The 144,179-nt window shown below is 41.8% G+C and overlaps 4 protein-coding genes, 1 long non-coding RNA gene and 9 other non-coding genes across 16 annotated transcripts; 2 read left to right on the top strand and 12 right to left on the bottom strand.

The window, feature by feature from the left end:
- The first annotated feature begins 59,921 nt into the window (after positions 1–59,921).
- Positions 59,922–63,771, top strand: MRPS14 (mitochondrial ribosomal protein S14). 3 transcript variants are annotated; one of them, XM_075182174.1, is made up of 3 exons: positions 59,922–60,028; positions 62,546–62,713; positions 63,428–63,771. In XM_075182174.1, exons 1-3 carry the CDS (start codon positions 59,984–59,986, stop codon positions 63,608–63,610), a joined length of 396 nt encoding a protein of 131 aa, XP_075038275.1. In that variant the 5' UTR covers positions 59,922–59,983; the 3' UTR covers positions 63,611–63,771. The 3 variants fall into 3 exon arrangements, with proteins under 3 accessions (XP_075038275.1, XP_075038277.1, XP_075038276.1); XM_075182176.1 differs by lacking the exon at positions 59,922–60,028 and adding an exon at positions 60,036–60,106; XM_075182175.1 differs by lacking the exon at positions 59,922–60,028 and adding an exon at positions 60,164–61,553.
- Positions 63,772–67,642: 3,871 nt separating this feature from the next.
- Positions 67,643–74,430, bottom strand: CACYBP (calcyclin binding protein). The gene is made up of 6 exons (XM_075182173.1): positions 74,293–74,430; positions 71,856–72,066; positions 69,929–70,025; positions 69,137–69,236; positions 68,353–68,447; positions 67,643–68,157 (listed from the first exon to the last, which is right to left on the bottom strand). Exons 1-6 carry the CDS (start codon positions 74,311–74,313, stop codon positions 67,998–68,000), a joined length of 684 nt encoding a protein of 227 aa, XP_075038274.1. The 5' UTR covers positions 74,314–74,430; the 3' UTR covers positions 67,643–67,997.
- A 2,744-nt stretch (positions 74,431–77,174) lies between these two features.
- Positions 77,175–84,991, bottom strand: LOC142099074 (uncharacterized). The gene is made up of 15 exons (XR_012678470.1): positions 84,933–84,991; positions 84,133–84,168; positions 83,307–83,337; positions 83,069–83,114; positions 82,397–82,440; positions 81,897–81,936; positions 81,538–81,569; positions 80,733–80,824; positions 79,677–79,701; positions 79,454–79,491; positions 78,941–78,993; positions 78,713–78,761; positions 77,766–77,791; positions 77,432–77,464; positions 77,175–77,266 (listed from the first exon to the last, which is right to left on the bottom strand). It is a non-coding gene; the product is annotated as an uncharacterized LOC142099074 (long non-coding RNA).
- On the bottom strand, positions 77,609–77,684 carry LOC142100548 (small nucleolar RNA SNORD47). The gene has a single exon (XR_012678847.1). It is a non-coding gene; the product is annotated as a small nucleolar RNA SNORD47 (small nucleolar RNA).
- LOC142100551 (small nucleolar RNA snR60/Z15/Z230/Z193/J17) lies at positions 78,827–78,902 on the bottom strand. The gene has a single exon (XR_012678850.1). It is a non-coding gene; the product is annotated as a small nucleolar RNA snR60/Z15/Z230/Z193/J17 (small nucleolar RNA).
- LOC142100536 (small nucleolar RNA SNORD79) lies at positions 79,558–79,636 on the bottom strand. Its single transcript, XR_012678836.1, has one exon. It is a non-coding gene; the product is annotated as a small nucleolar RNA SNORD79 (small nucleolar RNA).
- Positions 79,965–80,027, bottom strand: LOC142100565 (small nucleolar RNA SNORD75). Its single transcript, XR_012678862.1, has one exon. It is a non-coding gene; the product is annotated as a small nucleolar RNA SNORD75 (small nucleolar RNA).
- Positions 81,388–81,463, bottom strand: LOC142100547 (small nucleolar RNA SNORD47). Its single transcript, XR_012678846.1, has one exon. It is a non-coding gene; the product is annotated as a small nucleolar RNA SNORD47 (small nucleolar RNA).
- Positions 81,639–81,706, bottom strand: LOC142100562 (small nucleolar RNA SNORD78). Its single transcript, XR_012678860.1, has one exon. It is a non-coding gene; the product is annotated as a small nucleolar RNA SNORD78 (small nucleolar RNA).
- On the bottom strand, positions 82,505–82,588 carry LOC142100550 (small nucleolar RNA snR60/Z15/Z230/Z193/J17). The gene has a single exon (XR_012678849.1). It is a non-coding gene; the product is annotated as a small nucleolar RNA snR60/Z15/Z230/Z193/J17 (small nucleolar RNA).
- On the bottom strand, positions 83,187–83,266 carry LOC142100535 (small nucleolar RNA SNORD79). The gene has a single exon (XR_012678835.1). It is a non-coding gene; the product is annotated as a small nucleolar RNA SNORD79 (small nucleolar RNA).
- On the bottom strand, positions 84,464–84,544 carry LOC142100549 (small nucleolar RNA SNORD74). The gene has a single exon (XR_012678848.1). It is a non-coding gene; the product is annotated as a small nucleolar RNA SNORD74 (small nucleolar RNA).
- Positions 84,992–88,296: 3,305 nt separating the features above from the next.
- ZBTB37 (zinc finger and BTB domain containing 37) lies at positions 88,297–105,330 on the top strand. The gene is made up of 4 exons (XM_075182172.1): positions 88,297–88,384; positions 95,334–96,289; positions 97,153–97,252; positions 98,543–105,330. Exons 2-4 carry the CDS (start codon positions 95,361–95,363, stop codon positions 99,068–99,070), a joined length of 1,557 nt encoding a protein of 518 aa, XP_075038273.1. The 5' UTR covers positions 88,297–88,384; positions 95,334–95,360; the 3' UTR covers positions 99,071–105,330.
- A 16,958-nt stretch (positions 105,331–122,288) lies between these two features.
- SERPINC1 (serpin family C member 1) lies at positions 122,289–138,047 on the bottom strand. Its single transcript, XM_075182171.1, has 7 exons — positions 137,944–138,047; positions 132,532–132,905; positions 129,331–129,546; positions 127,600–127,737; positions 125,755–126,151; positions 125,248–125,312; positions 122,289–123,059 (listed from the first exon to the last, which is right to left on the bottom strand). The coding sequence occupies exons 2-7, from the start codon at positions 132,901–132,903 to the stop codon at positions 122,883–122,885; spliced, it is 1,365 nt and encodes a 454-aa protein (XP_075038272.1). The 5' UTR covers positions 132,904–132,905; positions 137,944–138,047; the 3' UTR covers positions 122,289–122,882.
- Between the last annotated feature and the right edge of the window lie 6,132 nt (positions 138,048–144,179).

Genomic DNA, 144,179 nt, shown 5'->3' with positions numbered 1-144,179 from the left:
ACACAAGTAAAAGTGTTTACACTGGCCTGTAGTTCTATATGGTGATATCACTGCTGTGGTCAGTATTACCATTCTACAGTATTTTATGCACTCTGGGGTTTTTGTATGTCATATTCCATAAGTAGAAACAGAGTGGAAAATACAGATTAATCCAATATGCAAAAGGGTAAATACTCTGCATATTTCTGTTGTGTGCTTCCTTTTTCTTTTACATTGTGTTATATGTGCATTGTTTGCATATGATAATTAGATTCAGAGAAATGTTTCCCTCCTGAGCACAATTGCGTGTACAAAACATCACGATTGTTATCCTATGCAATAGCTGCTGTCCAGGAGGCAAACCCTGTTGATTCTGGCAATCACTGCACTCAAACTGGAGGAATTCATTAACATTTGATTTTTATTTTTTTTTTTTTATTTTTTTTTTTTTGGGGGGGGGGGGGGGGTGGATAAATTACCCATTTGAGTCTCTTCTTAAAGTAAACCCAACACTAATGCTGGCCTCACATATGGCTCTATTGGGCAATTGCACCGATATCGCAGAGCGCGTTTCCGAAGCAACCATCGGTCGGATCATTCGCTGCTATCAGTTTTTTTGCGCAGACATCTTTGGGTGCTTTAACAATGCCTCAGTTCCTACTGCATTAGTAGGCTGCATTCCCAGATCACACAGGGCTATCTCGTGTGTGTCTATTATGGCTACACTTTATTTGTACTTCTTTTCTTATGATACTATTGTTTCTAAGCTTTTATTTGTTATGTCTTATATTTATTTTACATTGTCGCATAATTTTCTAGTTTTAAACTAAGTAACATGCAGTCACCTTATAAACAAAAAAGGTGTAGGGCAAATTTATTGACATTTTATAAAGTAGTAGAACTGCAAAAACTAAAGATCTATAAGAATGAGCAATGTACTTAACCCTTGTTATGCTTGCAGCTTTCATATCTCTATAGCGTCAGTGCCATGGGTGAGATAGGTATGGAATTCCCACCAGGAAATCTAGCCAAAGGGGTCCAAAAGAGCCAAAATTATGTGTGTAGCACATTCATTTGTACTCTAAAGGCACAATATAGATGCATCCTTTAGATCTTAGTGGATGGCCTGTTACATGTTGTCCTTGTAGCAGACATGACAGTGCCTGCTTGGATGTGAAGCCAGACATTGGAACACCAAGTAATTTCAATGGACAGACTGGGCATGTTTGGCTATACAATTCACATGGGTTTAATCACAGGCCAGTGTACAATATGATTCTTATTATGAATGGTGTTTAAGACCAATAATCAATAACTAGCCTGTACAAAAATAAATTCCAGGTTGTACGTGGCTACAATGACATACCATAATATTACAGACGTCATCTTAGTCTGAAAGCCAAAGCAGTTTGTGAGTCCTACACCGTCTTGCTTCCTATAAACTGGTACCACTGGCGGTCACACTTAAATTGATCGCAGCAGTGTTGCATTCAGAAATGGTCATTTAATTTCCTTCAGGGGTGTCTTGATTTACATTTTTATACATGACATTAAAAAGACATGCCATAAATGCATGCTTTGACTAACAAATATCATGTCCATAAGTGGATATGGACATATAGCAATGCAGAGAGCTCTTCAAACATCAGTTCTCCTCAGACAACCCCCACCTCCCCCCGCGATCTCTTGAGACCCCAGCAAATCTATTCATAACTTTAAGGCTGCTGTGTGTTCCCTTTCTATATTTTTTGTGGTCCACTTGGCTCCTACTAGCTCCTCTACACAGACTGCGTTGACAGTCATTAGTTGATCAAAAATAATTTGTTCCCAGGACATAAAGTGTGAAAGAATCTAGTAGGATATGTTTGGGTAAACCGTACAAAAAGAGAAATAATCGGGTAAATTTATGTTTATATGTTGTGTGAAAAACAGTCTATTATTAGTATAAACACACAATATGGTACTAACACATATAAAAGGCTTAATGGCTGATATCCTGACTTCCTTTACCTTCTTACCCTTATTTAACTATAACCTTAAATAACTGACACAAGACCACGGTGTGGAAAATTTAAATAGTTTATTTAAATATGGTGGTGGAGAAAAGAGCAGTCAGTCCGACAACCGCCAGGCAAACCCAACTGTCCCAGCATTACATGGGACCTCATCAACTGGGGGACAATCAATCAAACCACGGGTTCAAGTGGGGGACAACCAATCACACCCCGGGCACACATATCTACCTTAGCGGGACACCGCATCCCGGGCTTACAGAACCCGCCCATCCTCTGGGCTAGACGGAAAGCAGCCACAGGGCAACCCACAGGGGTGGTACCTATACAGAGACTATAGCTGATTCACTCGAAGATAGGCGGGTTCAGCGTGCCCAATAACGTAATGTGTGCCCCACTGACCGTCGACTGTACTGAGTTTTCCGGCAACTCTCCAACTAGGATCACCACCAGCCGTGCCAGCACGACAATAACTGAGCACCAACATAAGAAGCATCCAGTCCTGTATCTGTGCTAGCAAGTACCGCAAACCAGAAAGGGTGGGTGGGCAACGTCCAGACTGCAGAGACTGCTTAATTCTCCGCCCATCCAGCTTATAGACCTTGTTTACCCCTATACTATGACAACAGATGGGCGTACTCCATGGTTAAATATTAAACCCCAGAGAATAATCCAGTTTGAAGATACAGTCTCAACTTTTAAATTGCCTTTAGGCTTATTTCAGCCCTCAGTTCTTATTAAAGTAACAATAATTGCATGAATCAAGATGCCAATTTATAATTAGGTGTCGTTATACTATTTGTGCCTTATATACAGTGAGAGGAAAACGAAGGAGTGCACTTAATTGTCTGCATTATTAAAGTACATTCAGTGCAGCTGAAATGAGCAGTGAACAATCAGTAATGGAGAAGCAACCAAAATATGATATTCAAAGCCACAATATGTCCAGATTTATTCCTTAATGAAGGCTGAATTGACTTGTGATTGTTTCTGATAGTTATAATGTCTTTTGGAAGATAGCAGTTTTAACCTTACAATGTATAATTAAATGACTTTTTTGCTTTTGCAACTTTTTACTACTGTTAGTTATGTTCAGAAACTGAACCGTGGTAGGTTTGCTACTCTCTAAAAAAACTGATTATGGTTTGGGCCCTTAAGGCACATGGGTACCTATGGCATATAGGGTAGTTACACCCTTGAGGCCTGATTCATGTTCAGATGTATGTCCCTTTGCATAGCGTACCTTGCTTGAAATTGCTCTATGCTCTATGCTCTATCAGTAACAGATCTTACACCAATGAACCAAAGTGCATGTAATTCATGTCCAAATACAAATGACCTACAACTTGAGCGGTGGAGGCAATGTACAGTACAGGCTTTCCGACGTGGATGCGACCAATTGTTTGCCCTCCCCTTAGGATGTAAGCTATTACGAGCAGGGCCCTCTTCTCTCCAGTCTCTATACCATTTCTTCTACTCAGCCTTCTGCTAGAACTGGAGCTCCAGGAGTCTTGGAAATACTAGTTTATTGTTCTGTACTGTTTTACCCTGTATGGTCTACTGTCTTGTGTTAGACACTGCGGAAATCTTGTGGCGTCTTATAAATAAATGATAATAATAACAATAATAATCATCACTGTCACATGGTGCAGTCTTCCCCTGCACCCCCCCTAAATCTACCCTAGCTAGGCCCAATCTTGATACTCTTGACCCCACTTTATTCTCCTTCTCTCCTGAAACTCTCCTCTCCCCTCTTCCCACCCGAGTCTGCCCTGACCATGTGACCTCTCTCTACAACCACTCCCTCGCCACTGCCCTGGACGCTCTCGCCCCAACCTCTTCTGTGCCGTAGCCCCTTGCTCCCCCAACCTTGGCACTCCTAATTCACCCACTTCCTTCAGAAGTGCACTCGCCGACTTCCTTCATTTTAAATGTATCCTCTCCTCCTACAGCTCTGCCCTCTCCCATACTAAACAATCCTTCTTTAAGTCACTTATTTCTTCTCAGTCCTCCAATCCCTGCCGCCTCTTTGCCATATTCAACTCTCTCCACTCCCACCACCCCCCTATCCCACGCTCCCTCTCTGCCACTGACTTTGCCTCCCGTTTCTCCTCCAAAATCAGGTTATCAGACTTGACATCTCCTCCTTGCATCATCTTTCTGCCTCCCTCATTGATCCACCTTCCTCCATCAATCAACTCTCTACTTCTTCCGCCCTACTACAGGTGAAGAAGTCCACTCCTTCATTCTTTACTCTCCCCTGTCCACCTGCCACCTGCATCCCATCCCCAATCACCTGCTTTGCTCCCTTTCCCCCACCGCCTGCTCCCACCTTGCACACCTTTTCAACCTGTCACTCTCCATGGGCATTGTCCCCTCTTCCTTTAAACATGTCCTTATCTCCCTCATTCTCAAGAAACCCAATCTTGACCCCTCCTCATTCGCTAACTACCGCCCCATTTCAATTCTTCCCTATGTCTATAAATTACTCAAGCAGGTTGTCTGCAACCGCCTCACCAGGCACCTCTCAGACAACTCCCTCCTTTAACCCTCTCCAATCTGGCTGCCAACCCTTCTACTTCACTGAAACTGCCCTGGCCAAAGTTACCAACGACTTTCTCTCGGCTAAATCCAGGGGTTACTTCTCCCTGCTCATCCTCCTGGACCTCTCCGCGGCCTTTGACACCATGGATTACCCCTTCCTGTTGCAGACCCTTCTTTCGCTTTCTCTCTCTGGCTCATCCTTGCATGTTTCACCTCCTACCTCGCCAACCACTCCTTCTCTGTCTTCACTTCCGAGTCATCATCCCCCATCCACCCTCCCTGTGGGAGTCTCTCAGGGCTCTGTACTAGGCCCTTTACTCTTTTCGCTATACACTACCTACCTGGATGAGCTTGTCACTTCCTTCGGTCTCCAGTATCACCTTTACGCTGATGACATTCAACTCTACATCTCCTCCTACTGATCCCCCCCCCCCTCTTCTCTCATGTATCTGACTGCCTTCTGCCATCTCCTCTTGGATGTCCTCTCAATTTTTTTAAATCAAAATTGCCAAAACCGAACTCATCTCTTCCCTTCTTCTAAATCTTCATCCCACCTTGATCTCTCTATCATTGTTAACAACATCACCATCTCATCTGCCATTCCCCAACTCTGCTGTCTGGGCATCACCCTCGACTCCTTACTCTGCTTTTGCCCCCCCTCCCCCCCACACACATTTAATCTCTTGCTAAATCCTGTCGCTTCCAATTATGCAATATCGCCGGCATCCGACCCTTCCTATCATCATCATCATCATCATCATTTATTTATATAGCGCCACTAATTCCGCAGCGCTGTACAGAGAACTCACTCACATCAGTCCCTGCCCCATTGGAGCTTACAGTCTAAATACCCTAATATAGACACACACAGACAGAGAGAGACTAGGGTCAATTTTGATAGCAGCCAATTAACCTACCAGTATGTTTTTGGAGTGTGGGAGGAAACCGGAGCACCCGGAGGAAACCCACGCAAACACAGGGAGAACATACAAACTCCACACAGATAAGGCCATGGTCGGGAATTGAACTCATGACCTCAGTGCTGTGAGGCAGAAGTGCTAACCACTAGGCCACTGTGCTGCCCCTATCTCAGGATGCCACCAAAACCATTATCCATGCACTCATCATTTCCCATCTTAATTACTGCAATCTTGTCCTCACCGGCCTCCCCCACTCCCACCTTACCCGCTTCGCTCTTTACTCAACGTGACTCCTAGATTTATCATCCATTTAAGCCGCACTTCTTCTGCCTCCCCTCTCTGCCTTGCTTTACACTGGTTCTCCTTCCCCTACAGAATCCTTTTCAAACTCCTCACCCTCACCTACAAGGCCCTCATCCACTGCCCCTTACATCTCTAACCTCCTCTCCATTCAATCTCGCTCCCGTTCCCTGCGATCGACCAATGACCGTCACCTCTCTTCCACTCTGATTTCCTCTTCCCACGCCAGAATTACGATTTCTACCGGGCTGCCCCACCTCCACTGGAACAACCTCCCACGCTCCATCCAGCTGTCCCCTAATCTGTCCTCCTTCAAACAGACACTTAAACAACTCATCTGTTCTTCAAAGCCTACCAGCCTTCCACCTAACCAACCAGCCTTCCACCTAACCATCTGTGTGCTATCTCCTCTCTCTTCCCCTGTCCCTGTACTTGTTCCTCTTGCTCTTCTCGTGATCACCTCCACTGACTTCCCTTGTGTCTGCAGTCTGTTTGCCCTCCCTTTAGTTTGTAAGCTTCTACAAGAAGGGCCCTCTTCCATCCTGTCTCTATAACATTTCTGCTCCTCCAACTTCACTGTATTAGCTATAATTGGAGTCTTGGTTTTACTCGTTTATTGTTCTGTACCCTGTATGGTCAACTGTTTGTACTCTGTACAGCGCTGCAGAAATATTGTGGTGCCTTATAAGTAAAGGATAGTAATAATAATAATAAAATAATAATAATAATAATAATAATAAAGTATACGTATACGTGCCACTAGCTAGCACAGCACATCTTAATGCAAGTAAGATAGACTATAAAAATTATTAGAACATTAGTTTTACTGACACATATACCCTCCTTTGTTCACAATACCAGATCTGTTTTCTTTTTGTTCCCAGATTTTATAGACTTGTTTTGTTTTAAAATACCACAGTAGGCACAATGGGACATGTAATTCACTACAGTTGAAATATAGCCTTAAAATATTACAAAAAAAGTAATACGAGATTGATTAAGTAACATAACTGATACAATACATGGAAAGAAAGATATGCAAATACATTAATAACTAATTTTTGCTTTTCCTGTACAAAATTCATTCTTTTTCCTATATACCAAATAAAGAACACCTTATGAATCTAAATTTACTACATTATCCACATGCATAATATAAATTAATTTTGAAGCGCTAGTCACAACAAATGTATCTAACGCAATATAGTTAGTCGTATATCTACTACATAGACACCTAGATATATGGCAGTTTTATACCTCTCTGATATAAATGTCTTACAAGTTAATCTAAAGTTGGATACATAAGACCCAGTTCCTAATCCTTCCTCACTTACTCCGTAATAAATAACATAGGTTACAACTCTACACTCCTCCATACTTATATATGCAAGTTATGCATTTGCCATAAACCTGTCAGAAGCTCATGTATCATTATGGCGCACTCACCATGCAATGTAACTTTATTTTGATTTAGTTATATAATTTAGCCCTACCACATCAATATTCATTTTATGAGAAAATAGCTGTCTTCATTATATAACCTTTAGCTGAACCTAGAGCACAGGGCAGATCTCACAATCCTGACTGGCATTTTTAAACCATTCTAAATTACCAAACCTCTCAGGGAATTTTATCAGGTTTGTGAATATGTTAAATTTAACCTTTGCCTAGTAATGATATAAAGCTGTAGTTGGTGTACCTTTGTATTTATTGCCAGATTTATGGACCTTCTTTAAGGCTTGACACATCATTGCATCTAGGAGAATTTCAAAACAAATGTAAATACTTATTTAACCCTGGTAGCTCCATGACCTGTAAGGTCCTTTACCAACTGGCATTACAAGCGTGCTTTTTGCACTGCTAGTAAAAGCTTGTAAACAGGTATGGGACTGAGACCTATTAGTTCCAATTAACCTGTAACCACTGACGCTTGCAGATGTGTTTGAGAGTGGTGGAGGTTCTGGGCATTGCATGTTCCATTTACTTGCATTCACTACAAACGAACACAAGGGGGTAAATGTATCAAGCTAAGAGTTTTCCGGCGGGTTTGAAAACTGGAGATGTTGCCTATAGCAACCAATTGGATTCTAGCTTTCATTTTGTAGAATGTACTAAATAAATGATAACTAGAATCTGATTGGTTTTTCAAACCTGCCGGAAAACTCTCAGCTTGATACATTTACCCCAAGGGGTCAATGGAATGTCGTCCACTAAGCCCCACCCGACCACAAATGGTTACATACTGCATGTCAAACGAAATTGGGGTGCCAAGTTTTCCTAACACCAATGAGCAACCAGTCTTAAGCTCACCTACTGTAACACTTAAGTTGATACACGGTCATTTGCTTTGGTAGGGGTATATGTCAACTTGGGGAGATGAATAAGATAATGTTCACAACAAACATAAATACTTATTCAACTATGGTACCCCAATGGACTACAAAGCTCACATCCAGGGCTAGGAAAAAACTACAACACTTCTAAACTTTATTGAACTGACGTAGGTGGGCCCATCAGTAAATTTAGTTAAGAAGGACCAATGTAGGGTCAATAATATTTTTTAACATGCTATGTAGATATACTATACCATAAATCATTTATAATGTAGACTTGTTTGTTTCAAGATTTTGTGATATCACAAGGTGATACAGTCAATTATCAAACATGCAAGAGAAGTCCACCTGAGATTCATCTGGTAACTTTAATGGACAGTCTGACCCGGCTCCTAGGCTTCTGATGCTGGGGAAGAGCCCAGCTCTGTAAAGAACTGACTATACACAAAAGATATCTCTTTCAGCACTGCATTATTGAAAATAAAATACAATTGCTTAACCAGTGGGTAACCCATCAGTTATTCTTATTGTCCTATTGATACACAGGTGGGATAGCCAATGCAAGGTGTTGGCATTGGGGCACCAGGGCTACCTACCCAAAACATTTTATTGCCAACTTTATAAGAGTAGAGGACAGTTTTTGTATGCCAGGGTTATATTGTAATGACTACTGGCTACTGCAATGGATGAGAAACCTACTGAGGGACTGTGTTATTTTATGATTATGTGACAACTAGGGGCTGGTGGACCACCAATATTTTCAAACACACGCAATGACATAGGGTGGTCTACTCCCCAAAGATTGGGAGTATCCCAGACTTCCGGGAGAGTATGTGGGGATGTCTCTGGTGGAGACCCCCGCCAGCGATGTGTCCCTGGAGGGACAGAAGATGTCAGAGCCGGTGCCCGTGAAGAGGGCGAAGATATCCGGCAGCGCTGTGCCCCTGGAGGGGCTGAAGAGGTCCCCGATGGTGCCCAGCTACAAGAAAGAAGAGAAGAAGAACTTACCCGTCCATCGATCCAGCGGCGGTGAGTATAACTTCTTTCTTGCAGGTCCTGTGCGCGGGGGAAGGATGAGCCAATCAGGGCTCATCTTTCCCCGCTGGCCAATCAGCGGCCGGATGCGCGAGCCAATCGCGGCTCGCGCCCGGCCATTCAAAAGATTGGCGCCGACGCGAGCCAATCAGTGCTCGCGCCGGCTGATGACGTCACGCCGGCGACTATATAAGTCGCCGGGTGGCGCCATTTTGCCAGAAGTCCGTCGGCGGAGAAGAGAGAGGACGTCTCTGCAAGACGTCCAGCAACAAGACCAGCGGCAGCGGCGGCAGGGGGCCCTTGTAAGGGCCGTGAGCTACCCTGCCGCCAGAAGACTCCAAGCAAGCCGCCGGAGCGGAGATCGTCGGCGGGGAGCCCTTGTCAGGGCTGAGAGCGCCCCCGCCAAGCACCCCTCAACAGCGCCGAACCGGAGAAGAGGCGCCGCCGGTTGGAGGGTCTGGAAGACCCGGAGAAGGCGGAAGAAGACGGCGTGGCAAGCTGAGACTCCTGCGCAGAGCAGGTAAGTATACTCAGCGTTAATTCGGGCACTAGGCTCGTGGCACAGTCGGGCACAAGGCCCGTTGGCACTGTAAAGTAGGGGCACAAGGCCCAGGGACCTGGGCACTAGGCCCCAACGAAGTTTAGTGGGCCAGTAGGCCATTAGTATATTGATATAAAGGGGACAAGCCCCTGTTAGATAGCAGGGGCGTGAGAGCCCAGGTACAAGGGCACAAGGCCCTTAGGTAGTTAGGGGCCTAGAGGCCATAGGAAGGCCAGAGGGCCTGGTTAGAGGCTGGTAGCCTGTAGGTTATTAAGGGCACAAGGCCCTCAGTTAGTTAGGGAGGCCACAGGCCTCAGGCAGGGGCTAGGACCCCTAGGTAGTAGGGCACAAGGCCCTAGTGAGTGGGCTCAGAGCCCTGAGTTAGAGAGGGGGCTGAGGCCCATTAGTCAGAGCAGAAGGCTCTGTGTGTAGCTGGGCAGAGACCCATGGTGTGTAGGGCATAAGGCCCTGGTGGTGTGAGGTAGAGGCGTGAGAGCCTTGTGAGTGTAGGCGCGGTCCTGTGTGAGGTGAGCACACGTGGTTAGGAGGTACGGTCGAGCGTAGGCTCCTGTGGTGCTGTAGCAACCTGCTGGTTGGCTAGCAGCGGTGTGTTCGGGTAAGTAGCGGGCAAAGTACTGTAGACTGTATTTATTCTGTCTGTGTGGCGAGTGTAGTTTACATTACAGTATTTTGGTGTGCTATCTAACTGTGTCCAGGGGCAAGACGTCAGGCCCCCATTAAAGGTAGGCTCTTGTTCCTGTGGTTTTCCTGTGCTAACCCGTGCGGTGGGGGACAAGTGTAAGTACCAGCATACACATAGTCAGGGGAGAACACACGTAGTTTCCCTGTCCCTTAGGTCCCCGGGGTCACACTGGTACCCAGAGGGGGTGGCTGAGTGAGTTGGTGGCAGTACAGCACACCTTGAGGCAGTTCCAGGGGCGGCCGTGGTTCTGATCAAGGGTCCTCAAGGCCGGTTCCGTGCAGGTGGACCTGTGGTTCCGGACGTAGGGACACGTGTGAGATACCCGAGTACAGGCAGTCGGGCGGTTCAGTTCGATCGGCTGTTCCGTGCGGCAGTCGGCCCGCGGGTTAGTGTGCTGTTCTACTGAGCCTCAGCCGGGCTTAAAGAACCCGTACTTAGGGCCTGTGTGTGACTCCATAGCAAGGAGGCAGCTTCTTGGTACGACCTGGGTGAGGGGGTTAGGAACCGCCCTCCGGTTTAGGCTGTGAACACCGGCTGGTGTTCCCCGTAGCGTGTAACTAGTAGTTCCGTTAGTGCACCACACTTAGTTAGTCATAGTGTTTGACTTAGTTGCGTTGCCGACCATTAGAACGTTGTTAGGGTCGGGTCGCCGTTGTAGTTAGTCCAGTTTTGTGGGTGCCATCTTAGTTCACGGAGAGCGTAGAGGGAGGCTGTGTGTTCTTGTCATCCGCAGGAGTCGGGAAGGTGCAGGAGAACCGGATCGGAAGTGGGAGTGTCCCGGTGAGTATCACGCTCGATTCCTCCTTTCGGTTAGGCCCTCACCGGCAGGTGTGTGAGGTACTTGAGGCGGGATTAGTCCTCGGATTAGTCTTGGCCTTCAGTGCCTGTAGTCCCCCGCGTCTTGGCAAGAATAAAGTGAGGAGGCGGCAAGGAGCTTGGACTGACCGTGTCCTTGTGCTTTGCCGTAGTCTCGGACAGCCCTTACCTGGTAGGCACGGCCGTAATCTCTGTCTCTATCTTAGAGGGACGTGATTAGAGGTGACTGCGGCTGCGGATCTGCTGGGATTGGATCGCAGCTGGGAAATCGGAAGCGGACTGGAGGTGACTATCGTTTTCAAGGTGAGTTCTTTTGTGTTGCGTCTGTCCCTGTCTTTCCCCGCAGGGGGCGTTACAAGTAGGCAGGTATGCCTCATAGCATGAGGTACTCTCCAGCTCTAACCCCTAGCCAATTCAATTATACAGCCCAGTCTCCTCAACAAATGTTATCTGTCTGGAAAAATCGTCATACCAGTGATTTATACTGCATGGACATACGGTCCTATTTTTACATCAATATTTCAGTGACTTCTACAAAGATAGACCCAAACTTGGTTTTGGGAGGACTCTGATACTGATGCCGCACCCATTCTCCTAGTTTTTTTCACGTTCAGCCAGTAGTCTGCAGACAAGCATATTAGCATAAACTGCATCAACACAGACCAGTGATAGGCCCCGGCATAGTGTGGGCTAACCTGCGACACTCCAGGTGTTGTGAAACTACAATTTCCAGCATACCCTTCCAGCAATAAGCTGCTAGTTATTAGCAAAGCATGCTGGGACTTGTAGTTTCATAACACCTGGAGTGTCACAGGTTAGCCAACACTGCCCTAGCAGCTATCGAACAACATGCTTTCTTAGAAGTGAACCTGTATTATTTCTATAAAGCGGCATATAATTTGGATGTCTGTAAATCTACATGAACAAGGCACATTCCTAGGTATTTATGGCATTCAACAAAAGTTAGGTTAGGGCTACATTTGGTCTTAATACAGAATTCGGAAGCTGAAAGGCTTTGAAGTTGAGCATTTGTTTTGAATCATATAGTTTATAATTTGTCAGAAGTCAGAGAGAAATGGGGGGACCAGTTATTTAGTTTTCAAGTAATACAGAAAAATCCTTTAACAGATCTGTTTTATGGTGTTACATTTTGTCTCATAAATTATAGTTCCATCTTTGTGTGTAAGATGAAAATCATAACGCTGAGAAGCTACATGTGATATAATATGGACGTCGAACATACAAACACAAGTAGAAATCTGCTGGCATCTTTCTTAACTTAGCCATACAGGGGCTGATCCTGTCAATCCGAGCAACAGGGATTGTTCTGAAAATAAAAATTGATAACATTTGTGGCCAAATTGAATAGGGACACATGGGGTTAATTTATAAACCTTTCTAAAAAGGAAAAGTGGAGGTGTTGCCCCTAGCAACCAATCAGATTCTAGCTATCATTTTCTAGAATGTACTTAATAAAAGTTTGCTAGAATCTGATTGGTTGCTATGGGCAACTAATTATGCATAGCAACGGAGGGCTATTTATTAAATGTGTTGCAGAGTCCAGGGGGCCGGTCCACGTGAATCGTGTCATCAAGCCCTGCCCCCGCTGCAAAACAACGTAATTTTCGACCTATTACAGCAGAGGGCCAGGCCAGTATGACGCGATTCGCTGTGAATCATGTCATTAAGGTCCACCCCCACCCACTTCACTAGGGAAGTGGGCACGATATGATCGTTTCCACTGGTCTCCCGGGAGTCTTCCTAGAATTTCATGAGTCTCCTGACATTCTGGGAAAATAAGGAACTATGGATATAAATTAGTCTAAAGCGAGTTGAAATTCATGAACTGGATGGGCCCACAGTAGTGGTAGGATAGACAGAAAGTGATGTCGTCACTCTCCACCATGTGCTTTTATAGCCTGACCTGCAATTCCAGAAAAATAGGCACAGATTAAATTTCCGGTTCAGTGTCCGGTTTATTTGGCGCTTTCATTAATGGTCTTTTTGCAGGTCTATTATTTGGATATCCATTAACATAACATAAAACGGTCACCTAGTTTTCTATACTAACCAATTAACTAATTCTGCAACCCGCTGACTGTCTGATTCCTTTAGGCTACAATTTGAAATTCTGGTCCTTAGCAAAGTCCTCCACACTGCTGTTTCTTTCTCTATATACCTATGTAATCATGCTTTTCTATCTGCCAAGGACCTAAGTCTATAAACCTATTAACACCTCCAACTTGCTCTGCCTGAACTGGACCTATACTCTCAATTACAATGTACGACCTGGCCAAGTTAGACTCAACTTCAAAGTGTTCCCTGGAAACAAACAATTTCAATAAACTTTAGTACATTTCCAGTCCTTACGCTAGCCACACATGTTGCAATCTGGTCATTTGGCAAACCACCAAAGTATTGGTTCTATTAGTAACTTGGCACAGAGGTATAAGGTTAAATTGAACAGTTCTGGATGCGATGGAAAACTGGTCACACGTTCCTCTGCCACTTAATGCAACCTAGGACCATAACAAACACGATTTGCTGGAAAAATAATAATTCTAAGTTAAAGACTTCCATGTGGCAACGCCAATACAGTCTTTGGAAAATCAGGACATGTGGTAGCCATACTCATGTGTTTATAGTTCTGTGATGGAATGTGTAGCTGTCAGTGAAGGTAAAACACACCTACATAGGTGTATCACATCAAACAACAGCTGGGTTTGCTCCAAATTGAAACTTATAGTCAAATCCCCATTTTTCAATCCCCTTATTTTGCCCTTTCACAGATGTTACCCTTTTTCACGGTCTAGTCATTCTGTAATGCATTTCAAAAAGTCAATTTCCCTAATTTTACTATTTTTCCTATATTTTACACTATAAAATGTTCCCAAATGTAGTATGTTGTACTGTTATAGTATTGTACAGTAGTTTTGATGCTGTTCTATATTACAAAACAGTAGTTTATGTTTTAGTATTGCAAAAGTTCCAATATACTGTATATAAAACATGGGATATATTTCCTCAGATTAATGCAACAACCCCATATATAATTTTTTTTTTTTACATTTTCTTAGCTGTTCTCCTACAAATAATTCTCGCTTTTTCAAAATCTCTCTGGAGGGCAGACAAGTATGGCTGCCAGTCACACTTACAGCCTCACAGCTCTCACCATGTCATGTGACGGCAGAAGAGGAGAATTTTACAATGTAGGCCAGTGGTTCCCAAACTGTGCGCCTAGGCTCCCTGGGGTGCCTTGGAGATCTCACAGGGGTGCCTCAGCCAGTGGTAAGCAAGGCGGAGGACTACTTGGTAATTATTTTGGCTTAGGGGTGCCTTGAAAAAATTATGGAGACCCTAAGGGTGCCTAGAACTGAAAAAGTTTGGGGTCCACTGATGTAGGCTGAGCTTAAGGGGTGTTCCAAGCAGGGTTGCCAACTCTGAAATGAAAAACAAGCAACCGCTTAGTGAAAAACAAGTCCAAAACAAGCCCAAACCAATCCTAAAAAGCCCAACTTACAGGGGACCGTCCTTTTCTATAACACTAATTTCTACACTGAATCTCCATTTAGAAAACCTTTATAAACACAAGAGGACACATTTATACACTGATATGGCAAATGAAAACGCAAATGCTGTACTTTAGGACACTGGTATGTCTATACCACACAGCCCCATGATTTAACAGTATAAGCCGTCTTCTAACATGAGCAGCTTACTGAATGGGAGGGGAGGGTGTTATATAGCAGTGTTACCTGCTATAAGTGCAGCGATTGTGTCTGTCACCAGACTCACCACTTATTTCAGTAGGTTGCTGTAGATCCGTTTTCCTGTGATTTATTCCACGTCCTCCTCTGACTCCGCCCACCCACAAAAGTGCCACTTTATTGAAGGAATTTTCTGCACAACACGCCCACCAAAAAAAAAACGTGAATGCACCAATCACAAGATGGTAACAGAGAAAAAAAAAAAAACCAAAAAACGATTATGCAGCCTGAGGACTTGGAGAACGTGTCCAAGCCCAAAAACAAGCTACCCGTGGCAGCCCAAAAATACCCGCAACTCCGGAAAAAAAGAAGCCCAATTTCGCTTGTTATAATATAAGCGGATTTGGCAACTATGTTTCCAAGGTCTCTCTGCTCTCTACATCATGTGATTAGGGTTGCCATGGTAGTCACATGACACGGTACAAACTATGTAGAACTATAATTTATTAACAGCAGCCTGAAGAAACAAAGATAGGAAAAAGGTATAATTACCATGCCTCTTCCTATAGCCTACCACATCGATTTATGTGGGGGGAAAAACGCATAACCTTTTTTAAGGGATTGCTGCTTTAAGATACATTGCATTTATTTTCCTCAAATTACACGTTATTTTGCTATACAGATGTATTTTTGAGGGGAAATACAACAATGGGTATATGCTACAGCAAACTGCCTAACACAATAAACCACAGTGCCCAATTGGAGATTGTCTTGACATTTTACAGATTTTAAACCACTTTATCCTGTTCTCTTGAAAATACAGAATAGGACTCTGACTGTATCTATTATAAGAGTTTATGACTGAATCTTCTAATCTTCAATGAATGAATGAAACCATTAGAAATCATCTCAGTGTTCAGTAACCTGTATGAAAAGCACCTGGTCTGTATTGTCCCGAACTCTTCAGTGACTTCCAATCTCTAGTATTTTATTGTTGGGGAACATTAACCCTTTTATATCTGCAGGAGAACCAAAATGTGCATCTGTGCTGTTTCTTTCTCTTCCCGTATTTCATTTACAGTGTTATATTGAGCAGGAAAGTGCTGTGAGGTAGCGATGCTAACCACTGTGCCCCCGTGATGCACTAGGACCGATGGTACTAAAAACCATGATATTCAAATAAAATTAAAAACTCACATCTATTGTTTTCCCTTGTGAGATCAAATGGGGAATCGTCTTTACTGGCACAGTCCAAATGGAAATATCAACTAAGTCATGTGAATGAATGGCAGCAACTTAATAAGTAATATAGCAGCCGCGCTATGAATTAGGTACTATCAGTAAGATGGTTCAAGATGCAATCAGCCAATCAGAAGTGGCTAGTTGCCGGTAGTCATTATCATCATTGTGGCTCGTTGCACCAGCCCTTCAGCACCTGGAAGAGATACACCTCTCTCCCCTGACCAGGGTATATGTGATTGCTTCCAGGTTTCAATTTCAATTACATGGACTTGCACTTACTGTACTTGGCCTATGGAGATATTTTTGGTGCACATGTGTGTATGTACATGTATGTTTCATGTATTTACAACTATACACAAGCCTCTTATATTCAATGATTAGCCGCAACATACCACATGTCTAAAACCAACAAAAGTATCTGGATGTAATGCTTATTAGTTACTGATATTGCATCGGGAGAAGTTTCCTGTAGTGTGTACCCAGCATAACAAGTTGCATTTGTGACCCCATCTCTGGTAATAAGGGTCATTTGGAAGAGATAAGCAACGTGAAGCAGTAGACTGGCAAGATCTTCTGTTGAATCTTCTGCTGCAGTGAGTTACAGAAGAATTGAGGACATAGTTACAAGGGTGGAAATGAAAGCTAGTTTTCCACATGTTTCTTAAACATTTATAGATCAGAGAGCCTGTGATCTGAAAATTGCTTGGTTTTTGTGCTGCTCAATGTCTAAAAGAAAAATGATTGTTAAAGAAGACAGTGATGTAAAAGGATATAAGTAAACTTGTGGGAATGTTGCAGTACTGATAAATTTGCAAACCAGGATTTGAGTCCTTTTAAATTCTATTAGAAAATCATTTCCTAACCTGCAATAGGCACAGTATAAGACACACACACAGCTCGTTATAGATGATGGCTATTTTAGCTATTGGTTTGCCGTGTATTCTACTGTTTTGCCTTGATTGTAATGTCCTATCTTTGCCTTGCACTGTTTCACTGTATTCTCTATGTACAGTGCTGCGGACCTTTTGTGGCACTTTATAAATAAAAGATAATAATAATACTACTCACATTCTGGTTCTTCAGATCTGCCCTTGTAATATTGCCCTCTGCCTACTTTTGCACCTAAGGCTGGAAATATAGTACCGAAGTAAGGCTCACTTATGTTAAAGTAAATTAGTCCTGAGATTGAGCAACAAAGTTGGTGTCTTTATTACATGTGTTACTTCCAGGGTTCTATTATTATTATTATCGCCTTTTTGTTAGGCGCCACAAGATTTCCGCGGCGCCGTACACAGTACACCGTAGACTATACAGGGTGAAACAATACAGAACAATAAACAAAAAATACCAATACTTCAGAAACTCCAGGCAGGCTAATGCAGTAAAGACGGAGCAGAAGAACAGGTGAGGAGACAGGAGGGAAGAGGGACCTGCTCATACGAGCTAACATGCTAAGGGAGGGTAAACAAAACAGGCACAAGGGGAGCCAGTTGAAGCATGGGGGAGAGAAAAGGGGGGCCGGGAGAAGAGAGGGGAGAACGAGCAGAGGAGATGAGGGGTTAAGTGGATGGTTGGTAGGCTTTGAGGAACAGGTGAGTTTTAAGTGCCCGTTTGAAGGAGCACAGATTAGGAAGAGACGGATGGAGTGAGGGAGATCATTCCAGTGAAGGGGGGCCCCACGGGAGAAGCCTTGGATTCTGGAGTGGGAAGATGTGATCAGAGTGAAGGAGAGGCGGCGGTCATTGGTCGAGCGCAGGGAGTGGGCAGGATTGTGAATGGAGAGGAGGTTAGAGATATAAGGGGATCTCTATCACTCACTAGGTGAGCTAGGTGGTAGCCTAGGGCCCAATGGCACTCCCAGATTACCTGTTTCTTTTTATTTATTTTTTAATTACATTGAGGCCCTCGCTTGTTCTGAGTGGGGACTGGATTTGGAGGCCCAGGATTATCAGGGCCAGCTCTACCATTGCTGTACTGTGCTTCTTGGTGGCTGACCCTTTCTCCAGGACCAGCCACCAATTAGCCGCAACGCAGATCAGTGATCCATCCTTCCCTGCTCTCCTGACTCAAGTTTTCTCTCCACATCTGTTCTCCTACTTCCATTTCTCTCTCGTATCCTCTACACACCTCCCTTCTACTCTGCACATGTGGTTGGTCAGCTTCCAATGACTTATAAGTCTCTTGGGGAAGATTAATGTTATGTAGGGTTAGTTGATTATAATATAACAGGGGGTAGGTGGTTTTAATGGTTGTTTGTGCTTGTTGGGAGGGGTTGTAATGTTATGTGGTGGTGGGATATTAATGTTTTGTGGGGGTTGATGATGGAGTATTAATGGTATGTGGTGGTTATTAAATATGTGGACTGGTGGGGGATATAAATATTGGCTCAATTAAATGTAAGGCTATTAATGTAATGCAAGGTTATTGTGGTTATTAATAAATCTTTTTAATGCAATATTTTAATGCAATATGAGATCTCTTTGAAATGTGGGATCTACTAATTTAATGTTGGGGCTTATTGGAGCGAAATAAAGCCTTTTTATTAAATATGAATGGTATTAATTTAATGTTGGGTGTTGTTCGGGAGTAGGCCTATTTATTATAATTTGTTGCAATTCATTTGATGTCATGGCTAGTTAGATGGAAAAGGCCTATTTTTTAACCGTTAATGCTATTAATTTAATTTACTGTTCAGGGGAAGGAGGCATAGTTATTAAATTTGTGTGATTTTGATTTAATGTTGGACTGTTGAGGGGAGGGAGGCCTACAGGGTTCACTCCTTGTTCGGCTTTCCCGGAGGTGAATAGTACCTATACTGTAATGGCTGTTGCAAAAGTCATGTGTAGCTGGTACTGAGGAATAAACCCCAGTGGCTGGTGGCAATACAGTGATCAGAAAGAGGAGTGCACCAACATAGAGAGACTTTCACAGTAGATGAAGATTCGAGTACCTATGGCCATAAAAAGATTGGTAACAGCAACTTAGCAATAGAATAGGGATAACATTTGTCACAGTGGTCAAAGTGGAAATTTAGAAGTGGCTGTATGGAAGCTGTAATTGATTGTAATTTATGTTTATAATGAAGGCAGTAGAAGAAGTGGCGGCATGACATACTACCGTACACCAGCCCACTTCAACCACTGACTCTCCAGCAATTTGCCCCTGATTGCAGCCAGAGCTGGCAGGTATGTCCCGATTCTCACTGCTCTGCATAAGAAGGGCAAGCTGTGTACACTCAATACACCCCTGCCACTTGATGGAGGAGTAATTTATAGTCCGATTAAGCAGGACAGTGTTATTCAATATGTTGATCATCAGTTGCTGTGTGACTAAAAGTCCCTGCATGTCTGGTATGCTGTAGCTTGTAGTAGGGAATACCCCTGTAATTGTGCCCACTAGACAACTTGAATTTCATTTAAATATCTCTTACCGCAAAGCGGGTAATTTAAGGCACATGAGTTCCCAACAAACTGTAATATTAATGGAAGAAAATGTGTGCCAATGCATCATGTTGCACTGCACCAGCAACGCCACATCAGCATGCAGCAATATTGTGCATGGAGCCCACAGCAGGTGGGTCTGTGTGCTTGAAATGCAAGGGCTGATTTTTAGTTTCACTCCGGCTCTGCCTGCAGATACCGTTCATTAACATACAGGTTTATGTGCGTCTCCGCGCATGATGTTAAAAAATGCCATATACTCTGAGAGACACAATTATGTACATTGACAAATAAGCCTTTCTCTGCCCAATGGATCTGTTAATGCATATGTAAATGCCTGTCACAGGGTACATGCACTACTGAAAAAGATATGTGTTGAGCTGCTTAAGGTGACAACACTATATTTTGCTACAATGTAATAAACTAATTATTAATCATATTTTAATTTAGCTTTTAAGAAAAATATACTTAGTAGCCATAGTAGTAGTAACAATAATGCAACAATGCTAATGATGTACTTAACTAGATGCTAACAATGAAGTATTTCAAAATAGTTTAAAGAACTATTAATAATATAGTTTTAAGCTAAGAGTCGGCAATAGGTCATTAGGAATTACACCATTACTGAACCACGGACCTTGTAGATGACTCCCAAATATAATACTGTCACAGGCCATCAAAGGTTTAAGATGCTCCATTATAGAGTAACCAAACAATAATGAGCAAAGTACACTGTGTGAATGTTTTAGATTATACTATGGAAACCCTTGCTGTGCATAGTCTGGTATGAAGAACATATGTGTGTAAGAGTTGATGCTATTATACTGCAAGTCCCATGATGAGCGAACTTGCAAATGTACATTTAGAGCATTGGCTAATAGCCAGCCACTCTGCTCAGCTCAATTACCCCTCCTCCCCTGCACAGGACCCCTACTTCTCTAATCCACTCTGAACACCACTGCAGTTGGAGGTGTGGCTTGCTGGGGCATATATATCATCATCATTTATTTATATAGCGTCACCAATTCTGCAGCACCGTACAGAGAATACATATCATCATCATCATCATCATCAACATTTATTTATATAGCGCCACTGATTCCGCAGCGCTGTACAGAGAACTCATTATTATTATTATTATTATTATTATTATCCTCTATTTGTTAGGCGCCACAAGAGTTTCGCAGCGCCGTACAATGCACAAACAATAGACAGTACAGGGTAAAATATTACTGAGCAGTAAACAAAAAACACCAACACTTCAGAAGCTCCAAGCAGGCTAATGCAGAAAAGACGGAGCAGAAGAGTAGGTAAGGACACAGGAGGGAAGAGGGCCCTGCTCAAATGAGCTTACATCCTAAGGGAGGGTGGACAAAACTCAGTACAAAAGGGAGCCAGTTGATGTAAAGGAGAGAAGAGGGGACGGGAGGAGGGAGGAGAGAGCGGGTTAGGTGGAAGGTTGGTAGGCTTTAAGGAACAGGTGGGTTTTTAGTGCCCATTTGAAGGAGCTTAGTGTGGGAGAGAGACGGATGGAGCGAGGGAGGTCATTCCAGTGAAGGGGGGCTGCCCGGGAGAAGTCTTGGATTCTGGAGTGGGAAGAGGTAATCAGAGTGGAGGAGAGGCGACGGTCATTGGCCGAGCGCAGGGAGCGGCCAGGAGTGTGAATGGAAAGGAGGTTGGAGATGTAGGGGGCTGTAGACTGGGAGAGTGCCTTGTATGTGGTGGTGAGGAGTTTGAAGATGATTCTGTAGGGGATGGGGAGCCAGTGTAGGGCAAGGCAGAGAGGGGAAGCGGAGGAGGAGCGGCGAGAGAGGAAGATAAGTCTGGCAGCCGCGTTCAGAATAGAGCGGAGGGGGGCGAGGTGAGAGAGGGGGAGGCCGGTGAGGAGGAGGCAGTAGTCGAGGCGTGAGATAATGAGAGCATGGATGATAGTTTTGGTGGCATCCTGAGAGAGGAAAGGCCGGATGCAGGCAATGTTGCGAAGTTGAAAGCAACAGGCTTGGGCAAGGGATTGAATGTGGAGGGTAAAGGAGAGAGAGGAGTCGAAGGTAACGCCCAGGCAGCGAAGTTGGGAGACAGAGGAGATGGTGGTGTTGTTAACAGTGATAGAGAGGTCATGGTGGAAGGGGAGCTTGGGGGGAGGAAATATAATGATTTCAGTTTTAGAGATGTTCATTTTGAGAAAGCGCGAGGACATCCAGGAGGAGATGGCCGAGAGGCAGTCGGATACACAAACAAAAAGGGAGGGGGAGAGAACGGGCGAGGAGATGTAGAGTTGGATGTCGTCAGCGTAAAGAAGACCGAAGGATGAGAGCACCAAGGGAGGAGGTATAGAGCGAAAATAGAAGAGGGCCGAGAACAGAGCCCTGAGGGACTCCTACAGGGAGAGGGGAGGGGGTGGAGGAAGAGCCAGATGTGGATACAGAGAAGGAGCGGTTCGCGAGGTATGAAGTGAACCAGGCGAGGACAGAACCAGATAGGCCAAGAGAGAGAAGAGTTTGAAGCAGGAGGGGGTGGTAAACGGTGTCGAAGGCCGCAGAGAGGTTGAGGTGGATGAGTAGGGAGAGTGACCCTTGGATTTGGCTAATAGGAGGTCGTTGGTAACTTTGGCCAGGGCAGTTTCAGTGGAGTGGAGGGGCAGTAGCCTGATTGGAGAGGGTCGAGGAGGGAGTAGTCTGAGAGGTGTTTGGTGAGGCGGCTGTAGACAATCCTCTCAAGTAATTTGGAGGCATAGGGGAGAAGTGAGATAGGGCGATAGTTAGCAGGGGAGGTGGGGTCAAGATTAGGTTTTTTGAGGATGGGAGAGATAAGAGCGTGTTTGAATGAGGAGGGGACTACTCCAGAGGAGAGAGAAAGGTTAAAGAGGTGAGCGAGGTAAGAGCAGACAATGGAAGAGAGAGAGCGAAGGAGGCAAGAGGGGATAGGGTCGAGAGGACAGGTGGAGGGTGGAGAGGATAGGATAAGTGAGCGAACTTCTTCACCCGAGGTGGGGCAGAAGGAGCACCAGGGTTGGATGTTGGGGGGAGGTGAAGGTAAAATGGGGGGAAGAGAGGGATGGGAGGAGGAGATGTTCAGTCTGATGGCCTTGATTTTGGAAGAGAAAAAGGTGGCGAAGTCAGAGGCAGAGAGGGAAGGTGGGATGGGAGGGGGGGTGGAGAGAGGAGGGAATTGAAGGTGGCAAAGAGACGGCGAGGATTGGAGGACTGAGAAGAAATGAGGGACTTAAAGAAGGATTGTTTAGCAAGGGAGGCGGAGCAGAATGAGGTGAGGATAAATTTAAAATGAAGGAAGTCGGCCAGGGAGCAAGATTTCCTCCAGAGGCGTTCAGCAGTGCGTGAGCACTTTTGGTGGAAGCGGGTAAGGTTGGAGTGCCAGGGTTGGGGAATGAGGCGGCGATGGCGGATAGAGGAGGCCGGGGCGACAGCATCAAGGGTAGTAGTGAGGGAAAGGTTGTAGAGAGAGGATGCCTGGTCAGGGCAGGTCAGGGAGGGAAGAGGTGAGAGGAGAGTTTCGAGAGAGGAGGAGAAAGCGGTAGGGTCAATAGCATCAAGGTTGCGCCTAGTGAAGGTAGATTTAGGCGAGGTGGGAGCTTGGCAGGAGAAGAGAGTGAAGGAGAGGAGATGGTGGTCAGAGCGTGGGAAGGTAGAGTTAGAGAAGTCGGAGAGGTCACAGAGGTGAGAGAAGACGAGGTCCAAGGCATGACCATGAGAGTGGGTGGGAGAAGAGGTCCACTGGGTGAGGCCTAGTGAGGTGGAGAGGGTGAGAAGTTTGATGGTGGCAGGGTCAGAGCAGATGTCAATGGGGATGTTAAAGTCCCCAAGTATGATGGATGGAAGGTCGGAAGAAAGGTAGTGAGGGAGCCAGGCAGCGAAGTTGTCAAGGAAGAGGGAAGTAGGGCTAGGCGGACGGTAGATGACAGAGACGCGGAGGTGGATGGGGGAGAAGAGACCGATAGAGTGTACTTCAAAAGAGGAGAAAGAGAGGGAAGGTATGGTGGGAATGACCCGAAAGGTGCAGCGGCATGGTGAGAGACAGGGAAGCCGGGAGCAACACAGGAGAGACATAGAGGACAGGTTATGGAGGCAGAAGCAGGAACACCAGAAGCACCCAGAAGAGGATGCACGAAGGTAGAGGTTTCTATGAAACAAGGAAAAAACAGTAGATGGGGACAAAAACAAGTGACCAATTGAACAATAGGGTACAGCAATAGTGAGTGTAGGGCAGGGCACAGCAAGAGGACAATCAGAGAATAAAATGTAAAAGCAGAGCAAAAACAATCGGTTAGAGCTAGATAAAATACACTACAATACAATAAAATCAGCGGTGATATCAAAGAGGAAAAGGCAGAGTGTTCACCAGTGCAACCAGAGCATGAGTGAGTCACATCAGTCCCTGCCCCATTGGAGCTTACAGTCTAAATTCCCTAGCATACATATACACAGACAGAGAGAGAGAGACTAGGGTCAATTTTGATAGCAGCCAATTAACCTACTAGTATGTTTTTGGAGTGTGGGAGGAAACCGGGGCACCCGGAGGAAACCCAGTCTAAATTCCCTAACATACACACAGACAGAGACAACACAGAATAGGGTTAATTTTGCCAGTAGCCAATTAACCTCCCAGTATGTTTTTGGAGTGTTGGAGGAAACTGGCACCTAGAGAAAATCCACGCAAACACGCGGAGAATATACAAACTATATACTGTAGATAAATATATATATATATATAGTGTGACATGTGGGTGATGCACACACGAGCACCTCCTTGTTTTTTACTTTGTTTTGTTGTCAGGATGGTAAAGTAAATTGACAGCATGGAGTTCCACACTCTTTCTTGTGACCCTAACCCTAGATAGACAGAGATTAACTCCCTAGCCACCGGCCACTATATGGCATCAGTCACCACTGAGCAATGAAACAGACAGGTTTAAATAGTTTACACTCCTCCAACCACAACCCTTACTTGATGTACAGATGACACTCCCACCTTACATTTAAAAGGGAGTTTGTTGCAGGTGCGCTGTTTGATTGCAGATACACCCTGTCAGGCTGCTGCATGCTGTGGAAAACATGTTTTTTTAAACCACTTCAAAACACGTAAGTTAAATCAGACACACATATGTTCTCCACCTGCATCTCTTTAACTTAGGTGAACTACTGTACAACTGTGCAACTCTGTTTGCAGCCTTTCTCTGCAGATTGCTAGCTAAATAACTAACTCCTCTCTTAGACGCCTGTGGTAATATATATATATATATATATATATATATATATATATATATATCAACATTGTGTGTGCCAGGTAATACCTGCAACTCAGAGGGGAGCATTTGAAGGAATTTTAAGTTTAGACTTAAACCTACACACAATGGGGACAGCCAATTTTTTAGCTGAACCAGTATTCATTAGTGTGCAGTCCATCAATTCTCTAGTATCTAGTGACACGAGAATGGAAATGTCAAATATTGGTTCAGGCCACAAGACAGCTTCCTCCATTGTGCTTAGGTGATGGCCATACTTTAAAAAGGCTTTTTACTGTATACTCACAACCTGTTATTCAAGTACACAGCAAATGCACTGATCTTATTATTATTTATGGGAAATTGTGAATATAATATTACACAGGACCGGTGTGGACAACTGGACACTTCTGTTTGCGTCCAGGTGCTTCCTGCACTATGTATAGCATGCACAAGCTGCATGTGTTCTGGTACTGATCAACAATCCCTGCAGGAGAAAAGTGAGACAAAAATGGGCAGTTTAAATTACAGATGTGCAGTCTCCCTAATGCAGTAATATAACCTGGTCCACTTCAGAGGTCACATAACCTTCAAAGGGGCCCTTTTTTTGTTGTTAAAATAAACGTTTCAGTTTATCTATTAAATTACTGCTCAGTTTAAACTCTGTGGCTAACAAAAATAAAAGTGAGGGGACTGTGAAGCTTTTTATCGCATTGATCGATGTGCGCTTAGAAATGCGCTTCTCAGCCTTAGCACAACATGGGGGCATTAAATGGGTCCCGCTAAAAGTATGAGACCCGAACACCACCAGCTCTGAGCTGGTGCAAAATACAAGTCCTTTGGCGCAGTGGAAATGACGGTGGATGTCTGCGCACAGCAAGGAGCAATACTAAATGCATCCTCACCAACTACAAAGTGAAATCTCGTTCCTGCACTGGTTCACCAAACTAGATGCGTCTGTGCGCCTACTCCATATTTACAGGAACACACAGGAGGACACCCACTCCACCCATCTCTTCCTCACAATCCATGCAAACATCTGCTCATGCACATGCTTTGCCATCTCTCTGCGCAGACCTATGTTGTTTGGTGGAAATCGGGGCACATGGTGGGATCAAAGTTGATTTTGTACTCCACATCGGATATTTTACTATTTATAAAAATAAATCTAGGTTGCACTAAACAGCAGATTTGAATGCATTTCTGAGTTGAGTTAAGCTTTTAACTCTTTCATTTACAGAGTGGACAGTTTTTAAATCATCATGAATATCAGATTGGTTGCTTTGGGTTAGGCTGGGTACTTACTAATGCACTCTTATTTCAGAGGTGATTTCTGTAACGAATTTACCAACGACTGAAAGTCCCGATGATCATGCAGATTCATGTGTACACACCTAAGTGATTTACCCTCAGATCTGAGACCTGCATCTCTCATAACCATCTGCTGTAAAGATTGTGACTCTGTACACTCTCTTTAGAGATCTGCCTACACCCGTGGTAGGCATATCAATGCTGACTACACCGACAAGACTTACCATGACGTCTTGAGTCCAGACGGCTGGTTTCCGACGAGGATCCATCACGACTCTTCTGTGTACAACCGTTTGTAAAGTACATTGTACATAGTTACATTACCCCCTTAAGAGCAGCGTTAACAGCGTCGCCTATGTCAGTGACGTCATCCAGTCTCGCCGGCGTCTTTTTCTCCGGGATTGCTTCAAGCCGCTTCACAGAAGAGTGGTGATGGATCCTCGTTGGGAACCAGCCGTCCGGACTCAAGATGTCGTTGTAAGTCTTGTCGGTGCAATCAGCACCGTTATTCCGTACCCCACCCGCCTACACTGCTGGTTGTGAGTGTTTACACACTTTCACATTTGCCTGACATTGTTCCATCATTGAACGTGATTTTTGGGAAGTTTAGAAAACCAAATCAAACGATACAATGTGCTTTGGTAATGATCGCGGGAGTGTACACACTAATGCATTATCTGACCAAACGGCCTTATATTGTGTGATCTGCAGGTACCCAGCTTTACAGCACTTTAGCAATTTTAAGAAATAAGCCTTTCCATGTGTTCTCTGTATATGTCACTAAAACAAAAAGCACACAGTGCAAAGCCTATCGTTTGTGTGCAATTATCATATTACAATCTGGTATATCATACTAAATATTTTGCTTAGAAAAAGAAAACTTTGTACTATTACACATGAAATAAATTCCAGCAATGTGTCATCTTATTTTTTTACATTGCACTAATTTTATATTTAGTGCTTTGTTAACCACATCCTTTTGTTAAGGCTGTTTGTTTACTGTATACTACACAGCCTCCAGCAAAATATGGTTAAACGGGACATATTGTTCTGCGGGCAAACATTTGAATATAAATCCCAACACATTTGGGATACATTTCCTCATTCTCTATTGTTTAATAAGCTGCCTTTGAACCAATTGAACCACATCTGTTTATCGATTTCTTAAGAATTCCTTTCAATGTTTTTTTTTTCTTCTTCTGCATTTACCCCACACCTACATTAAAGTCAGCAAAAACGTTTCAATCACAATTAAGGATGGGAAGGTTCGGACATCAGTTGGACGTTACACTTGTTTGATCTAGAGGATGTGTGCTATAGAAACGCTCCCAGAATCCTCTAGGTCATCAAAGGCTCACAAAGAAGCAACACTTGGAATACATTAGTACTCCCCTTCCTCTCCATTTATTTCGTCCAGACAATACTTGTCTTACTTTGGTATTTGCTTTCATTCTCTTGAGAGAGTATAAAAAAAATCCCACTATAGTCACAACATTTATAGATTCCTCTCAGAATGAAAAGAGAACATTTCACAGTGGGATGGAATTGGTGAAAAAATACTGCAAAGCAATACAGTAAGTGAGAAGAGCTACACGTTGCTTGTGAAAATCCTCATAAGGTGCACCTGTCATTTGCAATGCACACAGACATTTTGAGAGTACAGTCTATACATTTTTTTAAGACTGATAATGGTGCTCTCGAAAAGTGCACTAAAATTTGAAAAACACGAAAATAAAAGTCCCTTTAACCTTGGATCCACCAAAGTATCACCCAAGGTCCAGAAGCTCTGCCACTTCGTAAAACCCACAGACCCTAAAGTCCCAATCAATCAAATTAAAATGTAAAAGCTTGGATAGTCCAGCAAGACAATGATCCGAAACATACATAAAAATCTATCATGAAGTAGTTACAGTAAGATGTGCTTTGTGTATAATTTCCAGAATGGATTTAAGGTATATTTTTAAGTATCCTTTAATAAAACTGTTCTTGGACAATGCTATAATAAATTGGTTGTAAAACAGATTAGCATACCAGCACGTCTCTTTCAGTGATGTCAGAGAGTGGGAGGTCAGCAGGGAGAAGGTTTAAAAGTAATCAAACGATTTTGAAAATTGACAGTTTTTGGAGATCAGTCTGCTACTGATAAATTGTTCATAACTTTTAGCCTTCCGCGGGCAGACTAAGCAATAGAGTATGCGAGTGTGGTTCTACAGTTTCGGTGTTGTATTTCTGTTTTATTTGAAACTGTTTTGCATTTATATTTATGTATGTCAATTTGTTGTTACCATTTTTTTTAATAAGCATTCTGACTTTTTCTAATATTAAACCCCATTTAACGCAGAGGACAACTTTTCTGCACTCATCTCATTATCTCACCTTACACATCCCTGTGACATAACCCAGAAAACTAAGAGGCTGTTTTTCATGGCAGCATAGGCTGTAAGTACGCAATTACCATTCATACTGAACACTGGTTCAAGCGATGGTAGATTCGTAGATGAATTTCCAACCCTAGGTAAGCCCAGTTCATCAGCCTGCATGTGCCCTATTACAAATTTTACTGAATATATTTTCTTTCTTAAATTCCTTTCAAGTTTTTTAGCCATACCCTTCATATTATCACAAAGAGTTGTCTCCTGGTGGGATACAATTTCAGCCTTTGATACAAATGTATCCATGGAACAGATTTGTGTCACATCTCAGAGCAACACAAATGAAAATCTCTGTCCAATGACAGAAAGACATACAAACCACAGACAGACGCTTGAATCCAAAAGCAACATGAAGGGAAATTTGCAGGATGCCGCAAACAAGCCAGCAAATCAAATTCAGCTGAAGGTGAAAGCCACATTTAAATGCAAACAAGAAATTTAATCTGGGTATTTTGAATGCTTTCCACGCATTTTGTCAAATAAAAGGCATTTTCTCCACGTAAGTCATGGAAAACTGCTCAATGTAGAGTACAGTAGTTTTACTGTCTACTTCAAGGGAAAATATATATTTTTAGTTTCAAAACAAATACCACAATCCTTTCAGATATGGACTGAACTTTACCAGATCCTGGGATGCTTCTTTGTCGCTTTCCAGCTGTTGTCCATTATAATGATTATCTCTATGGTTGTATTGATCACTAATCCCATGGGGTATGTCTGTGGTTGGACACATCATTATCACCATGGTTAGTAAATCCTAAATCAGCTTGTTTGTAGTGTTGAGATATAAATGCCCTGTAATGGTATAGATTAGATGTAGGAAGCGACTGTATGAATTAACAGTCATGTGGTGTCAATTCCATTTTTAATTAGAAGTAATCTGCAGTGTGGTCAACCCAATTAGAGGACTGGTTCTTGGTGAGTTTTGTGAAGTTCTGTAATGTGAAGATGGATTTCTACAACTCAGATTTATGGTCTGTGCTTGGTAATGTTCTCCTGGCAGAAGCAGAGAATGACATGGTAACCTTTTCTGATGACATGGGGTCAGCGGTGGGTTTGGTGCTGGAAAATAAACTGGTTTTAAATCTGGGGTTCTTTATGTATCCATCTGTTGCTCCAGTGTGCCCTGAAGCAACTTCTGCTATGGCGCCATGTGTACCAACTCTCTCCAGTGTTTTAGGTCTATTGGATTTCTTCTCCATTCAGGGGGTAAATGTATCATACCCCGGTTTGTTCAACTCGTGGGAGTTCGGCGTCTTCGCAGCCTAAATTTAAAGCGACGCTGCCTTGTAAAGGGAAGTTTCCCTTTACAAGGCAGCGTCGCTTAAATTTAAGTTGCAAAGACGCCAAACTCCCGCGAGTTGAACAAACCGGGGTATGATACATTTACCCCCTGGTCTTTAATCTTCTTTCTTTTATTTTGTTCCTTAGTTCCTCCACTTCCTCTTTACTGCCTTCAAATAAAATGAAATGACTTTATGAAAACGAGCTTCAAACCTGTGACATATATCTGTTTTGATTTCTTTCTGTCACACACCTGGGTCTCAGGTCATGTTACTTACCCCTTCGCTGTCCCTGTGGTCCACAGGCTCTGCTGGTCTCAGATCTCTCTGCAGGATACTGCCCAGTCTGTCTCCACTTCAGAGATCCCACCAAAACCAGTATGTGGGCGCTGCCACCTTGGATTCAGTCACCAGCTCTCCCTCAGCCAGTCAGAGTACTGCTTCAGCTCAGCTGACTGCAGCTTCCAATCAGGGAACAGCAGTCTCCACTCAAGAGTTCCCTCCAAAACCAGTTCCTGGGTGCTGCCTTCTTGGATCTAGTCACCTGATCCCTCTCAGCGAGTCAAAGTGCTGTTTCAGCCCAGCCTCCAATCAGATGACAACAGTTAGAATAAAAGGATTTCCTGGATCCTCAACCTGTTGCCAGTGCAACGTTGATTCTTTAGACGCCAACCTGGTTCCCAGCAGTCTGCAATCCTCCTGATTCAGACAGTGCAGTTTGCAATCCATCGTTCAGTTCCCAGTCCAGTCCATCGTTCTGGTTCCAGTCCGGTCCAGCAATCCGGTTCTAGTCTGGACCAGCAGTCCGGTACCAGTCCGGTTCAGCATTCAAGTTCCAGTCCGGTCCAGCATTCTGGTTCCAGTCCGGTTCAGCATTCAAGTTCCAGTCCGGTCCAGCATTCTGGTTCCAGTCCGGTCCAGCGTTCCGATTCCAGTCTGGTCTCGTTTGCTAAATCTGACCACCGTTTTGCTATTCTTCACTACTCGCCAGTCTCCAGTGCCATTCAAGTTCTATAAACTCCAGAACTCACAGCAATTACCATCTGTACCAGTCCTTTCTCTTCCATGCAAAGGAACCTAATCAAGCCACCCTCCTTTTTGCACATAGTCACCAGCTCTGCTACAGAGACACAACCCAGCCCGAGTACAGACAGATCCTCAGACGTGACACTTTCATTCTTTCAGCGTCTGCTCAACAAACATAACAGGTATTTCCTATTCAGATCCAGGCCTAGAAAAGGACACATAAACTACCCACATTGGTTGATGTATTTATCCCTTTACATGATGCCATTGTCTTAAGTCAAAGCTCGATTATCACTCAAGGTGAATTCAAACACATTGTCACAGACGTGACCTTAGTACCTGCAAGTATTGGCACTACTACACCAGGAGGCGCGGAGTCTAACACGCCGCTGGTGTTCACCAGGGACCCCCGCAAGGAAGTTTGGACTTAGCGGCAACGACGTGCAGGTCGCGGCCCTCCCAGGTAGCTACTTGCGAGATATAGAGAAACACGTAGTCAAACAGGCAGAGTCAGGAACCAACCGGGCAGATGAGGTACCGAATCAGGAGACAGAGAATGGTCAGCAGGCTGAGGTCAAAACCAGAATATCAGGATGGAACAAAGGGAGAATCCGAAAGCGAGGTCAGGAAGCCGGGTCAAAACACAGGAGACAAGAACACTATACTGCAATGCTGGAGACTAGACAAACCAGTTGCTCTGGCACCCTAATGGTGTCAGAGCAGGCTTTAAATAGGAAGCAGTAACTCCTCATTGGTGGGCAGTGGATCGGCGGTCAGCTGTTCTGACCGCCGACAGGAAACTGGAAAGCGCGTCCCGTTGCTATGGCGACGGGCGCGCCTGCGCACCGCGTCGCCGGAAGACGCGTCCCCGTTGCTTAGCAACGGGGCGTTCAGAAGACGGACGTCCGTCCCTGCCCGAGGAGGAGGCGCAGGGACGGCGTCTGACACACATACTTGATGCACTTGATATTGACTGCATAATCTGTGTGCAGTTTTGAGACATAACCAGTAAGAATTGAATAATTGCATCTGGACTGTATAGCCTGCTCAGCTCACAAGCCACTATTAGCTTTTTCAGTTTCTCCTGTCTTAATGACTGTGGGCAACCAGCTTATCATTTCCACCAACCTTCTTCACTTTTTTGGGCCTATTCGCCAGCTCATGGTTTTTGAGGATGGTTCCTGCGTCACAGCCCAAACTCTTCCACCACAGATAACAAACCCATAAAGCTCTTAATGAATTGTAAATTGTTACGTTCACAGAGGGTTACTATTAGTCAGGGTAAGCTCTGGTCTTCCCAAGGTGCGGAGCCTAACGGAACCCCACGGTCTTCGCCAAGAACCGCCGCAAGGCAGGATGGATTTTGCTGCCGGAGGTTAGCCCCCTGACATGATAGGTAACAGATGGGTGGTAGTGGCAGCGAGCCAATTTGCTGTGCATGATGACAAGTGTACTTGTACTGAACTCGCAGTCGTTCAGGCCTGGTGAGCCGGATCTAAGACACAGGAGAAGAGCAATACTCAGAGATATCCAGAGGCCGTAGTCTGTATAGGAAGCTGGGACTGACACACAAAGATAACGTCTTACACAGGGACGTCCAGAAGACGTAGTCAGAGAATAACCGGGTCAGGTACACAGAGATGTGCAGTACCTGTGTATGATTAAGGTGTTTCAAATGATTTAAAAATAAATACACCTATCTGTGAGTGGTCCCATGTTTTTTTTTAGTACATTTCCTAAAAATAATGTGACATTGAAAGGGGCATTTCAGATGCGATTTAGGCCTGAAATACCCCTGGACTTTGGTAATGAGTATGGGGACTATTAAAATGTTACTGTGCTTCCAAGACATTTCTAAAAAAGATACTATAAATACCTACAAAATATCCATATATCCCCCAAAAGCTTGTTCATGGTTGATCAAGGTTCCACTACATCATTCAATATATTGCACTAAATGTTCATGCCTTACTGATGAGCATATCTAAGGGTGCAATGCCTTTCAGGTATCAATCTTCAGAACATAATTTGTTTGAAGCCATCATGATGAACAGACCTGAATATAAAATTATGATTTAAAATCAAATCTTCAGTTGCCAGAAAGAAATAACTCTGATTTCAGCATAAGGACTGTTCATCTTATTACTGATTTCCACAACATAAAGCAGTCTTCATATCCTCTCTGTACACATCATTTCATAGACAACAACCTTATCAGCAAACTTTACATTCGCTGCTTCCTTCCACACATTCATTTCATGCAACATCAGCCATCGCATTACGTCTATAAACCATCATATTTCTACAACCGCTCCCGAACACAAATTCAGTACATGTTCAATAAAATACAGCCTGCAGTTATTCTGCACTTGTGAATACATGCTGTCCTCGACTCGTTAGATTAGTGAATGTAAATTATACTGCCAGTGCCGCTTACGCTTCACCAATGTTTCTAACTTTTATCTAAACACATTAACAAATTGAAGCTTAGCTGTCATTTATAAGTAAAATATACTTAAAGGTATAAAAAAGGAACACACAAAGTAGATGCCCATTTAATTTTTTTGCTTATGAGTATGAAAATGCACAACATGCATATAGAGCCGTAACTTAACATTTTAACTTCTGGAGCAAAAAGATAAACTGCTACCTCCTATGCAACAATTTGAACCAAATTAACCTAAAATATTCATATTCCTGTGCCCCATTAATTATTGAACTGAAAAATTGTAACAAATTAAACCACATTCCTGTTTCAAACAAAACCTATCCTCTGTGATGCCAAAACACAAGGGAAATCCCCATGAACCCAGCTGTTTGCTCTTCTGAGACCTAGCTGCCCCTGTTTACAATAGAGCTAAACTGGTACTCACATGCCCCAAGGTCCTAGATGCATACTTTTAGCAGTTTATCAATAGGATAGTGCTGACACATGAAGAGGTTGGAGATAAGAATAGCAGCAAACCAGATAGGGAGCAAACACAGGTAGAGGCTAGGTAAAACATGTATTAAGTGCTGTGCATGGCTGAGGACAGTCCTGAGGAGGTAGAAAATAATAAACACAGTGGGCACAGGCATTGTCATAACTCATGGCAGAAATAGAGACAAGGTCCAGACAGGCCCAGGGCAAGCAGCTATCAGTAGTGGTCAAGGTCCTGGCGGAGTCAAGGCAAGCAGCTATCAGTAGTGCTCAAGGTCCCGACAGAGTCAGTGTAAGCAACTATCAGTGGTGGGCAAATTCCTGGCAGAGTCAGGGGTAGCAGCTATCAGTAGTGGTCAAGGTCCCGGCAGATTCAAGGCAAGCAGCTATCAGTAGTGGTCAAGGTCCTGGCAGAGTCAGGGCAAGCAACTATTAGTGGTGGTCAAGGTCCTGGCAGAGTCAGGAGTAGCAGCTATCAGTGGTGGTCAAGTTCCTGGTAGAGTCAGGGGTAGCAGCTATCAGTAGTGGTCAAGGTCCTGGCAGATTCAGTGCAAGCAACTATTAGTGGTGGTCCTGGCAGAGTTAGGAGTAGCAGCTATAAGTGGTGGTCAAGTTCCTGGTAGAGTCAGGGGTAGCAGCTATCAGTAGTGGTCAGGGTTCTGGCAGAGTCAAGGCAAGCAGCTGTCAGTAGTGGGCAAGGTCCTGGCAGAGTCAAGGCAAGCAATTATCAGTAGTGGTCCAAATGTAGAGGAGGAGCATAGGGTGAGGTGCGCCTGGCACACGCATTTTATATGAGGCCTGCCCCTTTCTGCTAGGTCAGGTCCCTTCGACCAACAAAGCAGTTGCCATTAATTGTAAACCTTAGCATATATATGAGAGCGAAAGTAGAAAATCATTGAAAAACTCTGTGACAACTAATCTGGATATTTTGACTATTAGCCCTGATATTCCTTGATGTACCTAAAAAGCCCAAATGTCAGTAGCAGACCCTGGGATTTTCCATCTATACCTACGGCCGCTGAGTATGAACAGACTTAAAGGATCACTTAACCTAAGACATAAATTGCCTTAAATAAAAGAGCTGCTTATAATATTTACATATATAAATGTAAAAGTTCCTATACCCTGACAGAAATTGAGATGTCGGACAGCAGCAAGATCAAAAGGCATCAAGATGGGGTAGTTGCCCGTAGTGGCCCTTAGTTTAAGAAGCCAGGAGATCCTTAGAATCTTTTTCGAGATCTGTTTCAGCTGAATATAATGAATGGAATCAGGACCAGAATGAATGTAGCCGGGTGTTAGACAAGATACTGTAGACTAAGCAACATAGATAAAATATTTACTTTATATTCCGAGAATCCATTGCTATTCTACAATTACCTTGATAATATCATAATTTTGCACATTTTTGACATTATGCATGACCCTAATATGGCTAATAAATACTAGCAGCCTGGGCAACAAGCAATATCATTTCTTAGCTACAACATTTTGCACCATTGCAAACTAATTTCATTTTGAATAAAACACAGAAAGTGTGGTATGTTGGCTTAGACTGATTTTTGCAATGACAATTTTTTTGTATTCCCATATATTAGACTGAAAACCAATGGAAACCAAAATGACCAGTCACAAAGCCAAAGGCTCCTCTCACTATCAAGTAATAAAATACTTGTAAATGTCTAGATCGATATCTCTGAAGTCAGAGCAGATTGTGTGTTGCAAACTTTTACAAGTTTTTCAAAGAACTGGACAGGATAAAACAATGATTACTGTCTGGACAGCTAGGGAGACTGGATTCCAATCCATCATCTGGATTACGATATAATTTATGGTTATGTATAAACAGCACACTTAAAATGTTTGCAACTCTTAAAAAGACTTCTTAAAATATTTTGTGTAAATATTTATGTATGTGTATTTATTTACAAATCCATCTCTGTTATGACCAGTCCTTCTAGCTGAACATGTGTAGATTGTGTGAGAAGCTGTCAAACAGAAATCATGTTATTAATTATTTAGCAATATTCCAAGTGTTTTATTTTTGAAATATACAAAAGATTGCACAACTTAAATAATTTCCACTTGCTAAAACCATATAGTGTTGACATTTAACAAATGGAAAAATAAATAATTTCTAACATCAAATATTTAATGAATTTCGGTTATAAAAACATAATGATGATTATACCCAGATATAAACAATATGTTTATAATACAGAATGTACAAGCAGAACAAGGAAACTCATATTTGAGGTCTTCACCTATTTTATTATTCCAATTGACTACGTTAATCATTACTCAAGGATATTGTAACAGTAATGTAACGTGAAGTTATATAATATTGAGTACTTGCCTTATTCTAGATCAGCGCTGGCTGGCCGTTGGTGCGGAGTCTAACGAACCCCCTGGTGTTCACCAAGAACGCAGCAAGGCGGGATGGGCTTCGCTGTGGAGGATCGCAGGTCGCAGTCCACTGGTCTGCCTCTAGAGGTAAGGATGCGGGAGGAACCGAAGGCAACACTGGAGCCAGGAACTGGATATAGAAACACTGTGGTCACTGGAGATGACTGACTAAATATACCAATCTCTTGCTCTAGTTACCATGGTCAAACTCACTCATCTTTATTTTTCTCTCTCCCTCATCAGATACCTTCCTTCTCTTCCCCCTTAACCCCCTGTATGTCTCCCCTCACCTACAAACATTTTCTCTTTGAATTATATACACCAAATCTACATTTGGATTTTACATCACTTTATTTATCATACGCCTGCAAATGTTTTCATTTTATCCACATGTATTTATGTTCTTCTCCATTTATACAACTCATTAGCTGATGTTTTATACGTGTAAACCTGTTTAAATAAACAATAAAAAAAAAAAAAAAAAGAAACACTGTGGTCAGGATAGCCGGTTCGGTACACAGTAATGCCAGAGATATGTGTGGTCAGGATAGCCGAGTCGGTACACAGTAATGCCAGAGATATGTGTGGTCAGGATAGCCGAGTCGGTACACAGGAATGCCAGAGATATGCGTGGTCAGGAGAGCCGAGTCGGTACACAGGAATGCCAGAGATATGCGTGGTCAGGAGAGCCGAGTCGGTACACAGGAATGCCAGAGATATGCGTGGTCAGGAGAGCCGAGTCGGTACACAGGAATGCCAGAGATATGCGTGGTCAGGAGAGCCGAGTCGGTACACAGGAATGCCAGAGATATGCGTGGTCAGGATAGCCGGTTCGGTACACAGGAATGCCAGAGATATGCGTGGTCAGGATAGCCGGGTCAGTACACAGGAATGCCAGAGATATGCGTGGTCAGGATAGCCGGGTCAGTACACAGAAATGCAAGAGAAATGCGTGGTCAGGATAGCCGGTTCGGTACACAGGAATGCCAGAGATATGTGTGGTCAGGATAGCCGAGTCGGTACACAGGAATGCCAGAGATATGCATGGTCAGGATAGCCGGTTCGGTACACAGGAATGCCAGAGATATGCGTGGTCAGGAGAGCCGAGTCGGTACACAGGAATGCCAGAGATATGCGTGGTCAGGAGAGCCGAGTCGGTACACAGGAATGCCAGAGATATGCGTGGTCAGGAGAGCCGAGTCGGTACACAGGAATGCCAGAGATATGCGTGGTCAGGAGAGCCGGGTCAGTACACAGGAATGCAAGAGAAATGCGTGGTCAGGATAGCCGGTTCGGTACACAGGAATGCCAGAGATATGTGTGGTCAGGATAGCCGAGTCGGTACACAGGAATGCCAGAGATATGTGTGGTCAGGATAGCCGAGTCGGTACAAGGGAATGCCAGAGATATGCGTGGTCAGGAGAGCCGAGTCAGTACACAGGAATGCCAGAGATATGTGTGGTCACGAGAACCGGGTCGGTATACAGGAATGCCAGAGATATGCGTGGTCAGGATAGCCGGTTCGGTACAAGGGAATGCCAGAGAAATGCGTGGTCAGGATAGCCGAGTCGGTACAAGGGAATGCCAGAGATATGCGTGGTCAGGAGAACTGGGTCGGTACACAGGAATGCCAGAGAAAAGAGTGGTCAGGATAGCCGGGTCGGTACACAGGAATGCCAGAGAAATGCGTGGTCAGGATAGCCGGTTCGGTACACAGGAATGCCAGAGATATGCGTGGTCAGGATAGCCGGGTCGGTACACAGGAATGCCAGAGAAATGCGTGGTCAGGAGAGCCGGGTCAGTACACAGGTACAGTATAAGAAACAAAGTCAGGAAGCCTGGGTCTGGTACACTGGAGGGAGAACCGAAGAAATACAACAGGTCTGGAACACAGGAAGGAATCACTAAGAATACCTAGGGGAACGGAGGATGTTACTCTGACGCCGCCCAGGCGTCAGAGCAGGGCTTACATAGAGACCAGATTTGAATTCCCCACCTGCTGCGATCACGCGACCAGCCGACAGCCGGGACTGCTGAGAGAGTACTGCAGCGATCGCGGCGCTGGAGCGAGGAGAAGGTGAGTGTAACAGATATACACATGTTATCAATAGCACAGATCACCATAATATGATTTTTTAAATAGTATATAAAAAAAAATCTATTATACCATTATTCCGAAAAATCTTACTTTTCAATTTACTTAGCCTTTTTCAAGATGAGTTTAACCAGCATCAGAGCACCTTAAATAATTTTAAATATGTTTAAACTCTTGTAAAAACAAATATTTACAGTGAGCTCTTATGGCATATCTGTTTTAAAGGGGTTGGGTACTAAACACCAAAGATGTAAGGCCGACACTACTTACCCCTACACTGTGATGACGAAAGTGTAATTCCCGACATCTTCATCCCCCCAACTGTTGAACAAGCTGACTTTGAAGAAATTCCAGAGATCGAGGGGGAGGCGCACAGGAATGATTTCAGTATTGTTAGGACTGTTAAGGGGGCAATGCAAGTACCCGGCGGCTGGACAGTGCTTTGTAATAATCCTTGCACATTGTCCAGCTGCCGGGTACTAGAATTGCCCCCTTAACAGCACTAACAATACTATCGCTTTTACCATACTGCCCCCTCGATCTGTGGAATTTCTTCAAAGTCAGCTGTTTCAACAGTCGGGGAGATGAAGATGTCGGGAATGGCACTTTCATCATCACGGTGTAGGGGGGAGTAGTGTCGGTGTAATGGTAGTCAGGAGACCGACTACCACCGGTTTTAAAGGGGTTGTCCTACTTCAGACTACAACTTTTACTATTTATTTTATCTTTCTGTATTCGTTCTATATATTTCACCAATACCCTTTCTATTACCTAGATCAACTGTTTTGTTGTTCTTGGATACAACACATGACAGATCTGTCTTCTGCACTGGATATTAGAGCTGAACGGTGATTTCCTCCCACACTCCGAAAACATACTGGTAGGTTAATTGGCTGCTATCAATTTGACCCTAGTCTCTGTCTCTGTCTGTGTGTGTGTTAGGGAATTTAGACTGTAAGCTCTAATGGGGCAGGGACTGATGTGAGTGAGTTCTGCGGAATCAGTGGCGCTATATAAATAGATGATGATGGTGATAATATTGTCTTCACAGTACTTTTTTTGTATTAAATGGCAATAAAATAAACAACTCCTCTGCCTTCATGATATAAAGGCATTTGTGACAGAAGGAGACTAGAACAATAAAGAAATGGATTTAGTTACAAGTACACACGTACAAGGTGCAAGAAGATATGTACAAACTAATATTTACACTCAACTTCAGAATGCTAAAATAAATTGTTTTCACTTTGTAGATTACAGACTACTCAGTAGGCTTTGTAAAATGTATGATAAACTGCAGCAGTGGGCATCGTGATATAACATGATATATTTGAAGTAGTGCACAAGTGTCCCACAGTCTCAGAAGCATTGCACGTTACCTTTGAAAAGAAGTATCAGATCATATTGGGAGATCTAGCACCAGCACACTGTGGGTTACTTTATGGCTGGTTAGCCAAGCTGGTGAGAAGAAATACCTATCCAATCATAGAGTAACGGTCATATGTCGGCTAATTTGCCTGATTATTGGACGAAAACGCTTCAGTGTGTACCTAACCTAACCTGCTATACAGACTGCATGTGCCACTCATTGACCTCAGAATCTCAAGGAACACGGCCATAGAGGGAAAGTGACTGTTCTAGAATTCCCCATTGGACACCTTTGACTGCCAAGTGTTGCCCATCAATGCACCTCTGATGAACTTGGTCCTGGAGCCCACTTTTTGCCAAACGGAGTGAAATTGAGTCTACAACTGTAAATTGCAATTGGATAATCCACTACTGCATTTAGTCCTTATAAAGTACCTTTAATATTTGTATTTTTGTTACACAATATCATACGTACAAGTGACTGGGTTAAAGAATGTTATTAAATATACTCACTGACTTTTTTAAAGAGACAATATTATTAGTCAATAATATTTCAGGGGTAAAGGTGAGATGAATGTACTCCCCCACTGATCTGTTGCAACTGATGGATTTCTACATGCACATAACCTGTAATAGTGAGAGAGCCAAATATTACAAACACTCTGTTTTAATAAACAGAGATCTTTTTAAAATAAACATCTTAAAATATGTTTCTAAATTGACTGTGGAGAATGTTTATGATATATAAAGACAAATTGGCCCTTTTCACTTATTTATGGTTTAATGTCGTAACAGACCTGTGTTTATCCCAGCGATGCTCCAATTTCTTTACTGTTTTTTGTTCTGTGATGTCTGCTGGAAAAAAAATTCTGCTCTTGCTTTGATGTAGCTCAATGATCTCTATGTCTAAGTCTTTCCAAGAGACATTCAGCAGGCAGAGAAGAGCAGAACCACTGACATCGAGGGCCTGATTCATCAAGGCAAAGTGAACGCAATTTGCAGATTTTTAACATTGGATGGGATGCCATACTTGTCAACTCTCCCTGAATGTCAGGGAGACTCCCTGAGATAGGGGTGATCTCCCTCACTCCCTGAAGAGTCTGACATTCTCCCTGATGCTGAGCCAGTACAAGACAGGGTTGGCTCCGTCATCTGTGGCATGATGACACAATTCAGAAATTGTGTCCTCTGTCCATGTATTGATGCCTATGGGGGTGGCCATTTTCATGGAGATCAAGATTTAACCAAAGACAGACAGGTAAGACAACATGACTTCAGTAATGGAGACAGAAATGTAAAAGACACTTCAGTCTCTAGACATTCATTAGCTGCTTTTCTTTAACGCATAGTTGTCTACTCTCCCAGGAGAGTAGGGTAACCTCCCGGTTCTCGACCCAGCAGTAGGTAAGTGGCACGCCCACCTCCCCCGGGATCTCCCTGAAGCCAATGAGGAGAAGTTGTCAAAGTACAAGCGGATCTCAAGAAACGTCTCCATTTGAATACAGGTATAAGTATGCTCTGCCTATACGGCACTTGCTGTACGCGCACAGACAGAAAACACTGCAGATACGCATGATGCATATCTGCAATATAAAATCCCAGAAAAAACAATTAAGTTCATTAAAAGCTGTTAATACCATAATCATGAATAAAACTACATGGAAAACATTTTTATTTATTTTTATATTCATTTTTTTTTAACATGAAGTACATTTATCAGGGTGTCATTAAAGCTTACTGTACACAAAATGCATTTTTACATTTGCTCTTAATTGAAAACACATATTCTGCATTTTTGTCTGTGTTGTGTATTCTTTGTTACATATGTATGTTTCTCTCCCTCCATTGTACAATGCTGCGGATTTAAGTGGCATTTGTGAATTGCAGGAGTTTGCTCATCTTTGCTACTCAGTGATATGTATTTTTTTATTGTTACCAAAAGTTCATTTTAATCCATTTAAATAACATCAAATCAATAAAAAATAAAACAAAGACTACAGTAAAGTGCAACCCATGTTGACCTTCTGAATAGTTAAAGATCAAATTCAAATTACCAACCAGTATAAGAAAGTGATTAGTAATGGAAAGCGATGAAGGATTGATGAGTTGCTGTTATTATCATTACAATTCTTAGATGAAAAAAATAGGCATACAAACATCTGATTGTTGAATAAAACACCCAAATCACTGCTGTTATGTAAGAAGGGTCACATACCTGCCACAATTATATCCTTCCAGTCAAAGTACTGTTAAAAAAAATGAAGTCATAAATTAGAGTATATTGAGCTTGTCGAGAATAATGAGGGACGTAAAAAGATATTTAAAGGTCACATCCAGCCTGCGGCACACCAGCAAGACAGCCATGCGCCATGTCAACATCAAGACAATTTTCACTTTACGTGTTCTTTAAATCTTTTCCTACTACGCTTCTAAAATTCCTTTTTATATTTTAGCATTTTATGTGTGCTCAGTGGTACGCCGATGAGGCAATCTTAGCTAATTATCTCAGGCAGCTAGCTTTGGTGGAGCAACGATATGCAGGGAATTAACTACAAAAACGGTATCTGAATTGATGCAAGAATGGAAATGAATGATTTACATTTAATAATTACTGTTGTGTCATTTGACTTTTATAGTGTACACCACAGTGATACTATTGTTAATGTTGTTTATGAAGGGTATGAGAAGAATTTTGGCTTCAACATGTGGTTTTGTGCTAAAAGCGTTATAAAACCGTCTCAGTGTGTGTTCTGTACTTGTATCTTCTCTGTTGTATGTCTATGCTCCTGTTGCCCAGATGGGGGCGACAGTGGCTGAGGCAGACCACTCCGGCTGATACAATTCTGGGGTCATTGCTCCCCAGCTTTTACATCTACCTGCATGGGAAAGCCCTGTATTTCTATGCTATGTTGCATGTAGCGTAACGCCAGCATTGCCATGATCATCTGGTTATTTGACTTAAGATTTAAGCAATAACAAATCAATAAAAGGTACAGGAAGGAAATATTCTTCAAAAGAAGAGAAGTACTAGAACATGAGGACATGCACTGACACTGGAGGGAAGTAGGTTCAGAGGAAAAATTACTTCCCATAAAGGGTAGTGGATAAGTGGAATAGCCTCCCATCAGAGGTGGTTGAGGCAAATACAGTAGAGCAATTTAAACATGCTTGGGATAGACATAAGTATTTCCTTAAAAAGAATAAATGATCAAATAGGGTTTGAGGTTACCCTAGGTTACAAAATAGGCAGACTAGATGGGCCAAGTGGTTCTTATCTGCCGCTACATTCCATGGTTCTATGTTTCTAAGATATATTGAAATGTTGAACAAATAATAATTATAATGGGGATTTCCAGCTTCAGTAAATCCTACTGTCCAGGTAGACTTGTTTACTTTATTTGCCCTTTGTTATGACAACATATAAGCTCAGTTCTGTGAGTTGGATGCAACTGTATGTAGCCAGCAAATCTGTTGCTGTTCCAAGGGCAATAAATTAAACCATGCTGCAATGCGGATATTGATATCCTTATCACTAATCAGGTGTTACATGTCCTCTATCACGGTTTTATACCAGTTAAACATCCAGGATGTAACATGAGCTCAGTAAACAATGTGACACTGGTCAGTTTACTGGTGTTTGTAGTGGGGTGGAGACTGGCAATGTTAAGGGGTGCTTGGGGCATAATGTCTGCCGCTCTCTCTCATGTTCCTAGAAATGTGTAGCAAAAAAAAAAATTATATTATTATTATTGCAGTACTGTGTTAGCCAGAAAAATCTATGTGATGTTAAATACTTTTGTGTATTTAACTAGGGTTAATAGTGGCCGGCGGGGGGACCCCACGCTTTTTATTAAAAAAAAACTTTTATCTATTTTTACACATTTATCAGCTGCCGGAACCTCCGGCTGTATAAGCAGAACAGTGTAACAGTGGATAATCTAAATACTGCAGCGCTCAGCCAACTAGTAAATAATATTTAACACTTTGCAAATATGTCTTCGATAATCACACAAATAAAACCAACTTGTTGAACCCCAAAATATTCTGTAATCGTCCGTAACTTCTGTTATAAAGTTTCACATGCACGGACCTCGCAGATGTTGATCCCGTTCCATAAAAATATAAAAAAAGACACAATCAGCCTTCAAATTGGTAAATGGGAAATAGAGCAATCCGTAACTTACATATGAGTTAGAAGAGTCTGATTCCGCTCGATGACACGTCACGGGAACCGCTACAATATATGTCGGGTCTTGTCAACCTTCCAAATTGCATGCGATAGACACGGTGTCCCAAATGCTGTTTCAATATGAAATCAAGTGGCCTCCTCGTTGTTCAAACTCATACCGCCTCACGAAATGAGCAGGCGAGTCTCTGGTGTAACCTCTCTTGGGGCAAACCCAGTTCCTCCTGTTGTTAGAATCAGGTTAAGTTCTTTTTCATTGCACCAGTCTATTAATGATTCCTTAATATCGTCTAATTCATCTGGCACAATATTATACGCAGATATAGTCCCGCCCAATAATGAAGGATCTTGGACTAAGTCTTTGAGGTTTATGCCACTCCGATCTTCTGCAAGGTTCCTGAAACAACTGTCACTCAACTGAGAATCCCTACAGCAAGGAATCCCTGTGTCAGTGGATCTCACGGCTTAGGAAATGCAGGGGTCATCATCAGTGATGTGTTTAGTAATCACGCAGGAAACACAGGAGAGTTAGCTAAAGACGGGAGTGTTTGACATTGCAGCAAATCACCAGAGATGACGAGCAATTTTTAAGAATAAAGTAAAAATCGCAGCTTGATACATCTGGCTACTTTGGGACTAAAAGCGACCCGCGATTTGCTGCGGTTTTTAAACGCTGAAAAAATCGGACCTTGATACATTTACCCCCATGACTCTGTAAACTCTGTGGAGATCGTGATCGTGAGAGCATACACACTACATGATCGAAAGGGGATTGGAACGAGATTATTAAACAGAACAACCAACCAAATGAAACAACGATTAGCACCTTGGAACGACTGTTGTTCATTGTGTAAGTATACACACTAACAGGGGCAGCACGGTGGCTTAGTGGTTAGCACTTCTGCCTCACTGCACTGGGGTCATGAGTTCGATTCCCAACCATGGCCTTATCTGTCTGGAATTTGTATGTTCTCCCCGTGTTTGCGAGGAATTCTTCCAGGTACTCAGGTTTTCTCCCACACTCCAAAAACATACTAGTAGGTTAATTGGCTGCTATCAAATTGACCCTAATCTCTCTCTCTCTCTGTGTTAGGGAATGATAGACTGTAAGTCCCAATGGGGCAGAGACTGATGTGAGTGAGTTCTCTGTACAGCGCTGCAGAATTAGTGACGCTATATAAATAGCTGCTGATGAGGATGATGATATGTGGAGGTGTTGTCGTTTATCCGGTGATTGGCTCGCTAATTGGCTGAAAAACCTCCAGTGTGTACCTAACCTTACTCATGGAGGGCTGATTGGGGTAAAAAAAAAACATCAAGATCTTTTAGTTTTCAAGGGAGTTCTGGAGATCCCGGAATCCATGGCCAAAAGATCTTTCAAAGTCAGGTTTTATGTGTCATAAAAAATTCACACCTGATCAACATTATGCTGACTCAGCCCATGCCAGCCTAGGGAGCCGTCACTGAGCCCTGTATAAATCCAATTCTTACTTACTGAAAGGACACGCTTTATTCCCCAAAGGCTAAATACTTATCGCAGTAAATTAAGGCCCATGCATAGCAGTCAATCTCAAAATGGAAATGAAAACGAGAACCAGCTGTCACAATCGGAAAATGTAGCGGATTCTTTGGACACACGTGGAACATTAGGCACTTAGGCACAGTAGACTAGGCAAAAAATAATAATATTTAATGATTTCATGTCTTTCACTGTACATATAAATTATATTCATACAGTAGTAGATGCAATACACTTATATGAAATTCTATACATAATGTATGTTTACTCATAACTCCTGGACTCTCCATAAGCTACGGCTCAGAGGAGGAAAATTAAAGAAATCGCTGAGGGACGATGCTTAGGCTAAATGAAAACACATTTTCTTTCTGATTATTGATTCAATTAAGGAACACGTTTCCAAAAGCCTATAGAAAGATCACACTTTGAACCGTGCAGTCACTTAGAGTTCGCAATCTATTATTTGAAGATCAAAGAGTACGGACTATTGCTCAAGATGGCAAATTTGGTTTAAAGAGACTTTAACACGTAGTGTTTTCTTTGGAGCGGAGCCCTAACACACAATGGGAATTACAAGGGATCTTACGGAGCCCTGAGCCTGGATCACACAGTAAGCCCTCCAGGTAGTGCAAATTAAATAAGCAAACATAAAAATTGTGGTTTGAAAACTATGTTGACAAGAGATGGCTCGGTGCACCCTGGAAGACTGAAAGACGGGGCCCCCACAGTAGGAAAATTAATTAATAGCTGAGGACAAAAGAAGATTAATGGGAAGGAAAGAATGTTTTATTTAAAATGAAACTAAAATCAATAAATGAAAGCAGTTGTTTGAGGTTTATATTAATACACCTGAAAGTGATAAATTTGAGTTTAACACTGACATAAATCAGTTTTGCAATGGAGGCTGACGCGGGAGCTGTAATAATGAGCGCTCCTAAAGGCCTGATTTAGAGGTGCAGATAAATATTCCGGCCGAACGTAGACACACTAATGCCTCTGTACATCTGCATTTTTAATGTGTGTATTGTCTTGTTAAGATACGTGCAACTTAAAATACAGTGTATAGACGGACCATAAGGCTTTGTCGAAAGCAAAGATAGGCCAGTCCTCATAATCAACTAATTGGCGTATCTTTGCTATACTTGCCTACCCGGAGTTCCTGAATTCTGGGTATGTCTCCTGGACCCCCTGGCGAGCAGGCCATCCCTCTTTCCTAGTGAAATGGGTGGAATGGGGTCCTGTATGGCGCGATTTGCTATGAAATGCATCACTTTGGCCCCGCACCCATGGTTAAATGCACTAATTACATCTTACAATTATGTAAGCTCTATAGTACTGGTGCTGTTTAGTCATACAGAGGAAGTGTGGTGCACTGTTAATTTATTATTTTAAAGGAGAAAATGTACATGCTAATCTTTACACCAACGCTTCTGGACGGGCAAGAAATACATGTCCAAAGTGGTATATACGGACATGTGTCCAAGTCTAACTAGCACGCCTCTCCAAGGAAGCACACTACGCTTTGTGTGCTAAACAGTCTGATCTACATTTGTGTGTATTTGCACATGAACAATGCAGCAAAGTGCAATGTTCTACAGCAGTGGTTCCCAAACTTTTGCATTTCGCGGCACCCTTAGAGTCTCCAAATTTTTTCAAGGCACCCCTCCAAAATAATTATTGAGCAGTCCTGTTTTAGAAATATTTCGGTCAAAAAATTGTAATAAGTATTTAGGTCAGGACAGAAATACTTATTTAGTTGTATGCAAAAATGCCCCCTCTGCATCCAGACACTCTGCCCTCAGGCACTCTGCCCCCTCTGCATCCAGACACACTGCCCCCTCTGCATCCAGACACACTGCCCTCAGGCACTCTGCCCCCTCTGCATCCAGACACTCTGCCCCCTCTGTATCCAGACACACTGCCCTCTCTCACACTGCCCCCTCTGCCCTCTGTCATGCTGTCCCCCTCCTCTGTTCTGTCACGCTGTCCCCCCTCCTCTGCCCTCTCTCACAATGTCCCCCTCTGCCCTCTCACACGCTGTCCCCTCCTCTGCCCTCTCACGCTGTGTCCCCCTCCACTGCCCCTCTCATGCTGTGTCCCCCTCCACTGCCCCTCTCACGCTGTGTCCCCCTCCATTGCCCCGCTGTGTCCCCCTCCATTGCCCCGCTGTGTCCCCCTCCATTGCCCTGCTGTGTCCCCCTCCATTGCCCCGCTGTGTCCCCATCCTCTGCCCCGCTGTGCCCCTCCTCTGCCCCGCTGTCCCCATCCTCTGCTCTCTGTCCCCATCCTCTGCTCTCTGTCCCCATCCTCTGCCCCGCTGTCCCCATCCTCTGCCCCGCTGTCACCATCCTCTGCCCCGCTGTCACCATCCTCTGCCCCGCTGTCCCCCTCCCCTGCTCTCTGTCCCCGTCCTCTGCCCCGCACCAGGCACCAGCCATAAAAAAAAAACAAAAAACACAGAAACTTACCAATCCGTCGGGTGCCGGGACCCAGCAGCCTCCTCTCTCCCGTCGATATTCAGTGACAGCTGCGGGAGAGGAGGATGCTGGGTCCCGGCGCCCGACGGATTGGTAAGTTTATGTGTTCTTTTTTTTTTTTATGGCTGGCCCGCGGTACCCCAGTGACAGCGCCGCGGCACCCCTGGGAGCCGCGGCGCACAGTTTGGGAACCGCCGTTCTACAGCATAAATTGACTTCTGCCCAACTCTAGATCAGGCCCAAGAGGGTAGTGCTGCTCCTTGTGTGCCAAGTACTAAGAATTGCATGCTAACAGAAATGTTTTGCTCTAAGGACTGGTCTACACTAACGATTTTTAATGCAAAGCTGCATATGATCAATTGTATGAGAAAAATCACATGATTGCTAACTATAAGACTGTGGCAATCTATTACGTTGATGTGTACCAAGTCCCATAGAGATTCTTTGGTTACATATAATGTGATTTATATCACACAATTCCACACAACATTTCTATATATTTTTCTTGAATTTTTTCAGTTGCTGTCAAGTACTCGGCAATCAAAATTTTCAATCCTGGATATCATATTTCTGAACGGTCTTTTGATTAATATCTTTTAATCTGATGTGTAACACATGTAGCAATCATTCTAAGATGTCACTGAATATGATCGTATCGTCAGAAGAAATCATTATGTGTTTGCTCCGTAATTGTCTTTATTTGTAGAAGTGTGATATGTAGAACGTGGCTGCACATGCTGTGATTTTGTCAGCAATTCCAGGCAACTGCCCTGACACTGCAGTGTGTATGGCCCCATGGATAGGGTTCCCATGCATGGCCCCATGGATAGGGTTCCCATAAGGTTCCCATGTATGGCCCCATGGATAGGGTTCCCATAGGGTGCCCATGTATGGCCCCAAGGATAGGGTTCTTATTAGACATGCTGGAAAATGCAGTCAGAAGATGACTGTTGTTGATATGTATTCAGGATCGGACTGGCCCACCAGGGAACCAGGGAAATCCACAGAAGGCCCCACTGCCTGAGAGCCCCACACCCTATGCAATGACGGGACAAGTATAAAGCGTGGCTTTGCCAAGTTTAGTGCTGGCGCTACTTTATCAGCGCACTTCATATGGAGGGGGGTCAGGGGTCAGCCAGCATCACATTAGTCGCTGATTGCTTTTCCCTAATCTGTGCCAGCCTCCCTGCCTGCCTCTATCTGTGCCAACCCTCCCTGCTCTACCTCTGTATGTGCCAGGCCCTCTGCCCTACATTTCCCATCTGTACCAGTTTTTCTGCCCTTCCTTCATCTGTGCCAGCCCCTCTGCCCTGCCCCTGTCTGTGCCAGTTTCCCTGCCCTGTTTCTGTCTGTGCTAGCCTCTCTACCCTACCTTTGTATGTGCCAGCCCCTCTGCCCTACATTCCCCCATTTGTGCCAACCTCTCTGCCCTTCCCACATGTGTCAGCCTCTCTGCCTTTCCCTCATCTGTGCCAGCCTCCCTGCCCTGCCTCTGACTGTGCCAGCCTCTCTACCCTACCTCTGTATGTGCCAGCCCTTGTGCCCTATGTTCCACAATCTGTGCCAGCTTCTGTGCCCTTCCCTCATCTGTACCAGCCTCTCTGCCCTTCCCCGTCTGTGCCAGCTTCTCTGCTCTTCCCTCATCTGTGACAGTCTCCCTGCCCTTCCCCTGTCTGTGCCAGCCTCTCTGCCCTGTCTCTGTCTGTGCCAGCCTCTCTACCCTACCTCTGTATGTGCCAGCCCCTCTGCCCTACATTCCCCCATCTGTGCCAGCTTCTCTGCCCTTCCCTCATCTGTGCCAACCTCTCTGCCCTTCCCCTGTCTGCATCATCCCCTCTGCCGTTCTCCTGTCTACTCCAGCCTCTTTGGACATTCTGTGCTGGTCTCCCTCCCTCTGTCTCCTCATCTGTGCCTCTGCCCCCCTCTTTGTGTGTCTGTCTCTAATTTAGTATGTGCACCTTTGTCACCCCCAACTATCCCCCCTCCCTTGTGTTTGCATGTCTCTACACTTGACAACATGCAGTAAGCACTGAGCTGTAATCAAAGGAAAGTCAAAATAGTTTCTCCTCCTTCACAACATATCAAAATAATTTTTCGCAGGTTTAGTTGCACTTTTCCCCCAATTTGTACCATTATACAATTCAAAGACCCCTTTTGTAAACCTATTATACAAGACTCTCTGATGTTAAGTACACAATGTAAACAGTAATAAAATAAGACTTGGTATTAACAAACAGACAATGATGTAAGAGGGCCCTGCTCAAAAGTGTGTAATGTCAATTACACAACACAGAGCCCTTTCTCTGATGTCTATTGCCAAATGCACAGACCCTCAAATGTTCATGACATTATGCACTGTGTAATGAGTTTCTGCAGTAAACCAGATCTAGCATATAAGGTGTTAAGACACTTCTTATAATGGACAGTACAGAGAGCTGCATATCACATACAAAGTACTGACCCGTCTGTGATGTGTGTGAAAGTGAAAAGGGTTAATGCAACTAACCCTTAGTTTGTCAGTCACTTCCTCTATATACTCATCACATCCTAACACAAAGGGGTATATTTACTAAACTGCATGTTTGAAAAAGTGTAGATGTTGCCTATAGCAACCAATCAGATGACAGCTATCATTTTGTAGAATGTACTAGATAAATGATAACTAGAATCTGATTGGTTGCTATAGGTAATATCTCCACTTTTTCAAACCTGCAGCAGGGGCACACGGAGGATTTTTCGGGGGGGTTTCCTCCGCCCCCGAAAAAAAACGGAGCGGCGGCTCCGTTTCGGCTGCACTATACAATACAGCACCGCCGCGGACGCTTCTTAGACAGCGCCGCGGCTGCTGTATACTACAGTGCCGATATGTAGGGCACTTTTTTGCGAAGGGGGGGATTTCTGGAGACCCAGAAACCCCCCCTGCGTGCGCCACTGCTGCAGTTTAGTAAAAGTGTTTCCATAGTATATATTTTTGCTATAATAACCTGCTCTGGTATCACAAAAACTATATAAAATGGTAAATCTGGTTATTTAAATGAGTTAAAGGAGTGGAAAACTTACAATTACAAGATGTTTTAACTTTTTTGGAGAAAGATGCATAGTCATCGTCTCGCACAAAAGACCTTCAATCCCCTGACACCTCGGAGGTGCCATTGATCAGGTCTTAACCTTATACTTATAACAGGTCACAGAATGCCCCTAACATTTGCATTTCTGCAGGAAAAAGCATTTGTTAGTGTCCTTTGATCTATGTAATAAAAATCTCCAAACACACAAACGTCCCACATTTAAAGCCATGAATAAAAAAACACAAAAGCTGAAATGAATAGATGGAGTGGTCCTAAGATGTTAGTAAGCTGGATTTTTTAATGTGACATTATTACTTTTCCCACCGTACACACTTTTACAGGTTTAGCCGCCAACTCGTAAATCTAGGAGCAAAACTCACACACAGAGAAGCAAAACAGGGGGTTTCCGCAAAGTGAGCATGTGTGTCTTGGACAAATAGGCGCATTTTCTCGCATAGGGGTCTATTTATGACCCTTCGGTTTTATCTGTAGAAGCTTTTCAATCCTCATTGCATAGATGCAAATTGAAAAGTTTCTCATATGTATTAAAAATCAACACAGGAACAGCCGTTCTGAAAAACGGCTGCTCCTGTGAAGTGTTTCACTTACCTTTCACTGGATTCTTCTCTTTTCCTCGCTGTGCGGTGCTGATCATTCCTCTTACAATCCCTGTGCGCGTGCGCCGACCGGTAAACTCGGACATGTGCACAGAGATCCCTGTCTGAAGGAACCTGAGGCATGTGATGGAGGGATCATGTGATCCCTCCACACATGCGCTGTGCAGCTCTGCTCTTCGGAGCAGAGCTGTTTTCAGTGAAATTTTTCACTTGTTAATGTACGCCAGCTTCAGATGGCGCACATTAACATGTAAAAAAAGATAAATACTTCACCTGCCACACTTTCATACATAGAGTTACTGAGCACTCCCCATACATTGTTATGGGAAGTGCTCAGAAAAACGCTAATGGGTGCAAAGCAGCAGATATCTCAGATATCTGCTGCTATGCTAGATTAATACATAAGGATTTTGCCGGTAAAGCCCCGAAAACAACAGATTTACAAGGGGGAAAACTTTAATAAATAGACCCCATAGTGAAGTATTACAGGTCTGCAGATTTAGTAGTTCATGAACTATCCTTTATGAGGCTCTGCCACCCAGAAAATACTGTTCATGAATACAAAAGTACATAGCACCATCTAGAGGATATTTGGTATACTGCAGCAAAGCTAGCTGCAGCTGCAAACTTTGAAGTTTGAACTTTGATGTCCTTGCACAGTGACCAGTGAATGCACTGAAATGAAAAATATATGCTGTAACCATTATAGATATTTGAAGCATCTGAAACCTCCTTATTTTATTCTTCTTCATTAATATTTGCAATTTGTAGACCATTGCCATTTTGCAGATGCCCCCCAGCACAGTAATACATTTACTGCAGTCTTTTAAGATGTTTACTATGCATTCTGGAAATGCGGCTTCTCCACGGCGCACTTTTCCAATAAATACAGTAGAAGTCACCTACGAAAGTACTAAACTACATGCCTGCAGTGCAGATATTTTTGTGCCATCTAATTTTGCACGGATGCATAGACGTCCGCACATGCACAAATGTGTGAGGTATAGGAATCAATGTGATGGGTATAGAAAGTGCATTTAGGGAGGTCAGGAGGTCACTGTTTAGCAGGCTGCAGAGAATTTTCCTCCCTAACAGAGATGATGAAAACCAATCATCAGACTCCTTTCTGTTTCACAGGAAAGCAAATAACTAGGCGGATTTCAACCAATGTAAAAAAATTCAAACACACAAAAGTGATAAACAATAACAAATACAACAACTTACAATACAAATGTGATTGTCTAACATATTTTATTAGTGGCAAATAACATATTTAATAAATGTAGACAGTGGGGTTGTACAACCTATTTAAGTTAAGACAATACCTCATGGAACCTTGCTAAACAAAGAATGCTCCCCAGTAAATGTATCTTCTCCACTCCTTGAGTCTCATTTAGATAAACACGTCCCACAGCACAAAATCCCACCCTTGTCCTCAGCTAAGAATTCCCTGATCTGACCAAATCCTATTATCAAAAGATGCAAAAGCTTGCACACCCGATGATGTCAACATCTTGGCCCACAAATCCATATGTCCCCCCCAAGAAAAAGGATGCACGTGGGTTCAGTTTTTATACAATAGTAATACATACTTGCCAACTTTTCCTCGTTGGCTTCAGGGAGATCCGGGGGGAGGTGGGTGTGCGAAGACGGGGCTTTACAAATCGCATCATTTTGGCACCGCCCCTTAAATGATCTTGGCCAATTACAGCAGGGGGGTGGTGCCAAGTGTATGCAATAATTGCATCATTAAGCCCCGCCACTTATCTATTGTGGGGTCAATAACCGGGAGGTAGGCCTGCTCTCCTGGGAGCCCGGGAGGTCTCCCAGAAATGCGAGAGTCTCCCAGGTAGGCAACTATGCATCATAGAAAAGCAGCTAATGAATCTCTAGAGACTGAAGTGTATTTTACACTTCTGTCTCCCTTACTAAAGTCATGTTGTCTTACCTGTCAGTCTTTGATTAAATCTTGGTCTCCATGAAAATGGCCACCCCCATAGGCATCAATACATGGACATAGGACACAATTTCTGAACTGTGTCATCATGCCACAGATGGCGAAGCCAACCACGTCTTGTACTGGCACAGCATCAGGGAGAATGCCAGACTCTTCAGGAAGTGAGGGAGATCACCCCTATTTCAGGGAGTCTCCTTGACATTCAGGGAGAGTTGGCAAGTATGCAGTAATAGTAGTGTTGTGACTCAGCAGCCACAAATAGGACTGACACCTTCTCTAGGAAAAAATACCAGTCACAACAAACAAATCTGGTTTTAGAAAAAAATAGTCCTTGCCTAAATTATGTCATAGCAGAGTGCCAGGAATAAATGGGAGTTCTGCTAGCAGTGTGGCTAGACAGAGGTGTATACAGAATTTGAACAGGTGCTGAAAATGGCACTAATCAAACAGAACAAGAGAAATTACACTACATTACTGTACAGCTGTCCAAATAGAATTTGACCAATTACTGCAAAAAGTACACACACACACGTACGCGTTACCTAAGCTTGCTCAGCAAAATGGGGCGTAAGGAAAAAAATTACACTTAATATTACACAGTCACCCGTACTCTAAGCAACAGTGACTAATATATTATATGCAATAAACAGGTTACCAGCATGTTATACCCAGCAGTGTCCCAGTCTGTTATATCCGGCAGGGTGCATTATATCCAGACCTAACCAGGAGTCCTGGGATTAATTCAGCCTTTACAATATTTGGATCATGTTCTAGCAAAGATAAATGAAAGATAATAACACATAAAGTGAAATCAGTGCAGATGGATAGAGGATCCGAATACTGTGCCGCTTTTTAGAAATTATTACAAACTTGGGATGAGGATTAAAAATCTGTAGGAACCATAGGAAACCTGCAATCCTTGTCAAATGCCTCTTTTCGACTCTCTCCCCAAAATGCTGGCTTTGTCCACCATCCCCGCATAACCTGACGCTTTTCCCCAGCTCCATGTAGTGTTATTCCACTTACCTGCTGGTACCTGTTCTCTGCTTGCACTGATTAGAGTCGTCACCCGCTCAGAGCGGTGTCATTCTGCGCTTACCTTTATACATATGCTGCCTATTATTGGGGACCAAACTTATGTAGAATATTGGCTGCTGGTATTTCACTGACCATCATATTGCTTTGTAATACAAACAATGATCACACTAAAAATGTTTCTCCAGACAGGGGACTGTTGGTGCTTTGAAACTAGGAGGGAAAGGGTAACTAGAAAAGTCGGTTTCTTTTGGTAACAAATACTTAATTAGAAAAATTATTATATTTGATGTAATGTATTTAGCGCTTACACACATTTAGAAAAACTAAAACATTTACCTCTGGTGCAGTTACTTGAGAAACACTGCTTTAGTTTCATGTGATGGGTTAATAGTACAAAGGATTCTTTCAGAACTCCGGTTTTATTCAGAACAGCTGAACTTAGTAACCGCTTCTCCTAGTAACTGTGGGAGAACACTATGGGAGGAATTCAACTGAAAGCGATGTGCTGGGGAGAGCCTCCGGAACGGCCTGTGAAGGCACTTCAAGGCGATGTATCTCCCCTCATTCTTCCTCACGCCTCATAGAAAATGAGAGGAGATTCTTTACCGTAATAGGTGGTAAAGTTCGCGGCACATCACTGCCAAAATGAATTCCCCACTATGGGGCATATTCAATTGTTGGCGGTTTCTGCCGCGGAAAAAGTATTACCGTTATTACGGTACTACTAAGCTGGATTTCAGCTCGCAGCTCCCTGAGCCGCGAGCTGAAATCCAGCGTGAAATGTACCGTAATAACGGTATTTACGCGCACTGTTACCGTAATGACGGTAATAGTGCGCGGGGCGCGTTACTTTTGGCTGTAACGCCAACAATTGAATATGCCCCTATGTATGGCATTTTCAACTTTATCTACAGTAAATAGTACTCAATGGTTAAATCCTTACCTTGCTCCAAAAATGTAGCAATATGAAGGCTAGAGAGCTTCCAAGCAGCAGGATCTGTGTCAAATTTGATCACTCATGGGAAGCCAAAAAGAATGGCTTGGCAATGGATTCTAAGTTGGCTAGTGGAGGCTGTCTGTACACTGCTAGATCAGTATCATTGGCCCACACATGCAGAATGATGGCTGCTGGTCTGCAGTCCAGGGGACCTCCTTGTACAATATGCGTAGGACACTACTGGAATAATATGCAGGGAGCATTGTTGGTTTAATGTATGGAAGGCATGACTGGAATAATAAGGACTAGTGGTGTGATGTATGGGGGCCACTGTCAGTAAAGTGTAGTCTTAAGTCAGCCGTTAATTCAGCTCAGACCATATCTTAATGACAGTAATGTACCAGAAAGTCATTGGGGTGTAATTTCAAATAAGATATGGTCAAACAATGCCATATTATTCACCTTGTGCATCAAACTGTTTCATAATCATATATTATTAACCATTTATCTCTTAAGAACACAATCAAGATGATGCTATTATTTTCATTTTTGTTGGATGAATACGCAGTGTATTTGTTAATTGTAGGTAGTAGAATTCTGCACAGTATGCAGTATCATTTCTAAGTCATTATCTGTGCCGTTACTGTTAATTAAAGTTACAATCTCACTGTTCCGTTTTATCAGGTTAACAAATTAATGTCTGGGGTTTCTTTTTTAACCTAATTGGCCAATAATGTGAATTAGTTTGTTTCGCACAACAATGGATCAACGTCACCATCCACAAATATGAAATGTTTTACTCCGCAGGAAATTTATTTTATGAGAAGAGTGCCATTATAAATTAGAGAATGCTATTATGCATAAGCAAAATCTATGATCTTCATTCTACTGTTTAAAATGGTTCTAGAATAATATTAAAAATGAAAGCAACAAGCAAAATCGCAATCACCAGGCACATATGATGAGTCCTCGGCCTGCACTATTATAGCAGTTTTATTTTTTATTTTCGCTTCACTCTTTGTGATTACTTTTTTATTTCTTTTACTAGGCTACTTTTAAAGGAGAACTCAAAGAGTCATAATTGAGAGAGTCTTCCCTATTTTCAGCAATATTTATTAACATATATCACCAGCATCGTCCGTGGCACTTTACAATTAGGAACACACACAGTAATAAAACAAGACTGGATATTAACAAAAAGATAAAAGGGTATATTTACTAAACTGCGGGTTTGAAAAAGTGGAGATGTTGCCTATAGCAACCAATCAGATTCTAGCTGTCATTTTGTAGAATGTACTAAATAAATGATAACTAGAATCTGATTGGTTGCTACTTGCTATAGGCAACATCTCCACTTTTTCAAACCCGCAGTTTAATAAATATACACCAAAGAGGTAAGAGGGCCCTGCTTACAATCTACAGGAAAATAGGAGTTTGATACATGAGGGTCACAGATTTCATATTGTTTCAGGAAGACTGCAATGGGAAAAAGTGCATAGTGGGAATATATGATCCAATCACACAGCAATGTTGGTTTGGGGGTCAGTATAAAAAATAAATAAATTTAGGTTTTGAGTGAACTGGGCTGAACTGTGGCTTTCCAGGTGTTGTGAAACTACACGCCCCAGCATGCTTTGCCACTAGATAGTCAGCCAATAGCTCTCAGAGCATGCTGGGACTTGTAGTTTTACAACAACTGGAAAGCCTTAGGTTGTTTAGGCCTGGTTTAGAGGGAAGCAATTGTGTAGAATAGCCCAGGGGCATTATAAAGCTTGATAACTTTAAATTAGGAGGTATATTTTTATTGAATGTTTTAAGGTCTGAAGGCTAATGGAAATTTTTGTATAAGAGGGGAAATCCCACAGAGTGGGAGCAGCCTGAAAAATAAGTGCTGACCAGGAATGGGAGCAGATAATAAGTGTGGATGAGAGGCGCAGATCTTGGGCCACTCATTCAGTGATTTTAAATGGATTTACTTGTGCTGCTTAACATGAGAGATCTGATGCAACTTAGGGTTTGTCCTGGTCATCGCCATGTGGAAAGAGCGGCTAATGCTTCATTCTGACGATCCTCCTCCATTCCCCGGCTCAAATATGGTGCAGACCTATAATCTTTGATGGCGTAACGCTGTAGACACCCAAATCTCTGGTGGCTTTACAATTCAGATGCCCAAAGACGTGGAGGTCATTTACAAATAGCATCTGAAGCACAATGCACAACCTCTTGGTCTTGCACCAGTGCACCTATATAGTCTGCCCAATTTAAGGTGCGCACCGACTCTCCGCACACGTCAGCTGTGTCCGCAAAGTAGAAGATTGTCTTATGCGAGAAGGTGAAAAATCTTTAGCAGTGTTTTGTGCAAAAGTAGAAACATCACATCCAAATCCAACCCTTTAGGACTACCCTTTTAAGTCAAATAACATACAAATTCCTCACAGATAAGGCCATGGTCAGGAATTGAACTCATGACCCCAGTGCTGTAAGGCAGAAGTGCGAACCACTAAGCCACCGTGCTGCCCACTAAGCCACAGTGCTGCCCAGATATGTCCTTTTCTCACTGTAATGTCTCTCATGAGCAGGGCCCTCCATACCCTTTGTTTAAATTTTTACTATGAGTCCACAATGTACAATATGTGTTTGTGTCCCTTTTTTGGGGTATTCCATCATACTATATACTGCCATCCAGTGGTGGAAATGGGCTGGTATACGGTAGTACGCCATACCGCCACTTCTCCTACTGCTTTGATGTAAAACTATCAAATTCCATTCACTTTCCTTTCCATACTGCCACATCTAAATGTCCACTTCATTCACTGCTGCTATTTAATATAATGGAATACCACAAAAAAAGGACTAAAACACTTGTTGAATGGCTGCAGTATACATTGTAAATAGAAATATTAAACCACTTTATTTAGATTGATTGCCACGGCTTTAGTGTACACAAAGTATCCCAAAGAGTCAATACGATATAAAGATATAAAGATACGGTATAAAGAAGAATTGTACAAATGTGAATAAATAAAAAATACTTTAGCAGTACTGGGCAGGGACATGATTACGCATTTTGAATCAAACTGCATCATAAAGGCCCGTCCACTTCCTCGAGGGTGGCATACTCTGCTGGACATTCCTACAGAGTAGTCAAGAATGTGCAAGCTCATACCTCCCAACCATGCTTGCCCACTCTCCTGGAAGGTCCGGGAGACTCCCGAATGCAGAGTAGGTCTCCTGGGAGAGAAGGCCATTCTACAGGATTCCTAGTGAAGTGGGCAGGATGGGAGTCTCCATTACATGATTAGCTGTTAATCGGCTCATTTTGGTCCTGCCCCCTGGGACAAAATGACGCTCCTGTGTAATTGCGTCACGGGGGCAAAAGGACGCAATGCACCCTGCCCTCCTCCATCCTCACACTTCACCTACTCTCTGGGATGTCCCAGAGAAAAGAGTATAAAGCTAGTAAGTATGCTTCCAACTGGCAATTTTAGGACCCACTTGTTCCACTGAGATATTGTCAGACGCCGTCCCTGCGCCTCCTCGCTGGCTGGGGACAGACATCTTCTCCCTGCCAAGCACCCTGTTGCTAGGCAACTAGTTTACATAGCCTCCAGCACTCTTCATGTTCCCAAACATCCTGTCTGATATCCTGTGTACCGACCCGGCTCCCATTGACCTTGAATTGGATTTCCCTCTGGATTTGTACCGCACTCTCTGGATTTGACCTTTTGGCTTCCTGACTACACTTCGGTTCCTGATTCTGTACCTTATTTTCCCGCACGGTTCCTGACTTCAGCCTGTACGACCACGATTCTCACCGCCTTCTCGCGGATAGCTTCCTGGGAGGGCCGCAACCTGCACGTCGATTGCCGCGAAATCCAAACTCCCTTGTGGGGGTCCCTGGTGAAGACCAGCGGCGTGTTAGACTCCGCGCCTCCTAGTGTAGCAGTGTCAATATCCGCTGGTAGCCGCATTCCTATATCGTGACCGGTATCTTCCGTTCACACAGCGGTGGATGAGTGCAGCGCACCAGGCGTTTGGAGAGATTTGTAATGGGCAGCCTAGTGCATGATGTGGCCCCCTGTCCCGCCGATGGCGACTGACTGTTGGGAGACATGGAAGCTAAATTTTTACATGACACAAATGGACTTTCGTTCAACTCTAAATCAAGCCATTGATCAGTGTAGAAATAAGAGAGACAGTTGTCAGAGGCAAGAAGCTTGAGTGACACATCTGTCAAACCAATGCAGTTAGTGAAAGATGCTATTTTTTGCCATATTATTTACACGTGCAAAAAAACGACTTGTCATTAATGCTGCAGAGCTGTAAATCGATATAATCATTCAGTTTACACTTTCAAGTAACAAGTGCTGTCAGATTATTAATGTGTTTAACCAAAACCTAAGTCTTGAATAACATTTATATTGCAATGATGTGGTGCCCTCGTGTTTCTTGTTAACTGGCAACTCTCTCAATACACTGTGCTGTCCAGGGACAATAAAGTTGCGTTCGTTTGAATTGACAGCAGAGACAAGATGGCGGCGTCCATACTGGGGTCAGTGCTACGAGGTGTACGGCAGGTTAGTGGCAGCGGGGATGGAGGGAGAAAGGGTGATACAATGGGAGGCGGGAGAGAAAGAGATACAGCAGCGTGCACGGTACATGGTACATGTCTGTAAGCCTGAATTAGATAGGGCGGCATAGCCAGCATGGATTACAGCAGGGATGTCGGGGTGTACTAGCTGCAACTGTTCAGTTGCTGTATAGGTTAGCCTGGCATGACCTGAGTTAGTTGGCAAAGCCGGTTACCTTGGGTTTTAACCCTTACACCTACCTGTCCATCCTTCCATCATGCAATGTTGGTCCTCTTTAGGCTCCTAAATCTAAATCATAGTGCACCCCCGTTATACTTTACGATGTTTTACAGCTTTGTGGTGTCTGAAGCTGTGCACAGCCAGTTGTGTTATAATTTGTAGCCAAAAGTTAGCTGAAGCATTTGTGTCTGTCTCAGAACCGTAAAGAATTCTAGCACCTGGGGAGAGAGAGACAAATGCCGCCCCCCTTAGCCCTCAATTTTAACCAAATGAACCTAAAATATTCCTAAATTGCGCCCCCTGTCGCACAGCCCTAGTTACGGCCCTGGTCTGTCTCACAAATCAGCAAATTATAAGGAAGCTGAAGTTAGCTTCTTATTCGGCCAGCTTCTTACCTCTTATTCACGCTCCAGCTTTTTATTCAGAAAAGCTTATTTTTAAAGAATTAAATCAAGTTGGACCACTGATTTCACCTCAGATTAACACTAAAGAGTGTCCCTTATACAAACTGTAATAGTATTTAGTCTCGACCCAACAATGTTTTGGGCATGAAATCAGGAGATAATGTGGGCAAAGTCATCATTTTGAATAAGTAGCTGTAGTTTTGCAAGGGTTAAATGCTGTTGGGGCACCAATTTGATGGTGGGAATTAACACAGGGTGGTCAGTTACATTTAAAACACTTGTATTTTGTCTGGCCCAACACTGTTTTGGGCATGGATTCATGTGGCAAAGTGGGCACAGATAGCATTTTCATTATTTTGAATAAGTAGCTGTAGTTTTATAACTGTTAAATGCCGTTGCCTGGTTTGGTCATGTGAAATGTTAAGTATAGCAAAATGGTCAGAATTTGTATTATCTTTTTATATGGCGTCAGCAGTGAGATGAGCAAAATGGGAATAGAACAGAAAGGCAGTTGGTGTAAAATGACATCCATCATTGTGAAGGTGGATTTTGTGTTTTTGTTTTTTTTTAGGTAGAAACATCCACCCAAAGTGGGGGTTTTTTGGGCGGGGGGTTTAATCGCCTCACCCCACCTCCTTACTTAAACCATTAAGGATTCCCCAAGACTCTGATATCACTGCCACTAGTGATGATCACCAGAACATGTAACAGGATGTACTGCTCAGATGCAGAACATTATATTATAGGGGCGTTTGGGGGAGTGGCAGGGGAAGCCTGCTGGTATACTGGATGTACTAACGTACCTGGGGGACATCCAGGGGAATCTGAGAACTTTACTACAATCTATGACAAGGCCAATACATCGACAGAAGCACAATGCTAATTGGGTAACTATGTTCATTGCAGCATAGGTGGTAGCAATAGATGTATCACCGACCATATAATAAAAACACTTCCTGCTGCCATTGCTGGTCTGAGAAGACTTTTTGCTGTCCATAACACCCTGGTAGTTGTTGAAATCTGGTATAGCAAGAGGCGGGCAGGAGATGGTCCACTTGGGGGTATCCTGCTTTGCAGAGGAAGCTGGCAGTTATAGGATGCCTTGACATAAGAGGTACGCTTGGCTACGTAGAAGCCGTGCTGTAAAGACATAACTCTTACATCCTTTGCAGCAAAAAATATTAAACTACGCGTTCACACATTGTATTTACTTATACATAGCAGGCAGTGTAATTTGCAAGGTCCTGGCATACTAGCTGTGGTCATTGAGGTTAATCAGCACTTTTGTGCCAGAAACTCTTTGGTCACACATACCGATTAGCGCAAATAAAGTATGTGAACGCTGAGTTTACTGTGCTAGTATGTGCTACTAGCATAAGGCTCAATAAGAAAGGTTGCTGGTTTGAGGGTTCTAAAAGACTATGGGCTAGATTTACTAAGCTGCGGGTTTGAAAAAGTGGAGATGTTGCCTATAGCAACCAATCAGATTCTAGCTGTCATTTATTTAGTACATTCCACAAAATGACATCTAGAATCTGATTGGTTGCTATAGGCAACATCTCCACTTTTTCAAACCCGCAGCTTAGTAAATATACTGCTATTGGTGTCATTTAATTCTTTACCCAAATTCCCTCTTGCCAGGAAACATGGGTTAGGGTTCATTGATTGTTACTGTAAAACCTGTTGTCACAACAGAGGATAAAGCGTATTCTCTCACAACACACACTACAAATCTGGTCATAATTGGGTATTTTGAGAAGCCAATGTGAATATATAGATGGTGGCATTATTAAATCATGTTAAATGCACATAGCCACATCTGATCTGTGTGTATAAACACTTAATATGTAACATCTGCTGTATGAATATTTCTTTGCAGTTGTTTTCCTCGCCTCCACCGACATTCTCAAATCAAGCAAGAGGTTATTATGCCGACTGGCGGATGTGGCGGGATGTGAAGAGGCGGAAGATGGCTTATGAATATGCAGATGAAAGGCTAAGGATCAACGCCCTACGTAAAAACACTATACTTCCAAAGGAACTCCAGGTATATCTGACGTGGGGGGTAAAAATATTCTTTTATTGACAGTAATCTATCTTGTCTTGCAAGAATTAAAAAAAAAAATAATAATTATTGTTGATGTGCAATACAGTCATTTGCCTATGATTTCACTTTAGAGGAATCAAGCCACAAACTCATGTTATTCCAGGCCCCCCCCCCTCCCTACGCACACTCCTTTTTATCAGGAGAGAAGCAACTTATTTGCAATGGAAGATTCTTTTTTTAAAATAAGGGATGCCGTCCTTGGCTCGGCTGATTTCAAAGTCACATGGGTTCAATTTTAAAAATAAAAATGCTACTTTCAAATAATTATCTTCCATAGAGGTTTTGGTAGCATTATGTGCAGATAACACTGACTTGCTAACCCAGTGACTTCCAGAACCTGTAGCACTTTGAGGAATTGCAAGCATTTAAGCCTCTTAGATGTGTTGCCCACTAGTGATCTGGGATATTAGAAATTAATTTGCAGCAATTAATGTGTGACTCTGAAACCCTGAAAAATGTAATAGTCTAATTGTGACAGGCGAAAGAATATTGGTGTGAACAGCAACTGCAGTGTCTTGACATAGACACCCAAGCTTAAAAACCACACACGCCATTACTATAGCTATGCTCATTAGCCGATGGATTATCTGATCCATTTGTATGTAACCAAGCCCTTTTGTGATATCCTTTTAAACATTCTGTTGTTTCTTGCAGGAAGTGGCCGATAAAGAGATCGCTGCGCTGCCCAAAGACAGTTGTCCGGTGAGGATCCGGAACCGCTGTGTTCTCACTTCCCGTCCACGTGGTGTAAAGAGACGTTGGCGGCTGAGCCGAATAGTATTCCGCCATCTGGCGGACCACAGCCAGTTGTCCGGCATTCAAAGGGCGATGTGGTAGAACTAACTTTCAAAAACTTCAGTTACTATAAATGCCATTTGACCTTGTGGAGGTCTGACTTTCTCTGACATGGTTCACAGGAATTCAAAGTTGTTGTTTTTTTTTGTTTTTATTGCATTTTGGTGAATAAATAAATTATCATCAATATGCCTTTAACAAGCTGCACTCTTGACCTGTTATCAATTCAAAATAATGAATACTTTGTTCCTTTTGTGTTTAATTACAAGATTATTGTGATACAGTGAAGAAACCTTCCTAACCCTAAACTAGGGGTTCCCTTGCCCCACATTTTTATATTTTTATTTTTTTTTCTTATCCTCCCTTTGTTCAGCTGGTTCGAGCTACTTACAATTTACTGGGGCCCTCTGCTGGTCAGTGACCGTAATTATGAAGCAGGGTTCAATGCAGGACTACACATATCTGGCTCTTGATTTGGGAGTGTACTGTACTGATAATTTCTTACTCTGGAAGTCCCCTTCAATTTGTGTACTGGGACCCTGCTGAATTGACAAAGTATGAACTATACTGTACCAAATATACTGTCAGTATACTTCAGCTCTTTACGTAAAAATTGTTCCAGGAAAATGCTTATATAGAATGCATCTATAGAACACAAATGTAGTTTTAAATAGTCTCAAAATAAGACCTAGTGAAATAAAATTGAGGCTGCAACAGTTCCGTGTGTGCACTGTAAACGTCACGGCTATGTTCTTGCCCTCCTATTTCTCACGGACATGGGGGATTAGAAAAGGTTCAGCGCAGTAATGTGTATATTAAAAAAAAAAAAAAAAAAAAAGATAGTAGATAGAATATTCCAAATACATCTTTCCCATAATATTTCCATGCATCCTGCTCCAGCCCTGTAACACTGTGTTTATTTTAGCAGTTGTCCTTTTCATATTCTCTTGGAAATTGTTATACACACACACGTAAATCTACCACCAACAGCTCTTAGGATTGATAATTAGACACTTATAGGAATACTATACAAAATGCTCATGGAACACTGGCTGATCCCAAGGCAAGCCATAAAGCAGTCCTACACAACCTATGGCTCTCTAGGTGTTCTGAAACTACAAGCCCAGGACACCCTGCCCAGCTATCTGCTGGAAAAGCATGCTTAGGCTTGTAGTGTCACAACATCTGGCAAGCTACCGATTGGCCAGGCCTGCCTTAAATGAGAGGCAAAATTTAAGTGATAACCTCATATTTCCGTATACATGAGTACCACACATCTTTTTTGGAAAATTATTAAATGAAAACTACTTCAACATAAGTAATCTAGCAGATTTTTTATGGACTATTGCGGCGATTCCCAAACTGTGCGCCGCGGCTCCCAGGGGTGCCGTGGGCCAGTCATAAAAAAAAAAAAGAAAGAACACAGTAACTTACCAATCCGCCGGGCGCCGGGACCCAGTAGACTCCCCTCTCCCGCAGCAGCTGTCACTGACGTCGATATTCAGTCACAGCTGCTGCGGGAGAGAGGAGGCTGCTGGGGCCCGGCGATTGGTAAGTTACTGTGTTTTTTTTTTTTTTTATATGGTTGAGGAGTTAGAGGGATCGTGACAGCGGGGCAGAGGAGGGTGACAGCGAGGCAGAGGAGGGTGACAGCGGGGCAGAGGAGGGTGACAGCGGGGCAGAGGAGGGTGACAGCGGGGCAGAGGAGGGTGACAGCGGGGCAGAGGAGGGTGACAGCAGGAGAGTCACAGCGGAGGGTGACAGCAGGAGAATGACAGTGTGGCAGAGGAGGGGGGACAGCGTGAGAGAGGGCAGAGGAGGGGGGACAGCGTGAGAGAGGGCAGAGGAGGGGGGACAGCGTGAGAGAGGGCAGAGGAGGGGGGACAGCGTGAGAGAGGGCAGAGGAGGGGACAGCGTGAGAGAGGGCAGAGGAGGGGACAGCGTGACAGAGGGCAGAGGAGGGGGGACAGCGTGACAGAGGGCAGTGTGTCTGGATGCAGAGGGGGCATTTTTGCATACAACTAAATAAGTATTTCTGTCCTGACCTAAATACTTATTACAATTTTTTGACCCAACTACTTCTAAAACAGGACTGCTCAATAATTATATTGGAGGGGTGCCTTGAAAAAATTAGGAGACTCTAAAAGGGTGCCGCGAACGTCAAAAGTTTGGGAACCACTGGACTATTGGATATGACAACACTGATAAGATGAAGGTGTGCATTGGATACAAATGTATGTACACAGCATTTCTGTTACAAGTTCATAGGCTTGTCCAAAAGTTTAATCATAACTGCCAGGATAAAAATTCGGCAGAGAGATTTGTTGATTTCTATCCCATGTCGTCTGACCACATGGACAGTTATGAAATTCACATCTCAGAGGTTTATGTAAGAAAATGTCAGTATCAGCATGACAAAAGAAACTGTTAATTCCACCTAGCCATTATCTGTTTAAAACAAAAAATCTATGGTTTACACTAAGGATCTGCAAACCCCAGCACGCATGCTAGATGTGGCACGCGGACTACTTTTATCTGGCACTCCGGAGCTCCGCAGCTGCCTCACTAAAGCAATTCCCTGGTTTCACTGTGAACGGAAGACGTGTGTGCTGACTACAGAGGTAAGTACACTATGAATTGGGGGCACTACAGTCAAAGTTTTGAGAATGGCACAAATATTATTTTCCACAAAATCTGCTGCCTCAGTTTTTATGATGGCAATTTGCATATACTCCAGAATGTAAAGAAGAGTGATCAGATTAATTGCAATTAATTTCAAAGACCCTCATTTCGCCATGACAATAAACTTTATCTGAAAAAACAACATTTACACTGCATTTCAGCCCTGCCACAAAAGGACCAGCTGACGTCAGATCAGTGATTCTCTCGGTAACACGTGAGAGTACAGTGATGTCACCTGTCACATGACTCTTGTAAGTGTGCTATGAGGAAATACATAACTGCAGGCAAAGAAAAACCCACCAGCATTCAACCAACTTGTTGCTCCTTTTATATGGTCACATAACTCCCATATGGCTTCTAAAATTTGTGCTTTACACAAAACACATTCAATATCAAATATAAAGGAAATCATGTACTGATTACATTATATCAACATCGATCACCTCAACGCGCTATGGCGTGTGGTTTACCCTACATTACAGTTAAGGACCCGCTTATCAAAAATTATCAGGTCTCGCAGGATGCAATATCGCCCCTATCCTCATTCCTGGATCGGACCCCACCCCTGGGACACTCCATTATAGTGCAGCCAATTATCTGGGACGTGTCACAAGCTGTGATCAACAGGAAGCCGGGATCAGAAGATGGCTGGGTGCCAACAGACTGGATTCTGGGTTTCCAACAGGGACGGTGACCACAAAACGGATTTCAGCGGGAACTGAAGCAGCAGGGCCAGGTACTAGGAGAGCAGAACATGGAGTTCCCCACCCTGCTCCATCACACAGATGCCCCATCTCCCCCACAATGCTCCAATACAGACACCTCATCTCCTTCTCCATCACACAGACGCCTCATGTCCCTCACCCTCTGCTCTAATAGATACCTGCAGTGATCGCATTGACACACTATAGCACATATCTTATCCTATACTAGGAAGTAAATAAAATTTAAATATTACGAAAGGACACAGAAATAGTTAAATAGGACCCCAAATACTTTAAATGATGGGACCCCCAAAGTTATGAACTGCGTGCAGTCACTGATTAGTATATAAGAAGCCACGTGAACTTAGAATAGCAGGCAGAGAGCTTTTGTACAGGTCATGGAACTCCAGGGTGACTTCTAATATCCCTTTATGTTATAGTAAATGGGGGGTGATACATTATTCCTTATACATCTGTACATTTTAATTTGAAGCAAATCGAGTTGCTTGTATAGGAGTGATCCTCAGACCAGCAGTTATTTTACCTACACTGATAGTTATGCAGTCCAGCACAGAACACAAGTAACATCACTACTCTAGAAATAGGTGGCCCTAATTCACATATATTCATGTCACTTGTGTAACTATATTAATATATACTGCAATTCTAGTATAAAACAAATCATTGCTTTGGTTAATTCAAACAAGTTTAATAGACAACAAAAACATTTCTAAGTCATTAACAGTTAAAAAAAAAAAAAAAAAAAATGAAATTCCAGACAAAAAAAAACAAACACAAAGACACGAAAGCTTCTACAGACAGACGCTGACTGAACCCAAGAACAAGGAGCATGGCTAAAACATTTGTGGTTCATTTAATAGTCCAATCAGAATGAGCTGCAGAAACAGCTCACTGTGCATGCTGGGAAGTAAATGGGATGTAAACAATTGGCATTGTAGAGATCAACTCTACTGGTGTTAAAGCAAGGTCTGTCCCTGTATTGTGGAATTATTTAAGGCGAAAGTGGCAACAAGACAGTTTTCTCAGAAATCCATATCACCCCCCTTTAACTGCTTCTCTCGAGATTCCACCCAGGCTTTATTTAATGTCCTCTTCATGTCATCATCTCCATCGTCATATATCTTCTTCAATACGTTCATAAGACCAGCACTGGGGTCTCCATCTGTGTCCAGTGATGGTTTGCTAAAAACAATATAAATGGTAGGAATGTAATCAAGAGATGCTTTAAAGACGGAAAAGAAAAAGAAACAAAAAAAAAAAAAAAGAAATTTGGCAACATATACAGATATCACTGTTCAACAGCCAAATCACATTTGGGCCTTTAAGAGGATCTTGCAGACCACGTTTGGTCATTTATACATACAGTATAGTACTCACTCTTTCTCCTTGGTTTGTTTCTCAACTTGTGTCAAATATTCCCACTTGCTTTCTGCCTTCTTCCTGCACAATATGAGCACAGTGTCTGTCTTCACCTGCAACAATAAAGTCCAATGTAATTACCTACTGACAAAAAACTCTTTATACGTCATATTTGAGGCTTTTTTTTTTTTTTTTTAATAAAGTTTTACTGCAACAATTATTTTCTAAATTCGAGTCCAAATGTGTGTGTGTGTGTGTGTGTGTGTTAGATATATATACAGACACACACAACATATTTAAAGATAACTAACACTGGGGCCCACTTCTTGGAGGAGCACAAGCAATGTTTATAAACAGTGTTTGTATGGTGCCTTTCCATTTTACTAAGAACAGCCCTGCAAAATATATTTATGCGACTGGCAAAGTCTAGATTCAGTCACTGTATGAAATACGAATATTCTACACGCACTGACACATCTGTCCAATGGGGCTCCTATTCAACCACAAGGCATACTTCCAGACACAAGCAATGTGCTGTTATGTTGTAACTAAAACATTTATTTTTCATTTTAATAAAGCTGCTAAGAATCAGGATTTCGCTCAGGGTTTGACATGGGGGGGGGGGTGGTAGGTTAAGACAAGTTTAGACTTTACAAAACCTTAAATGATAGCTACGATTGGATAGCTACCACTGGATAGAATGGAAAGTCCCTTTAATTACCTTTCTAACCTTAAGATCACCCTTTGTTCCTAAGTGTTAGAATCCCTACTACTAATTAATGAAAATACAAAATATACTCACTTTTCTTGAGCTGTTTTCAGGAGAAATGGGTTTCAGCAAGTTGTTTACAATCATTGTGTGATTCTTCCCATTTAGATCCTTTACTAACAATTCAAATGACCTACACACACATACATGGAGTCAAACAAAAAAAATAGAAATAGGACAAGGATTTCATTAATAAACAGGGTGATAAACAGAAGCTTGTGACGACCTAATCGTCTCTCTACGGCTGACTGTTAAACTACAGTATGCCGAGCAAGCTCACATCCAGCAGGTCACATGGATAAACTGTGAACAAAGGTTTATATATGATAGGTCACATCACACAGTTGTAGATCAGCTGTCAGTGCTCCCAAACCCCACATATGCATAAAATGCTGAACCTTAAAGACATATTCAAAAACCAGAATATAATAGTTTTACTACCAAGGTCAGAGGTATAAAGTGATGTAAAGATGAAATAAACTATTAAAGAAATAAAAGAAGTTGTCTGCATACATCATCAGCCAGGACTTGCCTTTTACCTAAGTACTGGTCCACTTGGGAATCAAACTGAAACAAGGCAATGAGCCTAATAATTAGGTGAAAGACTAGTGCCGGCTGTGGAAGTATCAGGCTGACTCCCTTTCTCTGTGATATAGTTGAAATTATATTCTGTTAAATTGATGTCCTCCGGGCCAGTCCTATAGTGGGCTACCTTGGGCTGGGTCACCTGAATTTTTTTTTCCCCGGCTAAAATCTGCCAGCCCTCCCCTGCTCGTCACAGTACACTGTACGTAGGGTTTGACTTGAAGTCTGGGGTGGGTTTACCTTTCTGTAAATTGGATTTGCACGTTTTCAGCTGGGATGTGTTGAACTCCATTCAAAGTAATGTAGATTTTCACAAACTTGTCAGACTGATCCCACCCTGCAGAAAGAAACAGATATTACAGATGTTACTTCAGCACAGACAGCTATTTACTTATTTGATTGTACATTGTGAATCATTCAACTTCTACTAAAAATAATACTATCCCCCCGAGTGGTACAGAGAAAAAACAAAAACAAGAAAACATTTACAGTTCAATGTTATTATGGATTTTCAATCTACAACAAGAAAAACAAAAACCTAAGTTATAGATGCTGGAGCACCCCCTGGAGAAAAATGAAAACTAATCAGAGCTAGAGAACAATTTAGAGACTTCTAGATGGGGCATTATGGCAGAATCCTCTTACTTCCAGAACACCCCATTGTTTTAGATCCCGAGAATATCTTCCAACTCAATCTGCTTTTATTCCTCTAGGTCAGTGTTGGCTAACCTGTGACACTCCACGTGTTTGTGAAACTACAAGTCCCAGCATACACTTCCAGCAATAAGCTGCTATATATTAGCAAAGCATGCTGGGACTTGTAGTTTCACAACACCTGGAGTGTCACAGGTTAGCCAAACACTGCTCTAGGTGATGGGCAAATCCATTAAAGGAGAATGATTTCTATATTTTTTCAGACTGAAGGGTAAAACAACACAATTATCTTCTTAAGTGCTGCATGTATTCATGTGCCGACGACCCTGCTGTTGTTCATCTTACTACTCAGAAGTAACAGAAAGACAGCTCATGAGGAGGGTCCCATTGAGGGGATGGGGAGCGAAAGATTGCAGAGTCCATTCCATCAGACTGAAGGTCTGACCTGTGTGTAAGAGAGCCTTCCTTCTAAATAAAGGTAATTAGAAAAAAAAAAAAAAATGTACTGACCAGTTCCTGCCTTCTAAGGACAAGGACATAACCCTAATAGTAAGTCTGTGTTACAAAGATAGTCAAATAGAAAACCCTTTCTTTAATAAAAACTAGACCACATCAAACTTTAATCTTTTAAAAACTAAACACAGGTTTTAATTTAAAAGCCTCTGGTAGACAGCAGAACATTTTTTTTTTCTCAGGGAATGGGGGGTTAGTGCCCACCCCATTTTTGTTTTCTAGCAGGTGTGGTCCGTCTGATGTTTGTGTTTAAAACACGATCACATGGCCAAACAGGATTCTCTGTCAGCCTCTCAGCCGACAGGGCTGTATACAGTGTGCGGCTGCAGGCAGCCCATATCTGCTACGAGAGGGGCCATTGCCCCAATCACCCCCTGGGATCCATCACTGCTGGTGGGCACGCTCTTTAACAGGCTTTTTAGTGATGTAACAGAGGTTGTTCAAATAATTATTAAAAAAATAATAATTACATTGGGATGGAACTGCATCTGCTGAATCACAGTATTGTGATTGGCAGGAAGGTCAATCTGGCTGAAGTGAGGATTCCAGCCCTGCATGTCCTGGGAGAGACGCTCTGTTTAGCCAGATACCACGTTGTTTCTGACCCTCCTAGCCAATCCTGTTAAACATTGTAATTTAGCAGGGGTTATCAATCCCCTTTAAGATGCAAAGAAAAGGTTGTAGCTCCTTACTTAACTTGTTCAGTCATATGTTAGCTTCAAACCAACTCTTTCAAATTTGCCTGTTTCAGATTAGGTGGCCTTTGTCAGCAGCTCCCACCTGAGGCAGTTGTTTTGTTATTGCAGCCTATATATGTACAAGGAACCAATGACATAACTGATACTTTGTGAATTAATAGGCTGCATTCCCAAGATTACAGGCTGAACAGACAATGATCGCTTTTAATACAACGGCTGCCTGCAATCATTTGGTTTAGGTGACTGGTTCCAGTTCAAAATAGAAAATGAAACAAAAAACTGTTGGTTTTCTGTGCATTTACCATAGTTGTTGATTTTCACTGTATAAGAGTTGGACATGGGAGGGACAATCGCAGACGGCTTCTGAACTTCCACAGACTCTCCTATTTGTTGCCGTGGTTTGTCTGATATTTCTGTTTCCAGTTTTCGTTGTTCCACTAAGAGCACATCTCGCACCCGTTTCCTAGTAGCCTTCTCCAGCAGCTGCTTCACTTCATCCAGATCCTTCTGAAGCTAGGGGGAAAAAAAATACTTTTCTTAAATCAGATTTATTTTACACGTTATATTGAAATTAATATTTCCAACATAGCAATCTTATTTATTTATCAAACATCTACAGATTGCACTTCTACTTACCACTGTCCCCCGAGGAAAGGACGGTAACCCCAAAATACTGTACCATTTGGTTTTTTGGAATAAAACTATTACGGGGGAACTTGTTTCTTCATCTGACAGAGTTGCAGCTTCCTGGTTATCATCATGCAATTATGTGCAGTGGTCAAAGTGGACGATTAAAAGAGGCGGTATGGAAATTTAGAAGTGACAGTATGAAAACTGTGATGGGAATGTAAGTGAATGGAATGCTGATATGAATAATCAATTCACACAAATGGAAGTTGAATTAAAGCTGGTTATAAAATAGTAGTAGGAAGCATAAGAGTTAAAAAAGCTACAATGCATATATTGACAAATTAACTTGTTTTTCTGCTTCTTAGATAGTGTTCCTCAAGGTATATGGGGAAACATGTCTAAAATATGTTATATATCGTAACTTATCTAAACTGAAAAGTGCCCTCCATTGTTCATGATGGGAAACTGAGAAGTTGTGGTACTGTAAGTCTACACCAGATAAGAACAGGACAAGGTCTACTTGGATTTATGCCTGCTTTATCTGGGGGGATGTTGAGTGATCCTGTCATGTGGAGTGATATTATCGGTCTAAGGTCTTATATGATGCTTTATCTACCTATTAGTTTGGGGTTTTAGGGCATAGAAAGCTTGCAAAGTTAATATGTAATCGCCATTATTCTGACTGAATTGAATGGTCTGTATTGCGTATACAAGAAAAAAACGAAAATATACTGAAGAGACTTTGTCTTTCAATTATTCCTGAAAACTTCCGTAACAAATGCGATAGTTTTACAATGAAAGTATTTGGTAGTATGGATATAACTGTATACACTCCAACTTCCATCACTGATTATGTGTATACAATACAAAAGTGTGCACAAAGTACAAAATGATAAGAGGCCAAATTACAAGGAAAAATTGCAGGATATTTTTTTGTGGCAAAGCATTTGTAATTACTACTGTCCCCCGAGAAAAGGGCGGTAACCCCAAAATACTGTATGGACAGACAATACCATGCAACATGATGTACATTGCGGCTCTGCTACGTGGCCTGTAGGGCTAAGAACAGAACAATAAAGACTTGATTCATATCTTCAAGTTTCTCTTTTTTGTGACCGTTTACACTATACTGTAATATACAAATGCTTTTTGTGGCAAAATATTTCTCTGCATGCATGATAGAGGCCACAATACAAGGAAAAATTGCAGGGTTTTTCTGTGGTTTATGCAGGCATGCATATTGATCTCTAACACTACTTGGGTAGCACGGTGACTTAGTGGTTAGCACTTCTGCCTCACAGCACCAGGGTCATGAGTTTGATTCGCGACCATGGGCTTATCTGTGAGGAGTTTGTATTGCGCGAGTTTCCTCCTAGAGCTCCGGTTTCCTCCCACACTCTAAAAACATACTGGTAGGTTAATTGCCTGCTATCAAATTGACCCTAGTCTGTCCGTCTGTGTTTTTGTGAGTATGTTAGGGAAGTTAGACTGTAAGCTCCAATGGGGCAAGGATTGATGCGAGTTCTCTGTACAGCGCTGCGGAATTAGTGGCACTATATATATAAATAAATGATGATGGATGCATCTGACTATTAATACAACAGAAGCTGTGCCTAAGTAACCATAAGTCACACAATACATGTTAGCATGTAATGATTTGTGACAGAAGTAGGTAACCTGTACCTCTGCAGCAGTTGTAAAGCTGCGGAATTTGCTGGCGCTATATAAATAAATGTTGAGGTTGAAGGCCCAACATGCAAGGCAAAGAGTAGAAAAGGAAATAAAACAAATATCTTCCCTCATGTTAAGCAATTACAATACTTCATATACTAGCAATTAAGCTATGCATTCTAGGACTTGTCCTCCACAGGAAATGGAAGAACACTGGTCATTAAGGCCTAATTATATTGCCTCTACATAACCTGCCACTATAGTCTAGACGGCAGGGAGCACCTCAGGGGTGACTAAGGTGTCACCTTAGGAATGTAAGGTGTCAGGTTGTCAGACAGCACCAGTGACCATGCAGGAACCCCAGACATACTGAATGAACATGAGGCCGAGTTCTCACCACTCTGGTGTTTGGAGGTAGGTGGCTGTCAGAACTCTTACCTCGAGCAGAGTAGAGTCCATCACGGTGGAGTCCTGATACAGCACCGACCACAGGAAGACGGATCAATGAACACCCGCCAGCAGCGCAGACTCTGGAACCTTCCGCAGCCGAATGTGACGTCACCGCCCTCTTTCACGGACCAGCCCCTCAATGGGCGTTTTCCAATTCTAGAAAATGCCAGATTTTCTGTAGAGTCCGCTGGTAGCCGCCATTTTGTCGGAGACCAATTTTTACAGTATAGTGTGAATGGTCACAAAAAATAAAGAGAAACTTGAAGAGATTAATCGAGTCTTTATTGTTCTGCTGTACGTAGCCCTACGGGCCGCTTAGCAGAGCCGCATTGTATTGTCTGTCCTCCAGGGTATGGACAGCCATTCACTTACTGCCAGCAGCAAGAATACAGCGTTACACTTCAGCTAATGTGCACCAATCTCTCTCAGGGTTAATGGACTGATTTTGGAGCTGTAAATAAATACACCCCACGTCTATATAACCGACTCCATGATTTTTGATGGACTGAGTAACAGCAGCAAACTATTCTATGCTGGTCATGACTTGAGCCTGGTTGTCCTTTATGAGAGCAGCCTAGCTTATAAGTAAGACTACACTGTCCATCTTGTGCATGAAAGGCCACTTTTCTTAATCTACATGGCAGAGGCCCATTAAACGTGTGATATTAAAGTAAATACTAAACAAGTTCACTACTACACTTCAGATATACAAACGCCTTTTACTTGAATGTTATTCTAAAAAGAAAAAAAACAAACTTCAAAAGAATTGTTAGATCACTATGGCAGCTAGGAACAAGCTACGGTCATATGCACATTGGTGTTAGTTTTGTCTCAAATTAATAAAACACGTGTACAAATACCAGGTAAACCATGAGCAAGATGTGAATGCCTAGGCTACCTATATACATTCAATTACAATAAACACAAGTGAATGTTGGAGGTACTGGTCAGAAAAATGCAACACACCCATACACACCACAAGTGGGTACAGGGTCATTGGAAACAAGTCTCCCTTCTGACCCATTTTTGGCATTTTATTAGTATGAGGCCTTTGGGTGTTGTCTACCACTTCTGCCTCACAGCACTGGGGGGGGGGGGGGGGGGGGTCACAAGTTCAAATCCTATGGCCTTGACCGCATGCACATGTGTGGGGGTTTCCTCCCACTCTCCAAAAAGCATACTGTAGGTTTAATTGGCTACTATTAAATTGCCCTTAGTCTTCCTGTCTGTGTGTACGTTAGGGGATTTAGATTGTAAACTCCAATGAGGCAGGGAAGGATTTGAGTTCTTTGTACAGCGCTACAGAATTTGTGGCACTATATATATATATATATATATATATATATATATATATATATACACACACACTACAGGTTTTCACACAATAAATGACCAGTAAGTCAGCTATTGCATTAGCATGTACACTCCCATGATCATGTTCTATCGTATGAATGCACATCCTATGATCTGATTTTATAACCAGACTAAATCTCTAAATCTAGTTGAAGGGTGTGCTGGAGGAAAACTACCCTTACATTTTAGAGGGTACTTTGCTTACCAGTAGTATGTTAAGTTACAGTAGCTTCATTTTGTGATGATCAATAGGCAAAGTACACTTACAAACTGGTAGAATCAGGTCATTGTTCATCAGGAACAAAGCCATTCTAAGTCTATTAATCTTTAAAATTTTAGTTGCATGTTGCAATTTTAATGAAACTAAGGTATATAGCCTGCTAGGACTAGATAAAAAAAAAAAAAAAAAAAAAATCAAGTGCATTATGTTAGGCCTGTGATTACTTATTTTTCAATTGTTGTGAAGACTCAAGCATTCTAGCTATAAGTGACATATATATATTTATTTGACCAGACATGGTCTGCTTATAACACTGGCATATGGGCATCTACTGCTAATGTGATGGCCAGCACAGACTTGAGCAGTTAGGACTTCTGCCTCATAGCACTGGAGTCATGAGTCTGATTCCAGACCATGGCCATGTGTGTACTAGTAGGTTAAATGGCTGCCATCAAAATTGCCCATAGTTTCTCTGCACATGTGTTAGGGAATTGACTGTAAACTCCAATGGGGCAGGGACTGATGTGAATAAGTTCTCTGTACAGTGCTGCAGAATTAGTGGCACTATATACATAACTGATGGAGTTTTATAAGCCCTATGCTGCATACATTGATTGTCCCAGTTTGAGATGTGTGGTTACATAGTACTTTATTATGGAAGTAGATTAAATCATGTAGCTGTATTCCAAGACAATTAGTGTGATATTTTACACAGTCCTCCATTGCTATTACCAACAGAAAGTCTGTAGGAAAATACCACCTACAAGTCTTAAAGACTAATACTCCTGCAACTGCTAGTTGTGTATAACTAGTATGCTACATAAACTTCTGTTGGGTTAGCAGCACTTTTAAAATTCATAGATCAGTGTATGAGTACTGTAAGTGACATGTCATCAAGCTGCACGGTTCTCACCCTTACATGAAGACATTCCTTATATTCATCAACGAGATAAGGGCCCATTTAATCTGCATTTGATTAACTAATGTAAAATGCTGACAGTGCTCTTAAGACCAATTTCCTCTACCAATTGGAGAATGAGCTGTTTGATTTTTATGGTGAAATCCTAGTGCAGCTGTTTTAGTAAGGCAGGGATGGTAGAAAGTAGTCCGCATCCCCACAGCCCTAGATATTGAGGTGCTTCCATTGAGACCAGACTGCAACATGCTTATGCATAAACAAAAAAAAAAAAATGTATGAGTTGCCCTTGATACATACAAGACTCAACCAACTTGTTTACTTATCAAGACTTGCACACTACAGTGTGCATACTCCTTGCATTAAAAACAAAACACAGAATCAGTATTGCAGCAACACTTTATTGAACATAGATCTTGTTTCACCGAGCAATGAAGCTTGATCTGTGTTGCTCTTGTATTCTTCCTGCAAATCTAAGATCACAGAAATGTATTAGTTTGAGCATTAAATCAGATATTTACATAACAGAATAGGTAGGGGGGGGGGGGGGTCAGTACTTTTACTTTCATCCTAATATCAGTGAGAGAGTTCAAAAGTAATAGTCATCATTCCCCAGTGTGGCAACACGAGCTACTCACCAGTAACAGTAAGATGAAGGTATATATCCCTGCCTGGAACAAAGGAAAGAATACAGTTAGTGTTATTTTAGTCAAAATAAGTTCCTCAGAGTACATACTCTCCAATCAGGTCAAGATGGCCTCCTTGAGCACTAGGTTATCACAATACCCACAGACCACCCTTAGTTTTCCCACTGTAATGTCAGAAAGAAGTGGAACGGTATCTGATGAAATCAGTATAGTTCATATGGCAGAATCATTTTCATCATTAGTTACAGAGGGTGTTAAGTATCATTCTACAGCAGTTTTAACTTTCAGCAATATAGCCAGTAATGTTATACAAACTAGTACTTACATCATTTATTGTATCCTTTAGAAAGCCTGAAAAATAAGAGTTGAAATCTTTCAGTATGACATTATATAGTGGAAGCATGACAAAGTAACTATTTCAGTCTGCATCAGTGTCATTTTATCCTCAAAATGATCAGAGACCTGATTCATAAAAGTCATCATTTACAGACCATAGTAAATCTAGAATTAAAGTAGTCTCAGCAATAGGACAATATTCATGCTAAAAGACAAGCTACAGACTAATGCATTGGATACAGCCCCAGAACACAGCTATAGATCCTAGGCAAGCGTAGGCCTAGAGCTGGCCACAGATCAAATGCCAACTCACAAATGGGCAGCTGCAGAGATCATGCTGTGGCAAATCAACATATTGATTGTTTACAATACAGAAGGGGTTTGAAGTTATAGCAGGTTTACATAGTCACTGGAATAAAGTGTTATTTGCCCCCTTGTCCATGACATCCCATGGCAGAACAGTACTGTACTAAAATATAGGGTTTTGTTTATGACCTTCTGAAGAGGTTTAAACAGATTGTAGCTGTAAAGAGGCTATTTGAGGATTGCAGCAGGCATCAGCTATCTGCCCTAGTTGCAAATGCAGCTCCATAATTGTGTATTGGGACTGCAAAAGTATCCATCATGCTCTGAATGCTCAGACAAGGTAATGCCACCTGATGATGGCAGTTAGCCATTCTACAATGATCACCCCCATAGGATAGGAATCTGGATCCCTCCACAACATGCTTCTACCCACTGTAGACTGTCCAATGCCAAAAGAATCTTAGTACAGTGATCAGAACTGCAATCCCTTTAATATAGATTGTTAGCTAGGACATTGGCTCCCAATTCAATGCTAGTGAATAAGCTTAAATTGTCACTCATTGGAATAAGTGATTAGAACATGTGAGGGATCATAAATTGACCCCATATCCTTTAATATAGGAAACATACCTTGTACATTAGTCTGACATGAAGCTCAGGCTAGGTTCAAAACCAGTACCTGTAAATAAAAGAGGAGACTATTAGCTGCATGTTTGGGTACAGAGCTGTATTACACACAGTCTAAGGATGCATCAGATAGGAGCGAAAGACTGTTCTTCACAGAAGATCAGCTGAACTATGTTTTCATCACTCACATCCTCAGGTAAACAAAAACCACAAGTGCCAAATCACATTTACCATTGATTCCAAGGAAGAGTATCCCCTGTAGTGATGAGTCCCATCAGTTGTACCTGGAGACACAGAATATATTAGAACAATGACACTTAGCTTTGACAGTGAAGAATGTGCCATGTCATTTAAAGGAGATTCCCTGCTGTGGCAGTGTAACATGGCAAAAGAGCTAGTTTATAGCTCCATTAACACATGATGCATTTGATCCAATACATCCATTTCAAATTGTACCATATCTTGAGTGAACTAGTTTTATATAGCTGCACTAGCTTTTACAGTGCAAAGGCTTCAGATACCTCATGAAAGTTTAAATGTAACCAAGACAGCTTATTTTATGTTATGTTGTCCTTTAAATGACTGACCTAAAAACCTAACCAGTTGAGATTTGTGCAACACTGGATGTCAGATAGGAGCGAAAGTGTTCACCACCATCAATCTGCTGAACTATGAAATCATCATGTGATCCAGTGCAGACAATCTCGCATTAACTATAGTTGTCTTAATTGTATTGATACTCACCTCATTCTCATTAGTTTCCTTTAGAACAGCCACAATTCCTATAAACAAGCAAGAGACACTATTAATATTAGTTTCTCAACAAACCCATCATCAGGTGCAGCACCTACACCATCAGAGATAGGTTGTCTTTCACTCTTATTCAGAGAGATTCCCATTGATAAATATTCAAGTCATCATACAGTACAAGGGCCAAGTATAATCCACCACTATGAATAGTACTTACATTAAAGACTTTCACAGCATGGATTCTGGAAAATATTAACAGTTAGAGAAGCCAAACATATGAAAGGTAACAGAGCAACATTAATGGAAACCTTAATATGAAGAGAAGCACTATCAGGTTACAAGATACCCATCGAGCCATTTGAACAACAATTTAATTCACAGCTCTATGCTACAGAAGTGTGAATGTTATATCCAACAATCAGTTTCTCCATTATGAAAGAATGTTTCCAACACTAAATGTACAGAATGTTATACTCCTAGCAGTGTACACGTCTGTCCCAATTTAAGCCTCAGTGATTAAAAGTGTCAGAAATCACTTCTGTCCACTACTCTTGAAGCATCATAGGCTTAAAGTGAAATCTTAATTACCAAATCAGTTACATTCAAGTTAATCACAACTAAGGTTGTTTATATTTCGCAGGCTTATTGCCAAGCAGCTGGTACCATATATAATGTGGGATATACCGAGCGCGGGCTTATTTCTCTGTTTGTTTCAAACTATTGCCTTTTTGTCATAGCAGCTGTCCATCAAGCCTATTTAAGGCACATTTGGGTGTGGCTCACAAGCCAGCTGTTGCTAGATGTAAACCCCTATACCTGGGAGGTGAGTGCATCCGATTTGAACTGCATTTTAATAGTGTTTAAAGCATATAGGTCAGTGTAGGACCTGCATATAATGAGGTACCCTTGACGTGGGATGCAGACTTAAGTCTTTTGCTCAAAATATGAACCAATACCTCATGTTTTCATTTTGCTAGACACATACAGATATGCAGTTTAAAGGATAAGCGCTGGCAACTTTTTGTTTACATTTCATGCCTAGTTTCTGTACTTGCTAGCATGAAGTTATGAATATCCTTAGCTGCCCTGTAAGAGTAGTAAACTGTACTTGTGAACATTGCATGCTCATGGAATGATTTTATGTAGCCATTTAGAGCCAGTGTCACTTTTTCTGCTTACAAGAGCCAACAATTATTCAAAATGCCCAAGGTACAATTATATAGCCAATTTTCACTTTTTTTTTTTAATTAATAAGCTTTTACACAGGACGTACCATTTATATTTCTCGAAGTCTTGACAGATGCACCTCATCTGCAACTTTCCAATTTCATCTATATGGCCACTGCAAACCTGATCCAAGGCCAGCTGTGGGACAAGGAGAGTCAGTATACACAACACTACAAGAGTATTTGTTTTACAAAGTATCAAGTCTGAGGCATTTCTAAAACATTCAGGGGCCTAGTCAATTGTTGGCGGAAACGCCAAAAATCTCACTCTGCACACTAATACCGTTATTACGGTAGTTCTTGCTGGATTTCAGCTCGCAGCTCCCTGCGCCGCTAGGTAAAATACAGCTTACTATTACCATAACAGTAATAGTTTTAACACCGCGTGGATTCGGAACAATTGAATATGCCCCTCTAAGTTGTAAAGTAAACACCATTTAAGAAGGCTATAATTCAAACAGTCCTCAGGCTAAATGAATTATAGCAGATTCTCATAAAATACCAGTTTGTTAAACTAGCTAATAACTTAGTTCTCAGGATTTTATAATCTTTGGGACAAGACTAGATGGTATAGCATTATTTCATACACCATATGTGGACCTAGCATTCCTTGCAGGTTGAAGTGCGCCACACTACACAAAAATGTTACACAAGCAGGGGAGCAGGACTGCTGTATAAGCAGTTTTAGGCGTCTATGCTGGTATCCTCAGAAATAAGTGGAACGGTTAGGAGTATAATCAGCCTTAATCATATGGCAGAATCAGTTTCATCACTGGTCACCAGCAAAGATGCAGCTTTGGAAGAATCATATTGTCTTCATCAATTACAACAAGTCATAGACATTTCTCTCACCTCAAGTGTTAGGACTGCTGCATGTTCACTACCTAGAAACAAACAGGTTATTAGCATGGTCAGGAGTCAGAAGAGTTTACAGGTTATTGTAGCCCTGAGGTTATGTCAGTAGTTTGGTTGGTCTACATGGACAGTTCAGGTCAGACATTTGCAACATCATTAACCCCAAGAACACAACTAAAGTACAGTTATGGTCCAGATTGCTCCTGCTGTAGACAGCAAAATTCATTGAACTAATCAAAGCCAATAGCTGGCTCAATGTAATACAGATCACGGGCCATTATTAACAGAATTCGCTTTGTATAGTTTTCAAAACTGTCCAAGTTACAGCTATCTATACTTGTATGGACAAAGCTTACCTTGGAGTAGATATTTTGACATCGCGACTAATGCAATCATCTACAACCAAAGATAATTGAGATTAGTATGTTATTTACTACAAGTTTAAACAGCATAAGAATACAGGACACAAGTCAGATAGAGCTAATAACAAACCTCCATGGGATAGTCAAGTTTGTTAAAAATCATCATCATGCAAAACACTGCACCAGCGCTAGGTATTGGATCAGCATGCACATATTTACAGGTTAGCTAGGCCAATTTACAACTGAGTTATAGGTTCAGTAACAGAACAATGTATTGCAGAAATTCTAGAATCTCTGCCTTGGCATTCATGAGACACCGGAGCCACATTTGCTTGTTATACAAATCAAATACCAAAGAAATTTTAAGTGCAAGACCAAGATTGCTTAATTACTTGATCCAAATAGAACATTTATATGTGGGTAAGGTAGTTATCTGGTTCAGTGCTTAAAATGAAGTAGTTGGAGAAATAGTCAAGTGTGTTGATCATACTTACTGCTGAAGTCATGTAGTCTTTCAGATCTCATCTTGGTGCATAGTCTATAAACACAAAATGTAACATTAGCACATGGTTTTCAATAAGTAGTCAGAGAGGATTCTAGCAACACAACATCAGATAGGAGCGAAAGACAAAGCTCTATTCATCACTGTCAATCTGCTGAACTATGTGATCATCATAGTGTTGTGATCAGTAGGTATGGCAAACTATGCTCTATTCAGGTAGCCAGAGGTTGTACAATACAGGGCTAATTAGCATGCTATGCAGCCTACACATGGGTATGGTACATTTTTTAAAGCCTAACAGATCATGTGACAAGCTACAAAATAATTCCTCACTTTAGACAATGTTTAAAAAGTTCCTCCAGATACTGCTACCTTAGTGTATTATGAGCAAAGTAGCTAAACATCTGATACTCCATATCAACAATCATGCCACATAACTCAGGTTTAAGACCAATGTACATGAATACTGGACAATATTTAAGTCACAGCAATTAAGTGTAGAGCCCTTAAGTTTTGAACACTATGGAACCAACAGCAACACTAGACCATTTAGGGATGTTGGCTGTAAGGCCATGTTGGAGAACAGACCTCTTTTATACAGTGTACCATACAAGGATAATGACTACAGATGACTGCTGGGACTGTAACATTAAAGGAAACAAACCTTGTTTCTTTTATCCAGCATCTGTGTGGAGTATTTTTCTTTTGCACTAGAAGGACAAGGAAAATTACAGTATGAATAACAGTTGTCCCAACCCAAGCTTAACTACCTTTAAGTGCTATACTGTGTCAGTGTAAAAGTGCTCCCTCATCCTTTTTCAGAGAGATTCCCATTGATTAAATCAAATCATCATGTACAGTATAAGAAATGCTTCATGCTGCTTAGCATGTAATAAACTCACCCATAAGCCTGTGTCACAGCAGACTTTAGACCTAAGAATAAACAAGAGGAAGAGTTGAAGGAAAAGCATAACAATAAACAGGTTAGGCTTAGCCAAGTCTGTAACGCCTCAGCATTAATATAGGTGGTAAGCTATCTCGTCATCCTGACAGTCAAGAGTAGCAAATAAGTGTCATCATAGTGGCATTACAGAATCAATTGCTCAGACTTAAATAGTGAGATAATTGCATCTACCATCAGTGGCTTCAGTTTGCAGGGTTCTCAACTAGGAAATAATGACTTACACCATCTCTCCAAGTTACATAATGTCCCAAGTATTGCAGTATTCAGCTTCAATACACTGGCGAAGAGGCAAAACATTCCTGCTTAGGCCACAGAAAGAAAATAGAGGAGCAGAATGGGCCAACTCTACATATTGATTTAAACCTGCTGATGGTAGGTAAACAAAGATTTGCAACTTTTAATCATCTTGCAGATGACAAAAGGCATTGCAGCTGTACAATACCAGAAGGCTGCAGAATAGCGTACAAAACAGGCTTTAGAACAGTTCTTAGATGGGAATTCATTTGACTGCATTACTGCTAAAAGTAGCGTGGCCTGCACACTATTACCATTAATACAGTAATGTCAATGCTGGATTTTTGCTTGTGGCTCCTGGAGCCACAAGCCAGGTTTAAATTACTAAAGTTACTGTATTAAAAGTAATGGTGCACCAACCATGTTATTTTTGACAGTAATGTGGACAATTGAATTCCCCTTTAGTTTTAGCAACAACTCAGCACTTCACAAGAAAAAAAAAAAAAAGTTAAATGAAACTCATAACTTACATCTTCCAAAGGTGATGTTAAGAGCATCCAGTTTATCTGCAATAAAGAAAAATCCCAGATCAGTCTATATTCCTAGAGACTATTCAGCAAATGTAAGTTTTAATAGGTCACCATTAAATGTTATGGTGATAAAAGTTGTACTATGCATGCATCATTCAGCTTAGCATAGTACCATTTCACTGTAGCACATGACTATACTAGCAGGTCAAAGTACAGCAGCCCCTAATGTTAATGAACACATTAATTTAATCTCGGTACTGGAAACTCATCCTAATCAGTAAGATTTCTACATAGAAATAACTAGAATCTAGCCAGGTTATTTTCTGCACTCAAGGCCTGATCAGAGAAGTTGGTAATCATCATTATCTTTAAGATGTCCCTACCAACATAATTTTCATCATTTGCAGGCAACCAAGCAGTAAATATTAGATTACACATATGGCCAGACTGGATAGACCTGCAAGTTCTTATGTATTCAAATGTGTCCCAGCGTCACTAACACCACTCTACAGATATATTACTTTATAAGTTAAAAGGAATGGAATATTAACATCGCATTTAACTGGCTCAGAGTAAGCTTTACTGCCCATGCATGAAACAGACGGAAAATACCCGGGTATGTAACATGGGCGTGGAGGGCCTATGCTGCACCAAGCACAATCCGCCTCCATCCCCCTTCCAGCATGTCGCTGCACGGCAGCCAGCAGACATAAAAGTTATATTAGTACAAAGGACGTTTAACTTGGAGCATATTGAAGGTGGATCCCAGATAGCGGCTGTATAAAGCGCATCACACTTACCACGTTCTCTGCCGGAGAGCGACTCAAAGAGGATCGTACTGACCTGCGACCGCCTGTTATATACTCTACAGGTCACCGGAACTTACGTCACGGACCGCCTAGTGCCGGGGGGGCAGGTTCCAAACTCTTTTTTAGCTCAGCCAATAGATTATTAGTATCGAAATTGTCGCCAGCAATAGCTGGTGCTGCCATTTTATTGGTTAGCAATTCGTGTTGGAATACAAATACTTAAAAAAAAAAGTTGGTCCGTTATTTTAGAGGAACGTTGATGAATGGATAAGTGAAGGTTACAATGACAAATATGTGATGCACTTAAAGTATAAACTGAAGTGCAAATAAAGGTAGTGCCAATCTCATACTTGCCAACTCTCCCTGAATGTCAGGTAGACTCCCTGAAATAGGGGTGATCTCCCTCACTCCCTGAAGAGTCTGGCATTCTCCCTGATGCTGAGCCAGTACAAGACATGGTTGGCTTCACAATCAGTGGCATGATGACACAGTTCAGAAATTGTGTCCTATGTCCATGTATTGATGCCTATGGAGGTGGCCATTTTCATGGAGAGCAAGATTTAATCAAAGACTGACAGGTAAGACATCATGACTTGAGTAATGGAGACAAAAATGTAAAAGACACTTCAGTTTCTATAGATTCATTAGCTGCTTTTCTTTAATGCATAGTTGCCTACTCTCCCTGGATGCCCGGGAGACTCCCGCATTTCTGGGAGACCTCCCAGGCTCCCGGGAGAGCAGGGCAACCTCCCGGTTCTCGCCCCCGCAATAGATAAGTGGCGGGGCTTAATGACACAAATATCGCATCATTTTAGCCCCGCCTGTTGTAATTGGGCAAAATTGTGATAACCGTCTAGGGGCGGGGCCAAAATGATGTGATTCATCAAGCCACGCCCACCTCCCCCGGGATCTCCCTGAAGCGGAAGAGGAAAAGTTGGCAAGTATGGTCAATCTACCATGTTTTAACATTGGTGGTATCAAGCACCCATATTTTAAACACATAATAGTGTGTTTAAATCCCTATATGTGCTGGCACATTTTAGCGTTAGGGAATATGGAGCAAACACAGTCTATATTTTACTGCACATAACAGGGAGTGTAAACGCAAAGTTCCTCTCACGCAAGCACTGATACACTATTTGGGCATATAAGATGGGAATTTCTGGGTACATACTTTTCATTCATGTATTACACTTCACAAATGGAGGCATCAATGAAAATAATAGCACCAAGAAGGGGTTCAGAATAAGCATGACAGGTATAGAATATTTTAATACCTGTCATGCATTGTCCATGCACTAGGCTGCTGTTAATTACTTTGATACACTACAAAAAAGTCCAGGTCAGAAATTCCCATCTAGGTCTATGGGGGCCATTTATGAAAAGTGCTGTCCATGCTAACAAAAAAAAGTTCCATGGTAACAACCAATTACCATGGAATGTCATGGCAATCCTGTGCTGTTACTCATCCATCAGATCAGTCATTGTTCTTATACAGTTTTAAAAATGAATGCTAACATCTGATTGGTTGCTATGGGTTATAACACCTTTTTGCTTAGCATTCATGATGGTTTTCAGCATTAGTGTGAGTTAAACGCTACGTTTATATTCTCTATTTGCATGTACATTGCAAGCAGTGGAAAGAGCAAATTTCCAGGTCCTTCTTCCTTCATACCCGATCGCTCCAGATCTTGTGAGTTTCTTCTGGCCGAAAGCGGGGTAACACTTGAGCAGGACCACTGCCTTGCAGGCATTAAGAGTCATGAATACCTGATTTAATGGTGATTATGTAACTGTTCAAAAGTAATATAGCACTGTTGTTGAAACTTTTTCTAATGAATTACATATTTATTTATATATTTGCTCAGTGTGAAAATACTTTTCCATCGTAAGTTCATACAAGGAACATGGTACAGATGAGATCCTTGCCAATCACATGGCAGCTCTAAAACGTCCCCACTATGTGTATAGTATGTCTGTACTGTTGGAGTAAACTGAAGGAACAACAGGGTGGCAGGCTAATTGCCATGTGGGGATAGAAGGTAGCAAACACAAATTCACAAACAAAAAGTCACCAAAAAATAGTTTCAGGGCCACTCAGGGCAACACATGGTGAATGCTCAAACAAGCATAGATATAAAAAATATTGCAAGCTGCATCTTATCTCCTTCAAGCATTCACCCAGTGATTCCCTAAGTGTCCCTTCTGATCACCATAACAATCTTTCAAATTGAGTTGCATTCTGATCTGTTGAACGCAAGTTGATGTTGAATGGAACGCAGCTAAAGCAGAGGCAACTATGCATGGCCCATTGGCAATAGTTTGAATGTTACCCAGTCGTTCCTCTCTAAACCACCTGTATTTGTTTCATGAGCAATCGTATGGTCAGGATCCTAGAGAGGGTACAATTTCATAATATTTAATATTAGCCAAATTCGACTGGAAAATGAGAACGGAAAACCCTTTTCTAAAAGATCTAATATAATAGGGGCAGCTTTACAAGACAGAGAATAACAGTGATGGGTAACAGTCAGCCCCCCTGGCCTTCACCTGTGGCCACCCTGCTCCTTCTTCCTTGTCATGTTTGCTATAGCTGGTAACACGTTTAAAATGCCTGCTGATATGTTATTACAGATAGGTGTATCTTTCTTTGAATAAATAAGGTCTTACATTATTACTGAGATTAAGGGTAATGTTTGGTCCTTTTGAAGGTCAGAGGGCAGTCCATGCTGCCCCTAAAGTACATCAGGTTGTCTATCACTGATCTAGATGGCTCCTAAGCAACCATTGCAGCATGGTTGGCTTGTAGCCACACAGGTTGCCTATCTCAAATGTAGACAGTACTGCAAGTAATGCTTAGAAACACATACTCTGCAGCAAGATTCCTTCCTTTTGAAATTAATTAATTTAAAATGTCACCTGTAATATAGTGCTCATTATTTACTAAGTGCTTATCTAAATCTACTTTGCAAATGATTCCCAACTTTGCATGCCAAATAGATGAACTGCAGATGCGAACAAATTATCCTTATCTGTAAACAGCAGACAAGTTTATAGTAGGAGCAGAAATGGTCAACCTGTGATAGGCAACTGTTGTCGAACTGCAAATCCCAGCATGCCCAGCAGCCCATACCAGCTGGCAAGCAACAGATTGGCTAAGCCTGTTGTATTGCAGTTCACACATTGTATTCACTGTAAATTACAAATAATTCAGCATTAAACACAGATCTCCACGCTGAGAAATGGCGATACCCTGCACACACCTCCCCACCCAAGATGGCCCCCGGCACATTCCTCCCCTCCGCCCTACCAACACAATGGGAGGGTGAGCAACGTTTACTTCCGGGTCAGCAAGACAGGCTAGTGTAGGCATTTTGACATAACACTTCCGGAGCGGTGTGTTCCGGCGGTGGCCCCGTCCCGGCCCGTCCGCGCCCCCGGAGGTAGGTGACAATAGTCAGGGGGGAGGGGGAGGAGAGAGTGAGGGGTGGGGAAGCGGGGGCAGGGCTTAGAGCCGCACACCCCATTCTCCCGCGAGTGGGAGGGATCAACCTCAATGCAGCTTTTCCACTGACCCCTTCACCAGCCCCAAAACTACTCCAGGGGGTAACCTCAGAATAATGCCCGCTGTGCCCGCTGCTATAAGCACCCTGGGGTGCTAGTGGCAGCTCTTCTTTATGGGGTAGTGACATGTGTGCTAAAAATACAGCGATGATCATTCATTAACTTCTTCCCCTCATTGGGGGTGTTTCCTAACATTGCTGCAATTCTGCATAAACAATGTAGTGCTAATAAGGCAAAGAAAGCAAATGTGTGATTACTATGGGTCACTGCGTGTTTGTAATTTGTTAGTAAATAAGCCCAACAACTGATCAATAAGTAGTTTCAGTCCACGATCTTGTGGACATTGTAGTCTGGTATGTGCCAACAACTTGCTGCATCTGATCCACCTCAGTTCCTATAATATGTTAACTGCATGGAGTCTTTTTTTCTATTTTTTTAACAAAACTGGCATATCTCCATATATGTTTTTAACTTTGATAAACACAATACACTGTAAAATGAAAAATAAGTGGTAATATTAAGTTGACCCCCCAAAAAAAGAAAGAGGAATCCTACCCTGTTCTGTCCATCTCATACCGTGTTTTGTTAGTTTCAACACAGTATCCTGAAAGTTAAATGTATAGATGGTCTTACAGCAAGATTGTCATATCCACCTGTCTGAGGTCTCATTCAATTATTTATTTGGATCACTGTTGAAATGTGCTTAAAGAAATACTTAATGCTTGGTACACATGGCGTGACTTGGGTTTCCTAACCCAATCATTGAACAACTAGATCTGTGATAAGTTTGGCCACGCATAAAGAGAGACAGGTTTTCAAGTTTGGTCACTTGGCGATTGGTTGAAATAACTGGATAATGAAGGGTCTAAGCATTGTGATTGTCAATTGATGTCATATACACACTGGGCCAAATGCATTTTCCAACCATACTTATTAATGTCTGATGAGATTTTGATGGGACAGAATGATAGTCATAAAGCCACAAGAATAGAGCTATTGTAGTATATGAGCCATTTTTGTCTTATTGAAAGAACTGCTGAATTATTGCTAATAATCAAATTAGGTTAGTGTGTGGGCCATGGTTTGTAAATGACTTGGTGTTTGCGTATATCATTGCTAATGTTGCAGGTGATACTGTTGTCATTTGTTTAGTGTGTACTTCTACCAACTTACAATGGGAACATCAGATGTATAAAGGTGGGGTAAAGAGTGAAATCTTCTGTACAGTAAATAGGAAGGGGACCCCTCTCTCTAGAACCAATGACCGAAGCTGAGTTCTGACACACTAAGGAGTATGCAGAAAAAAAAAATTTGGACTATAAGGAGTACATCTACTAAAACTTTAAAAAATTAAAAGTAGAGGTGCTGTCCATAGCAACCAATCAGATTCAAGCTATCATTTTTCTAAAACCCTGTCCTCAGGACCCTCTAACAGTGCATGTTTTCTGTATCTCCCTGCTGGAGCACAGGTGTGTTCATTACTGACTGACACATTGTAACAGATCCACAAGTGGTAGTAATTACTTTACTTGTCACCTGGAAAACCTGCACTGTTAGGGGACCCTGAGGACAGGGTTTGAGAAACACTGATTTATCTAGTACATTCTAGAAAATGATAGCTAGAATTTGATTGGTTGCTGTGGGCAACACCTCCACTATTAGAAGATTTAGTAAATCTACCCCTAAGTCTGTTCATAGCTAACAAAAGAGTTCTACTATGGAAGCCATAAAATGCACTTGTTTTCGCTGCAGTGATGAGCGAAAACAAGTGCAGGGCATTACGCATGATCCAACTTTAGGTGATAGGGACCCCTATTTATTTTTTAAATGGTGTTGTACAAAAGTGACCTCCCCTCTAAGCAGAAAATGGTACACAAATGAAGACTTTTTTTTAAAAGTCATACAATATAACCTGTTATTTTTAAAATTAGTATTAAATTAGATATGGTTCTCAGAATTTGAATTCTTATTATAGAAAATGTAGGTACTTCCCTGGGACTTCACTGCCAGTTCACCATAACTGTAATCTTGCTTGAAATTAATATACTTTTGGAAAATGAGAAAAAAAAAACTCTAGGCAGTGACATGAGACTCATCAACATTATGAGTCATACTATCTGTATAGAGGTGGAAAAACATGCATTGCACTATTCTTTTACAGTACATTATTTTACATTTTCCTAGAAGTTAGTGATCTTTAAACGAGGCATCTCTCATTAGTGGGAACAGCTTCAGCATAGATGTCACATCACTGCTGCGAGAATGATTGAGGGCAGAAGAAGATTCACCTTATTGTGCCCAGGTGCTCGCTGAATATCTGATTACATTGCCTTGTACGCATTTTAAGGTCCATGCCTTCTTCATGGTGCTTGAAACTTTCCCCGAAAAATCACTCTGTGCCTATTTTGGGGATTTGTGTAACCACCTGAAAATACACAAGGTGGGAAGTTTGAAGTCCAGCTTCCTATCCGTTTCGGACCACCCGTTCATTAATTTCAACTTTTTAGTTTTTCTCTTATAGTACTAACTACTTTAGTCTCATTTATTTCTAAAATGAATCATGACAATTAGGGGACATCAGTACTGTCTTTGTTACATATGTCACTCTTGCATTTTGAAGACATTAGTCGATTTGTGCCTAAAATCCCACTTTTCTGCAGAAGTGCATCTGGAAGCTACAAAATGCGTCTCATTAAGAGTGCACAATGAGACCGGATCTCTTGCACCTCACAGATAGTAGAGAGATTAAGGGCTAGATTTACTAAGCTGTGGGTTTGAAAAAGTGGGAATGTTGCCTATAGCAACCAATCAGATTCTAGCTGTCATTTTGTAGAAAGTACTAAATAAATGAAAGCTAGAATCTGATTGGTTGCTATAGGCAACATCCCCACTTTTTCAAACCCGAAACTTAGTAAATCTAGCTTTAAGTATTATTTGCAGAGAAAAAAGGGCTGTGCCCCAACACATAAAGCAGGAAACTCCCCTTAGAACAGTGTTGGCTAACCTGTGAACTCCAGGTGTTTCTGAAACTACAAGTTCCAGCATGCTTTGCCAATATATAGCAGCTTATTGCTGAAGGGGTATGCTGGGACTTGTAGTTTCACAACACCTGGAGTGTCACAGGTTAGCCAACACTGCCCTATAACATACTGGTAGGTTAATTGGCTGCTATTAAAATTAACCCTAGTCTCTCTCTCTCTCTGTCTGTCTGTGTGTGTATGTTAGGGACTTTAGACTGTAAGCTCCAATGGGACAGGGACTGATGTGAATGAGTTCTCTGAACAGCGCTGCGGAATCAGTGGCGCTATATAAATAAATGGTGATGGTGATGATAAATGCACCCTCTCTGTCATTGTATTGCATTTAAATAAGCTGATTTTTGCATATTCCTTTTAAATGCAGGCTTGTTCTTAAGTGTGCTCCACAAGTTAGGGCCTTAATGTGCTCATCTCCTCCTACTGGATGGTGCAAACGTTTGAACCCTCACAGATGCTGCCGTTTTGGCCCTCAAATCCATGCACTTTCCTGTAAAACTGGGTGCACTTTACTAAGCTTTATTTAATGAGCCTTAATGTGTAACAAATGTTATCAGACATGGCTATTTAAACACACTGTACATACAGTGTGGTTCCCATGTTTATTAATTCACCCATCACAAACACATGACAAAGCCGTGCACTTCCTTTCAGTACCGCACGCTGACAATTTACATTCCCCTTTCTGCTATAGACCAATCTTAATAAGCATTCATAACGAGAGTACTTAAAAGATAATTATGTCAATCACTGGTTTTATTGTTTTTAATGATATAACAACAGAATTAATACATTTTATCAGGAGAACCAGCGTTTACAGATACTAATACCTTATCTTACAATATAATGATATAATGATCAGTAGTCTATATAGACAGACTCCTGCATATTGTATTCAACGCTTTGTGCTATTGCAGAATCTTTGTCAAGATTCCTTGTTACTTTCCTCTAATGTATAAAGGGTGAAATTGACTACATATCGGTGTTCTCCCCAACACCTACACCTGGCTCTTTTTACTTGCTACCTGGCTCTTGAAGCCCAGCAGAGTCCTAAAATAGAATAAACCATTGTTTCTGCTATTAGAACAGGCACTATGTGAGTACTACAGCCAGCAGTGTGTGTTAGACCACTGACCACCAGTCTGACCAGTCCTGGCAGGTGTGGGCAACAACATCCAACATTTATTACAACTGCCCCACCCGGCTGGCAATTTGTTCTGGGGAGAACACTGCATATTCTTATGAAACTATGTCCTTTATTTTGCTGCACTTACTAATTTTAATAGAGATACAGTTCCCTCTTTATACCAACCCCCTTGCAATATCACCCTTCCTAACCACCAGGTATATTATCTGCATAAAAGTGCATTGAAATGTAATATTTCCATTATATGTCACATATTGCCTCCCTCACTATGACACCAGACATGGCCTGTGTTTAAAGCTTACAGTAGAAAGATGGATCACTGTAACTAATAAAGGGGGGTCGTAATTGGGTGGATTTTCCCACTGAAGTACACTAGATTTACGATCTGAGAGGTAGTCACATCTTGCTCTCATGTCCTCCTATCTAATGATATACATGTATTTATCTACTGTACTTTGAACTCGAGTTTCTGTCACTGCATTAAATATATACAACAGCTGCACACGTTCATTTGCAGATATACGGCACTTGCATGAATCCAGTTTCTATAAGATTGCATTAAGCAGAATCTATGCTACTTACTATCAGAGACATAAGGCACAGTTCTTTTTTGGGAAATCTTATTTGCATATATTATTGTTTGACTGCATTCTTCATGAGCAGACATTTCGGCTGTTTTGACATCTTTTGTGATAATTATGCAGAGCTGAGTGAACATCCATTGTATGCACGCTTTTCAGACTATAATTTCTAATTACTTGATTCATTAAGTACGATTCTACATTGTTTAATGGGTTGATTTTTTTTTTTTTTTTTTTTGCAACCTTGTACAAATCAGTAGTTACTTCATTTGGGGTGAGTAGACTTGTTCATTGCATTTATGTCATTTCAATAGCTTGTCTTCTGTTGTACATTGAAATTTGAACAGATCATTGCAGGTAATTAGCAAGAAAAAAAATACTTTTGTTAAAGCATATTGTAGTATTTAAGAACTAGGAGAACATTACTTATTAAGTTGATTACATTGTTACATCTGTAGCAAATTAATTCCTAATGCAAAGCTTCCCTAAATGCCTATGTAAAAAAATACAAAGTTTTCTACATTTCTTTCGTATAATTTACTTTGAAGACATTAACCTTTCATCTACTGTCACTGGCTCTTGTAATAATAGATTTTCTCCACAAACTCCCTGGGGCTTTTTAATAAATTGGAGCCCACATTCTGTAAGTCTTACCAACCAATCCTTCATATTCTAAAGCATACTTGCCAACTCTCCCTGAATGTCAGGGAGACTCCCTGAAATAGGGGTGATCTCCCTCACTCCCTGAAGAGTCTGGCATTCTCCCTGATGCTGAGCCAGTACAAGACGTGGTTGGCTTCGCCATCTGTGGCATGATGACACAGTTCAGAAATTGTGTCCTATGTCCATGTATTGATGCCTATGGAGGTGGCCATTTTCATGGAAACCAAGATTTAATCATAGACTAGTAAAACAACATGACTTCAGTAATGGAGACAGAAATGTAAAAGACACTTCAATCTCTAGAAATTCATTAGCTGCTTTTCCTAAACGCATAGTTGTCTACTCTCCTGGAATGTCTGGGAGACTCCCGCATTTCTGGAAGACCTCCCGGGCTCCTGGGAGAGTAGGGCAACCTACCAGTTCTCGCCCCTGCAACAGATAAGTGGTGGTGGTGGGGGCTTAATGACACAAATATCTCGTCATTCTTAGCGACTAATCAAGCCCCGCCCCCACACGCCCACCTCCCCCGGGATCTCCCTGAAGCCAACGAGGAAAAGTTGGCAAGTATGTTCTAAAGTTTACTAGCAAAATGACAGCTATAACCGGATTGGCTACTGTGGGCAGCTGTAGTTGCCATGTTGGCCCAGGAAAGCACTGGTGACGGACAACGTGGGTCAGAGAACAGCAGATCACTGGTTTTATGTCCATTTCTTTACTATTTATTTAGTGCTAGTTGGTGTTAGCATTTCCTATAAACATGTCACCTCATACATGGCATTCTGTTGTCTTTTTCTCATTTATTTTCTTGATTGCCTGCTCTGAAGTCAATAGTGGTAAATGATTTGTTTGGCGTTGTATTGCTTATTTTATTACATGTGGAAATGACTAGGGAAATCGGAGTAAAAAATTGTCTTGTGTGGTGGACTAACTTCGTTTTGGAGCCATGGATCTGAAAAAGAACCCCTTTTATTCGTAGAAAACCATGCATTAATATACAGTGTGCACCTCAGCTAGGTTAGAATAGATTTACTCGCAGCGCTGAATAAAATGTGAAAATCTTCCATATACCAAGCCACTGTTGGTGGAGATTGTTGGGCTGTATATCCAAACTATCTCTTATTGTTTCGGTAAGTCTGTCTCTATAGTTCTTCACATACCATCCAGAAAATTTACTTCAGATGAGACCTAATAAGGGTGAAACAGTCGGTCTATAGGTGGTATTTCTGTGTCAACACCAGCTCACATCTCTTAAAAACTAATTGGTAAAGCAGCTGCCTTGAAAAGGGCATTTTGCCAGAAGTTGAGAATTCAGAAGAACAATGCATGGAGAATGTTGCAAGTATTTTTTTTTCCCTAAGAACTGAATCTGTGTATTCATATAATCTTGTTCTTACTCCTGCAGGGTTGAGTGCTTACGAGAGGGGCAGCCATGGAGAAAGGAGGGAACATTCAGCTGGAGATTCCAGAGTACAGCAACTCTGTATTGAGCCACCTTAACCAGCTGCGGATGCAGGGGCGTCTGTGCGACATTGTGGTCAATGTGCAGGGCCAGTCGTTCCGGGCACACAAAGTGGTGCTAGCTGCCAGTTCGCCCTATTTCCGTGACCACATGTCCCTAAACGAGATGAGTGCAGTATCCTTGTCGGTCATTAAAAATCCTGGTGTGTTCGAACAACTGCTTTCCTTCTGCTATACAGGCCGTATTTGCCTGCAACTTGCTGACATCATAAGTTACCTGACCGCGGCCAGCTTTTTACAGATGCAGCATATTATTGACAAGTGCACGCAGATCCTTGAGGGCATCCATTTAAAGATCAGTTCACCTGAATCAGAAGAAGAACTAAGTCAGAGTAGACCTAAAAACCAAGAGAGGGTACAGGATTCTCACCGTGTCACCCAGAGTTTGACTCGCTCCTTGAGTCCACGACACAGCACTCCAAGGCCCTCAGGGAATCGGAGGGGTCAGGTAAGCACTGTACTAGACATTCGAGAGCTGAGTCCAGCCGAGGAGTCCACAAGTCCTCAGATGGTGGAGCAGGGGTCAGATGTGGAGAGCAGGGAGCCCATTCTACGAATCAACCGAGCAGGACAATGGTATGTGGAAACAGGATCGGCAGACCGAGGGGAACGGAGCGATGATGATGTCAGGGTGATGGGGGGCCTTCGTATCAAGACGGAGAACTTGGATGAGTGGTTGGGACCAGAGAACCAACCCTCTGGTGAAGATGGAAGCAGTGCAGAGGAAGTGACTGCCATGGTGATTGATACAACAGGGCCCAGCGCTGCAGGACAGGAGAGCTATAACTTAGGGTCTTCTGGTTCTAAAATGGCCAGGCCAACAAGCAGTGAGATAGACAGGTGAGTGGTACTTGATACACAAGCCAAGATAGCAAGTTGTTTTAAGAGCTTATACACACCTGTAATTGTTATTGTTTCCATTCTAAAAAAAAAACGTAGTAGTTTTTACTTGGGAATGAAAGAGAATATTTCAATAGGTCTACTTCTGTGGTCCCATTATAGGTAATTTACCAACCAAAGAGGTGTCAATCCGCAGCACAGATGTCATTTTGAGGCATCACAAGCCCACTGTCGTAGTGTAGTGTAAGAATAATAGTTTGAAAGGACAACACTTATATGAAAGTTGATCTGTTCTCCAAAACAGTCTCTACATCATCATCATCACCATTTATTTATATAGCACCACTAATTCCACAGCGCTGTACAGAGAACTCACATCAGTCCCTGCCCCATTGGGGCTTACAATATAAATTCCTTAACTCACAGACTAGTGTCAATTTGTTAGCAGCCAATTAACCTACCAGTATGTTTTTGGAGTGTGGGAGGAAACCGGAGCACCCGGAGGAAGCCCACACAAACACGGGGAGAACATACAAACTTCACACAGATAAGGCCATAGTCGGGAACTGAACTCATGACCCTAGTTCTGTAAGGCAGAAGTGCTAACCACTGAGCCACCGTGCTGCCTCAGGGAAGTGCATTCCAAATGTTGCCCTATTAACTCCACTTTGATCCTTGTCCAGCTCCGGAATAGATCAGCAAGAAGCACAGGTTCAACAATCCTCCAGTCCTTACAATTATACTTACTTAACCTCCTGTAATAACTCATATAAAGCTCAATTCTGTAAACAAATGTTTTAAAACACTGTTTGGTATTTTTCATGTGACCTCCCTGACCCTTATCATTCACATTTTTACTGAAGATTTAGCCCATCTGGTAGTGTGGGCACCATGCCAGAGCGGCACAGAGCAAAGAGTGAGTCTCCACGGCGGCCGGAGGATCCAAAGCAGCACAGCTCCCAGGTCAGTGATCGGCCTGTACTAGACTATCCTCCATCATATGCTCCTTCATGGGCTTGTGTTTATGGCTGGAAATAACAATTTAAGAGATGAATAATGATATCCATAGTCCTTTATCTCTAGTGAAATCTGCTCTTTGGGATTGATGACAGAGGATATTCTTATTATTGAAACAGCTATAAAATGGCTTTTGTTGATATTGGTGTAGTTATTGTAAAGGTAAATAATATTAGAGGCATTACTCAATGATTAGACATTTGAGTGTTGGTTGTGTTCCAAAGTATTGTATTCCAATATTGATAGAGCCATCCATATATACCATGACCTCCCTACATTGGTTGTCACTTCTATCTATTTCACTGTCATGGAAACCGCTTTGCTCTCCCTATATATTCACTGTCCACAGTGTCACAGAGGCTTTTATGGTGTCTCTGCATCGAGTTGGAGCCATCATCACAATAGTACTTTTGTTTTGTTTTTTTCCAACAAATTGGAGTTGTAAGCTACAATAACTGTACAATTAGCCCATTTTTTTAACACATTTTTAGAAGAAATCCACCCAAAACTCATTATTTAGTATTGGGTGGAGCTCAATAAGATATAATAAAATATAGAATGCTAATTACCTTTGGTGCAACGTTCTCTCGATTTAGAGGATCCTTTGGAAGGCTGAAACTCTCCAGCCCTGCGCTCCTCAGCAGTGTTGTCAAAGCCCCTCCCCTGCGGGACGTTCATGAGGGAGGGGAATCAACAGCACTGCTGAATCCAGGCAAGCAAGTGAATTCTGTATTTTTTCATAGAATGGTGCACTCTACCCAAAACTAAGTATTGCTTGATTAGCTTGTTGAATGGTCTATAATGTATGAATAAGTAAGGATCTTATCTTGTACTAATAACATGCATTTATTGCTTCCAGTTTTTCTAATCACAGATGAGGTTCCATTGTTTTTTTACCAAAATGCTTTAAATACTGATTTGTAAGTATATCTCCAATGTGCCACATTTAACTATATCCCGTCACCAGAATACACTCTTTGTTCCACTTCATGTGTTCAATCACGTGACAATCTTGTACTCACATGGATGTATGATGACTTGTTGAACTTTTTAAGGAGACCATTGAGAAACACATGATTGGCTTTTGTCCAGCTTTACTATACTTTTTGTGAGGCTTTGTATGTTCTTCATGGTGGAAGATTAGATGTTCTCCGTCTGATGGTTACACAGAATATGTTATTATTACAGATATTTTGTCGGCCTTGCATGTTCTATTTCTATTGTTTTTCTGTACAGGGAGATGAAACGGGAGTTATTGGAGTAAGCGGTTACGTAGAATACCTCCGCGATCAAGAGGTGTCTGAGCGATGGTTCCGCTATAATCCACGATTGACCTGTATTTACTGCGCCAAATCTTTTAACCAGAAGGGCAGTCTGGATCGGCACATGCGGCTCCATATGGGCATCACACCTTTTGTGTGTCGAATGTGTGGGAAGAAGTACACCCGCAAGGATCAGCTGGAGTATCATATCCGGAAACATACAGGCAACAAGCCCTTTCACTGCCACGTGTGTGGGAAAAGCTTCCCCTTCCAGGCCATCCTCAATCAGCACTTTCGGAAGAACCACCCTGGCTGTATTCCTCTGGAGGGGCCTCACAGCATTTCCCCCGAAACCACCACTGTTGTCACCTCCCGAGGTCCGGCAGGGGAAGAGTCTCCACCTCACGAGGAAGCTGGGGGGGTGACTGCGTCAGTGACAGCCGAGGCGGCCTATGGCGGGGAGACGGCTCACGGCTCTGTGTCCACTACGGGACCAGACTAAGACACAAAAAGAATATATATTACAGGAGGACACAAAGAGACTAATTTCCTCCCCCCCTTACCTCAGCAAAACGTCAACATTTTATCCTTCCCTACTGCTCCTCTCTCTTTTCCAGTTGAGGTCTCACGAGATTGGCTACTGGGGCGTTTGTAGAATGCAGAATTTGGGGAGTTTTTGCGAATTTCATTGCCAAAATCAAAAAAAAAAGAGAAAATTGTATTAGCTTCCTCTGTGCTCCTTTTTCTTGTAGACTTCAAAGAGCAGGCAGTTACTCTGTCAAATCACCTGTACGAAGGAAAAGAGCTAATGTTTTTTTAAGTGAATTTGCCCTTTCCCTTTTTTTCAAGTACAGTTAGTGACTAACGGAGATCTTGGTGTACATGTTGGAACTGAAAGTTTTGCGGTTACGTTGTGAGGTGTCTCGATGAAGGGGTGTTTCTACTTTTGTCAATTAAGCTTTCTTCTGAATGGCGCTTTGGCAGATGGCGTATTTTGGTCCTGGCCTGCATAGAAGATCGATGGTGCTGTCTTAGGCATATTAGTAAGGTGCTTAAATATCCTTCTATAGCAGAGTCAAAGACTCTTCCATATAAATAAGCAAAGTGGGACATTTTAAATCAAGTTCGGCAAATTTGGTCTTAGGTGGTTGCACTGCAATAAGTAACCCATTGGATATCACAGTTGTCCCTAAATCATTGCGTTTACAATATTTTGGGGACACCTCAGGGCAGGGCTGGATTTATTTATTGTTTTTGGAGCCTCTAGGCACATGGCTATTGGTGCCCTAAGCCCCACCCCCATGCACTAGTCACACCCCTTTCACATGAATATTCTGTAGCCATGACAGTGGTTTATCAGAGCAGAATATAGGAGCTCGATGTATTCCCTCCTCAGATAAATAGCATTGCTAGGATAATCCTCCACCCACTCAGTTAATTCAGCATTGTTCATTCTTCCTTGCCGAATGAAAGGTTTGACATGTGCGCTGTGCAGGGCAAGAGCTGGCCTTCCTCCTTTACTGCCCCAGGGCACCGATCTATGGTGCCTGACGCTAAATCCAGCCCTGACTCTGGGACCTAACATAAGCCACGCCACATATGTATGTATTTTATTTATAAGAAAAATGATTCCTTATTTTTCCTTGATGTTGATCATTTTTCCAGCTGCCTGCTTCACAAGAGTCTCGCTTTTACTGTAAATTAGGATGAACTAAGCTAATTTTTTTTTTTCATTAACATAAAACAGGGGCTTACCCAGTGACACAAGATGGACTACATACCCATCTCTACATCTAAACATCCCAATTGTGTATTGTTATTTATAAGTGACTAGAGTTACAAATCTGCCCTATGCCCCATTCGCACCTTTTCTTTCGTCATATTTCGTGAACACGGGAGATCCGCTGACTAAGGCGACCAGAGCCGACCGTCAGTGTACATTGTCAGCGCGCTTCTTAGATGCCATAGACACAGGCAGAGTTGTGATTCGTACGTCTCCCGGCATGTAAGGGTTTTATAACAGTATTTCACATATTTATTTATATTTTGTTACCAGCGACACACAGATTTTCATATGTTATCAAGCACCATTTTGTTTTGTACTGTTTTGAGATGAGTTTGTTTTTTTTTTTGTTCTGAAATAATGAAAATGAGAGTTGGTTTTATATCATAAAGGCTTTGTAGTTTTGAGAAACATACAGGTCCTCATTTAGAGTTGAACGTATGCAAAACTATTTTGTTTGTGTAAGGAACACATTTCTATACTTCGCAAAAAGCATCAGGTTGTAGATTTTTATCACAGACTTACACCCAGAGAGGCGGAGTATAAGCGGGCGCGGCCAGGCGTAAGCTGACTACAATAATGATGTATTCACATACGTGTGGCAGGACTAGAAAGGACGCATCCCCCAGATAATGTGAGGAGGCATATCGCTTAAATCTGCACCTAAATCGTTAGTTCCGCGGCTATATTATATTGGGGCCTATATTTTTGCATTACTTACTTGTCATGATCAAAGAAGATTGCCATTGAATTTTTCAAAGAGTAAGCAATAGTTGTAGAGCTCAGTGTTCTCCCCAGCACCTATCTCCCGGGTGTTTCACCCGGCTATTTTTACTTGTCACCCAGCTCTCGGAGCCCAACAGAGTCCTATTATCATCATCATCACCATTTATTTATATAGCGCCACTGATTCCGCAGCGCTGTACAGAGAACGCATTCACATCAATCCCTGCTCCCATTGGAGCTTACAGTCTAAATACCCTAATATACACACACACAGACAGAGAGAGACTAGGGTCAATTTGATAGCAGCCAATTAACCTACTAGTATGTTTTTGGAGTGGGGGAGGAAACCGGAGCACCCGGAGGAAACCCACGCAAATACGGGGAGAACATACAAGCTCCACACAGATAAGGCCATGGTCGGGAATCGAATTCATGACCCCAGTGCTGTGAGGCAGAAGTGCTAACCACTAAGCCGCCGTATTATAATAAAATAAACCATTGTGTCACCTATTAGAACAGGCACTATGTGAACACTACAGCCAGCAGTGTGTGTTAGACCACTGACCACCAGTCTGACCAGTCCTGGCAGGTGTGGGCAATAACCTCCAACATTTCTCATTATAATTGCAAAGTATTACACTGCCCCCACCCAGCTTCTTCTCAATGCCACCCAGCTGGCAAAATTTTCTGGGGAGAGCACTGGAGCTGTATGTATCTAATTACATTTTATTTTTTTCATTTATTTACAACTGCTAAGACATTACTCTCTCTTGTGCATATGACACTCCATTACATTATTATATTGTGCACAAGTAAGGTAATGTGACTTTAACATTTACTACTATGACTGTCAAGTCGTACCTCTGCGCTATCCATAGGCGGACGTACTTGTACACTTGGCGCAGATACTGGTGCTTCTTAGTTGGATGCATCTTGGTAGTCTGCAGACTCCACATAAGTAACTTTTTCTTCCAATACGTGTTTTTCTGAGTGCAACTCTAAATGAGGATCACGGTGTCTGTACTTTGACAGAACGTAAAAGCCATCAAAATCGGTTTCAGGTTCCCTGATCCGAGCTTTCAAAGTAATCTAAATGGCTTCCATTGGCTATATCAGAACAGTGTACACGTATCACTTTGTGTTACTATTAATACATTGAGCACGTTTGTGTATACTTGTTTTTCCTGTACAACGTGCATACTTTGTGTTCTGTATATTTTTATTTTCATTCTACAGTTAGTGACATGAATTTAGTGTCCCGCTGATGTCACTGTATCCTAGCAAGCTGATAGGCTACCTTCTCATAATCATTGGTTCCCCCACAAAACGGCTGTGTGTCTGTGACCGGTGCACTATGAGGTCTGTCAAAGTATAACATACTTGGAGAAAAGAAATCTGATATTATAAAAGTAACTTGTAAGACTTCTTTTACATTGACACAAGCCTTTCTTCTTTCCTTTTTATGCTTGGAGGTGAATTGTTTTATTTCTCTCTATCTTGTCTGTCTGTTGTTTAAGCTATATCACAACAAAAGTGTATGAATCGTTATTATCCAGAAAAGACCCTAGTCACGGAGAAACTCAGGGTTTCAGACTCATTATTTAACAGGTACCTTTGGGTCCTATATTTTAGTATTGTGCAATGAGAAACTTATAGCAGAACCTGGGGACCCTTCTCTGCAACTGCTACATTGTGTCTTTTACGTTTTAAGCCCTCTAGGTAGAAAACAAATAAAGGCCTCTCTTATGAAACACATTGCATAGCATATCATCACATTGGGGAAAGAGTGTCAGCTCCAGGGGTTATTAAATGGAGACAGCTCCAAACTCTGGAATCAGAATCTTTCCAATATTATAATCCAATCAGGGAGAGTACGGTATTATAAACTTCTCTTATCTAAGGTGGAGTTAAATTAAAACACTTTTTTTCTAAATATATTATAACAACAATGTTCCGGAATGAAAACTTTTTGTAATGGTTTGTAAAATAGCACTTTAAATACAAACTGGCCTTACTTTTTAAGGCAGTAAAGCACCTCAGAAGACAGGTTACAGGTTCTCCTATACAGGTGCTGGAACACTGCAGTAATGTAACATTATTATTTCAATAATACACACGTCTGCTTGGAATATGTGTCTGCTGTACAAGTCCTATTACATTTGAATTCACTACTTCAACAAAGAATAGATTCCTGATTGACGATGGATGTGAATTGTATGGGGAAAAGCAGCTGCATATTTAACAGATTGATTTTAAAAAGGCACTTAATCCGTAAAGACATGTTTTCCAGGATAGAAACTCATTGTGCTGTGCATTGTTAAGGATTCCCCAGCAGATAGAGCGTCTTTGTTTACTTCTGCATTGCAGTGCGAAATTGTGCAATTGTCCGGGGGACTTGGCAGCAGGGGGGTGCACTTGGATGAAGAGGGCGTATATAACTGAAGAGAGCATCCCAGGGAGGTGTCCTAATCTAAGGTACTTCCCCAGCCATGTGCATACTGCTGCTGACCAGTCGTGACAAATATTGTGGCAAGGCTACTGGTCTCCATCCGCTTTAAGGTGCCCATACATGTTGGCATTTTAACAGCCAGTTAGGAAATTTTTCTAAGCAATTGGCAAAATTACGACATGTGGGCACAAATCAACAAGATCTGTTTGGGGACGTTTGGATGTCCATTTACAGTGTGTGCACATTAGTAGTGCCCTGTTGGATTTGGTACTAGGGCTGAAAGACGGGATCTATTTGATATGAACACATAAGTGTGTGGACAAATTGGACATACATCAAATCCAACCACTTGGTTGAAGTACCAGTAGTTGCCGCTGTATGGGCACCATTAGATCTATTACAAAGGACTCTTGGCTGCATTGCATTTGGCTGTTATTTGCATTTAAGTATATATTGCATACATATAAGTTACTGTGCTGGCTAACAAAGGGAAACTGATACACACTCCATCCATAACTTTTTATTTATTTTTTTAAAGTTCTATAGTGTTGAGACAGTGCCCCTACTGTTATAATAGTGTATTGCATCCTCCTTAATTGTTTTGTATAAGTGTCAAGAACATGTTTAATGCGACATTCGGTTACACTCCAGCTAAAGGCCAAAACCTGTATCTTGAGACACATTTTTTGTTTGTGTCACTGGTTCTCTTTAGTGTTTTCAAAAATAAAAATGTACATTTTTCCGGTTTGTTCCACCACTAATGAACCCATTGTTGTAGATGACATCTTTATGACACAAGTTAGAGCTGGGCTCTGTTGAGTCTGGCCTGCTAACCTTGGGCTCAGTTGTGTGAGCGTCAGCTACTGCAGATCCTACTAAATTGGATTTGTGTGCACAGACCACCGTTTGTTAGAAAACAGCTTCAGTTTATTCTTGAAGACAAGATTTGATGCTCTTCAGCACTTTCAGCTGTAGAATCCAATGATCACTGTATTATTTTCTATTTTGGATTATTCATTTATTTTTATGAGTAATTATCATTAGCTTCTCATATGGCATAGAAGGGTCTTATTTAAGCATGATTTAAACATGAAAGTGAATATTAATATAAATAATAACAGAGGATTAAAAGACTCTCAATTAAATGCGTTGTGCTTATATTGAATGGTCACTTTTAACGTGGGGGAAGCATTCTCTTACCTGCACACTAGACTTCCTGATTCTAATAGGATAGTGTTGCATTCTGATTACTAACAAGGGTGCATACACTGTCAATACTCTTAATGAAGAACTGAAGCCACAGATAAGTTTTACCGGTAATACCCTAATACAGGACCGTAAGTAGGGCTGTGCGAGAGGGGCGACCGCCCGGGGCGCATCTGTGAAAGCGGGCGTAGTCTATGAATAGTTTAGGTTAATTTGGTTAAATTTGAGGGCAAGGGGGGCGCAAGGTTTCCTTATCACCCCAGACGTGATAATTTTAAGTTATGGCTCCGCCCTAATAGACAATCATTTTTCATTTTCACTATATTGACCTTTAATCCTTCATTGCCTTGAAATTACATTTTGATCTGTAGCACAGCTAATGTAATTGTTTGAGGTGTCGGGGCCCCATGTTATGAGAGCACAGGCAACAGGCTTCCGGCTAAAAAGTTAATTCTGGTGCTATGGACGGTGTGAAAAGAAAGAACCGCCATGTTTATAACTTACGTGATGGTGTAGGTATTATACCACCTGTGCCAAGCTCACTTACTGTATTATCCTCACCTTTTCATTCCGTGACAGGTGGAACTATGGCTGTTATGGGGGGGGGGGGGGGGGCTATGGGGCTCAGAAGTGAGGGGGGCCCGTTGATGCCAGAACTGAAAGCCCAAACAAGGCTTCACTGGAGGAGATGGATTCGAATTACTGGGCCCCTCAAATTTGACTTTGGGGCCCAGTCATTTTTTGTTACGCCCCAGTCTCCTATGATACGATATTTCCTCGGTGACCTGCATTGGTGGCAATTTTTTCCAGTTGTCTTGCTGCTGTGACACGACTGCCACCCCAGATGCCAGACAATTCATTTCATAACACATCAGTGTGATGATATCAGGATAAGTAAAACCAGAATCCTAATTTACCAGCCAAAGTGAATTAAAGTCAATGGGCCTGATTCATGTCCGAAACACAACTTGCACTTAACTTTTCCAAAAGAGCATGCAACTTGTGCACAGTTCCAACCGTATTCAAATCCAAGCGGGTCTCAAGATGTAATTCAATTTAAATCTGGTGGCAGTACGCTCTGCCTAAACGGTACTTATCGTACGTAGATGCACAGAACAAACTGCAGTATGTGCAAGTACAGTAAAACTCACATCAGAACACATAAAACTGTTTTATTTGCTCATAATATAACAACTGTTATCAGTAAAATCATTTATATACATATTATTTTTCAAATATAATTTTCATTTTTACATTGAATACATAAAGAAAGATGCTTTAAACGGGTACCGTACATACAATACATTTTTATAATATATCCTAGTTGCCTACACGTGTTCTGTGATAGTTAGTGGCACGTATACGTGTAGCTTTTAAAGCAAAGGCTACGCTGTGTCAGTCATCATTTACACCTGCCCTGAAGTGGGTACAAATGATACGACTGAAAATGCACTTGCGAGAAACACAGGAATTGAATCGGCTGCATCTGCGTCTAAATCCCTTTACTGTACATGGGCACCGCTAGTCCGCCCCTTCCCTCAAACGTTCCGCCTATCTAAGCGTAAGCAGGCGTAAGTGTGATTTGCGGTCACAAATGAATTGCATGCAGTTGAGTTCATTGGCTACGTAAACAGACTTATGTCTGGACATGAATCAGACCCAATGGGTTTTACTTTCAATTAAGATGTTATTATTATGGTAGATTTGTAAGGTGCTACAGTGCTCCCCGGCGCCGTACAGTGGGGTGTATAGTTTACATATAATTCCAGTTGCAGTTTTTCCCATTTTGGTGATAAATTCTTGGGACCCATTCATCCTGGTATCGTGAAATACAAATGTGTCCTGACAGACTGGGTAAAATACACGGCTTTACGTTTTAGCACAGTGGGTAAGCATCAATATAGAAATCCACCAAAACGTCACTGCTGGGCCAGAAACATGAATATAGAATTTCAGTCATTCAATTGATGTTTAATGTCATAGATGCACATTACCAGCCAATGCATCAGCTAATGACATATGATCTATTTCTGAATCTTTTATGTGTAATACTTGATGTTTCTGACCAGATCCTGTGTTTATTAATATTTCCATTACAGCCTTTAGTTTAACAAGACTCCTGGCTCAACCTCTTATGTGTGCTGGGAAAATGGTTGAAAATGCATGAAACCAATGTGCACTTTAGTGAGGCTTTTTGACGCATTTTTATTGCACTATTCATAGTTTGTGCTTTTACCAATACAGTCTATTATACTGCTAACGCATGACACGTACGGTGACCTGTATTGGACATTTTAAACGCGTCGCTAAAACCTCAGGATGCAATAATCCCAACGAGCCCGTAAGAAATTTTCTTACTTGTACTTCAGTTTTCTGGTGTCACTTAGCAGATGGAAAGTGCATTAACAGCAGATGGGTTTCAATGATTTGCCAGTTCACATAGGTAACAGCAGTCACGTTGAACGCCAAACGGACACAATGGCCCAATAACTACAGTATAATCTAGAGTTGACAGGATATTCCTGGTGCGATTCAAAAGTGTTTTGTCTCGGGTGTCCTCGTCTAGGCCAGATTTAGGGATATTGAAAGTGAAGCACACCTGGGCAGAAACAGCACTTTTGTCTGTTTTGTCGCTTGCCTGGAAAATAGGCGGTTAAAGATGGAAACCTTTCAAAGTATGCCAATACCTACGGTATTTTTAAGCTTTATTAATTCTATGTTTACCAGAAATTTACACCTTTGGAGCCTGATTCATTAAGGAAAGTAAGGCAAAAAAATTCGTAAGTTGGACAAAACCATGTTACAATACAAGGGGTGCATTGTTAGTTTATTATTTTGTACGTAACTTAAATACTGTCTTTTTTTCATGCAGCACACAAATACTTGATAGCTTTTTTTGTAGACTGAAATTTAAAGTTGATCTAGGACATGCTCTACCCCAACTATAAATCTGCCATCACATTTTTAATTTACCTCCCCCTCCAATTCAACATGGTTTTGCCAAGGTGCGAAGTTAGTAATTTATTTTGCTTTACTTTCCTTAATGAATCAGGCCCTTAAAGTGTAAATGTGACCTACCTCTAGTGGAAGCAGACATTCTGTGGACTGAACTAACAGTCAGTCTGACAATTTGCTACTGCCTCACGCCTCAGTTATGTCCCTAGTTCCTGAATTGGTGTAGCCGACAATATGGCTGCCTCCACTGTGAGGGGACAAGTACACTTCCCCAACACTCCTATATTGGACATTGGTTAATCTGCAGACATCCATACAACTTTTACTGTATTGTATTATGAAATTCTAGTGTTCACAACAAAGCAGACACAAGATTGTTATGCTGTTTGAAATGGGTGACTGAACACAGTGAGAAGTTATAGTTAAACCCGTCAAAACTGCAATAATCTGACAGGTCACATTGTACAGTGTTATCATGTATATTTTTTGCTTATAATTAGTCTAATCTTCACATCGGTGATTCTTTTCTTGAATTATTGACTAGTATACTGTAACTACACAGCATAACAGATATGATGTCCACTTGTGTTATTATCAGAGGTACATTACTAAGATCAGACACATGATGAGATTTTAGTGACTTTAACATATATATTGGTTACTTAAACATTGACATGCAGCAGCAAGATACCTTAGTATAAAAGGTTAGACATTGCTAACGTGCTTCAACATCATGCTTCCTTTTGACATCCGTTTACAGTTGTTTTTAAATAGGGTTAGAGCACCTATTGTAACCATTCTTCATCTTGTGCACGTCTGAGAGAAGCCAAGTTGAAATAGGCGGGGCTATACCAAACTATAGCCAATGAGATCAATGGAATGTTCACAGCAGCACTGTGTATTTCAGGAGAGTCGTGTGTTGTGGGAGGCATGCCCTGTGCACTCATGTGATTGCGTAAGTGAGGAAATGCCCGCATGTGACGGGCAGTGTGATGATGTGGGAGAGGGGTAGAGGTTAGCGTGAAACCACAGTCTGACCGTTCGATAGTGAATGAAACAGGGTCCCCAGCAGCAAAGAGTAGTAATGTGAGTGTTTTGTCCGCAAGAAGATTGTGGTGTGAAACTCACCTCTATATGAAGCAAACTTCGTATATCCAGCTTGTTAAAGATTGTTAGCTGCAAAAATTTTATTCTTTTGCCAAATATCCATCGATATACCGCGGTTACGGTTCAAAATGTAGCACTTTGTGGTGCATGGTTAAAATTTAAAGGTTTAGGGGAAATTCAGTTCAGCGCTTCGATGCTCGAAGACGCATACTCCCGCCTATTGCGGTAAGGAATCTCCGCTCATTTTTCTGCGCACATCTGTGGGATGCGAGATTCCACCCTGAACACGGAGACGGTTTGTGTCTCCACAGACTGTTCTGGAGACAGATCACGTTGAATTGAATCTCCCCTTTAAAATCTTTGTTTATTTTCTTAAATTTCTAAATAGCAAAATACACCATATTTAACCCCACCTTCTGTGCTTATGGAAGGTCTACCCTACCGTATGCTTAGCAGTGGTTTTATTATGGATATTAGTCACGCGATACCCTTCTGATACTGACACAATAATGTAAACGTATAATACTTCAGACTATAGTTATTACTGCTTTTTTTTCAAAATAGAAATGCACAGCAATGAAAATATGCTGTTAATATAAACAATACCAGCCAAAAATCAGGACAAATAGGATCAGTCTAATCCACTCAAACCACACTCATTGCAGATAACGCTACGCCCCAAAAAATCTATACTGCCGGCAGTTATATATAAATTTTGCACAATTTTCACGACAGAGGGAGGGATGCCGGGTGGATAAAGGTAGAAAAACAGTTTAGCGATAAGTCTATAAGTAACTTTTATCATTTATTACACAGTGACAACTCATTTCATTTATACTCAACATTGTTGATTAGGTTTAGCCAACCCGTGGCTCCCCAGCTGTTGTAGAACAACAAGTCCAGCAGTAGGGTCATAGGTTGCCTACTTCTGTTGTACACCATGTCGGACTCTCCAGCTACCCCAAGTCCCAGCTGTGTCATCTTGGAATGAAACAGATTTGATGCTTAAGTGCAGAAGGATAGACTCATTGCTTTCATAGGCTTGTGGTCAACTCCCTTCCCCTGACATCTGCTTTTCCATGAGCTGCAGTGTAACTAAGTATCATGGGACTGTGTTTTAAAGCTAGAATTAAGGAAAAAAACAAGGTACAGGATTTTAAAGGGATTTTCGGGGTGTCTCCTAGCTCATTTATCAAAACTTGTAGCATTTCAAGTATGTGAATTTAGCCACTGTGACATTTAATAGTCCAGATACATTTCAATACTAGAGTGGAAGGGAACTCCACTCCTTCAGCCAGAATACACTGGATCCAGTTCCTGTCTTACCTCTCACTTCTGTCTAAGTATTAGTTCTGATTTAAGTATTTTATATTTAACACTGAGTTGTGTAGTCTTAGTGTGACAAAATAAGTGAGCTACAAGACATAGACACCGCCGGTTCACAGTAATTTTCTGTACAATGGTCTGAAAGAGGTTTTGATTGATGTCCTAGAGGTTTGTGCACAGAAGCGTTATATACATCTAACTAATCATTGATCTCTATGGAGAGAGGCAGACACAGTGCACACCGCTGTCTTAACAAAGCGGATAACCGTGTGGGTGGGGAGGACAGACTTTCCTCTGTCTCTGCTTAGTCAACCCTCTTGGTTAGTGGTGTGTATTGTGCTAGCGTCACTCAATAGAAATCGCTGGCCTCTGCGTGAGCCTCTCTCCGTTCTTCATTTGTCAATTCCGGAACAGAGAAGTGATGGATTTAAATAACGTTCCTGTGCACCTAGCTTTAAACTGCACGGAGGGAATTCAGTAAAAGTGACTTGTGGATCAATACCTGATCTGGCAATGTAGGCATGATGCTGTCTGTTTTATGCTTTGCTCTCCTTACTTTGGATTTTTCCTTTGGACAAAATGGGTTGCAAATTATGTCATTAAACTTTTCACGTGTGTATCATTACAGTTGAATCAAGTTTATAAACCGCTAACAAGTGTTTTTATTGAAAAGGACATTTTATGAATAATGGCAAAATGTTTATTTACACTACAAGCATCTTCTTTTGGAGACAGGTAATGCCACCGACAGATGCTTACCTGATTGGGTAATAAGATGCATACAGTGAAACAGATTGGAGGAGGGGGAGGTGATCATAACTGATGCCATAGAAAATGAGTTATATTTGATGGAAAATATTTGAATTATACACGTTTTACTGTTTGTTTGATTTTTTTTCATTACTCCTATTAGCACAGTGCTGCTTAACATGAGTGTATGTGTATGGGTTTTAAACCAGATCCTTCGTCTACCTGTCGCCTACACATACAATGGAAGTAGCCATAGGATGAATCGGTGTTCAGCTTTCGAGTCCACTAGGAACTAGCGACATTAGTGAGATGTTATTCACTTTAGTGTCACTTGTCTTATTGATGTCACTAGTTCCTAGTGAATGGATAGGCTCATTCCCCACTGTGAGTAAGCCATTGGTACATTTTTAAAACAGAACTAAAAGCGTTTCAAGGGAAATCTGTTATAAACTTTATATCACATTTGGGTAGAAATTAATATTTAAGTTGGTAATTTACGGAAAATTCTATACTTGTATTTCTTAATTTTGATCAACTTCCTATTTTTTGTTCAAAGTTCTAATACTCTTAATGTATCCAGACAAAATAGATCTCTACAAGTAAAGAATGAATATCAATAAAACGTATTTTGTTACCCCATTGCCCTGTGTGGCATGGCCAAATGGTGCTAATGTTGCAGTGTACCTGAATAATGGGATTCTATTTACCCTGTGCTGGGGGCATCTAATGAAATCAGTCCTTTATAAGGGCAACCTGATGTGCATAGATGGAGTAAGTCTACTGTTAGTCACAGGGGTAATATTGCCTAATCTCCTCACCAAAATAATGACTTCAGAAGGGAGGAGATATGACCCCTGCCACCAGCTATGTACGTTGGGTCTCCTTTGTGGTGGCCCACCAAGATATCACAAGGGAGAGACCCTCATCAGTCAGGTAGAAAGGGTGATTAAGTCTTTTCTAAAAATACTTTTGTCAAAAGTGGAATCGCCCTTTAAAAAAATCCAATGTTCCATGAAGAATTCCCTTTAAATCACATTGATTTCTGTTCTAAAACTGTCCTGTATAATATGTACTGTCTCACTGGATCAGAGGGTCATAATGCATCTTGCTGAATAACCTTATTGTTTTATTTTAATGACATTGCATGCTAAGGAAAAGTCCAAAAAATGACAATAATTTATTCAGTGCGTCACTTATTTCCGCATAAGACTACTCAAGTGAAATCATATTTTGTTTGCCTGACTGATGCTTTTGTGTTTGAGTAAAGAGTATGTTTTGTAAGAACCATACACCCATTTATCACTTATTTATAATGAATACGGTTTTTTTATTGGACTCTTAAATTCTTATACAACTGTGAAATGTATGCTTTCTTGTAAACCTTGATTGAAAGAAAATAACTCCACACATCAGGATACTGGTCTTGTTTAATGGGGAAGATGTCTTTTGAATTTCATATCCATTTGGAGTGAGAGAAGACTGTACTTCCAGTATCCCTACCATTTATTTTGGAGCTTTGTATCCAGGCGTCTCACAAGGGGTTTTAAATTGGCACAAGAAAATGAATAAAAGATATATGTGAGTGAAAGATAAACTGTGTCATGTATCATTTTGCACTCTGCCGTTACACCTGTTGAGTAAGTAATGTACGTTGCTTTATGTAAAAGTGATACAATTCAAAGATTTAGGATATAAGATAATGTTTCTGATCATGAGGATATTTTATTGTAACTGCAAAGAGTTCTGAGTTTAAAATGGAAAATTTACACAAGTCATTTACACTTAGCTGTAGTCAGTGAAAAGTCATAATTGGGCAAAACAAGTGCTTCAAAGCATATTGCAATTTTCCCACAGCCCAAAAAAAGTTGACATTTATCATCATCATCGCCATTTATTTATATAGCGCCACTAATTCCGCAGCGCTGTACAGAGAACTCTTTCAGATCAGTCCCTGCCTCATTGGAGTTTACAGTCTAGATTTCCTAACATACACACAGACAGACATAGAGAGAGAGACTAGGGTCAATTTGATAGCAACCAATTAACCTACTAGTATGTTTTTGGAGTGTGGGAGGAAACCGGAGCACCAAGAGGAAACCCACACAAACACAGGGAGAACATACAAACTCCTCACAGATAAGGCCATGGTCGGGAATTAAACTCATGACCCCTGTGCTGTAAGACAGAAGTGCTAACCACTAAGTCACCATGCTGCCCCAGTTTCCGTTAGAACTGTGTGGTTTTCACATGATGTGCACTGGGGTCAGGGAATTAAGAGAAGGCACAGTCAATGTGCTGCCATTACCTGTACCTAGCTCATCACATGGGTTCCCACTTTCATCTGTTATGTACTTATAATTATACATATCTTGCCAAGACATAACTTTATCTTCCTGGCTTCCGTATGTCTTAGGCTTGGTACATATTATACATAATTTCTCCCAGATGCGATATCCTTAACAATTTTACCGTCTGAAAAAAAAAAAATCTAGATTTACCTTCAGATCTGTGCTCTTCATCTGTCATAACCATGGGCTGAAAAGATCATGACTCCACACTCCATGGAGATCTATGGACACTGCTGGTCCTGAGTGCATACACACTGCAGATCCAGCACCTCTTCGTTGAATGAGATTTTTATTTCAGTTTAAAAATGAAATGATATGATTTGCTTTGGAACAATAGTCGTTAATCGTTGGAGTGTACACACTAATGTGACATCAGGCCAAACGTTCGTTTATCGTGTGGTTGGCCAGATAAGCTGCTGAAAACCATGTGTGCGTACCCAGCCTAACACTGCGGCCTATATTTTATTTGGGCAGAATTGTTGTATTTTGTCATCCTTGAATATAATACAATACTGCTCTGTGGATATCACTGTATGCAGTGCGCATAGCTGAGATGTGTTCTATCCAAGAGCTACTGAATATACACAAAGTTGCTTGATTGCTTTGGAAAGAAACACAGATGGAAGCCAGAAAGATTGTATAAAGCAGTGGATCCCAAACTTTTTCAGTTCAAGGCACCCTTAGGGTCTCCATAATTTTTTCAAGGCACCCCTATGCCAAAATAATTACCAAGTCGTCCCCCGCCTTGCTTACCACTGGCCCTGGCTGAGGCACCCCAGGGAGCCTAGGTGCACAGTTTGGGAACCACTGGTATAAAGCAATAAATTAAAGACATCTGAAACTTGGGATACTTTTCAACAACTTTTCTGGCTCTTAATTCAAGTCAAACAGTATTTACATCTTAGCTGTAAAATTATAGCACAAACACAATGAAAATGATATACAAATGCTTTCCATAACCATATGGGTCCTGTTTTTAATCTAGTCAACTCACTAGTGACAAATATCAATGAAGTGTTACCGACTGGCTTGTAATATTCAACCAACTTTTATTTAAAACTGTGTTGTGCAATGACTGTGGCAGAGAACTACAGGAGTACATTACAGTATCTGTCTCTCCCCTGTTCTTTCACCAAATTATCTGCAAACATTGGAGTAGCTATGTCTGAATCCTGCACAGAGCTGCAGAGAAGGTAACACAAAATGTAATGTGAGTGGTGGGACAATCCTAGGCTATATGATCCAGTCACACAGCAATATTGGTTTGGGTGTCAGAGGGCTGTTTGGGAATAAAATAAGAATTTGGTAAAATAGACTAATGAGGTTAAGAGGGTGTTTCAGGAATTTGCTAAGCTTGTGTAAGAAGGTGAGTTTTCAGGGAAGGCTTGAAAGTTCAGACGCTAGAGGAAAGTCTTGTACGATGGAGAAAATTCCACAAAGTGGATGCAGTCCGAAAAACATCCTGTAACTGGGAATGCCAGCAGGTAATGAGTATGGATAAGTGACTCAGATATTGGGCGGAGAGGTTGAGGTGGCAGATATTTTGAGGCAAGTGAAAGGATGTTGGTGTAGTTTTGTTAATAGCTTTCCATGGCAAATAGTATAGGGAGCAGCAGTAGAAATTGGAGGATTATAATCACGTTAATTTCCTTTCCTTGAAATACTCCACATGGCAGTCCTTACAATGGGATAACTCCCTCAGCTGAGTGTAGACAGGAAACATTAAACACACCTGGAGAGTATATAAGGTGACTCCTCCTCCACATTGGTGTCTTTAATAACTTCCCAAGTTGTTCTACCAAAATGTAAATATAGAACATAGGGCTGCCAAGGAGTATTTAGAGGAAAGGATATTAATGGCGTGTATAATTCTCCAATTTCCTTTTTCCTATTCCATGGCAGCCCTCACAACCAAAGCAGTATAAATAGCAGGGTGGGTTAAACAACAATAACACTGATAAATGCATAAATTCATTTTTATTGAACAACTTGTTGGAGAATCTTTCTCCCAAACTGCACATCAGCAGCAGATACGATATCTAACAAATAATGTTTGGTAAATGTGTGAATTGATGATCTTCCAGCTGTTTTACAGATGTCGTTTGCTGATGTCTAGGTCTTAAGCGCCCAGAAGGTACCCTCAGCCCTTGTTGAGTGTGCCGTCAACAGTTTAGGCACTGCATACCCGTTCCCCTTGTAGACTTGTGCAATAAATTCCTTGATCCATCCTGTTTTGAAGGAGATCATCCTTTGCAGGGACCAACGGGAAGAGTTGCTTTGTTTTTCTGAAAATCTTTGTTCTGGAAAGATAAATAGATATCATTCTAGCCAAATCTAGAGTATGAAATTATTCTTCATTTTCATTAGTTGGATGCGAATAGAGAGACGGCAGCATCATTTCTTGATTAATATGGAAGGAAAAAACCTTCGGCAAATAAGTAGGATTAGTCCTTAAGACTACTCTATCAGTATAGATGTTTAAGAAGGATTCTTCACACCACAAAGCATGTAGATCTCCCACTCGATGAGCAAATGTGATTGCCACTTAAAATAATACTTTAAGGGTGAGCTATTTGAGAGGAACGTCTTTTAGTGGTTCAAATGGATCCGAAACCAAAGCATCTAAAACAAAATTGAGATCCCAAGGTGCCACAAAAGGTTTTATTCTTGGTCGTAATCTTTTTACTGCTTGAAAAAAACAAACAGAAAAATAAGGCTTTCAGATGACAACTTGGCATCAAGAAGAATACTGAAGGCAGCTATTTGTACTTTCAATGTAGAGAGAGCCAGTCCTTTAACAAATCTATGTTTAAGGGATACTGGCTGACATAGGGTTCTTTATCCTGTCTTTTGACCATGAAATTAATCTTTTCCAAACTCTGTAATAAATGATATAAGAATCCTTTTTCCTTGCTTGAATCAATATATTTATCACTTCATCAGAGACACCTTTGAGTTTTAATCGTGACTGCTCAACCTTCATGCCGTCAAAGAGAGGGAGCCTGGATTCAGGTGAAGAACTGGACCTTGATGTACAAGATGTGGCCTGCATGGTAGAGGCCAAGGTTGTTCTCAAAGCATTCTCCAGGCCATTGCAAACCAAGGATGGCGAGGCCAAATGGGAGGGTTGCTATTACCTCCACTGCCTCTTAATTTTTCTCAGCATGTGAGCAATGGTGGGAAGAGGAGAGAACACATATCCCAGTTTGAAATTACACTTTACTGATAGGCGTCTATTCCAAGAGCCTTGTTGTCTCTGTGACCGTAATTAAACTGGACACCTTGGCATTCTGTGCAGTTGACATTGGATCTCTCTTGGGTCTAGCAGGTGAAAGCCTTCATTATGGATGCTCCATTCCCCTGGGTATATTTGACGCCTGCTGAGATAATCTGTTATTATGATATTGCCTTTGCCCGCCACATGAAGGGCCTAAATAGAGTTTAGATTTTTTTCTGCTCATAACATAAGAGTTGTCACTTCTGACATCATTGCCCTGATCTTGGTGCCTCCTTGCTTGTTTATGAAAGCAACTACTGTTCTGTCAGAAAATATTTTTAGATGTTTGTACTGTTGGCATAACTGAAAGTGCTGTATTGCATGCCAGACTGCTCTCATTTCTAAAACATTCCCCTGGAGTTGTTTCTCCTTTATTAGCCAGGTGCCTTATTTTATCTCCATATGGAGATGAGCTCCCCAACCTACAGAACTGGAATTTGTTGTAAGTACTATCCACTCTGGCTCTAGAAGAGTAAAGCCTTGATTCCTCAGACTTGGATGTTGCCACAAATTGAGAGACTATTTTGTGGTTCTTGAAAGGTTGAGCATGAAGTCTAGAGACCTTACGGTCCCACTTGGCGAGTAGATTTGATTGAAGGTTTCTCCTTATCCAAAGAAGGATGCCTATGGTTGAAGAAACCATTCCTAGCAGGCGGAAACAAATCCTGGCTGAAACCTGTTGATTTCGGGACATGACAAATTTGTTCCCTTGAGGCCGAATGAGAAACTCTATCCTGTAGCCTTTGCTGACAACCTCTTGAACCCATTGATCTGGAGTGGTGAGTTTTGAAACCTCTGCAAAGTGTGCAAATCTGTCCACTACATGAACAAACAGAGGTTGGATTTTAAGAAAGTCATGGTGTTCCCTGTTGTCCTTGCCTTCCTTTTTTTGCTCTAAGGACCGAATGGACTGTCTAGAACTATTATCAAACTGGCTGGAATACTGTTTCCCAGATCTATAAGTACGAGCTTCCTTAAACTTCTGCCTAAACAAATGTGAAAATGCCTTCCTCTTCTATCTTTCAGTAGACAGTTAGATCTAACTATAGCAGATTTTTCATCAAAAAGAAACGTACCTTAAAACAGAAGTGTGGCCAGACGTTTTTTCGATTGCCGGTCTGCCGCCAATGGACGCAGTAAAAGAGCTCTTTTTGCTGCTACTGCTGATGACGTTTCTAGAAGAAAAATACAATAGTTTCCATCGAGGCTTCACAAATAAAATCAATGCTTTTTTGCATAATTTCTCCACATTTTAGCAGATATGCCTACTGATCTTCTCTTCAATGTCTGTATTTAAAGTACTAGCCCATAATCTAAGAGCTCTAGGGACTGAGTCTACCACTATACCAGATTTAAGCGCAATGCCGGAGGAAATATGTAACTTTTTGAAACAATTCTGCATCTTTCTATCCATAGGATGTCTCAGGGGACCACCGTCATCTAATGGGATATTAGTTCTTGATGATAAACCAGCTATAGCCGAATCAATTTAAGGTTCCAGACTCCATTTGGACACATCTTGATACTGAAAGGGATACCTGAGGTTTATCTTCTCCATGTAAGGCTGTTTTTTGGCTACAGCTTGCCACTCTTTATAAACTAGATCTTTCAGAACTCTATGCGTGTCGAAAACTCTGGCTTTCACTTGATGGTCTATAAAGAGAGCATCCTGCGGTGTAATGGGGGCAGGTGAAGCATCCATACCCATAGATTTATTGATATGTTTGAGGATAACATTAACTGTGTCTAGATTAAATATCCTAGGATCTTCTTTAATCTCCCCATCACTATCAGACACAGAATCTAACAGAGAGCTAGTAGAGTTAGTAGATGCATCGGGTCTTCTGTCCTCCACACCCTAATCCATTTGGGCTCTATTTCTTATTGACCCTTGCTCATGGGAAAAAAGGTTCCTGCATTGCTTTCGTCATCCAGGTAAGAAACTGTTTAAAGTGTTTTGGTGGTTGTGGATCCTCCATATTTTAAAGGGCACATGCCACACACAAAACTCCTACATAGTCTTTAGGTAACGGGTTGTCACACCCTCCACACAGGCGATTATTAACTTTGCTGGATCTTTTTCCTTGCACAGGTTCCATAAGGGAACTGTTTAAAAACAGGAAAGTTAACTAACTGAAAAACACTATAATAACCTTGTAAAACACCCTTACTAAGGGCTTACCTTGGGCTGTCCTTTAGTTTTTTTGGGGTGGGCTCCTGGTCCATCTGTGCATGTGGGTGTCGGCTGCTTTTAACACTGCCTGCAACGACATCAACTGTGTGTGTCCAGCTGTCATAGGATCGTTGGGTGCCAATGAACCACTATGAAGACCATAACCCTGGACTCCAGTAGCGTGGGATTGGACACTCTATGGGCTACCAGGCCCCCCAAGCACCTACACTTTGTGGGGCTCTGTTCGTGGGGTGCACCGCGCATGCTTTCACACAGGACCAATGAAGATGGAGTACCGGGCAAGATTGCAAGTAGCGGAGTTGGGTCTTTGAACCTGTGTCTCAAGAGACCTCTCAGGATAATTGCTCATCAATGTCAAGGCTCCAGTGTCTGCACAGGCCCCGCTGCTCCGACCAGTTGTCGACAGGGAGCATTCCAGGAGAAGGCCAGACCTGCATGGATGGTAAGCCATACACTTTACAGAGAAATTAACTACACTAACGTCTTGCTCAGCTGAGACAGGATAAAATGCACCAGTATGGAGGAGGAGCCACCTTTATATACCCTCTAGGTGTGTTCAATTTTTGCTGTCTACACTCCACTGAATAGGGACTTATGCCATTGTAAGGGCTGCCATTGAGTAGAAAAAAAGGAAATCATTTTTCAACATTTGGTGAGGAAAATTAGTCTAGTTACTGCATTCACAATAGATAGTAAGAGGATTGCAATAGTCAATGCTGGAAGAACTGAGAGCATGCATTAAAGTTTTGCCAAGTCTTCTGCAAGATACATGCATATCCTTACTGATTTTATATGGATGTCTGACAAAGGCTAAGGCAGGTACACCTTTATCTTATTGCTACCTATTTCAACCATGGAAACGGTTTACAGCAGGTTTGTGTGTATAGTTTATTATATAACACTAGCTAAAAGCTGGTCAAAATGCCAGAAAAACGAAGAGTAAGATCATGTCGGACCATTTTTATGGTAACCGTTTAATTCCGGCATCCTTTATCACATGAATGTGGAATCTACCGGCTCAAAAAAGACAAAACTTAACACAATTCCTATTTCACAAATGTCGTCAAAGAATTTTTTGAATGTTCATGCTGTTCTTTCATTAAGTGCCCAATAACAGGGGCAGACCTTATTGCACCCAATTTGACTTTATCCTTGTGGCAGCATTGATTAAATCATTTGTCAGCCGCAGAAGGCTTAATGTGGCAAAATTCACAAATACTGTTCATGGGACCACAGTTATGAGCATTAATATTTGTTTCATCAAAGTTAAGGACACCAAGAATGGCCGTGGCATCTTGTTTGCTGCCTTTGTAGGCGTGGATGTGATATTACCTCTGTCCTGTCCACTCTTCCATTGTTTTTTTCTGTGACAAGCAATGTGCTGATGAGACATATTTGCATGGTGGTAACGATCACGTTCTCTTTGGTCATCAGTCATAGTTTGTCATCGGCCTTTATCCTCACTCCACTGTTCGTCTTTTTGCTGCTTCTTGCTGTGCAGTTACTCCCACAGCAGACATTTGCCTTTTAGGTGGCTTCGCAGTTACACTTTGTTGCTTAAATTAGTATATTCCTATTAACTTAACACTTAGTGCAAATAAAACAAATAGATCGAAAATCGAGTCAATTTGTAATAGCAAAGGTCATTATAAATGGAAACTAGCACACCAAAAAATAAATCAAACAAAATAAACCCAAGAAATTAGGAAAATCTAATCAGTTGGAATAGTCAAGAACCCAAAGGAGTCGTATGCAAACATTTTACCCAATTTGTTTGCGTGTGTATTTATAAAGGTGAGGAGCAGCATTAGTCTTATATATATATATATATATATATATATATATATATAATTGTTTCATTGATTGAAGCTCCTGTGAGAGGTCATTCACAGACACAACACAGGTATGAAAGCTAATGCACGCTTTAGATCCACATTGTCTTTTATCAATGCATTCTGTTGTACACGTTAACACATGATAAATAGGCCATGCTGAATTCAATGTAAAGAGCCAAAAACACTATTACCGATCATGAAGATCTGCAATATATTGAAACAGCATAGGCAGAATCCTGGGCAGGCTCAGTGGCCCTTTTCTTTTTGAAGATTCAATTTTACCAACATTTATAAACCACGATCTAATTGTATCTGAGAGAGGGTCTCAATTTATTGTACAATTCTGCTCTATGCTTGGTATCAACCTACATCTATCTTCAGTAAACAGGCAGATGGAGAGGTTCAACCAGGTACTAATAACCTCAGATGTTATGTCTCTCATGTTAATAATTGGGCTGAAGCACTTCCATGGCCAGAATTTGCCTATTATAACACTCCTCATGCATCACCTGGTTCTTCTCCGTTCTTCTGTATATACAGTCAACATACCAAGGCCTGGTATCAATGGAACCACTGTATGTCCCAAACGCATCTGGAGAAAAGTGCAGGCCGCTCCGTCCCATGCTGACCCGCAATCACAATTTATTTTGGCAAACACCATAGAGAGTATCATTTTAAGGTTGGGGACAACTGCCTATGACCGCTGATTGTTTTCTAGAATCACTTTTGGACTCATGCTAACCTGACCTCGGCTTGTTTATTGGATCTTGCCCTGAACTCTGCCAGCCCCGTCCATAGCCACTATTATTACCGCTATTTCCATTGAACGCAGCCAGCCCTGACCTCAGTTTTGTATAGACTCCACTATAGATCTCTGCCCGCCCTGGTTTTTGGCCTGTGTATTGGACTGTTTCTTCCTGCTCTCGCTTACCATCTATTACTTCCTTCTGTGTCCTTTTCACCCCATTCAGCAGTATTATGTTTTAATTAGCCTCTACTACCATGAGTTAAGATCTGGGAGTAAATGTATCAAGCTGAGAGTTTTCCGGAGGGTTTGAAAAACCAATCAGATTCTAGCTATCATTTATTTAGTGCATTCTACAAAATGAAAGCTAGAATCTGATTGGTTGCTATAGGCAACATCTCCATCTTTTCAAACCCGCTAGAAAACTCTCAGCTTGATGTATTTACCCCCTGGGGGCAACTAAGTACTCTAGAACATGTTCCTTGGAAAGGGGGCTGCTATAGTCGAAAACCTCATGAAGAGATTATATGGGTTTATTATCTCGTCATATATTGCCGCAACATATGAAAAGAATGCAGTTTTACAGCGCGTTATATTTCCCATTTAAACATGGCAATAAAGACATTGATACAAAAATGGTTTGTACAAAAAGTGTGATCTAAAACCATGCTGAACATCAAATGAAATCAAAATGTTCTGTCTGCAGTATATAAGGCAGGAGTCATAACACATTCCCATTGTCTAGCAGGTGGACCTTAAAATAATACATTGGGGCATATTCAATTCTCGGCAGAAACGCCGAAAATCTCGCGGTCTGCGCACAATTACCGTTATTACGGTAACGAGCCGCGAGCTGAAATCCAGCTACATATTACCGTATTAACTGTACTAGTTTTTCCGCGGCGCGGAAAAACAACAATTGAATATGCCCCATACACTACTAAACTTAAATGTCTGGTTTTGTTCTAAAACAAAAAAAAACAGTACACATGGAGCTTTTTTTTTTTATAACAAAGTGATAATTATAGCTAAAATTTTATTTCATGTTATATTACATCTTAAAAAGTTATATGTCCTCAATACTTCTGGAACTTTATTGGCAAGTGAAAAGAGTAAATGCAGGGCCGGATTTACCACTAGGCAACCTAGGCAATTGCCTAGGGCCCAGAGGTCCCCAGAGGGCCCTGCTAGGGCCAGCGTCGAGACCACCCTTTAAAAATGGGCCGCTACTTATGGGCCAGTGCTATGTGCTTGCCCCCCAGGGCTAAAGTCTGCCAGCCAGCCCCTGAATAGGGGTATATGTTATGCTAAAAAACTAGTGCTATGGATTTTTTCAGGGAGGGGGCTCTAAACCAGTATCTTGCCTAGGGCCCCGTGAGGTCTAAATCTGGCTCTGAGTAAATGACTGAGATATTCTACTTGTCTTGTCTCTGGCCATCTCCGCTATCTGAATTAAGCGCCAGAAACACATTTATAGAAGCTAGGTAAACCGGTCGACAGGATTTTTATTATACATTATTTTTTCATTAGGGGAAAAGGGGAAAAAAGAGAATTGTGCGTCTTTAATAGAGGACAGAATTTTGAATGCTTTCCACTATGGTCTTTGTACAGCGCTAGTTACAGCCGGGATTGGCTACTCTGCCCATGAAAATAATAGCATTGATTGCTACTTCGCGGATGAAGACCAAGAAGGGCTTGTTGGCTTTAAATGAGATCCGCTTCAGATTTATTGAGCGTCCTGTGACAATCACAGAAGTAGCTGCTGATGCTTCACTACCGTCCTCGTTGACCTGTAAGAGAAATTAGTTTTAGTTTAGTAAAGTGTCGAAGTCAGCAAATTGGATAAAGTCATTTCAATTAAAATCGAGCAAACTTGGTTGTCTTTGTCTGAAAAGATGCGTACAGTACGCTACGGCGTACAAGGGCACGCTATGGCGTGGAAGGGCGTACGCAGCTACAACACGTGGCAGCAACAGTATTTAGTCTTTTACATACATTCGCACAAACACGCATACTTGTAAAATAGTACACATTAATGGTAGTTGCAACACATAGTCAGTTATGTCGAAATATAGTAGTATTTATGTGTTATAATATAAGTTATATGCACATTAGTGAAATATATGGAACAGGTTGAAGGAATCATATCATGTGTGGTATCATAATAAACCTCTTAACATTTTGCTACTGTTTGGTTCACTCTGCGAAGGAATCGCAGAGTGCATACACAAGTTATAAATGATAGGGAATTATGAACTACTTAAGACTAAGGAATTTTGGCGGGAAGAGCAGAGCATACCCCCTGGAGAGATGACCCCCCCTTTTGGATTCTTTAGGATGAACTAGCCAATGATTGACAACCCCTTGGACCTTCCTGAAACCTGGACCAATAGAAGCAAGCTATACCATCTTCATTGTATTACTGTATTCCTGTGTGCATATAAGCAGCAGCTTCACATCTAGTGTTCAGACATCTTGTCCCCAGACTTCAGGATTGAATGACTGCACACTGGATCCAGAGCGCCTGCGATAAGTAACGGCTGTATTTATTATTATTTCGCTTGAATTATTCTGCTACTTTGAGAATAAATCTTTGTGCGTTGGAAACACAAATCGAGGTTCGACAATCGTTATTGGTTAGCGACAATACGCACATAACAAAAGACAAGCAACTATTTTACCGTTTCATCATAATGTGGCCCCTAAGGCATTGGAGTCACCATAGGTGAAGAAGCAGAGTCTTCTGTTAACGAATGCACTATCCAGAGAAATATATTCCTTTATGCAAAGTGACTTCTGTCCATATATTTCATCGAGCATCTTATTGAAGTTACGGTGAAAATAAGCTCTGCTTACAGTTTCTAATTTCAGTTGTATCACCATTCTAAATATATCATGTTATTAACCTTTATTTATATAGCCCCAAAATTTTAGATTTGGCCTGACGTGTGCGCGTGGCCCAGTTGGCTACAATTCTGGATCCATTCATTTGATGATCGGGTCAAATGAACGAATTGTCAGCTTATGTCTGTAACTATAATGTGATTAAACGTTTTTTGTTTTTTTTTAAAGGTATGAAAAATTTAGTAAAATAAAACAAATAAAATTTATGTAAGTAGAACATTGATAAGAAATGAAGGGGCATATTCCATTAATTCAGAGGATTATTGCGACTGTGCACATTTTCAGGTACTGCGGTACCTCAACATCGCAGATTTTTCCTCGCACCCCTATGAGAGGCAAAGAGAAGTCAACGTTACAGAGCTCCTTCACAGGTGTTCTAGAGGCAATCCACAGCTAACTGGACAGCATGATGGCTTAGTGGTTAGCAATTCTGCCTCACATTATTGGGGTCATGACTTTGAGTCCTGACCATGGCCTTATCTGTGTGGAGTTTGTATGTTCTTCTCGTGTTTGTGTGGGTTTCCTCCGGGTGCTCCAAGTTTCCTCCCACAATCTAAAAACATACTGGTAGGTTAATTGGCTGCTATTAAATTGACCCTAGTCTGTGTGTCTGTGTGTGTTAGGGAATTTAGACTGTAAGCTCCAATGGGGCAGGGACTGATGTGAGTAAGTTCTCTGTACATCGCTGAGGAATTAGTGGCACTATATAAATAGCTGCTGATGATGATGATGATGAATTGAAAATGCCCCTAGTTGTAAGAATATGCACAATAAGAACTGAACTGAATAACATATCTGAAATAACTAGGAATAAACACTAACTAAATGTGTCTACTATGCTTTCTTTCATGCCTCTGCTGCTTAGTGCGGAGGGCGGTCCTTCTCTATTTGAGCCAGTAGAGTGGGAGTGACAGACTTGCAGACTTACTCTGCACAAATGCACTGTGTGAATTGGTGAACTCATGTACGTGAATGGGCACTGATGACATTTCAATCATTTATTTTACTTCTATGAAAATGTAAATGTTGGGGTTTACTGGCTCCTTAAGCTTTTGTTCCTCTTTAAGATCTTACCTCCAGAAATGATTTGTGAAATGCATCCGACACATATAAATCGTTTCTTCCATTTGAAACAATTCCTGTGGGGAAAAAAAAAATAAAATAATATTTATCATTCACCAATTATCACCACTCACCAAATAAAATGAATCAAACTTTAAAAGTGCCCCTGTCCTCTACACAGTGGAGGCCATTTCTTAGGCTAGGTAAGCAGTCATAATAATGTTCCCTTTCAATTCACTGAGAACCAATGACATCACTGAAATGTTTTGCGAGGCTCATAGCAATTTGTGAACTGAACCAATATTCATCACAATGCAGCTCATCGATTCACTAGAAATTGGTGACATTACAGAGCCACAAATTGCCTCAGTGATATCAGTGTATCTAGCGACATTTTAATACCCATTCAGCTTACAAAATGGCTGCCTCCACTCCGTATCTGAGGGATGCTACTGGTCCTAGCAAATTGTGGGCTGAGCCAATATTTATGAGGAGAAAAACAAAGATGAGACAACTGACCTGGAAGCCGTGCAGTGTGTGGATCAAACAGGTCTACGAGACCTAATTTCTCCAGCTTCTCTTTAACACTGAAAGAGTCATCAATCTTGAACCTAGGAAGATGGACGGATAACTGAACTTCATGGGTCTTATTCAACCACTCTGCGAACTTCTCCAGAGTCAGTGCCTGTTCCACCTTCATCAGCGAGGTGTCTTCTGATGGCAGTACCAACACCATTGAAATGTCATCACCTTTGTAGGGCAATTCAAGAACCTTGACAGCGTCGTCTTTGTAGTTACCATAGCGGAACATACCCTCCTGATACATGAATGGGACTTCACAGGACTCCGTATTACCAGTTACATGAAATTCTCCCAGGTGAGTGTTTATTGGATCAAACTTAGACTTCCACAATCCCTGTAAAGAACGAGGAAAGCAGATGTACAGACTTTCTCTAGAATCATTAATATATCTGCACTTAATACTGCAAAACATAAAATGTGCAATTCAAACAAAGTCTAATAGATTTAATTTCCTATTTCCATCAATCCGCAGAACAGTGTCACATCTTGTCCTTTGCCTCATTGCCATTACTATTCAAAGTTCAAAGCATTTTCTCTGTCTTAATAATGATGACAATAAGGATACTGAATGTGGTGTACTTTAGATTATACACATACATATTTTCAAGGCCAAAAGGTTCGGTTTAATGCATTAATTAGGGTTGATCACAGAGATAAATATGTACTATACTATAGTGTTATGATCACCATTAATTGTTCTGTATCCCTCCCCACGACACCTTCCCCCTCCTTGTCCTGTTTTTACACATTCCCCAAATATTTTCTGAAAGTAACATAAAACATGTTCACTACAAAAGTAAAGCTGCGGCATAGATGGTGCGAGTCACTCTTTTTACAACAATACCCCATTTACCAAAATTTCAATAATAGAAGTGTTAAAGGGCGACGGCATTGTTTTTGCTAAGTAGTGCCTCCTCCGTAGAGAGCTGCAGCAAAGACAAGCCATAGACCTAGAGAACATCGTTTAAAGTATACTAAAATTACTAGGCCTCAGCCAGCTGCTGCACCAGCATAGGTAAACCGAGGGGGGTTTCCTAGTGCCTGGAAACCCCCTCCAATTCTGGGGCACTGTATAATTGAGGTGGCTGGACCCTGCCCAAGCTTCACACGGCTCTGCTCGAAAAGAGACACAGTAGTGCACACAGCATTGTCCATGTATATTATGGGAATAGGAAGAGTTGGAGAGCAGCCAAGCACTGTCTAAAATTATAGCCACGCCCCCATGCATGCTGGTCACGCCCACTGGCGGCGTGGTGTGGAAACCCCCCTCTACAAATCCTGCGTTTGCCCCTGACCAGTGCACCTATACATCACTGAAACCATATATACCTGGCACTGACATTATGACCTGCACAGCCTTGTATCGGAAATACTGAGCCGGCAGCTGCAGTGAATGTAGCAGTAAATCACATATTTAAATGGAACAGTTCTTGTATCTTGATAATGAGTCTTGTAGTCAGTTTATGTTGCCTTTATTTCTGCTGACTCATAATGTAGAAACCTTTGTACTGCTGCAATAAGAGGCTTGTGTCACTGATGGTCACCGATGGCACAGTACCGGGTATGGTGGGGTGTGGTGGGGTGTGGTACGTTGTGTGCTCCTCGTGTTTTTATCTACTGTCGTCGCTGTGAAACAACCAGAACTGATGCATTAACAGAGGTTTTTTGCCATGATATATGCATATATATATATATACATTCACCACCAGCAAGAACCCCCCCTACTGGAAGCCCTGTGTAAGCACCACTGTTATGTGAAGATTGTGTACGGTGTTCTCACACCTTGAAGTAGATGGCGTTCACCAGAACCAAGATAGTGTCTGCTGTGATGGCTCCTTCTGGGACCACATTAGTGATTTTCTTCTCTGTTTTATTGGCTACCCAATTATTGATGATTTCCCGAGATTCTTCTGCCTTCTCCTGAAAACACATGAAGAAATAGGATGACGTATTATTACAATAGAATTAAGTGCTGATCATATTGGACCCCAGAACAGTGCTGGAATCACAGGCTACCTGCATACAGGTAGTCCAGGGACAGAGCAGAGGTGCATCCAAATTGTGCCATTACATAAAGCTGTGTTGTGTAGAGTTTTGTAGCCGTCATGATCCCGGTGATTTATTCATAACAAAAATATAATAATTTATTGACTGTGTCCACGTCTCACTTTGGGAGAACAGACCCTACAGTGGTCTATACATCTGGACCCCATCACACTTTTGATTCACCTTTAAACTTATCAATTTAACCAGTTAGAAACTGAGTTTCAGAAGCTGTAGGTCTAGTAATCTGTCATTCTTTGCCTTACTTTATGTTCCTGTACTGCTAGACAATTGCGTCTGTTTCTTTACACCACTGTACTGCTCTACAGAATATGTTGGTGATTGCAAAAATATAATAATGATACAATTATTGTTGGTTCTTTATACTCATCAAAGTCCTGCTCCGTACTTAGTGCACATTGAACACTGAAGAGACATATTCTGTTCTTGGTATAACAGAAGAGCATATTCCTGCAAATGTCATGATATTTGGAACCAGACAGCGGAAGGACTTGGCAACTGGGTTGGGTCATCGGTAAATAAAGGGATTATTTGGGGGAAGGGAGGGATGTTTGACCTTTGTTGTCCCTGGAATGATGAGAGGTAGGGAAGAATAATAGTGTTCACCAGTACGTCAGGCCTTGACTTAGCAATTTTCTGTCTGAGGCATAGTGTGAAATGTTACCCCATACCACTAAGCAACTTATTCAGTTTGGTTCACTATCGGGCCTATTTATCAATCTGTGGCAAATACCCATTTTCCCAAGAGAGGTTTCCCATCCCTCTGTGCTTGACAGGCACCTCTGGCTCGACACACCAGGGGCATATAGACCCTTAGCTTTCTCAGCTGCCTCGGCCACTGGCCAGAGGACCAAGGTAGCCTGTCCATAATCAGAGGGCCCTGCCGTACCCTCATAAGACAGTTCTACACTTGACCTTAGCGAACAGGCCAAGAAGCAAAAATGGAATCTACAGAACCTGAGTATTCCAAAATACGGGATAACTTGGTATTCCAAGAGACAGTGAGAGAAGCCCTGCTGAGGAGAAATTCAAAGCCATAACTAGTTAGCCAAAACCAAACTGCACAAGGAAAGAAGTTAGTTAGTGAGTGTTCACTCTTGAGTCAAGTGAACTTGTTATAAACTGATGAGTGGGACGATGGATGGAATGATAAAAGATGCATATATTGCAATTAAAGCTGTGAACAATTAATTTATGCTGCAATGTATTTTGAGATGTGAAGATAAGAGACTGTATATAGAGAATAAAAAAATAAATACTTAATTTAATTATCCAAATGTCCTAGCACCCAATAATGGTACATTAACCTGAGGAGGAAGAGCTACAGCTTGGTGATAAGCTCAAGTCTAATACCAGCTAGGAGTCGTGGAAGACCCGTTACCACACTTCTACACTGTACACAGGTGAACACGAGTCATATGTACACATAAAAGACAAAGGCAAACTCACCTTGAAGTTCAGAGGCCATAGTTTGGCTCCATAAATCACCTCACTAATCTCTTGGTAAGTCTGATTGAAAGTCAAAGACTTTTCCCCGAAGAGGCGATTGGTTGATACCAGCTCTGAGGATTTGTTGGCTTTCCGGTATAGTCGACAATTGAGTTTGGCCATGTAGTAGTGGATTTGATCAGAGGCCCTTTCAGAAACTTTGTCAAAGTGGAAAACCTTTTGGAGAGAGGATATATTAATATGGTTATTTGCGGAAAGAGATGTAACAGCCAGACAACTCTAGATAAGATATAGATCGCTATCGTACTTAGGAGCCTATCTTAATTTATATGGGTCAGCGAACCCGATTTGAACCGCAAAACTGAGCACTTATCCAATATTGAAACGTTTTAGAGAAGAATCAGAGATGGAAGTAAAAGGTGACAGGCACAGGGTTTATGATTTTTTATACTATTATTTGCATGAAAATAAATCTTTTAATAACTGCAAAATAAAATGCAGCAAATAAATTTCATACTTGGGATTGGATGGGGGCCTTCATGTGCACCAGTCACCTACATGCGGTGAAGGTAACCAATTTATGGACTGAACTAGTGACATCACAGTGTCTTATACTTGCCAACCAGACTCTCGACCTCCTGGAAATCCCGGAAGAGAGGTCCGCTTGCAAGTAAAGGAGGGGGAGTGGTACACCGTCACGTCACAATAGCCCGGGACTTAGTGATGGAATTTGCATCATTACCAAGTTACTGTTAAATTGCTATAATGCAATCTCATGAATATAGGTTTATTCCACAAATGGCTGCACTGTGTGCATGGAAAAGAGCAATTAAATATACTGCAGTAAATAAATGTATTGGCAATGTTTCAGTGCAACAATAACAATAAATGTCTTTACTGCTTTATATTTCATGCTGTACGGATCTCTTTTTCTGTATTGTGGACAGACACTATTGCAGAGGCCTGGTACACGGCACCCACTCAGGGGCGCACACCCCTGAGTGGAGAGCTGCTGCGCATGCGGCCGCGCATACGCAGCAGCTCCATTTCAGTGGCACTGTATTGTATAGCAGCCGCGGCGCTGTCAAAGAAGCATCCACAGCGGTGCTGTATTGTAGTAAAATACAGCAATGCTACAATACAGCAGTGCTCCATTTCGGTGGCACTGTATTGTACAGCAGCAGTGGCGCTGTCAAAGAAGCATCCACAGCGGTGCTGTATTGTAGTAAAATACAGCAATGCTACAATACAGCAGTGCTCCATTTCGGTGGCACTGTATTGTACAGCAGCAGCGGCGCTGTCAAAGAAGCATCCGCGGCGGTGCTGTATTGTACTATAATACAATACAGCAACGCCGCTGACGCTTCTTTGACAGTGCCGCGGCTGCTGTACAGTAAAGTGCCACTATGTAGGGGCAGCACCGTTTAGCCCCTGTTCTTCGCGGAGGGAAGGGGTTTCTGGAGCACCAGAACCCCCCACCCCCTGCTTGCGCTCCTGCCACTGCTGTCTTGGAGAATTTTCTCCTAACAAAGAAATAGTCTGTAGGCTACAAGGGGGTTAGTAGATTAATAATCTGCCTATTATTAGTATTGCAAAGATGAACGGTGTTGTCTTGGATGATGCAAATTTGCAGGTCAATATACTCCCATTAAAATAAAAAAAATAATACAGGGTGGTCCATAAGTGTGGAAACACCATTTTAAAACAGAAATGACTAAGGAAATAGTAATCCAGTGTCTCAACTGGGTGTGGTGGAAAACTTTTTAGGGTAAGTGGTCAGAATGGCGGCCATCTTGAAGCCGGCCTTCTTAGATGCAACAGTGGGGGGAAAAAAGAAAATAGTTCACGACATCACGCTCTGCTGCAGTCCTGACAGAACATAAAACAGACCCGTTTCCCATTCCCCTCATCACTGCAAAATATTCATTTAGTTTAAATGTCTGAAATATATATATAATGTTCATTACATGAATACTGATCACAAATGTGTTACTTGGGTTCTAGCGCAACAGCGCCCCTAGTGATCAAATTATCACTGCAAAATAGAGATAATTCTCAGCATCCAAAGAACTGTATAAAATAATGTAAACTACTATGTCCTGTGATCAGAATATTTTCAGAAGTGTGGTCTATGGTCATTATCACTACAGATTTTGCTAAATAAATAGACATGGTTTCCCAGAAACGAAGATTTCCTTAGAAATTATACCATGTTCAGCTTGGCTTTACATTTTTCATCTCAACATTCTGTCATAACACTGAGACCTTGTGGGATAGTTTCTAATAAGACACATGTTGACTCTGGGGAATAATTATATAAATTAACAGGATGAGTCACAACAAAACATAGGGCTATTAATGTGAGCAGAACAGTGGCTTAGTAGTTAGCACTTCTGCCTCACAGCACTAGGGTCATGAGATCAATTCCTAATCCTGACCTTATCTGTGTGGAGTTTTCTCCCACACTCCAAAAACATACTAGTAGGTTAATTGAGTGTGTGTGTGTGTATGTTACAGAATTTAGACTGTAAGCTCTAATGGAACAGGGACTGATGTGAATGAGTTCTCTGTACAGGAGCTGCGGAATTAGTGGTGCTATATAAATAGCAGCCTATTAGGAACATTTTAAAGGAAAACAAACTCAGGGAGTCCAGTGACCCAGCCCAAAGTACCCCACTATTAGGACCAGTATCAATAACAATATGGGAGCTCATGGATACAACTAGGAAACAATAGGAGACTTTTTGTGTGTGTGCAATCCAGGGTCGGATTAACCATAGGGCTAACTGGGCTATAGCCCAGGGGCCTTGGGCATCCAGGGGGCCCTTCAAAGTCCTCAGCAGCATTATTGAACGGTCCGGGGGCGGGGGCGCCCCCATCCCGATCAATGCTGCTGAGCACTGTCAGTGCAGTCCTCCGTCCCCGGCGCTCAGTAATCTGCTTACTGAGGAGATCTCGCGAGAGTTCACGAACTCTCGCGAGATCTCCTCAGTAAGGAGCTTACAGCGCGCCACGGAAGGAGGACTGCACTGACAGGTAAATGCTTGGGGGGGGGCCTCATGGGGGGCGGCGGGCGGCTCACATTGGGGGCCTCTTGGGGGATTGGAGGCCCCCTTAGCCCAGGGGCCTCCATTCCCTTAATCCGGCCCTGGTGCAATCCTACGGAAGAACACGTCGTAAGATCTAATATGAATTTCTCACCTCCATAAGCTGCTTTAAGGTGTTGTCACAGGAGCCAAGTTTGACCATGGTGAAGGCCTGGGAGATGCTGAGGGGTGACATAAAGAGGTTCTCCGCGTTGGTCTTAGAGTCAGCCAAGATTTTATAGAAGTCCATGGCAAACCTAGAATTTGCCTTTGAGAGTTCCCAGACTCGAGGATTGGTAGAATCAGGAATCTTTTCAGGAGGGGAGACTTCCTTAGTTTTTTCCTCTGCTTCTACCACCTCTTTCCGATAAATGCAGAAGGCGTCCAGAGGGATTTCTTTGGGCTTAGCTATGCAAACATCACGGTACTGGGATTGGGAGGCAGCCAAGCCCAGCAGGCTGCAGAGCAATATCGGAAGAAGATGCATACCTACGACAAAGGATAAGGAGCAAACTCAGGATTGGACAAGATTACGTCAATTTGCAAGTTGCTTCCTCTGCTCTGTTATAAGGTGTGTGATCCGCATGGTACGGCCCTCTAGCCCTCAAAAAGGCCACACATTACCCTTCATCTGAGTAATAAGTTAGAATAATATATTTTATCAAATAAACACCTATGTGTAATAACATATCAGCGGGGACTTTAAACAAGTGTTACAAGCTGTAACAAACAAATAAACCAGGAAGGAGCTGGAGCAGCAAGTGAAGGCTGGAAGGGCAACATGCGATCCTTTGCCGGAATGTTGACCATCACTGGTCTAACACAGACATTCTTCTGAGACAGACATGTTTAAGATTACAGTTGTTTAAAGTGTTGTGTAAAATAAAATATAAATTAACGTTGTAATTGATACTAGTAGAAAGTAATATAATTTGTTGTAAACTAGTTTTCTGTCTATTAGTCTATGATGCAGCTTGTATTCGTGTGTACTGCAGGACAGGCCAACTAACAACATTGGTACGTAGCAGGAAGGGACAGTCCCAACAAGCTCCAATTGCCAATTAAAGCCCCTAGATGTTCCTACAGGGGTCCCAAACCTAAGTGGGCTATCCTATAGCATTACTGTTACAAAAAAATGTTATTTCATGGCTTTTGCTCTCCAATCATTAACAAAATCAAACCTTAAAGACGATCGTTGAGTATTGTAATATAAAATACCTTTGCAAGACCTTCCGGAAATAATAATAAAAAAATCAAATTAATTTATTTTTGCTTATTAAATAAATTCCACCAGTTTATTATATATAACTTTACACAGTATATCACAAAATACATACATTGTAAAGATCATTTTTTTACTGGGCTTTGCATCTTATAAAAGTAGGTTTTAAATCCTAACAGTACAACTTTGGTTCTGACCATTTTTTTCGCCCTTGGGACTAAAAGGGTCCAGGGGGACGATTCACTAGCATTTTTAATAAGGAAAAGTGGAGGTGTTGCCCAGAGCAATCAACCAGATTCTATCTTTAATTTAATCTTAGAAAACGGTAGCTGGAATCTGATTGGTTGCTACGGGCAACACCTCCACTTTTCCTTTTTAAGAGTTTTAGAAAATCTACTCCGAGGTACTTACCATTGCTGGTGACTTCTATGGGCCGTCCAACAGTCCTACCTGAGCCCCGGGGAGAGAGAGTTCTGATGCATGGCCAAAAAATTCCAGTTCGTGTCTGATTGGAAGACTGCGGCCACCCTCATTGTGGCTCCACTAGGAGCAAGGTGGGGAAAAACATGTTGGCCCGATTTCCTTACAGCCTGTGCTGGTCCATACTATGACCGGGAGACCAGTCCAGTCTGGTGCTGGTTACCTCTTCTGCAGGGGGACCACCCCCTAGGTTACAGCATTGGTTACCCATATGATGGGGGTACCAATTTTTAAAAAATATCTATATTATTAACACTAAATAAATAACGCTCATAAGATATGTATAACTCAAAAAATAAACATGTGAAATGACAACTCTGCCTCCTTAGGTGTATGCTTATGTTCACATTTCTGTAACCAACACTGAAGAAGACCCACAGTTTCCAAATAGTCTCTGTGTGCTGATGCTCCACCATGAAGTTCAGGCCAGAATCAGAGGTGCAGGCTGACGGCAAAACCTTCGTTTTAAAATTGCAGTGATACCGCATTTCCATCATCAAGTCCAAGTCCATGGGCTAGATTTACTAAGCTGCGGGTTTGAAAAAGTGGGGATGTTGCCTATAGCAACCAATCAGATTCTAGCTATCATTTATTTAGTACCTTCTACAAAATGACAGCTAGAATCTGATTGGTTGCTATAGGCAACATCCCCACTTTTTCAAACCCGCAGCTTAGTAAATCTAGCCCCATATCTGTTCGACCAGACAGACAATGGAATAGATTCATTACAAACCAGAATTGGTACCATCCTAATGTCAGGTTGAGATACAGGGATCACATCAATCAAGATTCCAGCCTCGTTCATCTGGACAAGGATCCAAAGTCTGTCCATTCTTACCGCCAGACCCGGTTGGCCAAGACCGCTCAGGAGTTCTCACGTGACGGTCTCTGTGGCATCCTTACATCTGTAGCTACCTATGATGACTGCTGCTCTCATTGTAATGATAGACAGACCTGTGCTGATAAATCTTAATCCATTAATTGTGAGGAACTTGGTCACTTTACCACCTTGCTGCAGATCATCCAGACTGTTTCTCAGACCTTGTGTTTGCTGCTGCTGTGAAATGTGGCACAGAGACTGTTTGGCTTGTATTCCAAATGTTGGTTCAGATTCAGGTAAAGATGAGGTCACCTAAGCAGGTTGGCACATGGGGGGGTGTGGCTTTGTTTTTATTTTAACTTTAGTGTCTTCACTGTCAGCATGAAAAGCGTTAACACCATGTTTAAAACCACTGTCTGCACTATTTCTCATGTGTGAACGCACAACACCGGTGCAATAGATTGGATTGATAAAAGCACAATAAACAAGAAGCAAATGGAAAATGTTTTTAAAATATCACTAAGATATGTTTTAATTTCATCTCCTGTGATTCCAGTGTCTTTATTTCTTCCAGCGGGGCGTCCAGCTTCTCTGGGTTTACATTCCACACCCGTGTTCTGTAGCAGGAGGGGGTAGAAGGTTCAGCAATGTGGGTGTTTGGGTTTCAATTTTCCCAATCTGCCCCCCCCCCCCTTCCTCACCCTATGTTGCTCTATTTTGGTGTTCTTGTATTAGTCCATCATTAGACTTTATTCATCTCTCCACTTTTCCCTCAATCTCACATTATAATGCAGTGACTTAATTTTTAATGACCCCTCCGCCCCTACTTGTCATTATGCAGCAATTTTGTATTACCTCTTATTGCAGAAACAGAAACTCTGTTATCACAGCAACTTACTAATAAAACATTGCAGGACCAGCTTGCCAGTTCCTGCGTGAGCAGTGGGACTGGAAGCTCCAACTTAGGCTTCCAGTTCCTTTTTTTTCTTCTAAAGATAAATAAATCAATAAATAAAATTTTAAAAAAATATCTAAAAAATATACTTAATTTGCTAGTATTCCAACATGAGTACCGCCAGGATCCTTGTTAGATAGGTTTCCTCATGCATGGCAAAGCTTTTGCCGATCAAAATTGCCAAATCTCTTCACCATCAGGGTCTACCAGCACGTAACTTCTAATACAAGAGCATAGAGCACCACTTCATAAAACAGCTAGTAAATGTATGAGGCGCAATAAATTATTACTCTAGAACAGAGCCGTAACTTAGAATTCTAGTGCCCTGGGCGACAAAGACAAATGCCGCCCCCTAGACCTCAATTTTAACCAAATTAACCTAAAATATTCCTAAATTGCGCCCTCCTTCAGCGTTGCGCCCTGGGCGGTCGCCCCTATCGCACAGCCCTAGTTACGGCCCTGCTCTAGAATTCCCAGTGAGGCTCTGTACATACTGTGTGATCTAGAACAGGCATTCACTACAAGCCAGTCATTACGCCACTGAAAAAGCTGCTTAAAAGTATTAAACATTTGGGAGTAAATTTACTAAGAATCGTCTTTGGTGGCAGCTATAAAACTTATAGATCAGTTTGAGGCAGCGATGTAAAAATACAGGTTTTTTTATACCTGCTTCTGATTGGCTTGATAGCTCAAACATGCTTTCACATAGAACATAAGATGAGGCACCAGTGACATATAAATTATGGGGGCAATTACTATTTATTAAGGGTCAAAATTTATTTTTGCTTAACTTATGTGGGTAAATTTTATTTTTTATTATATTATATGGACAATATTATTGTATTATTATATCATGGGGAGCACTATGTAGTTCACATATGTGCATGATAAATAATTATTGCCCCCATTAGCAAACACATTTAATTGCATAGTTAATCTAATTATATATTTATATATCCCCCATAATATAATTCAATACTGTTGTCCACATAATATAATTCAAAATATAATTTGTCCCCATAAGTTAATTAGAAATTAATTTTGCCCCTTAATCAACAAATAATAATTGCACTCATAATTTATGTCAATGGTGCTCTGAATGGCAAGAGAGCTAAAACATCATGCAGTTTGAGCAATCTTGCCTCTCACACCACTTTGTTTTGGCTGTTTATATGGCGGTTTTGCAATCCCCAGCTTAGTAAATCCGGCTGTTTGTATGTTCATCATTGTTCAAATCGGGATAGCGATCTGTAAAGTGGTGGTTTTAATTTTTTTTTAATTTTTACCGTTTTAATAGCGGGTTGGCCTCTAGTATATCTGTCTGTTTGAGAAACGTCAGAAAAACGGCCAAAATACTGGAGGTTTCATCAAACCGCCCTTTAATAAATCTACGAAGACAATTACAGAACCATAAAGTATGTGTTGATATGCAGAACATCCTTTCTTTATTAAAGCTCAATTGCTACAATATATGCTTGTGAAGTTAGTACAACAATATTTTTTAAAAAAGCACCATTACTTTAAGGTTTCACAAAAAGCGTGTTGAGTTTAATCCATATTCATGAACAGGCTTCAATACATAATGTTATTATTAGCCAGCTCCAACTAATGAGGGTTCCATTGAAATAAAATAATTCTTCAACATGTTGAAGATTCCGTTGCATTCCAGAAGCCAAAATTTCTCAATCTGTATGAAACGCCATTAGCACCATTAAAGTGAACTCAATTGCTCAGCTGATCAATGTCTTTATGAACAGGAATATGTATTTAGTTATTATCCAGCCTGTTCAAGTCTATTAGAATACAGCAGTCGCTTTCCCAGCGAGTTTATACACCAGCTGAAACCTCTTATGGTCCTGAAATAATGTGTTTGTTATCTAGATTACACTGTAGTTAAAAAGATTGTCTGATTTGTACAAATCCATAGGAATATAAGTCCAGGATACATATGAGAACACTGAAGTTTCATGTTCACTATTATTCTGGATGTAACATTTTTAAATACGTCTGCCACATAAAATAGTATAATTGTAAAATGGGACGTGCTCACCTGGTTCTGGCTCTTCTATTCCTTAGTGACCCTCTTTGTGCTGTAGGAGAGAAAATAGCCAGTGTCCCCCAGCTGTGCAGGTACTGAATGTTCTACTCCCCCAGGGTCAGAAAGGACACCAGGTGAAAGGTTGATGACCGACCAGTTGAAATCTTAACCTGTGTGCTTCTCTTTGCTTTGGGTGGGCCTTATAATTAACTGGTGTGTTGCTGTTGATACTACAACACTAGCAGATAAACTAGAAACGTAACGTTCTAGAAACAGACACTGTGTACGAAGTGCAGGGCCCCACTGCATAGAGGAGCTAACCCTAGTTTAGGATTTTATTTTTAATTATTGAGCCTTTATTCAGACCTGTTCAAAGCCACCAAGGACTAATTATACTACTGACATAAAAGTCAATACTAGTGTTGTGGATAATGATTCCTCGCAGGTCAAGGTCATTTCAGGAGGGGTTTGTCACAGGCTGTCAGTAGGCATTGGAGCAAGACTGTGACTTCTATGGCTCAACCAGCCATTAATTTCATAAGGGCCAGGGCACTGCCATCCTGAGACACTGGACCCGGACATTGTACATCTGTGTGTGTCAGACTCTGGGGCTTGTTTCATATACCCAAATTATTGTGTCTCTCTTCTCCAGCATCACAAATGTGTACTTTGTACCCATATTGTCTCTACAACATCCCTCAACAGTGCCTCATTTATGACACACAAAGGCTGATGCAAAGTGCAAAATCCTCTTTGCATTTGCTGGGACACCTAGATTATTGCCAAAATACATGTGCTTGTGGAGGAACTGCACCAACCAATGGGAGGAGCCAGTTGGAGCAAGGGCGGTCCTTCCCAAACACAGAAGAGACGCACAAGCACGTCTAGCCTTCTGGCGCCCTATAAAAACATAACTGATATAACACATATGATACACAGTCATTTTTCATTCTACAAAAGGTTCTCATACCTTTAATTATAATGGGAAGATAAATAAAGATACTTCCCTAATCTAAAATGGTAACAATTTGCACTTCTTATTTCAACAGGCTGCATAGGTAACATGAATGTTGTTTGGATTTTCATCCACAATCATTCTGGTCAACCATGTGCATCTCAGTTCAACACCTCTGCACCAATAGACTCCTATAAGTGTGAATAAAATGACTAGTAGTGCTGTAGAAACATATAAAGCGATGGCTGGAAGGTGGAAAGCAACATGTGCCAGTAATGGCATCTGCAAATCAGAATGGAAATAAAAACACAAAAGCCACATCATATAATTAAATTAGAAAACCACATATTGTGTAAATCCTGATGAATGGTGGCTGCCTTTGCTATGTTGACGGTCGAACATATCACCATAGATATTGTACTAATGTATGTTTATGCAGGTGATTGAATGAGAATCTAAAGCCAGTCACATGCTGTATAATCTGGTGGTTCATCTTGGTCATCTGTGTGATCTGTAAGCAACTACACTACACACGTGTGGGTGTCCAAATCTCAGATATGCAGCGACTGTTCCGGTGCAAGCGACCATCTATTATTGGGTATCGCCCCTGCCCTCCCTTCCACTTCCAGTTGGCTGCTGAAGGTTATTATGGTGAGGATGAGACCACATACTGTGCGAAGACAATTTTGTAATTCTTGCAGTTAATTTAATTTACTGATCAAAGTCAGAGATCGTGACATGTGCTTTCAAAGAAATATGTCAGCATGTAGTTAGCAATATTTACTTTCCAGGCAAAAAAAAACCCATTGTGTCTTTCAACAAAAGTTAAGACCATACAGTGGGCAACACTTATAAAAAAAAATAATCAACCTTACAGGTATTGTAGATTTAATAAAAAAATGTTTTCCTTGATAACTTCCACATCTAATCACACTGCATTGTTACAGATCTAAGAATTGTTATTAGGATGCAATTATTTCTTTCAGAACAGTGGATTCAGTGTAGATGATAAAATTGTTTCCTGCTGGTCTGACAGGACAATGTCACTATAAGATGGACAACAGGCGTCCCCCCCCCCCCCCCCCCCCCCCCCCCGAGCCTTCACTTATGGCCCCAGATCCTGACTTATTGTCAGATCTGTATGTTATAGCTGTTAAAATACCTACTGATATGTTACTTCAGCTCGGTGCCTCTGTATTTGATAAAATGTTTTGTTTAAACTTAGTACCAAGATTAATGTTAATGTGCACCTCTTTTGAGAGTTAGAGGGCCGCCCATGTGGCAACTGAAGTGTAACAGGTTGCCTAACACTGTGCTATAAACTGTTCACAGGTCTGCAGGTACCATCAATGGTTTGAAGTACTAATTAAAATACATGTTGCAAATAAACAAACAAAAAAAACCTCAATAATTTTGCTCATGGCCATTATAAGAATGGAAGTAGACAGTTCTATAACCATAGGCAAACCGAGGGGGGTTCCTAGTGCCCAGAAACCCCCCTCCAAGCCTGGGGCACTATATAATTGAGGTGGCTGCACCCTGCCCCCGCTTCACAATGCTCTGCTTGAAAAGGGAGAGCTGTGTGCACCTAACACTAGTGCATGTAGCATTGCCCATGTATATTATGGGGATAGGAAGAGTTGGAGAGCAGCCAAGCACTGTCTAATAGTATAGCCACGCCCCCATGCATGCTGGTCACGCCCACTGGCGGTGTGGTGTGGAAACCCCCGTCTACAAATCCTGCGTTTGCCCCTGATGACCATAGAATAACACAAAGCTGCAAACTGAAGAAAACCTTTAAATATCTTTATAAACAATCCTAGCACATTATTCCCTATTGTGCACCTGTGCCCTCATAGTCATGCATCCTATAAATCTACAATGAGTTAGTGGCATCGATGAGACACTTTGCATCGGTATATAAAACTTACCACTACAAGCTTGTAGTAAGATTTATAGCATCACTTGGGCATTACTTGTCCCGTACTATAGCTTATTGCAGTCCAGAGAACGACTTAGCTGCAAGTTTGCCTAATAGTGACTACCACGACTCATCGGACAATGACAGTGCAAACAAACATAGCACAGCCTGGTTACTGAATAACAGGGATTAGGTGGTAAGCACATAGCATACAAAGTAATATTACTCTGATCAGGGGGCTGTCTGGAAAAACTGGTATTGGTGGAATATGTTCAACTTCTCATTGTACAGATTCAGCTATACAACTGTCCAGCCCTTAATTCTTATTGTCGCCAACTGGCTTGAGGAAGTGGTTAGTTAGTGACTGAGCATTGCAGCAGTGTCCTGGGTTAAACAGTTGCTGAAGAATGAGAGGACAGAATTAATAATTTGAGGACTAAATTGTCAGATGTTTATTTGTGTTGCCCTTAGGTAGTACAGATAATCTTGGGTCTGTGTATTGAACACAACTACAACCATGCAGCAGACCTATTGTGATATTTCATGGCCAACAAAAATACATCTACATACACTGTAGAATAGACAATGTGTGTTCTTAATGGTAGCGTTCCCCTAAGCACAAATATGAAAAGATTAAGGGGTAGATTTACTAAAGCTTCTAAACAGCAGAAGTGGAGGTGTTGTCCATAGCACCCAATCAGATTTTAGCTATGATTGTTTTAGAATGTACAAGATAAAGGATAGTAGTATACTAGAACCTGATTGGTTGCTAAGGGCTACACCTCTTTTCTCTTTTAGAAGTATTCCGGAATCTACCTCTTAATAAAACAAAGCTGAACAGTCTCTTGCTTCAGATGAGATCCTTGGTTAACCCTTCTCCTAAATAGTGACTGGAATGACTGGAATGACTGGAATAGACTATAAACTTCTTATTAAAAATATATATATAAAGAAAAGACATCACATAAAAAATAAAAAAATCTAATTATATCATTGGTTTTATTAGTTGTAATGAATATTTTTAAACACACAATTGAAAAAATAAAAAGTATATGTTTTTCCCTAGGTATTAGCACGTAAAACATACTTGCAAACTCTAGGTAAGTCTCTAGGTTATTCTGCCTAGTGAAGTGGGCAAGATGAGGGCCTTCGTGACACGATTGGCGGAAAACCGCATTTCTTTGGACCCTCCCCTGCAGCAAAATGACACAATTGAGTGATAGCAGGATGGGGCCAAAATGAGGCGATCTGCAGGGCCCTGCCATCCTCCTCAGTCTCCCTTTACCTCCCCATTAGAATCTCCTGGAGGGGCAACAGAATAAGTGGGCAAGTATGAACATGAGCTAGCTCAAGTTTTATTCCTGTAACGTTTTCTGATGTGTAGACAAGAGACAGCAGAAAGTTATAAAAGACTTATCTGATCATAGGCATACATGCACACAGGGGTGTAACTACCGGCAGTGCTGTCAGGCACGACCTCGGGGCCCATGCCAAAAATGGTTCCCGCAGTTGCCACCGCCCATTCATTTAAATAATACATAGATAGTTATACTTACCAATCCGCCGGCGCCCAGGACTCAGACTCCTCCTCCCTGTTCTCTTCTCACTGCATGTCGGCCGTGACGTCATCACGCATGACATTGTCAGTGAGGAGTGACGCAGAGAGGAACCACAAGCATGAAGAAAGAAGACAGAAGAGAAAGAGAAGAAAGAAGGTCAAGTAAAGGGTAAGTAAAGGAACAGAGGCAGTGGGCACAGTGTAATAAAAGTGAGATGGAGGGCACAGTGTGATGGTAAAGGGGGCAGAGTGTGATACATGTAACACCCCCTAGTGGCATTTTAGTAAACCACACACTCCAGTGACTAAAGCAGGGGTCATCATTCTGGGTGGAGAGTAAGGTGTTTGTGAAAAGTGGCACAGGCTGGTCACTATGGTGACCACCCAGCCCAGGAATGTGAGAGACTGAGTGAGAAGAAGAAGGGGCTGTCAGCAAGGGGGGACTGAAGAAGATTAAGGCAGACAGGTGAGCCGATGTGAAAGTTGGGGACCTGGGACAGTGGGGGTCCCCCAGCATTGCTCAGGAGTGGGTGAGTTGCGGCTGCCACCTAGAGACAACAACTACTGTCCCCTAAGTAAGTGTGGGGAGGATCCCAAAAGAGAAATAGGGATTGCTGCATGCAGTAGTGTGGCTGCATATACAGAGGGGAGGAGACCCTAATCCAAGAGAGGGCGAAGAACCCCATATCACTAAAGAGAACCCCAAGAAAGAGAGGGGGACATTTTGCATGGAAGAGTCCCTGGAGGGAGGGTTGCTGCAAGAGGCAGTGTAGCAGCAGTATAGAGAGCCCAGGAGTTGGGAGAACACAGAGAAGTGTCAGAGCCCAGGTGTGCATGCCCCTGAAGAGAAGGGAGAACTACAGTGACGTATGGAGTACTGGAATGTAAGAGACATGTGAACTGTTGTATAACATCAACATGACATTAAAAACATTAACATTAAGAACTGTGCAGAAGGAGTAAGGAGATGTACCTGTAACCACATTCATATGGCTCATTAAGAATTGTGCTGGAGAGAGTAAGGAGCTGTATATATTTCTGTATTGCTGCAAACCATTATGATTATCGTGCTGGAGGAAGAGGAGTGTAAATAAAGAGTTCAGTTTGTCATAGAGATGGTCTGGTGCCCAAATTATTCTGTTATTGCACTGAACCACAAAGTGACATCACCTGTGTCCCACTACTTACAAAGAGACTTTGTAGTAAAATACCTGCATGTGCAGGGAGCCCCCGGTCATTTACACCGGTGCCCATCAGCTAGCCAGGGCTAGGTGCACTGTGTAACATTTACACTCCATGCTAAACACAATGACAGTAGACAAATAACAAATAATATCACTTTTCATACTCCAAATGTCAAGTCCAGAGATGTCATTACATACAGAAGGGGGCACAGTGTGATGGTGAAGGGGGCCAGGGGGCACAGTGTGGTGACAAAAGGGGCCAGGGGGAACAGTGTGATACAGATGGGGCACTGTGTGATGGTGTAGGGGGCACAGTGTGATACAGATGGTGCACAGTGTGGTGACAAAGGGGGCCAAGGGGCACAGTGTAATACAGAAAGGGCACATTATATATTTTTGTTTGCACCTGGGCCCACAACTCACTAGTTCTGCCTATGCATGTACATTCTCCCGGGAATGTCTGGAACACTCCCAAATTTTGGGAAGTCCTCCTGGCAGAGTAGGCCACCCTCCCAGATTCCTCTGAAGTGGGCGGGGCCTTGATAACGCAAAGGGGCTTTTATGATGTAAATCACAAAGACAAGTATGAACATGAAACATTTGTGGGCGGAGCTAGAATGCAACATGTGA

Source organism: Mixophyes fleayi, chromosome 8, assembly GCF_038048845.1.
Source record: "Mixophyes fleayi isolate aMixFle1 chromosome 8, aMixFle1.hap1, whole genome shotgun sequence".
In the NCBI taxonomy this organism is placed as follows: Eukaryota; Metazoa; Chordata; class Amphibia; order Anura; family Limnodynastidae; genus Mixophyes; species Mixophyes fleayi.
The sequence above is the reverse complement of the archived record's forward strand: the minus strand, read 5'-3'. Positions and strand labels throughout refer to the sequence as shown.

Coding starts and splice junctions, on each gene's coding strand:
- MRPS14 (XM_075182174.1), top strand. CDS start 59,984: ATGGCGGCGTCCATACTGGGGTCAGTGCTACGAGGTGTACGGCAG. Junction 60,029..62,545: donor TGCTACGAGGTGTACGGCAG/GTTAGTGGCAGC, acceptor ATTTCTTTGCAG/TTGTTTTCCTCGCCTCCACC. Junction 62,714..63,427: donor TACTTCCAAAGGAACTCCAG/GTATATCTGACG, acceptor TGTTTCTTGCAG/GAAGTGGCCGATAAAGAGAT.
- CACYBP (XM_075182173.1), bottom strand. CDS start 74,313: ATGGACTCTACTCTGCTCGAG. Junction 70,026..71,855: donor AGTGAAAATCAACAACTATG/GTAAATGCACAG, acceptor TTCTTTCTGCAG/GGTGGGATCAGTCTGACAAG. Junction 68,158..68,352: donor AAACAAACCAAGGAGAAAGA/GTGAGTACTATA, acceptor TATTGTTTTTAG/CAAACCATCACTGGACACAG.
- ZBTB37 (XM_075182172.1), top strand. CDS start 95,361: ATGGAGAAAGGAGGGAACATTCAGCTGGAGATTCCAGAGTACAGCAAC. Junction 96,290..97,152: donor ACAAGCAGTGAGATAGACAG/GTGAGTGGTACT, acceptor TTTTTACTGAAG/ATTTAGCCCATCTGGTAGTG. Junction 97,253..98,542: donor CAAAGCAGCACAGCTCCCAG/GTCAGTGATCGG, acceptor TTTTCTGTACAG/GGAGATGAAACGGGAGTTAT.
- SERPINC1 (XM_075182171.1), bottom strand. CDS start 132,903: ATGCATCTTCTTCCGATATTGCTCTGCAGCCTGCTGGGCTTGGCTGCC. Junction 129,547..132,531: donor CCTTAAAGCAGCTTATGGAG/GTGAGAAATTCA, acceptor TCTCTCCAAAAG/GTTTTCCACTTTGACAAAGT. Junction 123,060..125,247: donor TTCACAAATCATTTCTGGAG/GTAAGATCTTAA, acceptor TTTCTCTTACAG/GTCAACGAGGACGGTAGTGA.